Below are 121,060 nucleotides of genomic sequence, written 5' to 3' on the forward strand. Positions count from 1 at the left end.
AGCACACACGGTCAGCGGAAGATGGGGCCACGGAGTCGGCGGGGGCTGGATGCCCGCGCCGGGCTGACCTTTCCACGTGTACCCAGCACCTGCGAGGCGAGTGGGGCATTAGGTTTCTTTTTCCCAGGAGCGGGCGCGAGCCCGGAAGAGGCTGGGCGGCCGCGGGCTTAGGTCAGGGGGCTGGGAGGCCCTCCCTCAGAACACGTGCGGCTGGCGAGCGGCTGGTGCGGAGGCTGGCCTGGCTTTCCCGCCCCGGCCCGGCCAGCGCCTCCCCAGCCAGCCGGCGGGCGCCAGGAGGGCGGCGGCGGGTGAGTCTCGGAGCTTTCCGCCGGCTTAGCCGAGCGGCCTAGCGAGCGCGCCAAGCCCGGCTGGAGCGAGCCCCAGTGCAGTACTGCCCGAGCCCGGGCGGGGTCTCTGTTCTCTGGCAGAGGAGGTCCCTTGGCAGCGGGAAGCTCCCTCTCTTTCTCTCGCCGCCGCTCCGAGTCTGCGCCCTGGTGCCAGGCGCCCAGCTCGGCGCTCCCCTGTGCTCGCCCCGGCGCCCACTCATTCGCAGCCCAGCCTTCGCCGCCGCCGCCTCCCTGCTCCTCCTCCTGCGCGTCTCCCCAGCCCGCCGCGGCCATGGCGGACAGCGCCAGCGAGAGCGACACGGACGGGGCGGGGGGCAACAGCGGTGGCTCGGCCGCCATGCAGTCGTCTTGCTCGTCGACCTCGGGCGGCGGCGGCGGCGGTGGCGGCGGGGGAGGTGGCGGCGGTGGGAAGTCGGGGGGCATTGTCATCTCCCCGTTCCGCCTGGAGGAGCTCACCAACCGCCTGGCCTCGCTGCAGCAGGAGAACAAGGTGCTCAAGATCGAGCTGGAGACCTACAAACTCAAGTGCAAGGCGCTGCAGGAGGAGAACCGCGACCTGCGCAAAGCCAGCGTGACCATCGTGAGTGCCCCCCCGGGGTGCGCCGCGGTGCTGACCTCCGCCCGCCCCTGGGAGATGCTGCCTCCCGACCCGGGGCAGCCCCCGGGCTATTCTAGGCTTCCGAGGACCAGCAGCGAGCATACTCGCTGCCAAGACCCAGCCCCGGAGGGTGGAGGGAGTGGGAGGTGTCCCTTCGGGACCGCGCTGGTCTGCCCTCCCCGGGGTCCAGGCCCCTCGCGGGGTGCGGGAAGAGGCTGCTGGGACCCCCCCCCACACCCCCCCCCCACACACACATATACCACGTTCCCTTGTCGCCCCTTAGGGAGGAGGCTCCTCCGGGAGGAGCTGGAAGCTGGCGGCGTGGCTGGGGGGGGCGGGGGGACTTTTTTCAGTCCTAGTTTGCTTGAGGGGTGCGTCCAGATCGGGGAGTCCTAGGCTGAGGGAGAGGCAGGAAGCCGGGGCCTGTTCCGGGGACCTGGCCGAGAGTGCGGGGGGTGTGCAGCTGGGCTGGGCACTTGGTTGGCATTAGGACAGCGCTAGCTGGATCGCCCGGGGAGGGGGCGGGAGAGAGTGGCCGGGAATCCGGGAAGTGCAGTTTTTCTGGCCAGGATCGAGAGGGAAGGGCGGGTACCGGAGCTGATGCTCCCACCTCCGTTGGAAGTCCTTTCCCTGGGTGGGGGGTGGTGGCGGCCGTGTACTGCTGGGAGAACGCAGCATCTTATACCGGCTTGGACAGAGCGAAGGGTATGAAGTCCGGACCGGCTGAAACCAGGGTGAAGGAGATCGGCTGACTCCCTCGCCGAGCAAAAGGGAGTTGTTGTTGTTGTTGTTTTGGCGTGTGTTTGCTTCCTTGGCGGTGGAGTGTCTGTCTGAGGGATATTTTGGTTCGGCTTCTAGATACTTGACGGGAGAACGGGCTGTCTGTTCTGTTTCCACCTGGTCCCCGGAGGCTCCCGCAAAGAGGATAAGATTAGGTGTGTAGGTCTCGCTTCTCGTGTAGCAGGCCTTTAGAAAGGCCACGATTAGCTGTGATGAGGCGAAACATAACTGGGAAAAGTACAGTGTGTGCTCTCACCTACTATCCCTGCCGGCTAGCCACATCATTAACATGCAGAATCCCCACACAGGCAACCCTGTTAGATCAAAACAGTTTCCCAGCCCGGAGGAGAGAGGAAAATGTCCAGAAACCCAGGGGATGAATTGCCATAGTTAACTCCACAATAGCTGATTAGGTTGAACCTTCAGATGGAGAAGAAATCGTGAATTCGGGGATGGATGGAAGATCACAACTCTGCAAAGGAAATGCGGCAAGTTTAGGATGCCCCTGTACCAGAAAGTCGTCAGTGGAGGACGGACTGTGTGTATCCACGCTGCCCACCCGCCCACCCCCGCCCCGTGCTGGCTCGCACTTGGGGACTGGATGGCATTCTGAGTTTGCTTAGAAAGCAGGTTTTCACCAAAGTTTCATTGTGATAGGCAGCCTAAATAGAAATTGATTGCTGAAAGACACCCCGCATGCTCCGATCCAGCTCTGGTGAATGGCATTGAAGCAATATTCAGACTGTCAAGTTCTTGAAGTGCCCTTTTGGTAGGATGGGGAGGAATTTGCAGAGGCAGCCACTTCCAAGCCTCTTCTGGAGCCTTCTTGGCTGAGAGAGATGTCTTTGGTGAGTGGAGGTTTGAGAAGAGGGGGAAGTTGGTGGAGGCAGTTTATTTAAGATTGGAGTTAGTAAATGAGAGGGTGAGTCTGGTCTCTTGGAGAATGTGAACCACTGAAAGTAGTGAAACTTGCATAAAATGGAATCTCTGACTTCTTGCATACTGTGAGCAATTCAGGCTGTTTTTGTTTGGGAAGGAGGATGGCCGGGTGGAGAGACTATGAAAGGGTTAGCTGTTTGACACTTGACCATATTAAAAGTAGGTCTGTAAATTGTACACAGACACATTCATTCCTGGTGTGTAAGATCACAGGCCACTGAACACTTGGCGTGAAGAGCTGTGTGAGGTGGTGGCTTCACTGGAACTTCCCTCAACTAAAACTGACATCTCACCAAATACACTTGGTGAAAAGTTCTGCGGCCTCATGGAGTCAAATTTTAAAATTGCTTTGGATGACAGCCTATAGGTACCAGAAGACTCTCCATTCTTTAATCTCTGATGAATATATTCAGGGGGATAAATAAAAAGTGCTTGTGGTGTATTGAGTTCCCTAATACTTGGCAGGTGTTACTCAGGCAAATGCAGAGGAGAGATTCCTTTGAGCGTTTTGTTAGAGTTGACTGACTTAGGACACAGATTGTGGTGAGTGGGTATGACCTTTAGGGTTTGTAATTTGGGAGGAAAAATATGTGTGTCTACATGAAGTAAGTCTGTGGATGTAAGGATTCCATTGAACAACACTGTGTGTCTATGTCAAGGTTAAGCTGCGTGAAACTTGCTGCTAGCAATCCAGGAAGTTTGTGAAAAGACTTAAATATTAAGTGAAGGCCTTGGTAGATTTCTCACTAATTTTATTTGAAGAGAAGATGGTGCCAGAATCCTATATTTGTCTTCATGGCTCTTACTAGTAACTCTAATTATGATATTAACTTTAATATTTTTGAGCACAGAAGGTGATTGTAGATGTCTTTTCCTTGCTGATCATCTACACCCTGGGAAGAGAGAGGGGTTGCTTTTTTGGGGGGGTGAGGGGGTAGTTTTAGTTTAGCAGCAAACTTAAGCAGAAGGTACCAGGAAAATACTCCCTGCCCTTCCTCCCCTCCTCCATTATCAACATCCGCCACCTGAATGGTGCGTTTGTTACAACCTATGAACCAACATTGAAACAACATAATCACGCAAAGTCTATAGGGTTCACTCTCGGTGTGGTACATTCTATCAGTTTGGGCAAGTGTACAATGAATTGTAGCACCATGATAGTGTACAGAGCAGGTCCAGTGCCATAAAAATCCCCCGTGCTCAGCCTTTTCATCCCTCACTAACCCCTGGCCACCATCAATCTTTTTTCTGTCTTCCATCAGTTGAGTTGCTCAGTTGTGTCCGACTCTCTGCAACCCCATGAACTGCAGCATGCCAGGCTTCCCTGTCCATCACCAACTCCTGGAGCTTGCTCAAACTCATGTCCGTGGAGTCTGTGATGCCATCCAACCACCTCGTCCTCTGTCGTCCCCTTCTCCTCCTGCCTTCAATCTTTCCCAGCATCAGGGTCTTTTCCAGTGAGTCAGTTCTTCACATCAGGTGGCCAAAAGCATAGTTTTGCCTTTTCCGGAAAGTCATATAGTTGGAATCATTCAATCTGTAGCCTTTTCAGATGGGCATCTTTCACTTCGTAAGATGCATCTAAGTTTCCTCCCTGTTTCTTCCTGGCTTGGTAGCTCATTTCTTTTTTCTTTCTTGGCTGCACTGAGTCTTTGTTGCAACACATAGGCTTCTCTAGTTGAGGTACAGGCTTAGTTGCCCTGCAGCATGTGGGATCTTAGTTCCCTGACCAAGGATTGAACCCACGTCCTGTGCATTGGAAGGTGGACTCTGAACCATTGGACCACCAGGGAAGTCCCTCCTTTCTTTTTAACATTGAATGATATTTCTTTGACTATACCACAGCTTACTTACTTATACCATTTACCTAATGAAGGACTTGGTGGCTTCCAAGTTTTGGCAGCTGTGAATGAACCTGCAGTACACTTCTGTGTGCACATTTTTGGGGGTAGACAGAAGGTTTCTGCTCATTTGGGTAAGTAGGGAGGAGCTAATTGCTGGTAGTATGGTGAGAGTATTTTCATTTTGTAAAGAAACTGCCAAACTTTTTGGAGTGACTACCATTTTGCATGCCCACCAGCAGTGATGAGAGTTCCTGTTGCTCCACATCCTTGCTAGCATTTGGGTGTTATCTGTCTTGGATTTTGTCCATCCTAGTAGGTGTGTAGTGATAGCTCATTATTGGGCCCTCATTTTTTAAGCCAAGTCCAAAGGCCAATAGAAGTTCTTAACCGGCAGTCATTTCTGTCTCTTTTGGTATGTAGGTGCTTATTCTAGTTAAGCTACCCTTTTAATAAAGGACCGGCTTCATGGTCTGTGTTCTCCACATCTGTATGATGGAGGTAAACATCATCTGTGGGGAAGAATCAACTGTACAAGGCCTTTCATCCCTGTCTACAAGTGTCCACTGCCACAGCTTTCCCCTGGTGTGTTTTATTTGGGTTAGTGGTGGAATGGAATGTTTTGAGTGATTATCCGATTTCTCCCAGTAAATCAGCAGTGGAGCCAGACTGCTGATTATCAGTCATAACTTCTTCTTTGGAGTGGAGAAAATAAACAAAACAAAACAAAAATTGCTCAGTTACACTGTTGAGTAGCTTTTAGATGTTAGGCTTGATCTTTCTGACTTGTCCTTTGGGTTAAAATGTAATAGGAGATTATCTGAGTCAACGTAGCGAGAGGAATCCAGGGATCGTGGTCTCTGAGAAGATGAAATGTAATTGTGGGCAGTAATTGAATGGCTGCTAAGTTCTGGACTAGTTTCTCAAAGTATAAGCAGGGTCTTATTCCTGGATGCTAGTTCACCAAGGTGTGTTTTCTGGACCAGCTCAGACCTTTGCCATATGTTTGGTTTGGAAGTAAAGGCCCATGACAAATTACTAGAGTTTAAGCGTCTTTTTCTATCTATAATATTAGTCTTTCATTATAGAAGTTGAGGGAAACAGGAATACAAAGATCTTTTGAAGTTATAGAAGAAAAACGTGTTGGTATGGTATTTAGATTAGAAAACTTGGCTGTTTTAAATATCAACAGTGTAAAAAAAAAATAAATATCAACAGTGTAACAATTTCATTAACCAATAAAAGCTACCATATAGTTAATGTTGTGGATTTCAGATTATTTACTCTGGATGCCCAATACACTATTTTCCATTTCTTAAGATTTTGTTTTGGCAGATTATGAAGCTGTCAGATCAACATTGCCCTTATAAAAAGGTGTAGTGTGTGACTTTTGTTTTCCTTGCTTTAATTTTTTTTTCCCCCTTAGATTCTAGTGAAAGTACCCAACTTTAGACGCAACTTAGAGAAAAGTATGATCTCACAGTTAGGTCTGATCATACACAAATCCAGTCTTCTTATAGAGGCTATTCTTAGATTTCTTCTGTGTGTTTCATATAAACTCTTTGTATTTGATTTTTTAAAAAGCCCTACAAAAGTGTAGAGGAGGTCCAGACAGTCTTTTCTAGTGCTTTTATTTATTTTGCTGAGGATGGGGAATAGTTCAGAGAATCACCAATATCTGGTTTGTGGGGACTCTTGTTCAAGACCAGAGACACTGGTCTGGAGCAAAAATCTGAAGGAACTGTTGCTTGCTCACAGACTTTTAATGACTTCCATTGCCCTCTGACTCCAGGTGAACTTTTTGTGGTTTACCAGGCTCTCTATGATCTGGCCCCTGCTTGCTTCAGAGACACACCCCTCACATTCTCAAAGCTCTCACTCTACTGAACTGCCAGCTCCTGAATCTCAGTAGGTTTCTCTGGCTTCTCTAAGATGTACCTCCTGCCCTTAAATGTCCTTCCCTACCCTTCACCCTATAAATCCAAGCAGGCTGTACTTCCTTCTGACCTCCGTGTGCACTAGTACTGCCTCTTTGCCAGCCACATGCTGGGTTAGTTGCCCATTCATGAGACCGCTTCCTCTCCAGGCCCCCAGCATGTAGGTCTCCCCTTTGGGAGCAGAATTTGCCTTGTTCACTTCCATTCTTCGGTCCCTGGCATGCAGTAGACACTCAAGGGTATGTTGGGCTGACCTCAGAGGCATTAAGTGATGAGGTGTTTTTGTTTTGTTTTGTCCTGGGCGAGGGAGCCAAGACTGTCTCCAATGCTTATGCTCCTAGAGCTGCTCTCCTAACTGTCAGCAACAACAGCAAACACCATCTTCACCATCCTTGTATGGATGAATGGATACACTGTATACTTTTGCGGACCACCTCAATTAGTGTATGTCCCAAAGCTTTGCCTTCCTGTTATGGGTGATACTGTAGGCAACCTTGTAGCAATACCTAGGCATTCGCGATACCTTTTCACCTCTAAACGGGGACATAGTTTCGTTGGGTTCACTTTCCAAGGGTTGTTTGAGCAAGGCTTAGAGGAGAAAGTGACTCTGTCGGAGGGGTTCAGATTTGCCCCTTCCATTTTGTTGATGGTGACAGGTCACTCCAGGCATTCCTCATAACCTTATTTAATGTTGAAATGCCCCATGGCTGCTTCTGGAAAACAACCTGTGGGCCATCATGGGGAGGAGGTATCAGTGCAAATAGCAGGCACCTGAAGCTCCAATTGGGGCGGTATCTGCAAACCGGATGGGGAGATTTGTTGAATCCTGGTGGATTTCCACGTGTGGTTTGCAGAGTGGATTTGGGGAGGTTGATAGTGTCACACAGTGTGTACTTGCATTCTTGTTTTCTTCCTCAAATCGTGCATTGCAGCATTTACTCCTAGAAATGCTAATCTGAGACTTTAGGTTCATACAGCCAGGTTGAGTAAGGAGTAAGGTCACCTTCTTTGTTCCCTCTTGTACTTTGTCTCTTAGTGGTAGGTGTTGCTTTTTGTTTTCAATCACAGGCAGTTAGTTGCTTTTATTAATAGATGGATTGAATGATCGTCAGGGCTGGTGATCACGGGTTCAGAGTGTTCCTGCTCAGTGGTGGTTGAAATTTTCCTGACAGGGAAACGAATGCTCTGAAAAGTATTTCTAATAGTCAGGATCTTGGAGAGGTATTAACTTGCAGACTCTTCCTACCTCCCCAAGGCTATCAGATTTTCTTACCTTTTATGCTTGTCAAGTCCACAGCTGTGTATTTTATCCCAGTGCTCCAGCTCATAAATTGCAAATGTCAGTTTGTGTAGGTGTTCTCTTTTAGGGAGAACTAACAAAGGGTTAACAGTTTGATGGTTGTTTAGAATGAATTCACTCCCTTACTTATTATTCGTCCCTAGATCCGAGGCATGGAGTGCAGATTAGTGCTTAAAATTCATTTTCATACTCACTTGTTTAACGCTGGGAAATTTTCACCTTTTCAGTAAGGGACAGAATGGTGTGTCATAAATACAGCCTACAACAGGCAGGATTCAACCTCCAAGTACTTGGGAACTGCCTACTGGGTGTTAGGTACTCCAAAATACCCAGAAGGAATGTAAGGGCTTCTCCAGCAGGGTTGCACTTGACTGGTGTTCAGCTTGGCCCTGGCTGGTTGCGGCAGGGAATTCAGAGCAGAGAGAACTGGCCTTCCCTCTCCATCACTTTGCAGCCCAGAGAGTTGTGAGGTGCGGAAATAACCAACATGCAAGTGGAAGCCAGAAAGGCGGTCCAGGCTGACTGGTGCCAAGGTTCCAGCAAGGGCTGGCTTACCTTCCACCTTCCAAAATAAAGTTCATCTCTTTTGGTGAATACCTTTAAGGAAACAATGTATCATATTCACTCACAGTTTAATTAGCTGAGAGTTTATTTTGTAAGGCAGCGATAGAGAACTGTTGCTCAATTTGTCTGTGTCCAGGTGGCACTGAAAGGCTTTTTGTTTGTTTTTAATTTTCTTTTAATATGGTGATGATTGAAAAGAAATGTCAGTGATGTTTTTAATTTCATAATTTACATCTGCCCATAGACAAATTATCTAGGTGGTTTTTTCATCTATTCCTATTACACTCTGGGGCCCACCCACTTTCCTTACACAGACATTATTGCATGGACCAAATTTCTTAAATCTTTAATGGAAACTGTGAAAACAAAGACTTCTTAAGGTTAAAATGGATTAGAGATACTAGTTTATGGGCAGTTGCAAACTCCGGTTTTGTAAAAAAGCAGTGTTGATGGATGGGATAATCTTGCACGCATCTGTTCCAGATCAGACCAGCCTCCATGGGTGCCAGGTGTGTGTCCCGAGTGAGTGGGTTAACACCCTCCAGGGCATCTCGGGCCACTTGGGATCAGATGAGGCCATTCGGTACTGAGAAGCAGAGCTGGGATATTCAGCCAGACAGACGTAGGTCATAATTCAAAAAAGTTTTCCATAGAAGGAAAGAGGAAAGTGAAAGAATGAAAACAGCATGGACTAAGGGTGAGGTAAGGGAAGTTCTTAGAAATCTAGTACCTGCATTAAACCCTTCATGTGTTTATTTCACTAGTGAACAGAGTCTTGGGCAGTCAAGGTTTTTTAATTAGAAGAGCTAAAATAGTCCTGAGAGAAAAATTATTTGGTGTTTTAATTATAGAAAGAGCTTCTCAACTTATGAAATTATTTGCATGTAAACAATGTGTTGTTTTTTTTTTCAGTTATCTTAAGTAATTACTCGTATAATAACTTTTATTCTATTGAGATTTTTTTGTTTGGGTTTTTTTTTTTTTTTTGGTTCTTCACTAGGTAGGCCTTAATTTATCTAAACAAAGACATTTGCTAAAAGTCAAAATATTGTGTCTCTGCTTCATTTAGTAACCTCTGATTATAGAAACACAAAAATTTGAGAGAAAAAAAAATTGGCTGGATGATTTTAATGTCTTTGTTAACCAAAGAGTACAATTTTAAGTGTATATGCTATAAAGTAGCAGTTTGGACTTCTTTCGGTCCAAGTAACTACCTGGTAAGGTGCCATGTCTTTTGAACAGCATTATTAACTGTTTCACATCATTTTAAACCTTGAGTGCATGTAGCTTATTATTTTGAAGTACTGAAGATACAATGACATTTTTTTTGGTTGTAATATAGACACAATATAAGTGTTGCCCCTTGAACCATTTTTAAGTGTATGATTCAGTGACATTAGTTACATTTACAGTGTTGTGCCGCCATCACCACTACCCATTTCCCGAACTTTTTCAACATCCCAAGCAGAAACTGTTTACATTAAACAGTAACTCTTCATTTCCCGCCTACCTCCAGCCCTTGGTAACCTCTATTTCTAGTTACTTTAAACGTTTTTTTTTTCTTTTTAATTTTTAAAGAAAAACTGGAGTCTGGTGTGCAAAAGCAGCTAGCTTCTTTTTCTTGTCTTGGTGTTGAAGTTGTGAATTAGGACCTAAATTCTTTAATTAGGACCTAAACAGCTTTAATTAAAATGCTGTTGATAGTGCTCGCTTCGGCAGCACGTATACTAAAATGCTGTTGATATCTTGCTCCAGCTTCAATTTTTATTGCCTCTTGGCTAATCCGTATTCTGGTTCTTTTTGTCCATTTAGCCAATATATGGCACCCTAGCTCTAGGCTCCACACCATAGGTCTGAATCTGCTCTCAGAGTGGGCACCCAGATGTGGAGAACTGGGGAGGGACTAATGCACAGGGAAGGCTTGTCTTCTGGGAAAGAGAAAGGATTTAGCCCTAGCACCTTGTAGATGATGTTTGCCATTTAAAGAAAAAAAAATCTTATGTTTAATTTCCTTGATAGCATTTCAGATAAACCATACTTTAAGAAAGTCTGAAAAAGCAAAAAAAAAAAAAAAATGCTTGAAATTCTTCCTTATCAGCATTGAACTACTTGGAAGTAGTTTTGTGTTGCTATGACAACTGCTTATGTTTACCCAGTGCTTACTATGGCGTGGGTGCTGTTGGGAGGGGTTTACTTATATCCTGAATTAATCCACACCACTGATGTGTAGTCTTACAGATTTGCAAATTTACACCCAGAGACGTTCTGCAACTTGCCTGAGGACCTATGGCTAGAACTGGAACTCTGACCTCAGAGTTTAAGCACATAAACAAATTTATGAACAGTTGTGTCTTTATCCTGCTGGGGGCGTTTTCTTCTTAGTTGTGTTCCCACACTGCGGCGTTCCTTCATTTAGAGTAGTCAGGGCTGCCCCGTTCCTGCCGCACATTCCCAGGATGCCAGCCCAGGCCTCAGGGAGTGTTTCCAGGGTTGCAGACTCTCTGCTTTGGAAGAGAAACAACGATAAAGAGGGTGCCTTGTGCGTGGGGTGTGCAGACTTTCTGACTGACTGGCCTCCAGTGTTGGGCCTGGGTCTGTTGCACCCCTCACCCTGTCTCATGTTACTGCGGAGTGTGCCACCTCTGCTGATAGTTCTGCCATCGGGGCCCCCCTCCTCCACTCTCCTGCCTCATCCCAGGCTGGAACCAGTCTCTTTATACTTAAGTTATAACCTCTACTTAAAAATAGTCTGACGAGCACAAGAGAAGTGGATTTTTTTCAGCCGCTGTATTGATCACCTCCTGTATGCCAGGCAGTCGCCACAGATAGCATCTGCGAGGAGAGCTGCTGGAGGGCCCCCGACTCAGGCCGGGAGAGGGACCACAGTCACGGAGGGCTGTCTCTCTCAGGAGGTTATAGAAGTGAGAACCTGAAAGATGAAGTTCATCTAGGCGCAGGCGGGAGTGGTGGAAGGAGGAGGCATTTCGTGAATGTGGGGAAAGAAAGGAAAGTGTGGGGGGTGGTGGTGAGCAGGGCCTGGCTGGCTCTGTTCTTGGGTCCCGTCTGGGGGCTGATGACAGAAATGGGCAGGGAGGGGGAAACAGTTGGAACATTTCTGGATGTTCATAATCTGCTCTGGCTGCTTAGTGGAGGAGACATTTGTGTTTTCCTTCTAAACTACTGGGAGACAGGTACTATGTTATTTGTCATCTATAAGACGACCCGTCTTATCCCATGGTAATAACAGTTAAGTATTTTGGTCTCGCTCTGTGCCTGGCACAGTTCTAAAACACCGTGCCAGGCACTGTGAAAGATGAATTTCAGGGCCTCACTTGATTCTCACTGCAACCCCTTTGCTGCCTCTGATTCCCAGATGAAGCAGCAAGGTGGAACAGCCTCAGCGTCCTGGCCTAGGATGCAGTGAGCGGCGGGACAGTGATTTGAGCCAGGTAGTCAGTCTGTGATGGTAGCTTGACCAGCACATAAAACCCTGCCATTTGAAGCCTCATTTCCCTTTTTCCACAGTCTTAGCACAGCCACTGCTCAGTCCAGTTCATGGAATTTATTTGGGGGATGTCCAAGTTTACTTTGGATAAACTCGCTAGTGGAGTACAACATACAGTAAAGCAGGGGTCCCCAACTTCTCGGCCCTGGACCAGTACAGCAGCAGCATTAGATTAGAAATACAGCGCACAGTAAATGTAACGCGCTTGAATCATCCCCAGACCAACCCCTCCCCCCCACCTCCCACCCCCCTGGCGCTTTGGAAAAATTGCCCTCCACGAAATCAGTCCCTGGTGCCAAAAAGGTTGAGGACCACGGCAATAAAGTCCCCAAGCTTTGAAAGCACAAACTGATGCAAAAGTGCTCAGTGAATTTACCTGTAAATTCACCAGTGTAAATCACTACCCCACTTAGGATGCATGCTAGTATCAGCACCCCCGACACCCCCCAAAGTTCCCTTGTACTCTCTGTTCCACTCACCACACCCCCAAAGTGACTTGTTCTTACCTCTAACACTGAGGATTAATTTTTTGCTTCTTTTTGAACTTTATATTGTAAGTAGCTTTATACAGAATGTATTTTGTATGCGTGCAGATTCTCTGATTTCACATCCTAGTTCCCACAGTGACTGACATTAGACGGCATCCGTGTTACCTGTGGCAGTGGTCCTTTGCTGCAGCTGCACAGTATTCCCCTGTGGAATTGCCTTTAGTTTAGCTTTGCCCCTTGCGTAGCCCCATCTCCTTCCCTAGTGTTGATCACTGGACATTGCAAGGCAGCACAGGCCCTACAGAATGAGGCTTCCAGTTAGTTGAGGTTCTAGCTACATTGCTAGTTCGTTATGCTGCTCTCAGAGCCTTTGAGCCTCCATGGACTTACCTGGTAAAACCACAGTCTCTAGGGTTAATACCAGTCATTACGAGGATCAGATGAAACAGTGCACGTCAAAGTGTTTCGATAATTTGTGAATTATTCTTGTAGAAAATGATATTAAAGATGATTTGTAAACACCCACCCCACACATGTACATACATACTTTCTCTTGTTCTCCAAAATGTGCTTCAGAATCAAAGGTGTTCTTGATAACCCTGTTTATACGTAATAGGATGGTGCAAAATTGTCTGAATTGCTGAGAGGGGCCCATCTCTCTGGAGACCTCAGGCTGGGGAGCTCTGCAGTCTGACTTCTCAGGGCCTGTGTTTTTCTGGTGCTTGGGGATGCCTGGGAGCTGGGCTCATTTCCTGGGGTTCGGTGAGTCAGGATAAAACCCGCCTGTGTGGCTGTGCATAAGTAATGAGAGGCAATCCAGCTTCCTAAAAGATCCATTTTTTCTTGTAGGCCAGTTGTCGGGCTCTTTCCATTATTTCATGAAAAAAGAGCCAATGTACACCTTTGCCCAGGCTTCTGCCTTTAGCGCCGTGGGCAGCAGGCAGACAGCCTGCTTCTCTGTTGTGTGACTTTTGACCCTTTTCCATGGGGGTGTGGGTTCCAGAGGGTGGACTTTGATGGCTGAGACATGCGTTCCACTCCTGCTTAGCGGCTGCTCTGAAGCACAGAAAGCACAACAGGACTCTTTGAAGCTGCCCGACTTTGCAGGCTTGCAGTGCCCTTGTGCTGGAGGGACCGCCCTGGGCTCCCAGGTCTGCAGTGGTCTGTGGAGGTCTGTGGTGGGACTGTTTTTCTGTCTGTTGCCTCTGGCTATCTCTGTAGCAGTAGCAATGGCAGCCTAGGGCTTTTGCGAAGGTTGAAGGAACTGCTTTTCACCAGGGCACTGTTGGGGTTTTAGTGCCCTGGTGTGAAGGCTTTTGGTTGTGATGAAGGGGCAGGAAGGCAGCCCGTGTATTTCAGCAAGTCATGAACGAGTTGGAGTAAGCCTTCTGGGAGCCAGGCGTGCCCATCCCTTCTCCCTGCTCTAGCCAAGGCTTCCTGGGGTCTCTTGGTTTCTCCCTGCCTCCTTCCCAGGCTACTTGGGGGGCCTGCCTGTCAGATTCTTTCAGGTTGAAGGAGATCGGCATTGATGACTTTGAATCCCTGATTTGTATCGTTCTTTCTTGGCCCCGTGCCTTGCAGCTCTGGGTCCTTGGAACCCAATGGGGGATGTGAAGAGGCACCTGGAATGCGCCTGCCAGCCCACACGTGAAAGCCAGTAGGCTGCGCTGCTTCTCCTAAGTCCCGTGCATTCTTGTTCTCAAGTTCCCATGGTTCCACTGCTCCCCCTTTTCTGTTCTTGGGCTTTAAGTTGATGTGTTGTAGCTTAGCATCCTCCATAAGTCTGTCTGTGTGAATCATCCCTTTATTCCTTTTATTCATTAACTCTTTTCTATTTTTCCACACCGGGGTTCTTGGAGACAGCTTGGTATAATGAAGACTAGGAAACCAGATAGGGTTGCCACATTCAGCAAAAATATAAGATGAGGAGCCATGTTTAAATTTCAGGTAAATGATGAGTAGTTTTTTAGGGTATATGTGTTCCCACTGTGGAACATATATGTACTAAATGGAATATATATGTACTAAAAAAATCATTTGTAGTATATCTGAAATGCAGACTTAACTGGGTGTCTTGATTTTTTGTTTTGTTTTGCCCTGCCTCCTGGCATGGGAGATGTTAGTTTACCAACCTGGGATGGAGCCTGACCCTCCTGCATTGGAAGGATACAGTCTTAACCGCTAGACTGCCAGGGAAGTCCCTGGGCATCTTGTACTTTACCTGGAAATCCTGAAACCCCTAATTTTTATTTATTTTTTAATCTTAAATAGGTTTTGACTTTATTTTTTAATATAAATTTATTTATTTTAATTGGAGGCTAATTACTTTACAGTATTATAAGTGGTTTTGCCATACATTGACATGAATCCGCTGTGGGTGTACCTGTGTTCCCCATCCTGAACCTCCCTCCCACCTCCCTCCCCATTCCATCCCTCTGGGTCATCCCAGTGCACCAGCCCCAAGCACCCTGTCTCATGCATCAAACCTGGACTGGTGATTTGTTTCACATATGATAATATACCTGTTTCAGTGTCTTTCTCCCAAATCTTCCCACCCTCGCCCTCTCCCACAGAGTCCAAAAGTCTGTTCTATACATCTGTGTCTCTTTTGCTGTCTCTCATATAGGGTTATCGTTACCATCTTTCTAATCTCCATATATATGCATTAGTATACTGTATTGGTGTTTTTCTTTCTGGCTTACTTCACTCTGTATATAGGTTTCAGTTTCATCCACCTCATTAGAACTGATTCAAATGTATTCTTTTTAATGGCTGAGTAATACTCCATTGTGTATATGTACCACAGCTTTCTTATCCATTTGTCTGCTGATGGACATCTAGGTTGCTTCCATGTCCTGGCTATTATAAATAGTGCTGCAGTGAACACTGGGGTACACGTGTCTCTCTGAATTCTGGTGAAACCCTAAGATTTAGAAAAAAAATCTCAGTTCTGCCCCTCCCTCCCTCTGTGATCACATGGCATCTTACCTGACCCCTAAGCCACCGTATCTTCTCTTAGAAGGGCTCATGGTCTCTTAGCACTCAAGTTTGAGGGATAACTGATGAGGCTCATGAAAGCCCTCAGGACATTTTCAGTATCTTCCTTTTCTGCCTTTATGCAGTGACGGTGGGTTTGCTTCTTGCCTGTCTTCTTTTCCTCCTCTCCTCCCTTGTGAAGCCAGCCCACTGTCCTCTCCTTTAGTGTGACCATTTTTTTTTTTTTTTTTGACTGCGCCGCTGGCATGCAGGATCCTAGTTCTCCGACCAGGGATGAAACCCATGCTCCCTGCAGTGGAAGTGCAGGGTCTGAACCACTGGACTAACTAGTGTGGCTTTTTGGGTCTTCTCAGGGTATTGCCTCCTCTCCTTCCTCAAGCTGCTCTGAATTCGCTTTCACTTTTTCTGTCCTTCCTCTACCAGCTTCCTTTTTTCTTTTTTCCTGGAAGCCGACTTTGACCGTACGTCTCAAGTAGCTCCCTTTATTTGGCCGCGTGTTACCAACCCTCTTGTTCAGTCCCTCCTTTCCTTCTGAGCCTATAGTGACTCAAGGAGAATGGGACCCTTTGGCCTCACTGGGGGGCCAGGCAGCACTCACATATCCTTTTGGGTCCTTGGTTTTCTCCTTGGTTTGCTGAGATGGCTTGTTGAGAATTCAGGGGTTGCAGGCTGGCAGGCTGCCTTTGGACTGCAGGTGAGTGGTTTGGCTTCAGATTTTGGAAAGCCCTTGGAAAGAGAGGTCTTAGGGAAGGAAAGGCATGGATGCTCTCACCTGCCTTGGGCAAACCTCCTGTCAGCTTCCCAGGCTGATTCATTTTGTGCCCTGATGGCACTTGGGTTTGACACTGCTGAGCTCTGCTGCGGGTAATGACTGATGCAGCTAGTGTGCAGTCCTTCGTTGAGCTCTTGAAACAAAGCCACAGGGCACAGCTGGTGCAAATTTACAGATTGGGAGAGCAGAGGTGGAGAGACGTTACCTTGCCAGAGTCATTGGATTGGCAGCCCAGTGCCGCAGCCCTTGTTCTGAACCACTGTGTTGTATTTCTGTGACAAGGTGCAGCTGTGAGGGTCTATGAAATTCCTTGCAGGAGTTCAGAGTAGACTAGAGCATAATTTGCTTGTCTTTTAGATTCATAATCTCAAGTCCTTGCCCTAGATTCTATATTCTTAGGTAGTGAATCCTTAGATTCTGTTTCCTCTCAAGGATCATTCTTCTTTTTCTTCATTTCCTGAAAACCGGGTTCACATCTTAGTGGGTGTTGAGCCACAAGACAAAGCCAAGTCAGTGATCCACAGAAGAAGGATTTATTTGCAGCAAGTAAGGAGAACACCTGGGATCTTCCCCGAAGCAGCGACTCCCCAATAGCAAAACTGGGGAAGTTTTAAGCTAAGAGTACATGCATATTCAGGGCTTCCCAGGTGGCTCAGAAGGTAAAGAATCTTAACTGCCTGCCAATGCAGGTGACCCAGGTTCCATCCCTGGGTCAGGAAGATCCCCTGAAGGAGGAAATGGCAACTGACTCCAGTATTCTTGCCTGAAAAATCCTATGGACAGTGCAGCCTGGCGGGCCATGGTCCATGGGGCCGCAAAGAACCAGACACAACTTAGCGACTAAACAACAACATTTATACTTGTGAAGGGGCTGGGGCAGAGGATTCAGTATAGAATTGGGGCAAAGTTTAACAAGAGTCTAAGCTTTGGTTGATTCAAGTTGTGAGGGTCAGAAAAGATCAACTTCATCATTCCATCTTCCACTGGGTTGAGGCCTTTGTTCTTGCAAAACTCAAAGATCAGTATCAGATTGTAATAGATATCCCTCGAGGAGGAACTGGGATTCTGTATATCGCTGGATTGTTGTTTCTTGACTGCTTTCCCTTTGTTCCTGCTTCCCTCACTTCGCTTAAGATCTTTAATTACTGAGACCTGTTCAAGTAAGGTACTGTGTATGGCCAGGCTTAGATCACAGAGCGGCTTAAGCCAAAAATGGCTTCTCTTATGTCAAGAGAGCCATGGCTGGTTCTGTTTCTCCAGGAACCCCCTACTCTTATATGCATACACTGTAAAGATGTTTCCAAGAGTTTTCTCTTCCAGTGCCTGGCTTCTTTATAAATTATTAGGTATCCTTGGCATTCATTTAAGTAAGTTTAGTTTTGGGGCACCTACTAAGTGCCAGCTATATGCTTGAGATGTCCTTTGAGGAGCGAGGCAGGGTATAAGTAGTGAATGAGTGCCCTTCCCTGGGTGGAGGACATCCAAAGCCCAAGAAGACTTTGTGAAGGAGCTCAGAGGCTGCTAGGAGACTGGTGAGAAAGTGATGACCATAGCATGGTTGAAGAAAGATGGAACCCGTTTAGGGTTCACACAGAAAATAGACCCTGTAAAGTAGGAGGGAGAGAATTCAATCTGGGGAGTTGGTTATCCCACTGGTAGAGTCGCTGAGAATAGAACTCACCAGGAGGTACAGTCAGACAGCCCAGGGGATTGGAGCAGCAGGACACCACTCCTCTGGAGGATAAAGGGTGGAGGTGGTGTTATCAGAGCCCAGGGCAGGGGTCACTCAGAGAGAGCTGGAACCACGAGGGCCTTGAGACCAGAATGCTGCCCAAGGTGGGGAGAGGAAGGGAGAAATGCCCCCACCCTCCCTCCTTCCAGCCTCCAGCCTCTTGCCTGTGCTTTTCATTGGCTGAATTTGGCTGGAAGCCTGGAAGTCTCTGACTTGAGGGAGCAGGGAGATAAAGCCTGCAGAGGTTTCCCCCCTTCCTCGCGGAGCAGGACAAGGGCAGTGCGGGACTCTTGGGCCAGACCAATGCAGGACTGGCTCAGCAGAAATGAAAGTGCAGTGATGACGGTCGATTGGGGTGGTTGCTGAACGCTTCACAGATGACAGGATGTTGGAGGACTCGGAGGTTCTCGTTCCCTCTGGAGGAGGTGAGGGAGCGAAGGGTGTTCCAGGGAGGAGGACCTGCGTGGACGAAGGCCCGGCAGCCAGAACCGCAGGCTTCACTTGTAGCACCGCAGGCGGCTCCGAGAGGCTGCAGGGGTGCCTTGTGGTCTTGTTCCTGTCCCTCTTTCTTCTGCCTCAGAAGCCACTTTCCCAGAGTGCTTTCTCCCATCCATGTTCTCATTTATGACTGACATGATTTTGACACAGGGACAGCCTGGGTGGGCAGCTCTGCACCCCAAATATCCTTAAGACCCACTGCCTCCTTCACAGAACACACATGCTTTCACAGTGCTCACACCTAGGGTGCGTCACAAGTCCCAGACAGCAGCAGCTCAAGGCTGATGCGAGTCACCTCTGCTGCCTGGGACCCATCGCGCCCCCAGGGCTCTGATGAAGATCCAGATGCTTGGGAGGAGACAGAGCTGTTCTTGTTAGTGACTTTCAGAGACTTGTCTTCGAGCCCTGAATGGCTGGCACTCAGTCATGCTGTTAGAATATGTTTCTCACATCCCCCTGCTGTGAAATTCGTTTTTTATGATGACAGAGGATATTATTGGAACGTTATTATGGAAAATTTCCAGCATGCACAAAAGTAGACTGAACGTACAAACCACCCAGCTTCACTGGTGACCATCACGGTCAGTCTTCAAGTGGTGTCACCCGGAAATAGTTTCATTCGCATCTCTGATAAGGGTTTCATAACCTCCGTACCATTGTCTCATTTATTAAAAAAAAAAAAATTAGTAGTATTTCTGCTAGTAAATTTATGTTTGAAAAGTCAACAGCAGAGAATTCTCTGGAATCAGATGTGTTATCCTCGCTTCCCCTCTGCTTTGAAGCTTTACCCCTGTGACCCGAGGCTGCTGGCCCCAGATGGAAATCTCTTTCTCCTTAGTATGCTGACTGCAGGCTCTGGGACCTTTTACCTGCTGCCCTGTTTCTCCGTACAAGCATCTCAGTCATGCTGCCGCTGCCTCTCCTCAGGAAGGTATGTGGACTGGCTTCCCACACAGGGGTGTGAGTCTCAGGTCACCCACCATCCTTGTGTATGTAGGGTGAGAATCATGGCACGCATTTGCAGCTCTGCTGCAGGAAAATCTCGCAGTCTTCCCCTGGAAGCTTTGAGCTGGGAAGCGTCTGCCGAGCATCCTGGGAGGAATCATGCTGTACACAGCAAGGTGGGCTGGCATCGGGGGCTTCTAGAAAGTCTGGCGCAGTGTCGGGTGTGAGGGTACACAGGGTTCAAGAGCACCAGACAGGAAGCCGTGGGCTTCTGGACAGGTAAAAAACAAGCCTCCTGGTGCAGAATCTGCAGCTCATGCAGCATCCACAGAATGGTTCCAACTCAGTTATTTCTCCGGACTCTCACAGCAAAGTCTCCTCGATGGGAGTCTCACCTGAAAAATAAAGGACTGGGGGCTCAGGGGAAATGGAAATTCCTGGCCAGGGAGGAGTGCTGGTAAGTGGAGCAGTGGGATTGCAAGGTAGCGGCCTGACCCCCAGGCAGAGGTGCTTTCCATTTGGTCAGCTCTTCATCAGAAAAGGGAAAAAAGGGATCTGGTCGTTCAACACTTAGAAACAAGGGAAACTGAATGGAGCTTTGACAGTAATTTGTGAAGGAGAGTGAGGTGACCAGTAGCAAGTGTTCCTTTACCAAAAGTTACCCAAATACTTGCCAGATCTCTTGTCAGCTAGGGCCAGTCCATGTGGGTAATGAACCCTCAGTGGGGGTTGGGGCAGGATGGCCAGGCCCTTCAGTTATGTGAGTCTTGGAAAAGAAAGGGTGGGCGGTCCCAGCTGTTGACATCCAAGGGATGGTCCAGGTTATTTGACTCTGCTCCTATGTCAGCTAGTGCTTAAAGTGGGCCACTGACTTGGGGGGCTTGGGCCTCTGGTTACTTTCAGAGCCATTGCCCTTTGTGGGGATCAATTGACCTCTGCAGGCAATAGCCTTTCAGTGTGTGATCCCCAGACTTTCTCTCCAGATAAGTCACCTGGAGAACACACATCCTGAGACCTGATGTCACATCCTTCAAAGTCTGGGGCTCAGAGCCAGGCATTATTTTTGTTGTTGTTATTGTTGTTTAAGGTTCCTAGGTGAGTTCAAAGTTGCTTTGGACCCAGCAATAAAATCTAAAAGTATACATGTGTGTGTATATATTAATCTCATCTGAGGCTTGAGGAAAAAAAAAATGTGTGTGTGTGCTCAGTTTTGTCCCACTCTTCTTGGCCCTATGGACTGTGGCCTGCCAGGCTCCTCTGTCCATGGCAAGAATATTCTCCAGGCAAGAATACTGGAGTGGGTTGCCATTCCCTACTTTAGGGGATCTTCCTGACCCAGGGTTTGAACCTGTATCTCTTGTGTCTCTGGCATTGGCTGACAGATTCTTTACCACTAGCACCACCTGGGAAGCCCTGAGAAAAAATACTGCCCCTTTAAACAGTTCTTTTGTGGTTTTTTCCCCTATTGGTTATTTTTTCTCAGCTTTATTGAAGATGGAGTTGACGTAAAACATTGTGTAGGTTGAAGGTGTTGATTTGAGAGATTTTTATACTGCAAAATGATTAACTGCTATAGCATCAGCTAGCTACCTGCATGGAGTCAGTCATGTAATTACCTAAAATGTTCTTTGATTTTTTTAATTGCTTTTTTTGAATAGCAGAGGCAGCTCATTATATGCTTTCTCCTTTTTTACACAAAAGGTGGTTAACTAAGTCTTTGTTCAGTGCCTCTCCCACTTAATTATATTTTGGAGATTTTTTGTAACAATCCACTGACTGCGTCCTCATTCTTTTTTACAGTTGCATAGTAATCCATTGTATGACTGGCTCTTACTTTTGGGCATCTCACTTGTTTTCAGTCTTTGGTCTCACAAACAATGTTATGATAACCTTGAACTTGGATCATTTTCTACATGCGTAAGTATTAAGGGGATACATTGCATTTGTTAATGCTTACATACCACATAGTACACACTGGCCACTCTCTTAGCCCATTTTCTTGTATTGGCTGAGTCCTCATGTTAGTCTGTGAGGTAACCAGTATCATTACCTCTATTTTACAGATAAGGAAACTGAGTCTTAGAGTGGGTTGGGTGATTTGCTCAAAGTCACAACCCAGAGAGTGGCAGAGTCAAAATTCACACTTAGGCAAGTTGATTGCAGAGGAGTTCCTTCAGTCTGAGATACTGCCTTTCTGGGTAAATTCCCAGACGTGACATTGTGGGGTCAGATGCACTATGCGTGTGTAATTTGAATAGATGTTGCCAAATTGCCTTCAACAGGTCTTGTACTAATTTATTTACACTTCCACGTGCGGGGTACGAGAGAGAGTGTATGTGGCCTGTACCTCATTTTTATCAGACTTGAATTCTTGCCAGTCTGGTAGATCAAAAATATGATGTTGACATAATCTCTCTGGCATTTCTCTCAAGGAGAAATGGGTCAGCATCTTTTCACATGTATGGAAGAGTATTTGGACTTCCTTTCCTGTAAATGCCTAGTTACATACAACTCATCTTTCTCATCTGTCTTCGGGGATGTTGGTCTTCCTCTTACCCATTTTTCTCAATACTTTGTATATTACAGAGAATTGCCCTTTTTTTTTTTTCTAATTTCCAGTTGCAAAAAAATTTCCCACTTGTCATTTATCTTTTGACTTGGCTTTGGTGGTTTTTTTTAAGCCACAGTGAAATATGTTTATGCTTTCTTAATGCCATTTTTAATCTACAGGAATTACTGTTATGATATTACGGTAAAACTACTGTATATATATGCTTTTGGAAAAAAAGTAGGACAGATGATTGCGATTTTGTTTCAATAGTAAACAGTACATTTAAAAGGGATTCAGAAGACATCATAGAAGAAAACATGCTAGATACTCTTGAGTTCCATTAAACTTGAATTCATAGCTGAATAATAGAGTCACATCTACTGGTGTGCCTCATCTTTTTTTAAAAAGTTTTCATTGGAGTGTGGTTGACTTAGCAGTATTCCCCACATCTTCCTCTATAGTATCACTTTATATTTCATGTAAGATCTTGAATTAGGAGAAATCCTCTTCTGTGAGGAGCTGGTCAATTCCTGAATTATGTGCATTTTGGATATTATTACTGTAGCCGTTTCCTTTCTCCAGAACCTTCTTAAATGATTTTACATCTAATTGGCATTATTTCTCTCTCCTGCTCAGTTTCAGACTGTTTATCTGGTGGTTTTATTTTACTCTGCTGTATTTTCCATTTCCCCTGCTTTAAAGAGAGGTTAGAAGCTCTGGACCTTAAATTTAATCATCTTCCATATTGACCAATTAGCAAGTCATTTTTGTTCGTCTCACAAATATTTTTGAGGATAGGCTATGTGCCAGCTACTGTACTGGGTTTTAGGAGACAGTCCTTGAGTCTTGGAGCTCATATTCTAGGGGGAATAGACATCAGATATCTAACTTTAAGTTATAGAATTAAAATTGTGATAGATGCTTTAAAAGATATGCTTGTGGGTTCTCAGAGGATATGATGGGGGAACTGAACTAGTGTGGGGCATCCCAGCAGAGTTCCCCAGAGACGATGTGTAGGCTGCCGTCCTCTGAGAGATGAGTAAAAGTTAGCTACACAGAGGGTTGGTAAAACGTGTTCTGGGCCCAGATAACAAACCATGCAAAAATCCTGAAAGCAACAGCAACAGGGCGAGTTTGAGGAACTGAAAGATGAGTGATCAGAGCACAATCTGGATGTGGGCTGAGGAAGGATCTGGAAGTAGGTGGGGCCCATTGTTGCCGAGGTTAACAGTCTGCCTCCTACGCTACTGAGTTTTCCTTTGAATAAACCTTGACCACTTAGTGAAATCTGTAAGATGTCCATTTGAAGAGAAGAGACCTACTCGTTAGCTTTGTCTTCAAATTTCTGAGCTGGAGAATACCTTCAGTGTTGCTTATTGCTAATCTAATGCTTACTTTTACAGATGACAGACCAGGGAAAACCAATGACTGGTAGGAGTCCACGCTGGTAGCCAGTGTCAGAACTTGAACTTCGGTCTCCTGGTTTGTAGACTGTGTTCTTTGTACTCTGCACTTCCTCTTCCCTTAGAGAACATGTGTTCTGTCTAAAAATGGAAATGTGTTTTGATGTGTAGTTTTTTTCTGATTTTCATGAGAACACTTATGAAGGTATGAAAAGTAAATCCTTTTAAGAAGTTCGTTGAATGACAATTATTAAAAAAACACCATGCAAAAGGGGAGACTGCCTTCTAGATGGAGGGATCTACTGAGACTATGTACGTGCCTCTAATCTTGTAGCTTCTGTATATGCTTTAGTATCTAGAGCATCTAATTCAAGTAGCAGTGCTGGCATATGTGTCTTTTAAATCAGGAATAGGTGTTTATTCCAGGGTCTGTGCCAATCTAGAACATTCTTTGGATGAATGAATTTGGCCTGCCAAAATGGCATTTTAATCCATCCTTTTTTAGTTTTTCTTCAGGACATGTTTTTGCCAATCATTTTCTTGTTTCAAAGCCCATATGTGGCAAAAAGATTTACTGCTAGTTAAGCAAACCTCCACCTCACTGGAGGACTGAAGAGGGAATAAAGATGGGAGGACCGTCAATATGTAGCAAATGTGTCCAAAAATGGGTTTTGTCCTTCCTCCCCCTGGTTCACCCTTTATTATGTCCCCCTTTGAAGTTAAAAGATGAGTGAGCCCGCTCTGTGCTTTTTTTGTACAAGGGAAGGAAAAAGGGGAAGATGGTCAAGGGTGTATTCTTCTTACATCTGTGAGTCTTAGGTCCTTAGGTGGTGGAGGGCTCTTCCCTGTCCTTGGTGGGATTCCTTGACATCTTATTAATGTGTTGAGTCCTGTAACCTGCACCTTGAGTGAGTCAAAGCCTCAAGACCTTCCCTTATTGGACCCTGTACATTTATCCACCTGTAATGCAGGAGTCGCAGGAGACACAGGTTCGATTCCTGGGTGGGAAGATCCCCTGGAGGAGGAAATGGCAACCCACTCCAGTATTCTTGCCTGGAGAATCCCATGGACAGAGGAGCCTGGCAGGCTACAGTCCATGGGATCACAAAGAGTCAGACATGATTAAGTGACTTAGCACGCACATTTTTGTGCTGTATTTACCTCTGAAGTGTCTCATGTGCACGTTTCAGATCTTGGCTGCTATGTGGGGAATGGAAAGGAAGTCTGGAAGAAAGGTGGATTCAGTGATGTTAGCAATGAGGTAGGCTAGAGGCTGGCACCAGAGGGGAGGTTAAGGTGAGTGGGGAGGGACAATTAATTTTAGGGTCTTAGATAGGCAGGGGTCAGACATAGGAAAGTTCCTTCCTGTTGGGATCAGCTGCCTGGGGAAGTGAGTGGAAAAGAGTCAGGTTATTTAGGAAGTGGTCTGGTCAGCAGAGGGCACAAGGAGCCTGGACATGACTTGCTTATCAAGGTAGGAAGGTAGAAAGCTGTTTTTTGTATTTTCTGCCCAAGGTTGTCAAATCTCTGCTTAAGTGTATAGATGAAGACAACCAGCAACGTCCTACTGGCGTTTTTCCATTTTGTATTCTGTGTTCTTTCTTTTCTCCCTTCCATCATTAAATATTATTATTTTAAATATTATTATCCATTTTGGCTGTGCTGGGTCTTAGTTGCAACTAAGACTATGCTCCGAACGCAGGAGCCCCAAGTTCGATCCCTGGTCAGGAAACTGGATCCCTCATGCCTCAGAGAAGATTGAGGCTCCTAAGTGCCACAACTAGGACCTGTCACTTGGGATCCTCGATCTTCACTGTAGCATGCAGGATCTTCAGCTGTGGCATGTGGAATCTAGTGCCCTGACCGGGGATCGAACCCAGGCCACCTGCTTTGGGAGTGCCGAGTCTTAGCCCCTGGACCACCAGGGAAGTCCTGTGTCATTAACTCTTACTAACTGTTCATGCTTTGTCCCCAGGGCTGAGCTCTCTACTGCTGTTCACTTTGTGGAGGTCATCTAAGGCCCCTCTTTCACTGATAGAAAATGAACAGGCTCCTAGTTCACACTGAAAAAAACATATATGGTTTTATTATTTTTTTAAGAAAGATGGGTTTAAAAAGTTACATAGTTGGTGCTTTTAGAAATCAAGCCACATAAAAACGAAACATAGGTCCCCCCTGTTGTGGACCCTAGTTTGTCCTCATAGACGTAAGTGCTGTCATTAGTTTCTTAGGCAGTTTCTTAAGGGATTTTTCTGGATGTGTTTTATACAGATGCACTTGTGGGCCTCTGTGGTCCTCCTTAAACCATACACAGAAATGGGAGCACATTGTACATGCTGTTCTGTCTCTGGGAACAGAGACACAACAGAGACAGCTTTTTTCACTTAGCAGCATGTCTCATGAGTTCATCCCTATTGGCCATAGAGCAGCCTCATTCTTATAAAGGGCTCCTCCCTATAAAGAGTTCCAGTCCATGGGGTCACAGAGTCCAACATGACTGAATGACTGAGCACACACTCATGCATAAGGGTTCCATGAAATGGGAGCTCTGTATTTCTGCAACTCTTCCTCTTTCAATTGTTTCCAGTCGTTTGCTTTTTTACAAACAAAACCACAGTAAACATTCTTTTCTTTCTTTTTTTTTTTTTTGGCACCTGTAATAATATTTGTTTGTTTGGCGACACTGCACAGCTTATGGGGCTTCCCAGGTGGCACTAGTGGTAAAGAACCTGCCTGCCAATGCAGGAGACACAAGAGACATGGGTTCAGTCCCTGGGTTGGGACAATCCCCTGGAGGAGGGCGTGGCACCCCACTCCAGTATTCTTGCCTGGAGAACCCCATGGACCGAGGAGCCTGCAGGGCTACAGTCCATGGGGTTGCAAAGAGTCGGACATGACTGAGGCAGCTTTAGCACGCTCAGCTTATGGGATCTTAGTTCCTCTACCAGGGACTGAGCCTGGATCCATAGCAGTGAAAGCCCGAGTTTTACCCACTGGACTGCCAGGAAATTCCCTACAGTAAACATTTTAAAAATATATTTGCATAAATCTCAGCAATAGTTGGTGAGTATTTATGGAATAAATATCTAGGGGTTGGAATTATAGGTTCAAGGAGTATGTGTCCTTTTTTTTTTTTTTTTTAAGTAGGTTTGATTTTTTAAATTTATTTAAAATATTTATTTGGCTATGTTGGGTCTTGGTTTCGGCACGTGGAATCTTTAGTTGCAGCATGGGGAGCCTTCTGTCTCGTTGTGGCAAGGGCTCAGTAGTTGCAGCACACAAGCTGTCTCGTTGTGGCACATGGGCTCCAGAGCGCGCAGGCTCAGTAGTTGTGGCACACAGGCTTAGTTGCTCAGTGGCCTGTGGAATCCTTCCTCGGCCAGGGATTGAACTCGCTTCCCCAGCACATCAAGGCAAATTCTTAACCCCTGGACCACCAAGGGAGTCCGAAAGAGCATGTGTTCTTTATATATATATATATATATATATATGTATATATATGTATGTATGTATGTATGTATGTATGTAATTTCGTAATTTCATATATTTATTTTTGGCTGTGCTGGGTCTTCATTGCTGTGCAGACTTTTCTCTAGTTGCAGTGAGCAGAAGCTGCTGTAACAGCTGCAGTGTGTGGGCTTCTCATTTTGGTGGTTTCTCCTGTTAAGGAGCACAGGCTCAGTAGTTGTGGTGCAAGGGTGCAGTGGCTTCACAGTATGTGGGATCTTCCTGGATCAAACCTGTGTCTTCTGCATTGGCAGGCAAATTCTTTACCACTGAAGCACCAGGGAGGCCCGAGTTCATGTTGTTAAATGCTCTTGTGTGTTCACTTGGGCAGTTTTAAGTCACGTTTTGCTGATTGTCGTCTCTCTGCACTTGTTTCTTCTTTTCTCTCCTTTGTGTGTTTTGGCCTTTTCTTTATCTCTGTCCTTTATTCTTTATCGAGTTTTGAAGGGATTGGTTTTCCTTCGAAATAACTGGCATGTTACTTACCTACCTCACCCCCAAACTTAGCCCTGAAAACTCTTCTTTTGTCTCAACAATTTAGAAGTCAGTGAGAGAACAGAGATAAATTGAACACATGACTTTTATGACCAAACTCTCCTTTTACAAAGAACCTGTGAATTGGTAGATATGGAAAGTTCAAAACTGTTTTTGGAATACCACTCAAGACTTGTCACTAGTGTGACCTCCTGCTTCAAGTGGCAGAAAGATGTGATGGTCTTTGTAAAATGCTAGGAAACATTAGGAAATTTGTTCAGAGTTTGAGGCTCTCTTCAGAAGTTTGAAGGTTTTGAACTCTGACATTGACATATTAAACTTTATCTGGTGTGCAGTGTGTACAGAGTTAGTGGTTCAGTTTCATTTTTAAAATTTGTATTGGCATATAATTGATTTACAATATAGGTTCAGTTTCACAAAACAGCTGTATTTCGATCTCCATCAGTTCAGTATCATGATAGGAATCTTAGCTCCAGGTTCTCAAAAATATATTTTAGGGATTTTTAAAGTGGACTTTCTCATTAAATACATAATCAATTGAATTCACTCCAAATTGTGTACATCGAACCGTTAAAAGGAACACTTTTAATGTTACGGTTTGGTTGGACAGGATTTATAATTCGAGCAACCTCTCAGTAAAACTTTCTAATTAGTTAATAGTAGTTTCCTATCATTAACTTGTGCTTACATATGTTCGGTTGACAGAAAAGGAACATGCAAAGAGTGGAAGAAGGGAAGCCTGGATTTGTGAAAACAGAGCCACGTGAAGTGGAGGTTCCCATGAAAGTACTAGCGCTGCTTCTGGTATCGCTCACGACAAGTCGGGTCATCAGCTACGTCCAAGTGTGTCTGTTTTTGACCCTTTGCAAGGTGTCAGTGCTATCCGCTCACTTGGCAGTCATAAAATGGTGCATTTATCTCCCTTCCCAGTCCCTCAGCTTTGCTATCACGTTTACATTCATGGCTAAACTTCAGTCATTTCCAGAACTGATGTATTGTATATTGCAAAGACTCATAGTGTCTGAACTCAAGCCTAGGATCCTGAGGGCATTGCTGGAACAGAGAAATGGAGAGAGCACTGTGGGTAGTAAACTAGCTTCACGTGACCCTTTAGCGTCCCTGTTACTCACTGTACTCTGGGGATAACAATATATCCCATTGTTTTCTTTTTCCTGGTGAGTTACAATTTTTTTTTTTTTTTTTTTTAAATTAAAATGTAGACAGATCAGGGAATTCCCTGGCTGTCCAGTGGTTAAGATTCTGTGCTTTCACTGCTGTGGGCCCGGGATCAATCCCTGGTTGGTCCCACGAGCTGTGCGTCCAAAAAAAAAAAAAAAAAAATAGATCAGGGCAACGAACACCTTTATACTGCTCACCAATTTTTAACATAGGATTCTATCACACAAGCCTCTCCATTCCTCCCTTCCTCTCTCTGTTTCCTTTTGCCCAACCATCTGAAAGGAGGTTTCAAATATCAGGCCGCTTCTTTCCTAAGTGTTCAGTGTGCATCTCCCAGGAGCAGGGACATGAGAGTGAGAATATTTTTGAGGCTGCGATCCACCCTGTCACACTGTGTCCCCTTTCTAGGGACTCAAAGATGACACTGTTTTCTTAGGTCTTAATACCAAGTAAAGCTCTTCAGCTTTCAGGCCATACCAACTGCTAGGCTGCTAGGACAGTCAGAACTAGATTTTCAAAATGCATAGGACCTGTAGATTAGCATCTGTGTAACTTTTAACTTTATTTGACTCTTAAGACTCTCCCCCGCCGCCCCATGACCATTCATATCTCTTTTCCTTTTAAAAATCTGACATATTTATGCAGAGAAACCCCATGAACCTGAGAATGAATTGGTGAATAAAAATTAACTTGGGACTTCCCCTGGCCGTCCAGTGGTTAGGACTCAGCACTTTCTCTGCTAAGGACCCAGGTTCAATCCCTGGCCGGAAACCTTGAGATCCTGTGAGCTGCTCAGCGTGGGCCCCCACCCCTGCAAAGCTTAACTAAGTGTGTGAATCTGAAATTGCAGTGTGCCCTCAGCTGGTCCCTCCCAGAGGAACAGGTCCTCATTTCCAGCCTCCTCATGCTCCTTCTGGGTCCTCAGGGCAAAGGGGGTGGAATTTCCCCCACCTAAAGTCCCACTACTTTCTTTTTTTCTTTTGAATATACTGCCTCGATGCTCATCTTAAAGACATTCTCACCTTAAATCTCACAGGACGTGTCACACTGCAATGCACCCACACCCACCTCTCAGAGAAATCCCCAGGCCTCACGGTCTCTTTGAGAGAGCTCTGCCTGCTGGGACCTGGAGTCCGCGTCCTTTGGGGGTTGCATCTGTGAGAAGTGAAGATAGTAGAAGTGTCTTGACTGTATGGTGCAGTCACTGTGCGGTTTTGAGAATGGGGATGGGTATTACCAGAATGAATAGAGATCGTGGAGATGGTCAGAAGGTACAAGCAGCTAGAGGAGATTGCTGAGACCTGCTGAGCAGGACGAGAGACCCAGGTCGGGGGAAGAGGAGATAAAGGGATTGCAGGTGGGGTCAGTCAGATCGTGGGGTTGATCTGCTCAGATCGTGCCAGAAGTGACCACCCTCCCTAAGTGTAGGGAGGGGACCCTGGGCAGAGACTGGATGGCAGGACATCCAGTCGGAATCCACCGTGTTCTGTGCACCAAGCTGTGTGCAGGCGTCATCTCGTGTAGCCCTCCCTGGAACCCTATGAAGTATTTACGGATGGAAAAGTTTACGCTTAGGGAGGCTCAGAAACTGGCCTTAAAATGTGGACCTGTGCTGCCTCCAGAGTCCTAGTGAAGTGGAGGCTGCTCTGTGACATGCTGCTTCATCTTTCCCTTTAAAAACAAAAAGCTTATTTTGAAGTATAACTTAAATAATTTACACATACGCTAAATGTACAGCTTGATGAATTTTCACAGATTGAAGGCGCTTGTATAACTTTTGGCCGCACTGCGTCTTTGTTGTCACGTGCAGTCTCTAGTTGTGGCGTTCAGGCTGTAGGGCACACTGGCTCAGTTGTGGTGGCTGGGGGGCTTTAGATGCTCCACTTCCTTGTGGGATCTTAGTTCCTTGACCAGGGATCGAACCCACCATCTCGAGTGAGAGCAGAGTCGAGTCAGTTGAAAGCTGTAATTGGTAAAGAAGCAGCAGTCATTGACTCCAGCCGAGAGAGGGGATGTTAGGTATTTTGTGGGTTTCACGGTGATCTTGTTTCGTCTCATTCTGTCGTGGTCTCAGAGTGACCTTGTTTGATGTGGATGTTCTATGAAATTGTTCACGTCCTACAGGAGAACATTATGCCCTGGCTGTGTCGCATGGGTTTGTAATGTTGAGCTTTGGCTGTGAGCCTCAGATCAGCTCATAGATATCGGGGGCTGCTGTTTCGTTTTGTTGTGTTTTTCTCTCAAGGAAAAGTTCTAGGCTTTTGTTTGCCATAAATCTACACTTTACAATATGGGTGTTCTTAACATAGGATTGACCTCTGGTAGATACTGATGCCTTAAGATACTGGATAAGAATTCTGAACAGAAAGTATATTTAGAACATTGCCCTTTGGATCCTTGTTTCCAGGCTTCTTAAGTGACTGGGTTGCCCTACGCAGACCGGTTTTTAGTGGTTTTAGGTAATCCACATGAAGTCACATGAGCCTTTGGCAGTTGCTGTCTCATACTAGACCCTTCTCTTCTTACCTGTTGAGTGAGGACAGTTATAACACTGACCCAAATTTCTTAATGGTCCTCTGTGATGTCATGTTCTGGTCTCATGATTAGATGATACCTGCTAATTTATACTGTACTTGCCTCCAGAAAGAATTCTAGGTGGCCAAAGTGATATTCCTTCCCCCTGAGCATTCCAACCGCGTCTTTTCCCTTTTTTTTTCTTTCCTTTCCCTTACTGCCTGGCCTAAATAAACAGTCATGATTGTGAGACAGCTCTTTGCCTGCAAAGAAAAAAATTTTTTGGAAGTGGGGGTGGTTCTTCATCTGAGAAAACTACATCTAAGGATACCCCCATGGAAGTACTGAAACAATTCATTGTCTTTGTTTTAAAATGTTTTTAAATTTTTTTCATTGTTTTTTAACTTACGGAAAAATTGAAGTGCTTTTGACGTACAATATCATGTTTCAGGTGTACAGACAGCATAGAGGTTCACAACTTTTAAAGGTATACTCCATTTTTAGCTATTATGAAGTGTTGGCTGTGTTCCCTGTGCTGTATAGTGTATCCTTGTAGCTTATTTATTTTTATACATAGTAGTTTGTGTCTCTTACTCCACTTCCCCTGCCTTGGCCTTACCTCTTCCTTCTTCCCACTGGCAGCCACTAGTTCTCCATATGTGTTCTGATTGTTTTCTTTCTTTCTTTTTTTTTTAATACTTTTTTTTTTTTTTTTTGGCTGTACCGGGTCTTAGTGCAGCTCGAAGGATTTCTTAGTTGTGGCATGTGGGACCTTAGTTCTCTGACCAGGGATCAAACCCAGGCCCCTTGCATTGGGAGCATGGAGTCTTAGCCATTGGACCGCCAGGGAAGTCCCTGATGGCTTTGCAAGTAGGGAGTGAGCAGACGTCTCTTACTTGGATGAACCCTGCATTCTGGTTGTTCACGAAGCGTTAGGGGCTTGTGTCACATGGGATGCTCTTAGACTCCTGCCCTTTCACAGGGGCAAAGGATGGGGCTTGATGAGCACGTGCTTTTCTAATTTTCTTGTCTGACAGAGCATTTTGCTTCCTGATCCCTGGCCCCTCCTTTGCTGCTTCAGTGCTTGTAAATGTAGCCTTACCTGTGAGCTGCAGCTATGTGTGACTTCTCATCTGGTTTCATGGACCAGCATGGGAGACTGGCTAGGGCAAGTGGTGAGTTTTACCTTGCATCATCCAGCCGGACCATATTCAAGAAAAGGGAGGGAAAAGAGAGGAAGACTTGGAACAATTGAGTAAGAGCCTCAAACCAATGCGAGGAGGTGAAAGAAACAAGAGGGAAGCTAGAAAGTAGATATTTTGGGAGTCGTGTGGCACTTTGTGGGCATGTTTTGGTTTACTGTCTTAATTTTATTTTTGTCTAAATATATGGCTCTTCATCCCATTGAAATGCCTTGAAATGGCATCTAAATTCACAAATACCCAGATTTAGTTATGTATACTTTTCTGATATTTCAATCTCTCTATTCCTGATTTTTATTATAATGCTGATTATTATACTTTTATAGTAGGTTTCACCCTGCCCTATGGCAAGTCCTGACACATCATTTTCAGTACTGTCATGGCTGTTATGACTTTCCCCCTCTGTGTCACAGCCCTTAAATCCTGTGGGAGTTTTAGTTTGAGGAGAATTAACATCTTAAAAAATCTCCCATTTGTCCATTGATTAAGGTTCATATTTCTTTAAACTGCTAGTCAGGTTTTTGAAACTGTTTTCCTTCATTTAGGTTTTGCAGACTCTCCATCATTTTCCTTTTCGGGAAGGTCCCCTGGAGGAGGAAATGGCAACCCACTCCAGCAGTCTTGCTTGGGAAATCCTATGGAGAGAGGAGCCTGGAGGGTTACAATCCATGGGGTTGCAAAGAGTTGGACACAGCTTGCACATACACACAAACACACACACACACAAAGTTCTTATTTCTTTAACCCTCCAGTGAGGCTTTCAGAAGTGTTTTCCTTCATGTAGATTTTGCAAATTCATCATCTTTTTCTTAGGTACCTTGTTCTTGCCATTATGAATAGAAATTTTTCTATTTTACTTTGTCATAGTCAGGAATGATTTTTGTTTATGTATGTTTTTAGTGTGTTTCTCAACAATTATTGGTTGGCTCTCTTGGTTTCTAGGTGGATGACCTCTGAACATGACTCCTGTCTAGCAACTTCTAATCTTTTACTGTAGAATTAGGCCATACATTTAACTGAACATGTCAGCTATTTGGGGCTCCCCAGGTGGCGCTAGTGGTAAAGAGCCCACCTGCCAATGCAGGAGACATGAGAGACATGGGTTCAATCCCTGGGTCAGGAAGATCCCCTGGAGGAGGGCATGGCAACCCACTCTAGTATTCTTGCCTAAAGAATCCCAGGGACAGAGGAGCCTGGCAGGCTACGGTCTATAGGGTTGCAAAGAGTTGGACACAAATGAAGTGACTTAGCATGTTCAGCTATTTACACCTAGTAAACAGAAGAGTGCAGCACTTTCACAACATCATCTTTCAGGATTGGAAATAGCTCAACTAGAATTCCATCACCTCTACTAGCTTTGTTCATAGTGATGCTTTCTAAGGCCCACTTGACTTCACATTCCAGGATGTCTGGCTCTAGGTGAGTGATCACACTATTGTGATTATCTGGGTTGTGAAGATCTTTTTTGTACAGTTCTTCTGTGTATTCTTGCCACCTCTTCTTAATATCTTCTGCTTCTGTTAGGTCCATACCATTTCTGTCCTTTGTTGAGCCCATCTTTGCATGAAATATTCCCTTGGTATCTCTAATTTTCTTGAAGAGATCTCTAGTATGACCAACCTAGATACCATATTAAAAAGCAGAGACATTACTTTGCCAACAAAGGTCCGTCTAGTCAAGGCTATGGTTTTTCCAGTGGTCATGTATGGATGTGAGAGTTGGACTGTGAGGAAAGCTGAGCGCCGAAGAATTGATGCTTTTGAACTGTGGTGTTGGAGAAGACTCTTGAGAGTCCCTTGGACTGCAAGGAGATCCAACCAGTCCATCCTAAAGGAGATCAGTCCTGGGTGTTCATTGGAAGGACTGATGCTGAAGCTGAAACTCCAATAGTTTGGCCACCTCATGTGAAGAGTTGACTCATTGGGAAAGACCCTGATGCTGGGAGGGATCGGGGGCAGGAGGAGAAGGGGACGACAGAGGATGAGATGGCTGGATGGCATCACCGACTTGATGGACATGAGTTTGAGTAATCTCCAGGAGTTGGTGATGGACAGGGAGGCCTGGCATGCTGCGATTCATGGGGTCGCAAAGAGTCGGACACAACTGAGTGAACTGACTGACTGGCTGAAACAGAAAAGAGTATAGATTTCAATAATATTGGCTCCTCTTTCTTACTCCATGAACATTTCTAGGCCCTGGGTCAGTCTCTCCTTCCCTTGGTTGGTTACTGATATTTCCTTGTACCTTTCTACAGGTGCATGTGTTTTTGTTTGTTTGAAACAAACATATCCCAACCATATCATAATCGAAGGAAAACTGACTGTCATTTCCCACTCACAAGCCTACTTTGGAAGCTAACCTAAATGTAGGAACCCCCTTCCCCCCACCGTATTTCCGGTTTAATTGTGTTAAGATGTTCTGTACAGAGCTGAATAACACTGATGATAGTGGGTGTCCTTCTCTTGTTCCCACCTTCGGTGCTTCAATTGGGAGTGCTTCTAGTGCTTTATTGATGAATACGTTGTCTGACAAGAGCATTTGGGTAGAAGCCTGGATGTCGGATTTTGCTTTGTTTGGTATCTCGCGTGAGCTGAATTTTTGGTGAATGTTTTCCGTCTGTTAATATCTTAAAAATCTTAATGTAATGAAATACAGTAATACAACACTTCACATTGAACTATCCACTTGTTCTTGAGATAAACTTTACTAGGTAATATTTTTCATTTTAATGCATTGCTGTATTCATAGTCATTCTGCTAATATTTTAGTCAAGATTCCCTTACATATAATACACAGAAATGGCCTTTGGCTTCTTTGTTGTACAGTTTTGGAAGCAGGGTCATTTTGGGTAGCTTTCCTTCTTTTTTTTTTTTTTTTTAGTTTGTATAACATGGCAGTTATCTTTATCATAAATATTTGGTGGAACTTTATGTAAAAAAAAAAATCTGGCATGGTATCTTTTCTAGATAGGAGAGACTTAAGAAACATCAGATGATTTCATGGTGGGAAAATAGTTGTGGCAAGTAACCTATTAGGGATACAGGTGGGCATGTCACACATCAGTGATGATGCCTTTTAAAAAATGACAGGTGTGTCCACACATTTTTGTCTGAATTGAGACAAGAATGTGTGTGTGTTGCTCACACATGATTGTGGTCATGAAAATGCTCCTCAAGGCTTTTTAGTAACCACTGTTTTTTCAGGATTGCAGAATTTATCTTAGTATTTTGGTTGGAATAAATAGTACCAGATTATGTCCACATTGGTTCTTTGCATAATTATCATCAGACATATTCAGAATACCATTTGGCAGACTTGGGGTGGTCAGAGCTTTCAGCTTGGTTAGTTTCAGCCAGTTCAGTGCCTGTGCAGGTCTCAAAACATCCAACTGAGTATAGGATTTCTGTTCTGACATACTAACATGACCTATGTGTTCCTTAAAAATATTGGATTCTGCAAAATCACACACTAAAGGTATCAAGGCTTACAGGGACAATAGTGTTAAGACAGACCAGTCACTTGTAATGTAACCAGAGAACTAACCAGACAGTTTTGGTAACTTGGGAAATGTAACTTGGACTTGTGCAGTAGTTTTCAATAGATCAGCAACTTTCAAGTGAACTGCCAATGCTAGGAGTGCCTGCTGTGTGCCCAGGACTCAACCTTTGGAGATAGAAAGATAAAAAAGGTCTTTGTCCTTGAAGTTCACCTGGACAAGAGTCTTTGAACTTCTATGGTCTCCTGACCTCTTAGTTATTCCGCATGTTCTTTCTTCGTCACCCCTTAGAATTTGTCTGTCTCAGGCCTTCCCTGGTTCAGGTGTGAAGGGGCCTGTTACAGTCACCCTAGATGAGCAGACCTCTGCCTATTTTCAGTATTTTCACATTTTTAGTATTTTTTTTCTGGAGGATAAACAACTACTTATTGTAGAAACTTTGAAAAACAGATTCACTGTACAAAGACTGTGTCATAGTGCCATCCCCCAGAACCCCCTTTATTGCTCTGGGTTGTGTGCTTCTATCATTTCTAGTCCATCTAAGGATTGATGTGGATCTTTTCAGCAAGCAAAATGGGGAACCCTGTTCTTAAGCTATTGAGTGCCTGTGACAGTCATCGCTTGTTCTTAATTATGGTAGTGTAATTATTCCTTTGTTAGAATAAACTAATATTTGTCAGTGCCTATATTTCCTGCTTCTGCAGTAACAGATTACACACACACATGTAGTGGTTTGGTGGTAGTTTAGTTGCAAAGTCGTGTCCAACTCTTTGCAACCCCATGAACTGTAGCCCACCATGTTTGTGGTTTGGGACAACATAAAAGCATTTTCTTACAGTTCCGTAGAAGTACAGCACAGGTCTTCCTGAGCTAAAACCAAGGTGTGGCAGGGCTGTCTTCACTTCTGGAGGTTCAAGAGAATCCATTTCTGCTTGGTCCCACTTGTAGAGGCCGCCTCTGTTCTTTGGCTGGTGGTTCCTCCTCCGTGTTCCAAGCCAGCAGTGGCAGGATAAGTCCCTCTCACTTGGCCACACCCTAACCTCTTCTCTGCCTGTATTTACCATTTTAAAGGACCCTTGTGATTACACTGATCTCACTCAGATATCCTAGGATAACCTCCTTATTTTAAGGTCAGATGATTAGCAACCTGGATTCCATCTCTTCCCTTAATTCCCCTTTTCCATGTAAGTTACATATTCACCAGCTCTGGGATTTAGGATGTCTGTATCTTTGGGGCAGGGCGGGAGGCATTATTCTGCCCTTGCTTGTCTCCTGTGGTTGATGAATTGGTTGTTTGTGTTAGTGTGGATGACAACTCAGTGAACACCTTCATATGTCCATTTCTGTGTATCTCTGGTTAATCCATGGGCCACCTTCCTGTAAATGGAATATTTCAAAGTGATCATTTTCATACTCTTGACCAAAAAAAAAAAAAACAAAGTATTAAAACTCCAGTCTTGATTGGGTAGGAGAACAGGAGGCAAGTTTAGTGCTAAAGAGAAATTTTCAGAGCTGGGAGGAGATCATTTTGTCCCTCTGTTGCATCCCACTTAGAGTTGTATGGTTCTGTTTCTCATTAGAGCTTTATTGTATTCCCTGTGGCTTCTGACATATGTTAGACACGTTTATTTGGTATCTATTTGCTAAATAAACACGTAAGGAAGTTACACGCATGTGCACACACACACACACACACACACACACACTTCACCATTAAATTCCTTTTTTTCACTCCGTTCTTTTCTAATATTAAATCTTAGTAGATAATCTGATTACTTACTAACCATAGTTAATTCTTCAGTGTTTTGGACACTGCCAGTTGTTTTGTGTTTAAATGTAGTACTGTCTCAACATCATGGAAATGGGGGTTGGTTCTCATACCAAGCGTGTACTTGGATGATTTTAATTGTTCTGTTTTGCAATTTTTTTTTGCCACACTGTGAAGAATCCAGAATCTTAGTTCCCTGACCAGGGATCAAACCTGTGCCCCCTGTAGTGGAAGCGCTGAGTCCTAACCACTGGACTGCCAGGCAATTCCCCTGTTTTTCTCATTTTAAAGGCTAAGCATGTGTCCTGTGTTCTCATTCCCTCTTTCTTTTTTCTTCTTTTTTTAATACAAAAAGTTTATTACAAGAACTCCACAAATTTATTTAAATACCAGTTGTCAGAAAGAACGAATGACACCAAGTGTTACTTTGATATAGTCAGAATAAAACAATGCTTAAAATGACCCTTACACAGCCCTTTTTCCTTGGGACCAGATGTCTTTGAGAATTAAGGCTTTTGGGTGGGAGGAATGAATGTGTCTTCATTTCCCAGGACTGCCATAACAAAGTACCACAAACTTGGTGGCCTAAAGCTGCAGAAATTTGGGACTTCTCTGGTGGTCCAGTGGTTAAGAGTCTACCTTCCAGTGCAGAGGACACAGGTTCAAACCCTGGTCAGGGAACTACCACATGCTACAGGGTACAAGCCCGTATGCAGTGAAGACCCAATGCAGCCGAAATGAAAAAAAAAAAAAAAACAACACACAAAATGACAGAAATGTATTCTCTCACTGTTCTGGAGGCTAACAGTCTGAAATCAAAGCACTGGCAGGGCTGTGCTCCCCCGGAAGCCTTGAGGGAGGATCCTTCTTGCCTCTGCCAGCTTCTGGTAGTTCCAGGCGTTCCTGGGCTTGCAGCTGGCAGCATTTCAGTCTCTGCCTCCGCAGTCACATGGCATTGTCCCTGTGCGTCTGTGTTTCCCCTTCTTGCAAGGACACCAGTCATGTTGGATGAGGGCCCATCCTAATGACCTCACCTTAATTTCATTACATCTGCAAAGCCCCTATTTCCAAATAAGGCCACACTCACAGGTACCATGGGGTTAGGCCTTCAGTGTATCTTTTTGTGGTGGGGGGGTACACTTTTCAACTCATAACTGGGTGGGCTATGGAAAGTCACACTGAGCATGTGCCACATACAGCACATCTCCTCCATTGGGTTGGAACATGGTCCATCATCAAACGCACAAGCAGGCAAGAGCAGCCCACTTGAGGGCTCATAATAAAGGGGCAAGCAGCCTCATGTGCTTTTGGGTCAGGCTTCACCACCAAATGAACACAGGTCAGGCTGGTTGACTTCCTGCCCAATGGGTACAGCTTTTGATTTTCAAAATCTCTTGGATTTGGATCGACTACCCAATCGATCCTTGATTCCTAACAGCAGGTTAGTGAGCTTTCTGGGCACTTCTGTCAAGGGAGAGTTACTACACATGGACTAACTTTTCTTTTTTTTTTTTCCTCTTTCCCTATCTGGAAAGTGACTCAACCCCAGGTATCAAGAAGCTGACTTAGTTTGACCACCATGTCCTCATGTCCAACCGGAATAGAAACTTTATTCTGAAAATTAATCCCTTGCTCGATGTTAAACTTTCTGTCTCTCTCACAGCAAAGCAGAGACTCTTCCAGACACCAACAACCCCCAAGTCACAAAGCCAGGCTTCTGTTTAACCAAAGCATGATGCCTCTCCCCTCTCCAGAGGGGTCGGTGTCCACAGAACATCAACACAGAAGCCAAACCCCTAGCTACCTTAGAAGAAGCAAGCAGAGCATGAGTGGGAAGTCAGCTGGCTACCACCTCCCCGCCAGCGACAGCAGAGGAAACAGACACAGCTTTGTAGCTGTGAAAGTAGGAAGCAGTTTGCTTACATCCCCATATCGTAACTGCTTACTGAAAGCTGCTAGAAGGAACATCCATCCCGAACAGTATTAGACATTGTTGAAACATGTTCACTGTAGCAGTCCTTAGGGCAGAAGTATTGAAAACATCTGGAATGTCAGGGAGATGCTTGTCAGTGAGATGGGACATTCGTGATATTAGAAATCTTCAGAGGAACATTTAGTCACAAAGAATACTTACAATATAGTAAGTGTGGTGAAGGGACACAGTATACCTATGTGGTGAAGTAAAAGTCACTCAGTCATGTCCAACTCTTTGTGACCCCATGGACTATACAGTCCATGGAATTCTCCAGGCCAGAATACTGGAGTGGGTAGCCTTTCCCTTCTCCAGGGGATCTTCCCAACCCAGGAATCAAACCAGGGTCTCCTGCATTGCAGGCGGATTCTTTACCAACTGAGCTATCAGGGAAGCCCTATAACATGAACCAATTTTTATCAAATGTATAAGCATATGGTTTAACAGGGTTGGATAACAATGCTTTTTGTAATAGACTGCTTATTTACTTCAGAGTCTTCTGCTTCTCTGTAATAAATCTGTTCTTTCTCTTTTCTTTCCCCTCCTCCCAACTAAGTCCCTTGGTCCAGGGGCCTGCTATCTTTGCAGGAAAAATTGTATTCTCTTATATTCGTCACAGCACTATCATCATTGTGGCCAGGTATCAGCTGAGTTTGGGGGATGTCATAGGAATTACTGTTCCAAGCAGAATGCCCGGTACCCCCAGGGCAGGATAGTGATGGAGGAAGAGAACCTGATGGGGAGGAGGGATATTTGGCTCTGGTTCTTGCTTCCCTACTGAGCAGCCCAATTGCGTGGCCTCAGTTCCTCCCATGACAACAGGTTTTCCCTAGAGTCCCTCTTGAGTAGGTGACTGTTTTGTCTCCGCTGCTGTGTCATAAAGGATTATCTCGCATTTTACAGAGGGGGAGTGTCGGCTTAGGGGAGAAGGAAGCTTGCTGAGGTTCATTAGACATTAACAGCAAAGCCAAGACCAGTTCTGAGGTCTTCCAAGGGCTGCCGCAGTGTCCATTCTTCTGCTCCTGGTTTGCCAACTGGACTTCTGGCCAGAACCTCTGGGCCCCCCTCTCAGAGCTGGCCCAGAGTGCCGGGGAAGGGGCTGGACAGTAGTAGTTTTGACTACTTTTACAGTATTGTGGTGGTTTTTGCCATACATTGACATGAATCAGCCATGGATTTACATGTGTTCCCCATCCTGAGCCCCCGATGATTTCAGTGATGCTAATGCGATCTTGGGCTTCCCTGGTGACTCATATGGTAAAGAATCCGCCTGCAGTGTGGGAGACCTGTGTTCGATTCCTGAGTTGGGAAGATCCCCTGGGGGAGGGCAACCCACTCCTGTATTCTTGCCTAAAGAATCCCCATGGACAGAGGAGCCTGGCAGGGTACAGTCCATGGGCTTGCAAAGAGTTGGACACGACTGAGCTACTAAGCACAATGCAGTCTTGGTACTGGATTTTGGGACTCCTTCGCCTGCAAGGCAGTCCCTGCCAGGGGTGTGTGTGTGTGTGTGTGTGTACATACACATATACAAATGCAAGACGAGTATTTATTTTTATAGTACTTGAGTTCATAGTATGTATAAGGCGATGCTCTCAGACTAATGGATGTTTTATGACAAATTAGTCACCTAACAACTCTGGAGGCACTTTTAACATTTCTGGGGTGCAGTTTTATTAATTTTTAAAATATTTACAGTGATGTGGATGTGTGACATTTAGATACGTTTATATAATACACTTTTATAATTTATACTTTTCATTAAATGAGTGCTTTGGGGGAGATTTTCTAAACTTTAGACCTGCCTCTCCTCTCATACTGATGAGTTTTCATTTCAGAAATTGTGTTAGTTACAGTAGCTGCTAAACTGCTGAAAGGGAGACACCCCCCAGCCCCACAACGTCGGTGGCTCTGAGTGTCTTTTGCTCCCACTTAACAGCCCAGGGCTCCATGAGGTGGTTCCCTTGCCAGTGGGGAACGGTGAGGGGGGGTGGTAAACCTGGCCTCGGGTGGAACCGGCTCCTGTCTGCCAGGCCTGGTTCCAGCCTGTGGGAAGCAGACGTGAGCCTGGATGACACCTCTTCCCTTTTTAAGGATGTGCCGCCAGAGTTATTGCCTACCACTTGCATTTGCCTCCCGTTGGCCAGAAATGAGTCTCATGGCAGCACCTACCTGGCGGGGAGGCTGGGAGGTGTAGTCCAGCTGGGTGGACACATGTTCAGCTCTTATGTGGGAGATGCTGTTAGCATGAGGAGGAAGGGGAGTGCCTACGGGCGGTCCATCACTTACTGTCGGGTGCAGCATGAGCGTGGTCAGCACCGATGATGGGGGACAGGATGGAAGTCAGAGCTGCCAAGCACAGGCTACAGTTTGGCACGACAGTGTCTGTGAGAGCTGACGTTGGGTCGTGAAAGGCTGGGAAGGGTCTGAAGAAACTGGACTGTGAGCTCCTCCAAGAGCAGTGATAGTACCTCCATCATTTGTTCTGTCCTGAGAACCTTTCCTAATGCTTTGACCATGAGCTAGCCAACCGAGGAGGGGAGGGAGAAAAGGCCCGAAGGGGAAGAGGAGGATTTTCCTACCTGTAAGTGTGTGTGCCTGTTGATCCAGCGTCTGAGCCATTGCCCTCTGCCAGGTGAGGTTCTAGTCTCTGAGCCCACGTCAGGCCCCAGCAGACCCAGCCCTGCCTCATACGCCCATACTCTAGTGTGGAGTGACAGGATGGCAAACAAGAAAGGGAAGAGAAAAAGAAGTTCCCGTGGATCCTCTGATGAAAAGAAAGCAAGGCCATGGGGTGGCAGACGGCTTAGGGCTGACTCTAAGTTTGGTGTAGAGCCAGCCTCTTTGGGAGATGGGAAATGACAGGTGGCCAACCTGCCGTGGGTCAGAGGGTCTAGCGTCCAACTCCCACCACAGGAATAGTGACCATGGCCTGGGTGGGAATAGGTTTGCTGGTTGGCCCATGTATTGTGAGCTTGGGCAAAAGATGCAGGCAGGGGCTTCATCACAGGTGGGAGCACTGGTGTATCATGGGAGGAAATCACTATTTCTGAGAATGGTGAGAAGCCTTTGGAGAGCTTGAAGCAGAGCAGTGAAGTGATTAGTTTTCTGCCTCTGATACCACTATGGATGCTGGCTGGAGTGTAGGTTGTATGAGAACAAGAGTGGAAGAATCAGCAGGGCCAGCCAGGTGGCTGTTGTAACCTTGAAGAGAACTAGTGGTGGTGGCTGCCCCTTAGGTAATGAGAAGAGGAGAAAGGAACATTCTGGATCTGTTTCAGTTAGAAATGGGGCTTTCTGATAGATTGCATGGGCACATAGCAGGGAAGAACAGAAAAACCAAGGTCCACTCAAGAGACGTGTTTGGTTTGTTTGAGGTGTCTTAATGATCTCCAGTGTCTGGAGATAGGGGGAGATTTTTCTGGCTAAGTGGTCTCAAGTCCACCTTAGGTTGCATTTAAATTCAGGTCTTTGGGTTATAGCTTATACCACTGCACTGAGATCATTAGGGCACAGTAGGTGTGAGGTGTGCTCTGTTCTATGGCTCCCTATGGCTTTAGAAAGATGAAAGGGCATTCTTTTTATTTTATTTAAAAATTGTTTTGATTAGTTTTTATTGGAGTATAGTGTTAGTTTCTACCATATAGCAAAATGAATCAGCTGTATGTATATATATATATATATATAAGCCCTCATTTTTAGATTTCCTTCCCATTTAGGTCACTACAGAGCAGGGGATTCTTTTAAATAAAGGGTTGTCAAGGGTCCCCAACACCACCCTCTGGTTTGATGGGAGAACTCATAGGACTCAAAATCTAGTCATACTTGTGGCTAAGATATATTACAGTGCAAGGCCTTAAAGCAAAATCAGCAGAGGAGAAAAGTATACAGAGTGAAGTCCAGGGGAAACCAGGCATGAGTTTCTAGGAGTTTTCTCCCGGGAGAGCTAATCGGGATGTACTTAATCCCCCAGCAGCAAGGAAATGCTGTGAAATGCTGTCTACCAGGGAAACTCATTAGAGACACAGCACTGATGCTTTTTACTGGGGACTGGTCCTATAGGTACCCTCTGCTTAACATACACCAGAGTTTTAGACTCCTTAAGGAAAGCAGGTGTTCGTCACAAACCAGTTCTTTTTAAAATTTGTTAATTTATTTATGGCCACACTGAGTCTTCATTGCTGTGCATGGGCTTTCTCTAGTTGCAGCACACGGAAGCTACTCTCTAGTTAAAATACACAGGTTTCTCATTATCATTGCTTCTCCTGTTGTGGAGCACAGGCTCTAGAGCGTGTGATCTCAGGAGTTGTGATGCATGGGCTTAGTTTAAGCTCCCCTGCGCGTGGAATCTTTCTGGACCAGGGATGGCATCTCTGTCCCATGCATTAGCAGGCAGATTCTTAACCACTGGACCACCAGGAAAGTCCCACAGACCATTTTGTTTGAAGAATTTTGACACATAGAGCCACTTTCATGAACCTGATGGGAACCCACCCCAAATCCAAGTTCTCAGTCACCAGCCCAGGGCTACCTTTGCAAACAGTCTTCCAGAGGATAGAAGTTCAGCCTGCCACATTAACTCTTTTCTACACAGCATGTGACTTTTCTTATCCTGCAATTCTTCCTTGTAGACTTGAATCCATATCCTCATTGACCTGCTTAAGGCAGACCTGTCCCCCTAGTCTCCTTGACATGTCTTTCCATAGCCCTGAAAACTACCCCTTTTTTCACTATCTGAAGGAGGAGGGGAGAAGAGCTTCCTGTCAACACCCAGAAGCGATATATAAACGTACACATATGACGCGTGTACTCCCAGTTTATATGTGGTCCCCTTCTTGTAGCAGCAATGGCAGCAGTAGCCAAGAGTAGCTCTTTTGCGGTTCTTAAAGATCACCTGTCACTCACCTAACATTCTGTAACCTTGTTCAGGCAAGGAGATTACAGGGTATCTCCTCCCAAAGGTGAACTGCTCTGTGATGCTCAGGCAGTGTGTGACAGTGCAGATGATGTTGGTGTTAGTAGTTAGTGGGTTTGGCTTCTGGAGCTTGGTTGCTTCTACATCTCTCGAACCAGTGAAAGACATTGTTCTTGGATAGTAGGGTCCATAGAAGGACTAGGCGCTTTGGAACTAGTCCAGGATTGAGGATTGAATTGTAACCCTGATATTCAGCAGTTTGGATCATTGGGCAAGTTGCTTGACCATTCTCAGCTCCTGTTTCCACTTGTATGATGTAGGGCTGAAATGGTGGAGGCCAAGGTGTGGATGAAATGAGAGACTATAGGAAAGAGCCTGCTGCAGTGCCAGAAATATAATCAGTGCTTCACCATTGAGTGCTGTTATCATTTATTATTGAAAGAGAGTCCATAGAGTTAAGTATTCATTTATAAATATATATACAAACACACTTATATATGTATATAATATAAAATTTGTATCATCATATATGATTATGCTCCTCATTCAACAGGTGTATGGGTGCTCATGTACCAGGCCATTTCTTCTGTTACCATAGTGGATAAAATACAATCTCATTTTAAATCCCTTGGTTCTTGCAGCCTGTTTTATATGACCAAGATTATTCTGAGGCCAGTTGCTAAATATATGGGTTAATTATGTTGTGTGTGTGTATTAGTCACTCTGTTGTGTTCAACTCTTTGCAACCCCACGGACTGTAGCACACCAGGCTCCTCTGTCTGTTAAATTCTCCAGGCAAGAATACTGGAGTGGGTAAGCCATTTCCTTCTCCAGGGGAACTTGCCAACCCAGGGATTGAACCCAGGTCTCATGTATCGTACGCAAACTCTTTACCATCTGAACCACTCAATCTCATTTTAAATTCCTTGGTTCTTCAGGCTATTTTATAGAGCTAAGAGTATTCCAAAGCCAACTGCTAAATGTATGGATTAACTATGTTACTTTTCTTTAATTGCTGGAAGGATTATGTATCCCTTCAGGGCAGGGGCAATGTCTGTGGTGTTCACTGCCATGGCCACATAGAGCTTACTGTGTAGGAGACGCCATGTCATGAGTGTTGGATTACATTTTAACAATCTGATGACTGTAGTTTGCTTTTACTTGTCAGCAGTTCTGGTTGGGAGTTTATTATTGGGGGAAGAGGAGCTTCTAGAAGTAGCGTTGTGGCTGACCACTGCTTGTGTCACAACAGTGGGGACACGGTTCGAAACTCAGGGTTCCTGTACACTACAAGATCTGGGAAATGTTGCAGTAGGAGATAAAAAATTTGAGAGACAAAACATGAGAAAATAATACCAAAGAAACTTTTGAAAACTATCTTGACCAGCAGTTTTTTGCCAAAGAAGGGGCAAGGATGAGTATGGTGTTGTACCCCTAAACCTGAACTTTTAAGAGAGAGCCACTTGGAAACCAGATAGGGTGGCCACATTTGGCAAAAACAAACACAGGATTTATTTATTTTTTTATTTTTGGTCACACCCCTTGGCCTGCAGGATCTTAGTTCCCAGATCAGGGATTGAACCCAAGTACCTGAAGTGAAAGTGCCGAGTCCTAACCATTGGACAGTCGAGCAGTTCCCTCAAGTCTTTCATTGGATTGGTTATGGGATATTCTCAGGTTGTATAGAAGCCATCATCTTTTTAGATATTCTCACCCTCTTTCTGTTTCCTATTTTTTCCCTAGTCTTATAATTAGCTGTGCGTGAAATCTTTTCATTTTCCTTCCTGTATCTATTGATATCTTCCACATTTTTGATCTTCTTGTTTGTGCATGTTTTAGGTAAAATTATTTTATGGTTTATGAGAATTTGGAGGTCTGAAGCCATTGCTTATCATGGCAGCAGGGCAGTTAGTGTCTGTATGGAATTGTCAACAGTCTCTGTTAACTGACTGCCAGTGTTTGTGTCCTTGGTATGTGGTTTTTGTTCGGGAGCTTCCACCTTTACTTTCTCTACTTCTCTATTTCTCTATTTTACTTAACCACTTTTTGCTAGACATCTTTTTTTTAATATTTTATTTCTTTATTGGGCTGCACTGGGTCTTAGTTACAGCCCTTGGGATCTTTAGTTGTGGTATGTGGAATCTAGTTCCTTGACCAGGGATCAAATCCAGGCCCCCTGCATCAGGAGCACGGAGTCTTAACCAATGGGCCACCAGGGAAATCCCTAGACATCTTTTTATGACAATACATACAAACCATGTTTTGTTTTGTTTTTTTAATTCTTCCACTATATATTTTTTTTCTCTGCCACAACTGTGTCCATTTCTCCTTTTTTCTTTTTAAAATTTTGATTGGAGTATAGTTGCTTGACAATATTTTGCCAATTTCTTCTGTACACCAAAGTGAATCAGCTATATGTATACCTACATGCCCTCTTTTTTTGAATTGCCTTCCCATTTAGGTCCTCACAAAACGTTGAGTTGAGTTCCCTGTGCTGTACCTTAGGTTATCATTAGTTACCTGTTTTATAGTGTGTATATATGTCAATCCCAACCCGCCAATTCATCCTACTCCTTCATTCCCCCTTGGTGTCTGTGTGTTTCTTCTCCACGTCTGTGTCTTTATTTGTGCTTTTGCAAATAGGTTCATCGCCCCTTTTAGCTAAATGAAGTGAGATTCCCTAAGACTTCACTGTTTTCTCATGAATCATCCTGATCATCCTATACATACTCCATCTTCAAGCTCTTCTGCTAAATGTCTCTCGAGTGCTTACTCATGCAAGGTATGAGATGATAAGCTCTTGATGTGAATTTATCTTCATAACCAACCTGGAGGGAGGTGCCATTATGTTCACTTTCTAGAGGAGATTATGATGGCCCAGAGAGGTCCCGTGACTCAGCTGGGGTTACACAGCTGGAGGTGGGCATAGGCACCTTATAAACCAGGCAGCCTGACTCCGGAGTCTGATACTGTGTATGCACTGTCCCCCTCTTCTACCCCAAGCCATGCTCTTCAAAGTTTGGCCTATGGACGTGTTCTGTTTGTCACTGGCCCAAGGGGAGATAAATTCTTAACCCATAATCTACTGTAAACATTTAGTAACTTCCCTAGCAATTTCTGATTTCTCTGTATCCCAGCAGGTGACCAGGGTGCTTATCTTCCTGAACAGGGCATGGACCAGTTTGAGTGTTGTTGAATTCATGGGGCAAAGCATGTCTGTAGAGCTGTTTCTGCTTGTGTCCAGTAGGACAGGCACGGAGGGATGTGTTGTCCCCTGCGAACTGGTGGAAGGTCTGGTCTTTCACTAAGCTGGTTTGAGAGGCCTTGCAGCTTGATGAAACTGGTTAACCATTAAGGTCCTTTTTAACATCAAGATTCTCTGAGTTCTTGTCCTGAAAGTCCCCTTTGTTGCTGTTTCCGCCCTTGGCCTGCAGTCCTGGAACAATGGCCTGCGCACAGTGTCGGGCAGCACAGCACGCTTGTGAGGGCTCATAATGACTCCGTTCTGGCCCTTGTGTACTTACTGATCTGCTGACAGTACTGGGAGGATAAATAATATAAATGCTTTCATCGATCAGCTATTAATTGCTTTTACTGTGGGCTGGTACACAGTGTGCGGAGGAAGCACGAGATAACCTGGTGCTTCCGTGGCCTAAATAGAGGACTGTAATTCTCAGGCATGTAATTGACATCACTTCCTTAGTTCTCCTAATGGAAGAATCACAGGTGTGGGCCTTGGGCTTGTCGCGCGTCCTCGCTGTCACCCACCGCTGCCGTGTGTGTGGGGGTCGCTCAGGCTTGTCTGACTCTTTGTGACCCACGGACTGTAGCCCGCCAGGCCCTCTGTCCATGAATTCTCCAGGCAGGAATACTGTAATGGGTTGCCATTCCCTTCTCCAGGGGATCTACTGGCACTTAAAACGTTAGCCAGTGCAGGGCCACGGCAGGATAGTAGTTTGTTCTGATAAACCCATGGGTATGACCGATGTCCAGGTTAATCTTGTAAGAGGTGCCAGCCCTCTGTCATGAGCTCCACTGAATGCCGAGCATCTCCCAGAACAATTGATACAGGCAATGGTGTACCTCATAAATGAGAGCAGAGAGAGAACATAGTGTTCCTCAGTTTCCTGGCTTGGTATTGGTTTCTGCCATCCTGACAATTTGGTTTCAGATGCCTTTTCAAACTGAGGTGTTAAGACTGTTAAAATTTGAATTGTAAGTTGCTAAGCAACAGAATAATAAATTTAAATAATTAGAATAATATATGTAAATAGGCTCCTAAATTTAAGGAATTTAAATAATTAAAATAATAAATACCAGCCTGCTTGAATTCTTAAAAATTAGAGCTTCAAGGTGTTTTTTTTAAATTGGAGGATAACTGGTTTATAATGATGTCTTCTTTTCTGCAGTACAACATGAATCAGCCATAAGTATGTGTGTGTGTGTGTGTATCCCCCTCCCTCCCAACCCCCAAGGTATTTTAGCATTATGATTTTTTGTTATTAAAGTAAACAACATTCAAATTAAAGGTAGTTTTGTAAAACGGTTGCAAAATCTTGGTAGGCACTTGAGCTTTCTCTTCATTATATCCTTTACCTGCACCTGCTGTCAGATAGATAAATGCCTCTATTTTTTTTTTTTTTTTACTTTGGGAACCATCCTTTTCTTACTCTTGACAGATGATGAGCTGCATCATCTTACATAATTTTGGTCCTGGTGCTTGGACTTTCTTTCCAACAGTAAGTGCTCTTGTTGAGAGTTTTCAAATTCTCCTTTCTGTATTAACCCTTGATCTCCAGAATATGACTGATGGAGGACAGAAGCACTAAGCAATCACAGGGGAATCTCCTGTCAGATTTGTGCCCTGCTCATAATAACAGTGGGTCACAATGATTCCTTATCAGCAGAAAATTGTGCTCATCTAGAGTGTGGTTGCCTAAATAAATATGTGGTGACTCAGGAGAAAATGACTGTTTTCTAAGAATTTTTTGATGGATGTTTATTTTTCCCAGTTTGTTGTTTACTTGCTAAGTCGTGTCTGACTCTGCAACCCCATGGACTGTAGCTCACCAGGTTCCTCTGTCCATGGGATTCTCCAAGCAAGAATACTGGAGTGGGTTGCCGTTTTTTTCCAAAGACCTTGGTAAATTGCTCCTGTGTCTCCCCTGCCCGTCCATTTCTTGTTTTCCTTTTTTTTTTTTTAATCAGACTTTTGTAGAATGAGTAAAGAATGATGGAGACTGAGACTTGCTTTGTACTCTGCGTACTCCTCACATCACAGAAGTCAAGTGAACCCTGCTGGGTGGGGGGCAAAGTAGCAGACACCAATAAGTGAATAAGGTAATGCTAGCATTCACTCAGCTTCTGAACAGAGCAGTTAGAACCTTATCAAATGTGAAAATATAATCACATTTTTAAAATAGAAGTATAGTTGCTGCACAATATTATGTAAATTACAAAGTGTACAATATTGTGATTAACAATTTTTAAAAGTTTATTTATAGTTATTATAAAGTATTGGCTATATTCTCCATGTTGTACAATATGTCCTTGTAGCTTATTTTATGCCTGATTGTACCTCTTCCTTCCTTCCCTCTGTAGTCGCTCTCTCCACTGGTAACCACTAGTTTTTTCTCTATATCTGTAATCACAGATTTTTTTATTTCCCCCAGATTTTTGCAGTCTTCAACTCTACAAACACATGCAAAACAAAGAGTTTGTAATTGTTTGGCTCATATTTTCTTTTGAGAGTTTAGGGAGGTATAAGGTAACCTTGATTGATTTTTTTTAGTTTTGAGAATAGAGTTTGATTTTTTAATTTGGATGTGTTTAGGTATGCTGAGATTTTCAAGCATTTCAGATAAAAGGGAAATAGATTGATAAAACTGAGGTTTTATGTCAGCCTGTTTTATCTCTGTCTGTCCACCTGTCCAACCCCAAGTTCCTTGCAAATAGCACATGCCCTGTTTTGCTCCTAGGCTGTGGTCTACCTAGCTCTTGGCTTCTTTGGGGGAGATAAATTGGAAAAGTGATTGCTTTTACAACCTAAATGAAAAGACCTGTTTTGGAATGTGTGTGCGTGCGTACGTGCTAAGTCACTTCAGGCATGTTCAACTCTTTGCGACCCTGTGCACTGTAACCTGCCAAGCTCTTCTTTCCATTGGATTCTCCAGGCAAGAATACTGGAGTGGGTTGCCATTTCCTCCTCCAGGGGATCTTCCCCACCCAGAGATTGAACCTCTATCTCTCTCTTACATCTCCTGCATTGGCAAACAGGTTCTTTACCACTAACGCTACCTGGGAAGCCTGTTTTGGACTTAAGGGGAAGAGAAAGCCAGGATTTGAGATGAAGATTGAGAAGATAATGCCTAAAATAGGGGGAAAGCTGCAGGGAAAATCGAAATGGATGCATCTTGCTTATCTATGATGCATGGCACCTACTGTGATGATCATGTTTACCCATGGTCATCAGTACACTAGAGCTGAGTTTTTAAACAATTTTCTCTGGAGCCATATTGGATATAGCACCCTGTCTTTTCTGCTCATTTGTGAGTTAATTCCTAAAAATGCTCTGTGGCCAGTTGGAGAAAGGGTGAACTAGTTTTATGTTTGCGGGACCTGGATTCTTATCCCCCAGATAGATGTTTTTCCTCTGTGTGTTTAGATGCTGTGGGAAGCAGAGTAACAGTCCCCAGTGCAAAAACTTAGTGAAAGGAGGTCTGTGTCAGGCCTGGTTAATCCCTTGTTAAGTTAGATAGACTTTAACCAGCCTCTGTAGAACAGTTCCTCATGTTGTGGGTGGGTCCTTGGAATGGCTTTTTCTACTATTCTGTTTCTATTGCCTAGAAATAAGTGGCTATTCTAAAATGGTGAAAAGTTTTGTTGGCTGAAGCCTGGGTCTCTCATAACCATCACTTACTTTGGAAGGCACTTACAGAACAGACCTAGCTTGCCCCCAGTCCTTTTTATTTTTTAAACTTTTAGGGCCTGGCCTCTTATTTTCAGCTTCTCACTTCTAGGTCCCTGTGCAAAGGGCGTGGTAGTCTGCTGGGCCTTGGAGCCTAGTTCTCTGTTACTGGACTCGGGGTAAATTTACCAGTCACCTAAACAGAGAATGCCAGGTAACACACAAGAAGTTGAGTCTGATCTGATAATGAAATGAGTTTATGGTAAACATCCTTTTGAAATCTAAGTGCAGAGTCACCTGCAAAGGCATTACAGTTCCCCTCTCTACCTTTTTGTCCTGTTCCTTTTAGAATAATCAAAGTTCAAATCATATAGAACTTTGTCAGTCAAAACCAGAAAAACAGGTAACTCAAACAGATTGCGGGCTTGGATGTGTGTGTCATATATGCCCGAAAGAAATGCTTTGGATTCCTGCCCAGTGCACTAGGATGAAATCTGGAAGTCTGAGAGTTTTGAAGCCGAGTTGGGGGTCAGTTTAAAGGGGAGAGGAAGTACCAGTCCTGGGCTGTGCTCCCTTGACCTCTGGGTAAAGAGCACGACCTTGAGAAGCGCTGATGAATTACAGAGTGTGTAAGGGAACCCTGGGAACCTCCGGCCTGCTCCCCGGGTGCGCTTGGCTGCTCATAAAACCTTATTAGCTGAGTGATGTGTTCTTTGTTGCTTACCTCTCCCGGCCTATGCCAGATGGTGTCTTAAAGAACTGGAGAGCCAGACCTCCTCCCCAAGCTTCCATTTTCTATGTAGCTCTTTTTTCAGTCTTAGTACTACATACACGTGACTTTCTTCGGTAGATTTGCTTGGCAGGCAGTTCCAGGCACTGGCGTCCTTCCTGCCTGTGATGGGGAGCAGGGAGGATGAACTCCCCAGAAACCAGGGCTCTCCAGGTGGGGGTGGCAATCCCAGCCAGCCCAGCCAGGCGAGTTGGGAGTGGCTGTCGGACCTTTTACAATAAAAGGTGGCGATTGTTTCAGGTAGGTGCCCTTTCTTCTCTTGCCCTCTGGCTGTCTTGTATAAGTGACAGGTGTTGGAGGCTTGGAATTGCTGCAGTTCTTTCCTTCCTGGACTTGGCAGATGAAATAGGACTGCGTTACTGGGGACTCATGCATCAAAATGTTGCAGCTTAAAAGGTACTTTGAAGAGAGCTGAGTCCATTTGGAACAAGCCCCCGTTTTCTGAAAAAATTAGTTTCCTGCAAGGATGACTAGGTTTTTCTGTTTATTCTGTTAAAACACAAGTGGAGGGAGGAATCTATGGGAGAATATTTTCATCTCCACTGAATGATGCCTGACTCCCTTTTCTTCTGTTTTTAACATTTAGTAATGCCTGTCCTTGCCCTCACCTCCAAAAAATTCCCAGTAGGGAAATTAATAAGTGAAAAATGACACTCCTCTCATCCATCCTTATCTTTCATCCCCTGGACTCTTTGCAACAACTATTTTTTAGCTGTTTGCTATTATTTCCTTCCAATAAATATTTAATGAACATGTAAATTAATCTGTGTCTATCTGTATTGCTTTTCAAATTGCATATCCAAACCCTTTCAGTAACATCTTGAAGAGGTGACATGATTCTACTTTTGGTAAACGGTACTTCTTTGCTTCAGTAAAAGATGTTACCTAGGTGTTTTAACTCTGAACCCTTCGAATGAGGAGACTTGTTGAGAGTTGTCATGAATTGATACGCATACCCCAGCATTGGACCCGTCTGCCATATGAGAAGGAGCTTTCTGTATTCTGGTGATTGATTTGGGATAGCTTCTAAAGACTGCAAACCATCTTTATTAATTTCTTTGAAATATCCCTTTAATAGGGCTTGCCTGGTGGCTCAGACAGTAAAGAATCTGCCTGCAATGCAGGAGACCTGAGTTCGACCATGGGTTGGGAAGATCCCCTGGAAAAGGGAATGGCTACCCACTCCAGTATTTTTGCCTGGAGAATCTGATGGACAGAGGAGCCTAGCAGGCTACAGTCCAAGGGGTCACAAAGAGTCAGACAGAACTGAGTGACTGACAACTATCCGTTTAAGACAATAGTACCGGGAGTCCCTTTGGGGTAACAGATTTACTTTTATGGTTGCTACTCAATTCCTCTGTTTTTGTCATCTTGGGGTATATTGGTTCACAGTTAAAAATAGAGCTCTAATTAAAATGGGCGCCCTCTCTGAAAATAAGAACTATATTTCAATTAGTAAATTCCTATTTGCTTAACGTATTTTTGTTTTCTTTTGTTTTTCTCTTTTTTTGAAAATTTTAACAGCAAGCCCGGGCTGAGCAGGAAGAAGAATTCATAAGTAACACTTTATTCAAGAAAATTCAAGCTTTGCAGAAGGAGAAAGAAACCCTTGCTGTAAATTATGAGAAGGAAGAAGAGTTCCTCACTAATGAGCTCTCCAGAAAATTGATGCAGGTAAATTACCTTTTCTCCCCTCTTATCTTCCCTGCCTGTTTTCTTCTCTAGGGGGAAAAAAAAATGACTTTGATCTAGCACTTTGCTTGAAACACTTGCTGATGAGGTCGTAGCTAAAATTCTTTAGAGATTAAAATACCTAAGTGAAGGTGGCAGCAGTATAATATCAAGACTGTGGTTCCCAGCTCATCTGCTTAGGTGAGGTAAGATTTTATACCCTGACCATTTCAAGAAATTGCTGATGAGCCTGAGGCCTTAGCACAGGAGTCAATGATGTATGCAGTATTTTGGGATTATGAGAGTTAATGCCAAATGTGAGATTTCTTTCTCCTTTTATGTTGAATCTATAATGAATATGTGGACATTTTTGGCAACCAGAAGTGGGTCTTTTGTACTAATATATGAAGATACAAAGGGAAATGCGACTTTGAGGGGAGAAAAATATATGTATCTGTGATAGTTAAAATTATGCACAATCATTTGTGTTCAGATGGGGGAGTAATATGTTACTGAACAAATAACAAATGTTTTAAATTTAATCACTAATAGTGTATAGAAGACAGCACACAAAACATACAGAAATTTTTATTTTTCTTGTTAGATTGTTCTACCTTCCCCTCCTGTTTGTTTTGTTTTCCTCTCCTTGAAGTTTCCTAGTAAATTACAAAAGTAAGATTTGTTTAGGGCAAATATCATGCAGGTTATTTAGTATGAACTTGAGAACAGGTGGGACATGGAGTTTTCATTGTTTAGGACAACATTTCCAAAATAGTGAATAGGTATAAAATTATCCGAAGAGAACCATTATTGGTATTTTTTTCAGATGGCTGTAAAAGATAGAAATCTTTCCTTGTATTTTTTATTCACTGGCATTACTAACAATTTTATGCATTAATTTGGTCAAAATATGTATTCTAATGAGATTATAGCAAAAGGATATTTGAAGCCTAAAAAGCCTTCCTAAATTCTTCTCTTACCTTCTAACATATCAAATGTTGGAAGAAGAGATCAGAAACTTTAGTGTTAAGACCATGCAATGGTCCATCTTTTTATTCTTATTTTCATACCTAATTACTGAATAAAGATACCACTATAATCTTGTACAAAATTTGATTTATATGGTAGCTGTTGGAATGTGAAGGATAGAGATCCTCAGTCAGTATTATCTAGCAGAGATTTATGGTGGAATTTCTGTGTTGAAATGTTTTCTTTATTCCTGTGCCTTCTGATTTAGAGAAAAAAATGAGGTAGAAGATTAGTTTGACTTTTGACTCTATCACACCTTGGCAGCATTAGACTAATTATTCTGCATGTTGCTTCCAGAACTGTAAGGATATGATTATGGCTTCCTTTTCTGATTTTAGTGTGTAATCAGATGCCCTAATTTTTAACACTTTGAGAAACATTTTTTTGTTTTCAACTTGCATAGTCATTGGTATTTGGAGTCTTTGATTAAAGTACATTATAAAGCAGTCAATATCCTAGCCAGATCATGCTTTTTTTTTCTCTAGAAAGACTCATTTTCATTGTGGGTTGTTCTGTAATATGTAGTTTAAACTAGCCTCTCATTAGCTTATTATCCTGACCCACCTACTTTCCAAGGACATTGATGTCCCTTAAAGCAAGCTAGTGGATAGAATGAATGCCTAAGAGCCATGTGCAACATAAAAAGAGGTTAATTATAGTAATATACTTCACATAAGAAGGTTTGAACTTAAAATTTAAGCTCTGAACATCCTATAAGTAAAGCTGTAACTTGGAGAAATGTAGTTTTTTGGTTTTTTTTTTTTCAGAATTATTTTTTCAGATTATTATTTTTTCCAGATTATTTTTTCAGAATTCTTATATTAAAAGAAATAGTTTTACTTGGTCAGGAGAAAAATTTTCATATATTAAAAACTTAAATTTCTTGAGGGGCATGGATCTTTCTAAAAGAGACTGGGTAATACATTAATACAAACTGGACAATGCAAGACAATGTTACCCAAAGTAGTTTGTAAGGTGGAGCCTTGGTCTTTACATGACTGGGTCTTATGTTCACCCTCAGTCAAAACAAAGTGTTCAGTATGAGGATGTAAGTCTGTTGTTTGGGGAGTTCTAGGTGGGTCTGTAGCTCATTAGTGAGCCCACTTGTAGAACCTGGGCAAATGGATGGTCAACACTCCGAGACATAAATCCTAGCTTGGTTCCTAGGTTTTATTTTCATGTATTATATATATACATATATATATATATAGAGAGAGAGAGAGAGAGTGTGTGCGCACTTAGTCTCTCAGTCATGTCCGACTCTTTGTGACCCTTTGAACTGTAGCCCACCAGGCTCCTTTGTCCATGGGAGTTTTTAGGCAAGAATACTGGAGTGGGTTACCATTTTCTCCTCCAGGGTATCTTCCCAACCCAGGGATTGAACCCATGTCTCCTGTGTCTCCTGCATTGCAGGCAGATTCTTTACCCACAGAGTCATCAGGGAAGCCCTGTATATGGGAATTCCATATGTATATATAGTAATAAAATGCAGGAGCCTCTGGTTTGAGTTCTGGGTTGGGAAGATTGGGCTTCCCTCGTAGCTCAGCTGGTAAAGAATCCACCTGTAATGTGGGAGACCTGAGTTCAATCCCTGGGTTGGGAAGATCCCCTGGAGAAGGGAAAGGCTACCCACTCCAGTATTCTAGCCTGGAAAATTCCATGGACTGTATAGTCCATGGGGTCCCAAAGAGTGGGACACGACTGAGCAACTTTCACAAAAGTATATATAACATAGACATAAAATTTGCCATTGCAGCCATTTTTGAGTGTATCATTCACTGGCCATAAGTACACTCACATTGTTGTACAACCATCCCCACCACCCATCCCCAAGAACTTTTTCAAACTGAAGCTGAATCCATAAGAAATAACCCCTTATTCCACGCTCCTGGTTCTTTCTAAGACTTTTGAAAAGACACGAATGGCAGGTAGTGTGAGGTTGAGGTCTCTGGCAAGTTCCAGAGCTGTGCCCACTGTGACGTGATAGGTGATCCCTTACTATAGACACCAGGTATCTGCTGCACGCCACTTTGTGGTAAACCCCTGTCCCTTTGGCCAGATGGAAGGCTCTTGTATAACCGCTGGAAAGAAGGGCTGTAGGCCCACTGTACCCATCCCCCAGGCTTTCCTGAAGGATTTCAGCCAGCCCTTTGTTGCAGTCTCACATTTTCTGCCACCCAGTGTGGTAGAACTAATCTCCCATCTGGAAGATTTTTAGAGTAATTGGTACCAATAGACTTTTCCAACTGTGTAATTACTTTAGTATGACTCTCGAAGATGCTTGCTTCTGGATAAGAACTTGTTATGATAGCCTACTAAGAGAAACCGTGCTGCCGGTGACACTGATGGACAGAGGAGTAAATTGACCTGTTCACCAGGGAAGTGTTTAACATTTTTCACCCAGAGGCCACTTAGAGGCTATTTATGGAGCAATTTTGGTTTTGTTGCTTGTGCTGTGGCTGTTGTCTTTGATAGTGAGTGTTGCTTTTATGTGCATTTCAAAGGAATTCTTTGGTCTTGAGAACAAAATGAGATTATTACTATAAAGGAGATACCTCCCTTCCCATCTGCTATGATGCAGATGGTATCAAATACCTTTAAACACTGAATCAAATGTATTTAAGTAGATAAATAGAAACCTCTTTGCCCTGTTAAAAGATCATGTTTGGAAGAGAGGTTGAACACCTCCAAGTATGTTAATCCTGTCTGAAGCAAACAAAGACACATGCACACAACAGCATGTAGTTTTTCTCCTTTATTTTTGTATATATCTGCTAGATAGATACCTTTGTTTTGCAAAACCTCTTGTCTGAAAAATCTGATTCTTTCTGAGCCTGGACCATGGGATCAATGACTTGACTGGTAAGAACTGTCCTAAAAAGGAGCCTTCTTGTCTAATGCCAAGCCTACGCTAGAACTAAATTCAGCTCTGGAATGCCTTGAAGAGATGTTTGTTGCTTAATCATAATTTGTAATTAAAATGTGTAAGGAATGTTTTGTGGTCAAATTCTTCATCAGAATTTGATTCCTAATATCTATGCTAGGAAAAAAAAGTCTAAAAGACTGTTCTCTGAAATGTTGGCTGTAATTATACTTGGGTGCTGAGCTTAGGGATGTTAATTTTCTTGTGCTCCTTTCCTTCTCAGTTTGTGGAAGCGACATGCATTACTTTTGTAATTAGAAAATATCTTACTTCCTAAGAAGAAAATTTTAAAAATACCTATTTTGTCCTTATGTTTTGAAACCTCCAGCTGTATCACTGAACTTGAGAGCTCACAGTCTTGCAGCTGTAACCAAACTAGACTGGGGTCTGCTTACCTGATACGCAGCAAGGCTGGTCCACTTACGGGGCTGTGGTAAAAGAAAATACAGTGTTTACTGCAGGGCGCCAAACAAGGAGAATGGGCAGCTTGTGCTCAAAAGACATGAGCTCCTCGATGGTTTTTCAGGAAGGGTTTTGAAAGACATTGAGGGGAGAGAGACACAGGGTGCATGATCAGCTCATGCACAATTCTCTGATGGGTTGATGATGAGGAAATAGTGATGTTTCAGGAATCTCAGCCATCAGTTTTCTGGTTCCAACCAGTCTGGGGTTTGTGTGTGCTGGTGGTCAGCATGCAGCGAACTTCTTCCACCTAGTGGGGGTTTTAGTATCTGCACAACAACTCAAGGACACGGCTCAGGATATTATTTATAGCCCCGAGGAGGAAATAAAATAAAGGTCCTTGTTGTATGGCTTAACTATTATTATTTTGTCTTGCTTGACTATTTTCTCACTTCTCTAATTAAATCTGCTCTGTAACCAAAGAGCAAATTTAAAGCTTTTCTACAAACAAGAGGCGGGGGCCAAGGCGGGGGCAGGTGTAAGATGGAGAATCTGTCCTTGGGGTGGTCCTGCAGGGTCTTACTCAGTTTCACTATCATAATTGCTTCTGTTTATCATGTACTGCATAGACTGCAGTGCCCTGGAGCCCCTAAAGTCAGGCTCGTTGCAAAGTCAGGAAGATTCTGGACTGCCCAGATTGTTAATTTAGAGCTAGCATAAACAAAATGCTCTTATGATTGGCTTAACTCTCTTGTCAGCTCTGATACGATTCATTCCACTGGCTGCTCTTTAAAAAAAAAACCAAAAACAAAAAACCCTAATTCCTCTGGCTAACAGTTAAGCACCAGTCACCAGTACCAAATGGAAGACCTGTTGTTGCTGAGATGGATAGCGATTTTAGTCCCTGTGGATTTTCTCACTTGCTTTTATGTAAGCCCAAGGCATCAGGTTCACTTCCTGCTCTTGGGAAGCCCTGTTCAATTGTTGCCTACACTTTTCTCCACCAATACTGCTGCCAAAAGTTAATGAATATTTTTTGTTTCTTTATTTTAAAGCCTGAAACAGGACTGAGATAGGAATACCGAGTATTATATAGCTCTGTGAATGTTTTCACTCTAATCCAATTTTCAAATTTTAGACCTTAAAATAACAAATAAGTTTGTAGTCTTGTACTGTAGAGTCACTTTTGAAATTGGATCTGGTCCTCAGAAAACAATGCCACTGTAGCTATTAATATAATAGAAATGATTGTACTCATTCCCTTACTGGGGAGACACATTTTTCTTATTAATGGTGGAAAGCACTTAAGAACAAAAGTTTTCTGGATCTCTTGTTAAGTGGCATGACTTATTGTTACTATTATTGACTTGGTCCCTGAGGTGAGAACGCCTCTGGGAATTAAAGCAGTTGCAATTTCCTAGCATCTGTGGAAAGATGATATATGGAGGGAAGGAAGGAAGGAAGTTGTGGGCAAAAACCACTGCTGAAGCCGCCATTGTCAAGTGATACAGAGCTGAGACATTCAGAAGGCTGTTCTGTAATAGCATTATTCTTCCATCTGTGTTCGCACGGGAATGAAACTTAGAGTAAGGCTTGCGACAAGTCCCTGAATCTGCCTGTTGACCTAGACAAAGGCTTACATCCAGGTACCTCCTCTCCCCCTCCCCTCAACCTGGAGTAGTAGTTTCTCCTTCCATTCCCATCTGAACGGAGGCAGGTTTTCTTCTGCAGCGTGCCCTTCTGTAGTCCCTTCAAGGCTGTGTCTGTGGAGGGCAGGCTTGTCCGCAGGCACTAGAAGTGAGCGTAGGTGCCCAATTCTCTTCTCAAGCCTATATGCCAGAATCTGAGGCTGCCTTCTTTTACTCCAAGTTCTCCAAGTCACTAAGATGGCAGTGTAGTGATCTTGTTTGTTCAGGCAGCAGAATCACATGTCAGGGTGATAAATATGTATGAAACCCTGTTCAGTTCATTTTAAAGGCACCGAGGCGAACGCTGCTGTCACATCCATTCAGGTGAAGACTTGTTCTCCCGTGGCGGGGGAGAAGAGACCTTGAAATATGTTCTTCATTAGCTGCCTCAACCAGTGGCCCTCTTGGCTTTTAGTTTTTCCGGGCTATTAATGCCAAGCAGAAAAATGGGCTACCACCTAATAGCTAACAGAACATTTGGGACAAAGTTGAGTTGTGTTTTCTCTTTTGTTGTTGTTGTTCTCGTTGTTGTTTTTCACTCCATATTCTCTGACTCTCAGCTGTGTGTGTTCTTTGTTTCTTTTCATGGAACAGGGGGCTTATACATTGTGTTCCCGATACATCTGCAGAGGGCTTCTGGGATGTGTTTATTGCATTTTAAATGCCACAACCACCAGAGGCCAAATTATAAGGCAGAATTTTCCTGTTAGCAGCATGCCAGAAATCTCTCAGTCCAACGTAATTTGCATTATGATTAGAAAATACAATAAACTTGAGGCAGTTCTTTTAGTCTTCACAGATCACTGAGTTTTTTCCCAAAGTGTTTGTAGTATGTTACCATTATGGCTGGAGTTAATGTTCCAGCTTGGATTCCCCAAATTGTAAGAGCAAGGGTCAGGGCTTAGAAGCTTTTCAGACTGACTTCTTTGACAAAATATGGAGAAATGCAGGTAGAAAGTAAAAGTAGGAGAAGGAAATGAAAGATAATGAGATGAAGCTGGAGTGAGAAGTTGCTTTTACTCACTAGGGTAGGGGTAAGTAAGCACTGTTATTTCTAGTTGAAAAGGTGAATCTTGGAGATTGAAAGATACTTGGCTGCACCGTAGATGGACTTGAACTATCACTGAAAATGCTGTGCAAATGATTTTAAAACTTTGCAGTTATAAATGTTGCAGTGTTTTGCATTTCTTGGGTTTTTTTTTTTTTTTTTCATTTTAAAAAGTTTACAGTCAGCCCAGTTAGTAATTACCTTAAAATACAGAGATATATCCTACTACTAATTATCTTTACTTTCCTTTTTTTTTTTCCTTTTAATTTATGATAAGGTCTCAGCTTAGAATAAATTCTTTCTTTGGGTTAAATATTCTCTACTCCTCAAAGAAGAAAGGGTTAATTTTTACAAAATGGATTCCCCCCCGCCCCCCGCCGAGTTGACTCCAGAGCCTCAAGAATTCCTTTATCTTATTCATGGAGCATCTTTTTTAAACCTTCCTCCTAACTAGATTTTTTTCAAAGGTGTTAACCCTTTAAGCAGCATGATGCTATTAGGAATCGAATGTAAGAAGGTCAGACTTAGCCCCTGAGGTATTCTAAGTGGGCAGGAAGCCTCATGTACTGGAGTCCTCCACTCAGGTGAGAGGTTGTCCTCACTGTTGAGGATGCTGACGAGAAAATAACATCCAAAAAATAATTTATTTTCTGGAAGGGCCTACCAATTTTCCTTGCAAAAGTTAAGTATCCTTTTCCCCTTTTTGAAAATCACAAATAGATAATTCAGGCAAGCTTCACTGAAGATAAGTGGAAGAATTAACAAGATCATGATGAACTGTTGAGGGGAGATCTGGGGAAGGTGGAAATTGAGAGGAGAGCCAGCACCCAAGGCTCCCCTTTTCCTGAGCACATTTGCTATTTATTTGTTACAGAACAGCTAAGAAGCTGAATTGTGCTTTTGGCAGTTGTATAGAGCTGGGGTTTTAGAAGTCAGAGCCCAGGGTTGGCCAAAGGTGGGGACAAAGATAAATCACCCCCACTTTAATCTGGAATCATGAAGAACTATACCATCAGAAAAGAGTGAACCTTTTTTTTTTTTTACTTCATTTGGATGAATCAGAGAACACAGAACTTTGATTTTGGATTAAGGCAGACTGTGCTCATCCCAGCCTGAAGGGGGAGTGTAAATGATGCTGAGCATGTGTGGGAGGCTCTGTGGGAGGCCTCCCAAAGTTGCAGAAATTTGGAGGAAAAGGCTTCAGGTACTCTAGGCAGAGGATACAGCGTGGTCAGGACGGTGGGCTTGGGGTGCAGTGGTGACCAGCAGGACTTGGGGTCTGGAAGCCCCTGGATCAGAGTGGTCTCCAGACGTGTTTCCCCAGGATGATGGGTTTCTTTTTTCTTTTTTTGATGTGGATGGTTTTTTTTTTTTAAGTCTTTGTTGAATTTGTTACGATATTGCTTCTGGTTTATGTTTTGGTTTTTTGGTCATGAGGCATGTGGTCTTTAGCTCCCTAACCAGGGACCAAACCTACACCCCCTGAGTTGGAAGGTGCAGCCTTACCCGCTGGACTGCCAGGTCAGTCCCTTCAGTTTTTAAAATGTGGGGTTTTCTTTTTTTTTTCCCCTCCAGGAAAAGAGTCTTTAGAAAAAGACATAAGCTGTGCCTTTAATCATAGTTACCACCACTCTCTGTGCTGAGATTCATCATCGTTTGTTAGGTGCCTGGACCCTGAAGGTATTTGTGTGTGCAAACCTTAGACTCTCACTTGGGCTGAGTGTGAAAGCATGGGGAGCTTGCATGGGGACTGGATCGAAGGTGGACTTGAACATCATACCGGTGAGTTCGGGCTTACTCTGCAGGAATGAGGGAGCCATTCTAAGGTTTTGAGCAGGGTGTTGTATGAATAGAAAACTCTACTAGTTTAGTTTAGCAGGATCTACACTGGACCTGGGGTATCGATTAGAAGCTTTGGCAGTGGCCCAGTGAAGAGGAGTAAAAGACTTGAACCAGAGCACAGAAAGCGCGGGGTGCGTTGGACAGCTGTTCTGGGGGCTGACTTAGTGCCATTTGGTAACTGATGAGATGTGAGGTATTGACTGAGAATAACAGTACCAGTAACAGAAGCGGGAAGGAGGTGGGCTTAAGTGTGGGCCCAGAAGGCGTTTAGTGGTGACGCACTGAATTGAAGGTGGGAGGTTGACTTTCTGCTCAGCAGAGCTGTTCAGATTGGTTTAGAGACTCAGTGTTGTGAAAGACTCAATGTTTTTCCAAAGCCCATGTTAACTGCTTGGAACAGTAAGTCCCCTACACATGAACCTATAAGCTGCAAACTTTAAAAGATGTGAATGTTTGTTCCCTTGTCCATTCGTGTAAGTTAGTTCACATGTCTAGCGTACTTTGTCACACGCATGCTTCCTCCACAAGTGGTTGTGCTTTTGTGTACTGGCTGTACAGTTCTGTATAGAGTACAATATCTTTATTTCAAGACAAAGATGTCTGGAAGCAAGGCTAAAAGCAGCACTATATAGCTGATTGTGTTAGTCAGGTACCTAGGCTTACTTTGTCAAATTGAACTTAAGAACACGCTCTTGGAACGAAACTTGTTCATATGTAGAGGGCTTACTGTGTTGATTACATGATAATTATTTTTGGCAATCCAATGACTTAATGTAGTCACTATCCTATGGTGGCCTTTACTTGGTTCAGTGCAGATGACTCTAGTTCTTGGTAGTTGTCAATAAATGAGGGATGTTGGTTGCAGAACTTCAGGTCATGCAGAGAATGGTTAGCATTGACTAGTGTAAACAGAACTGGGGGCATCTTTCCTCAAGTTGAATCAAAAAAGCCAAGTCCAGGGCTGGTGGCAAGACGGCGTGCCTCCCTTGGCTCTGGGTGGACTAACAACAGGCCCAGACTTGCAAACAGGCTTCACCAAGCCTGGGATTTGGCAAACCTGCTGCATGCTGGGTGGGTGGGCTGGCTTAGCAGCCAACCTCCACGTGTACCTGCAGTGGTGCCTGTACCTGCCGGAGAAGGTTTTGCCCGGAATAAAAGCCATTCAGTGAAGAAGAGTTTTTGAATCTCTGATATAAGAAGCCTGGTTCACTGAAGTGGCTCCAAAAAACTTTGGAAATTATGAGAAAGACAACAAATATCGGTAATTCAATGATGCTTAAGGCTAGTCTATGTTAGATCAACTTAAAGCTATACTCATGTTTTTTAATGGGCTGGAAATTGGCTTTGGGACTTCATAGGTGAGTGGATACAATGAGAAAATGCTCACATTTGAGTGCTTAGAATTTTCCAGGTTTGTAGTTGTGTTTTTGCTTATGGCCTTTTTCACTTATGTTAATATACTTTTCATGCTGAATCCCAGGGAACAAATCTTTATTTATATAACCCTAATTCCATTGTAAATGTGCTGCTTGTGGATCGTCAGTTATGTAATTTCCATTGTACAAGGTTTCTTGTTGTTAATGTTACAATATATTGCACGGTTAAGAGTTCTAAAGCTCTTCCATAATCTGTGAGATTGACTTTGTAAGAAGTATATTTACAGAAAATGCTGATTCTGACAACAAATTTTAATCTACCTAAGCATTTTACTTTAGATATATTAAAGGCAAACAAATGAGTTTTTTTTCAAACACATTAATAGAATTTACTTGCCTACTTACTTCTCAGTTTGAATGATTTTTGTTCCACTTCAGGATCTCTGATCTGATTAGTAAGATTAAGAAATGCCTGAGACGTTAAGACCTTTGATTAGAAATTTAAAATCATGTCTTAAATTTTACGCCCATGTTGAAGATGCTACTCAGAAATGAAACTGGAGTTTAGTTTTTCTGATAGGTCCTGAAAAGTAAAAGTGAAAGTGTTAGTCGCTCAGTCGTGTCTGACTCTTTGTGAGCCCATGGACCATAGCCCACCAGGCTCCTCTGTCCATGGGATTCTTCAGGCAAGAATACTGGAGTGGGTAGCCATTCCCTTCTCCAGGGAATCTTCCCAACCAAAGGATCCAACCTGGGTCTCCTCCACTGAAGGCAGATTCTTTACCACTGAGCCACCAGGAAATCATCTACAGGCAGGTGGAGGGAATTCCCTAGCAGTCCAGTGGTTAGGGCTTCATGCTTCCACTGCATGGGGCATGGGTTCTGTCCTTGGTTGGGGAACTAAAATCCTGTATGCTGTGAGGTGCAGCCAAATAAAAAAAACTAAAAAAAAAATAGATGGATTCAGGGTGTTGGTTCAAGTCCTGTTGGGGCCAAATAGCTTGAATTTAACTTCGTATCTGTTTGAAACAAATAATTTCTAAAATTTTCTCAGGTGCACTGTTATGAGGAAAACTCTGTGGCTATTAATTGCTCAATATTTCTTTCTCTGCCCTCTCTTCTTGCCCATCTTAACTCTCTTCATGATTGTTCTGGGGAGTTGTTTGTGTATTTCTTGCTGTATTTCTCTTTTTATTGGTGGTTTCTTGGTTCCAAGGGAGAACCAGATTTTCTGTTTCTAGTGTTCTGTTTGGAACGCTAACTCTGTGCCCTGCCCTTAAATTGCCTGTCACCCGAGAGATGGCAGAACAAAACAGGCAGCAAAGCTGTTTGTTCCAGGTCTGCCTTTGGGGGATGTTGAAAACTGTGAGTCTTTGGCTGAGTTATATCTCAGGATGGCTTGATATTTTCCAAATGGTTTGTATAACCCAGGGACCTCGCTTGAGTTCTGGTAACGACAGCTTCACCATCACATTTTCCTTTGGGTATAGCTCTTGAAAGGAAAAAGCCTTTTAAAATTGAGGGCTTTTATAGATTTCATTACTAGCTGAATCAGTATTCTTAAAGGAAATACCTTATCAGTTATTGACGGTGTTAGACAATCTGTCCGTATATGAGTCTTTTCCTCTAGGACAATGAGAATCTTACCTTTGCTCAGATTAATATTCTGTGACAAATTGCTGCCTGGGTCTGGGGGAGAGAATTTTTGACATTAGATTGCATCCTTTGTTGTTTTGGGCTTCCCTGGCAGCTCAGACGGTAAAGAATCCACCTGCAATGCAGGAGACCCAGGCTTGATCCCTGGGTTGGGAAGATCCCCTGGCCAGTATTCTTGCCTGGAGAATTCCATGGACAGAGGAGACTGGCAGGCTGTGGTCCATGGGGTCGCAAAGAGTCAGACACAACTAAGCAATGAACACTTTCTCTTTATTGTTTTAATTTACTTAAGAGCACAAGTATAACACTAAAAAAAAGGAAAGAAGGAGGCTCTTTGAAATAAAAGTGGCAGCAGTTGAAAACATATTGGAGAGACTTCCCTGGTAGTCCAGTGGTTAAAAATCCACCCTGCAATGCAGGCGACACAGGTTCGATCCATGGTCAGGGAACTAAGATTCCACAAGCTGTGGAGCTACTAAGCCCATGTGCCGCAACTAGAGAATCCTTGTGCAGTGAAAAATCATGCATGATGCAGCAAAGATCCTGCGTGCCACAGGTAAGAATGATGCAGCCAAGTAAATGGATAAAATATTTTTAAAAACATATTGGAAGAAAACACATCTAATATTTAAAGAAAACGATGCAAAAGGTTTAAAAGTTTTAAGACAAAAGTTCATTTTTCTAAAACCAGTAGATATCATTTAAGCTTAGCATTCATAAACTATTTTAGAGCAAAGATAATGTCTTAACTATAGATTTCACTCCCTTCTGCCTCAACTGTGCGGGTGGAAGACACACCATACAGGTAATTTTTATAGAATGCAAGAGTCAGAAGAAGATGTACTTGTGCTATTTTTTTCCCTTATAACTGATGCTTGTTCCATTGGGGGTCTTTGTGTCTGAAATGCTGAGAACTGTTCTCAGCCTCTGACCATTCCTCTTAGTTCTTTTAATTACTGCTTGATCTTCCAGAACCTGAATTTTAATGGGCTAGCTAAAAATAGACTTGTCACTGTAAGCACCTCTTCACATCTGCTTGCTTTCTGAGTCCCTGCAAGGTTGACCAGCTTTTTAGGAGTTGCATGTAAAAAGCAGCTGGAGGAAAACCAGCATCTGTTTAGTCAATATTTCCCGTGTTGAAAGACGATGTCAGGTTTTGAACATTTTTGTTTTCTTCTTAAACACCAAGCATGGTACTTTCATAGCAATGGAAATCGTTTCAAGTGAGGAGATGATTTAAGTATAACTTTTGAGGTTTTTAGGCACACTGAGCGCTCTCTCGTGCAGTGCACCCTCTGTGGGTTCACAAAGAGACAGCTTTTCCTGGGCAAGCATCCATGACTCACTGTTCTCTGTATTTAGTCATTTAACCTTCTGAACGCCAGGCAAGCACTAGGCACTTGTGTATGGAAGAGTGTCTAGCCCGCCCCTCAGAGGTTTGCTCAGGCTCTGGTAGGAGAACTCTGGTTTAGTGTTTAGAGCATGGTTTGGGCCCCAGGCTCTGCCACGTTCCAGCTGAATTACCTTGGTCTGGTAACCTGTTTTATCACATGAGATATGGGGGTTGTCATGCCCGCCTAACACGAGCCTGGTACGCAGTGCCTGCCTGAAGAAATGGTTTTGGAGCTAGAATTAGGGAGCATTGATCATCTTAGACCTCAAAATCAAACTGTGTGCTTCATTGTTTTTAATAACTTTTGCTTAATTTGCCTGTGGTTCTGAAAATATCAGGCCCTGTGGCTCATTCCTGTTAACCCCTACTATGAATCAAGCCCCTCCCAGCTGAGAACATTGGAAATAAGGCACAGTGATTGATGAGAACCCCAGTTGTTGTGTGTCCACTGAATTTCTTTTATTCTCTTTTGGTTTTGAAGTTTGGAGTACATTTTTTTAAGATTTCTTTTGCAGTGGCACCATAACCTTATCTTTTAATTGCATTAATAAGAGGCTTTCCCTCTTGGTTTTCAGGAAAGGTGTAGAAGGTGTGAGGTTGGTCTCATTATAAGAAGTTAATTTTTTGTTTGTTTTTTTTGCCAAGTATGCTTACTAGTACACTTGTAAACAGCATTCAGAATACTTTACCTGGTATTTTTTGTGATTGTAACTTCTCTTCCCTCTCTACACACGTTATATGAATGCAAGTAACTGTAATTCATTTAATAAAAACACAGTTGCAAAATTTCTATTTTTTAAATAATTTCTGTGGCCAAGGTATAAAAATTTTCAAGTCTCTAAGGGTTATATATATTCTGAAAAGTATGTTTCCTTCCTTTCCTCATCCCCAGTTCTTCCCTATAGAGACAACCACTTACATGTTCTTCAAAATTGAAATTGGTGTTTAATCATGGTTTGATGCTCTGATATACATATATATACATACACATTATATATGCACACACACATATATATGTATACATACATACGGACAAGTGCCTCTGATTATGCACTATAATTTTTGGTTATAAGTTAGAGGAATCAGAAGCAGGTTACTAGGTGTACATTTGGATATACGAGCAGAAATGAGTAAGGTAACTTTTATGATGACCTCCTATACTTGGTTTAACCAGCTTTTAGAGCCAGCATTGTCATGGCTTTTGAGTGTCTTGATTTCTACATCTGTGTTTTTTTTTTTTTTTTCATTTTCCAGTTGCAGCATGAGAAAGCTGAACTAGAACAGCATCTTGAGCAGGAGCAGGAATTCCAGGTCAACAAACTGATGAAGAAAATTAAAAAACTGGAGAATGATACCATTTCTAAACAGCTTACCTTAGAACAGGTAAAAATATATGGTTCTCTCTCTGTATCCTTAATTAGGATAGTTCTTTTTTTTTTTTCCTCATATCATCAACTATTCTTTCAAATTTTAAAAGGTCCTGTGGAATATCAGTGAAAAACATTTTTCAACTTTTTCTTCACACAGTGGGGACTTCCTATCTGAAGTATGCATTGACAGTTCTGCATAGCACCTCCTTACTCTCTGATGCTGTTTTGTTCTTTTAAACCACAACTAATAAGGTTTCAAGAGATATGTTGTGATGTACTGATTTATAGGCAGGAAATGTTAGGTTCCTTTTGCAAAAGAGGGAAGAATATGTTTTGAACCACAGGATCACTTCTGTGAAAGTTCCTGAGACAGTGGGACTGTGGAGCAAAAAGTTCTCTTTCAAGCATTCTTCAGAACAATTAGCATTTTTGTCTTTGAATTATTAGCAACCTTGTATGAACCTTGTCTTTTCCCACCTAGATGTGTTGATACAGGTATGGAGTCCTAGACTCAGCCACTCATCCTGGTTTGGTCACTAAATTAGTTTTGTGAGCTTGCATTAATTTCATTAACTTCACCGGGGTCCAAGTTTTCCATTTGTAAACAAGAGAAGCACAAGCTCCAATCAGGAGTGGGAAGCTTAGAAAGGAAGGGTGGAAGGTAACAGTCACAATCCCTTTGTCCATCACCCTTGGTAGACATTAGTATTTGCCTTAGGAGGCCAGGCTGGTCCTTATCTGCCAACCCAGAATCTGCCCACCGTTATCGGTCCTGATGGGTGGGTGTGTCAGACAGAAGTTCCTGTTGTCTCTGGCCTAAGTGCTCCTGATGCTGTTCCCATGCTAATTTATTTTCCTGAAGTTGGAAGAGACCAACCATAGTGTACTGCTACCTGGTTTCCATGTAGAATTCAGTATATTGACATTTTCTAGCTGTTTGTGATTTTGATCCCAATCATCATTTTGATGATTTGGCCAAGGCTTCTGTGCAAAGTTGTCTGATTTATCCCAACTTTAACGTCTTTCATATGTGGATCTTAGTCCATGCTAACTGGTTTTTGAATCACCCTCAGGACCATTCTCTTTTCATCACTGTACTTGAGACTGAATCGTTGTGGAATTATCAGGTGTAAGAGAAAGTGAGGGTTTATTTTAAACTAATTGAACTGACTTTTATTTTTTTGTATTATTCTTCTATCTACCTATATCAAAGGATGGGTTATGGTGTTTTCCAAGACTTTGAATAATGGCCTTGAAATTTTTTTTCAATTCCTTCTAGGTTAAAGAACAAACAAGTTCCATTTCCACAGGCTGGCTATTTTAAAAAAACCCAGAGTAATCTAGTCCTACTGTTCCTCTTTGGATTTCAGGTGCAGTTTCCAAATTTAGAAGACTCCTCCACCTCTCACAGCTTAAAAACATCTTGTTCCGAAGTTCTCCTGTTTAATTTCCAGGATAGACAGTAGCCAGTTCCATTCACATTAGTTTTGAAAATTCTTGTGTAAGCCCCTAACATCCCACAAACTTGTTATTGGTAATTGTTGATCAAGATGTAACCAAGTGACCAAGTGGAATTCTCACCCTGGTTGGTATTGTGAGAACTTTACTTGGTCAATACCTTCTCTGTGATGGCTCTCAGTAATGGAAGCAGCTTCTACCTTGTATTTGCTATTAGATTCCAGAGGAGACTTTGGAACCGTGACCCCCAAAGTTTAGCTCTGGCCACAAGGTGGAGGTAGTGGCCTAGAGTCAGAAAGAGAAGGGAGAGAGGATGGATGGCTTCCCGGTGTTAAGGCTCATTGGAAACTTTATTGACTAAATGCTTTTAAAACTAGGCACGAGGTATACCTTCTCCCCAGTTAATGACTTAGTCCACTGTAAGACTTATGTCAGACCTCAACACTAAAGAAATGGATTTCCACAATGGAACATGTGCAATGTACATGTTTACATGTACTTACATGTAAACTTTAAAGTAAAACTTTACTTTACAATTAAAGTCCTAAACTGGAAACTTAACTTCAGATGTGGGATGAAGTGAAAAAAAGTGAAAGTGTTTGTGGGGTATCAAGTCTGCATTTTATTTTTTTAATTAAAAATTTTTTTTTATTGGAGTGTTGATTTACAATGTTGCGTTTCAGGTATACAGCAAAGTTATACATACAAATATATCCACTCTTCTTTAGATTGTTTTCCCATAGAGATCATTACATCAAGTCCTTGTTTTAATTAAGATGGAGAAATGTAACATCATCATAAAACATTGCCCCCTTTCTTCTGGGTATGTCTAGGATGATTAAATGTTGGGGATTTCACTATATTTTGTTTAGCTACAAGTAATGTTAGTCTGTGTTTGGAGAGAATGATTATGTTCTACGGTAGAAACAAACCTCTTCTCTGTTTCCATGGATATGCTCTGACCCTCTTTTGTGGCCATCTTTTGGGATTGTCATCTGTATTATAATATTTACTATATATGTCATAATCTGTATAATATAATATATCTTGTATTAAAGTTACTATAAGAAGAGCCAACACAGGTATTATATTACTCATTTTGAGGATATGTATGTGGTACATGCCTTTGCTCTTCTCTCTGACAACACATTTTTAGAACTGAAAGCTATTTGAAGGCATTTATCCTTTGGGTCTGGTGCCTTAGCACTGCTTTGTTGGAAGAGTTTAAATAAAGTGTGGATTTGGACAGGTTACTGGAGAGCTGTCATTTGTCCTTCAAAAGGCAGCATAGGGTCGGGCTGGTTCAGGGCACGGGTAATGGACTTGGATAGACCCAAGCCCAGCCTTGCTGCAGGAGCAAGGATGTGTGAGGAGACAGACATGGGAAAGCTACGCAGTAAAAAGTGGATAGAGGTTCTGCATGGGGTAGGGGTGCTGAGAATACAGAAAAGATGGTGAAGACGTAAAGTTGAATCCCTCTTCTTAGTTACCGGGCAGGGGGAGAGATGGTTTCGGCAGTCTGCATGTGTGGTGTCTTTGAGGTGCGTGTCTTGCAGAGGCAGCCACGTAGCCGTACTGCGACTCTTGCAGGCCTCAGTGTTGGGAGGTGCCCAGAGGTTCCTTCAGCCACTAGCCAACATCAGGTGACTGCAGAGGTTTGAGAAGACCCCGGCTTCCAGGGCCAACACCCCCTTCTCCCAGTGTCCAACACCATATATAATTTTATCCTAGAAGCAAGGCTTTAGAACAAATTTCAATCCTCAGCACGAAATTTTTTGTTGTCCTATTTATTTATCTGTTGATGGCTGCAGAGGGTCTTCTTGCTGCGTGGGCTTTCTCTAGCAGTATGCAGGCTTCTCATTGCAGTGGCTTTTCTTGTTGTAGCACTTGGGTTCAGTAGTTGTGGATTAGTTACTTCACAGCATGTAGAATCTTCCCGAACCATGGGTTGAACCTGTGTCCCCTGCATTGGCAGGTGGATTCTTAATTACTAGACTATCAGGGAAGTCCAGTTTTTCTTTGTTCAATTTTTAAAAAAGGTTATAAGGAAACATTTAGCGTATTTGAAGTTCTACAAAGAGGAAAGGAACATTGTTGCTTTCTAGCTCTGAGTACAATGGTTCTGGGTTAAGAATAGAAGATGGCCTATCTGCCTTACTTGTCTAGCAGGTAATACAAGCCAACTGACGTCACAATCAGTCCACATACAATTCTGATGCTTATTTTTAGTAGCTGCAATGACTAATTCTAGTGAGTTATACAGATCATCTGTTGTCCTTGTGACTTAGCAGCTAATTGAGTGGCTAGTAGCTTGTGTTCAGGTCTGCGTTATTGATTGGTTGATTTTTTTTTTTTTTTTACGTTGGAATAAGATAGCTCCTCAGTTCATGGGTAATGTGGGCATACTGGCTTTTGTTAGAATTCCATGCATCCTGGCGGCTACCCTGGAAGGCTCTGTTGCAGTAGCTCTGAGGAGCTCTGACTGGCTTCAGAGAACAGCCATGTTCCATGAGCCTTCATTTGCATTAAGGAGAGGAAACGGGGGCTTCTGCCACCAATACAGGAGACGCAGGTTCGATCCCTGGTTGGGGAAAATCCCCTGCAGAAGGGAATGGCAACCCACTCCAGTATTCTTGCCTGGAGAATCCCATGGACACAGAAACCTGACAGGCTACGGTCCACGGGGTCCCAGAGTCGGACACAACTGAAGCGACTTAGCACACACACACGTGTGTGTGCACAGAGGAAATGTAGTGACCCCTATGCATCATTTGAAGTTTGATTTCACAGACTCATCTCAAATTATGGAAGTCTTAAACTTTTTTAATGATAAGACTTATCCATTGTGCTTTCAAGAAAATGTGGAAAACCTAAACGTGGAAGTACAAACATGAAAAAACATCACCTAGACTACAGTCCCCCACTCCAACAACTGCTCTTCATATTTTTTCATCATCTTCCTGACCTTTGTCTTTTTGCTCCAACAATAGTGTTGTGAACAATATATACTGTTGTCTGACACTGGTAATAACACTAATAATAATGTGTCTAACAATAGTAGAGAAAATTAGAGATACCAAGGGATACTGTTGTTAACAATATATAGTGTTGTCTAACACTAGTAATAACACTAATAAGTGTTGTCTAACAATAGTAAAGAAAATTAGAGATACCAAGGGAACAAACATTTCATGCAAAGATGGGCACAGTAAAGTACAGAAGTGGTATGAACCTAACAGAAGCAGAAGATATTAAGAAGGCAAGGATACACAGAAGAACTGTATAAAAAAGATCTTCACAACCCAGATAGTCACGATGGTGTGATCACTTACCTAGAGCCAGACATCCTGGAATGTGAAGTCAAGTGGGCCTTAGGAAGCATCACTATGAACAAAGCTAGTGGAGGTGATGGAATTCCAGCTGAGCTCTTTCAAATCCTAAAAGATGATGCTGTTAAAGTGCTGCATGCAACATGCCAGCAAATTTGGAAAACTCAACAGAGGCCAAAGGACTGGAAAAGGTCAGTTTTCATTCCAATCCCAAAGAAAGGCAATGCCAAAGAATGATCAAACTACTGCACAATTGCCCTCATCTCACATACTAGCAAAGTTATGCTCAAAATTCTCCAAGCCAGGCTTCAACAGTATGTGAACTGTGAACTTTCCAGATGTTCAAGCTGGATTTTAAAAAGGCAGAGGAACCAGAGATCAAATTGTCAACATCCATTGGGTCATCAAAAAAGCAGGAGATTTCCAGAAAAACATCTGCTTCTGCTTTATTGACTACACCAAAGGCTTGGACTGTGTGGATCACAGCAAACTGTGGAAAGTTCTTAAAGAGATGGGAATACCAGACCACCTGATCTGCCTCCTGAGAAATCTGTATGCAGGTCAAGAAGCAACAGTTAGAACTGGATGTGGAACAACAGACTGGCTCCAAATTGGGAAAGAAGTATGTCAAGGCTGTGTATTTTCACCCTGCTTATTTAACTTCTGTGCAAAGTGCATCATGTGGAATGCTGGACTGGATGAAGCACAAGCAGGAATCAAGATCGCCGAGAGAAATATCAACAACTTCAGATACGCAGATGACTCCACCCTTACGGCAGAAAGCGAAGAGGAACTGAAGAGCCTCTTGATGAAAGTGAAAGAGGAGAATGAAAAAGTTGGCTTAAAAGTGAACATTCAAAAAACTAAGATCATGGCATCCGGTCCCATCACTTCATGGCAAATAGATGGGGTAACAATGGAAACAGTGAGAGATTTTATTTATGGGGATCCAGAATCACTGCATTAGTGACTGCAGCCATGAAATTAAAAGACGCTTGCTCTTTGGAAGAAAATCTATCACCAACCTAGACAACATATTAAAAAGTAGAGACATTACTTTGCCAACAAAGGTCCATCTAGTCAAAGCTATGGTTTTTCCAGTGGTCATGTATGGATGTGAGAGTTGAACTATAAAGAAAGTGGAGCACTGAAGAAATGATGCTTTTGAACTGTGGTGTTGGAGAAGATCCTTGAGAGTCCCTTGGACTGCAAGGAGATCAATCCAGTCAATCGTAAAGGAAGTCAGTCCTGAATATTCATTGAAAGGACTGCTGCTGAAGCTCCAATACTTTGGCCACCTGATGGGAAGAACTGACTGATTGGAAAAGACCCTGATGCTGGGAACGATTGAAGGCAGGAGGAGAAGGGGACGACAGAGGGTGAGATGGCATCACCAACTAGATGGACATGAATTTGAGCAAACTCCAGAGTTGGTGATGGACAGGGAGGCCTGGCGTGGAGTCCATGGGGTGACAAAGAGTCCGACATAACTAAGCAACTGAACTGAATAATACTGTATTGTAATTTGCTGCCCTTCTTTTAATTTTGTAAAGTAAAATGTTACAACCTGTGTCTGCACATTTTAGACAAGGTACACAGCCAGACATAATCACAGTAAACCCTGAAGTCAGCTTGATGGGAATTTGTAGCAAATCCTTGAAGATGTGTGGGTCACCTGAAGCTCAAGTACAGACATCCTTTGCTGTGTTTTGCTTAGTCATTTCAGTCATGTCAGACTCTTGTGACCCTATGGACTGTAGCCTGCCAGGCTCTTCTTTCTGTCCATGGGATTCTCCAGGTAAGTATAGTGGAATGGATTGCCATGCCCTCCTCCAGGGGATCTTCCCAACCCAGGGATCAAACCCAGGTCTCCCACATTGCAGGCGGATTCTTTACTGTCTGAGCCACCAGGGAAGCCCTACCTACTGCTTTTCAGGGAGAGGTGGAGAAAAGCCTCAGAGCATACTGGAATGTAAGTGAGAGTTTGTGCCTTGGTAGTAAACAAACCGGGGGCAGTAGTAGGTGGTACTCAAGGAGCTTCAGCAGGCCCTTTTCAGTTGATGTGTAATTGAGGAGCTGTCAGAGTGGGATGAAGCCAGCTGAGGGGCCTCCCCTCCACACCTGTGAGAGCAGACACTGAGCTCTGTCAGGAACACAGATTAAGTCCCTCTGCAGGATATGAAATGAAAGAAGTCCTTCGTTAGGCCTTGTTTCAACTAAGTACCAAGACTGTGTTCCATCTTCTCAGGTATTATTTTGAAGCACCAAGATAACATTTGCCTTGTGCCTCAGTTTGAACAGATGATGGCAGGGACAAAATTAAAAATGAGTTTTCTTTATGAAGAAAGAGGTACCTCACCATGATCCAACCATGTATGTTCCTGGTCACGCACTGGTGGTGAAGACTTTGCCTGTGAAATTGTAGGGCATGGGTGTGCTACGTAGAGTAAGGGCAACAGAATCCAGAGATACTGTACTGAGACTTTCTAGTTGCTTGTAATTAGAATGTATAAAGTCAGTTCTTTTAAACTTTAAACTTTTTATTTTGATTGGGGTATAGCCAATGAATAATGTTGTGGTACTTTCAGGTGAACAGTGAAGGGATTCAACCATATATATACATATATTCATTCTCCCCCAAACCCTCCTCCCATCCAGGATGGCACATGACATTGAGCAGAGCTATACAATGGGTCTTTGTTGGTTATCCATCTTAGATATAGCAGTGTGTGCATGACCTTCCCAAAGTCCCTAACTATTCCTTCCCTCCGGCAACCATAAGTTCATTTCATGAAGTCCATTGAAAAAAAAAAACAAAACAACAAGAATTTGGTGGGTAACTTAGAAAAGGTATTTTCCTTAGCTAAACATATGTGGCAAATGAGTGAATGGCTAAATCCTGCATCTGCATGTTACCCACCAGTTCCTAATTTATCCCTCCCCCCACCTTCCCTCTTTAGTAAGGATAAGTTTTCTATGTCTGTGAGTCTGTTTTTATAAATAAGTTGATTTGTATCCTTTTTGAATTCCACATGATACTTGATATTTGTCTCTCACAGAGGCTTATTTTAGACAATGAGCTGAAGGTAGCCCCTGATGTGACAGTGTATTTGCAGCATGCACGGTGGTATGTGTTCTTTCCCAAAGATTCCTCCACTGTGCTCTTGATGTAGGAAAAAAAACCTGTATACCCAAGACTTTGAAACTTGCTTGCTTTCCACTGATGGTAATTATTTGGTAAAAGAGTCCCCTAGAATTATGAACCCATTATGCAAATTTGTATAATATTGCACTGATGTCAAAGTGATGAAATCTTAAGTCTGGAAACCATATAAATATGACTAATTATATGTGTATCTGTTTCATAAAAGCCCTTCATTTTTCAATATCATTGAACAAAAGCGAGATTTATTGAGCTGGTAAACTATGAAAGTGTCACTTTTCATACATTAAATATTAATAAGGTATTACTACTGTCCTGAAGTTCTACCCATTTCAAAAAGTATAGATACCGTTTTTGAGAAGAAAAAACTTACAAGCTATAGGTAAAGAAGGTTAATAACTCAAGGCTCTCTGGAAGATTCTCAGTCTTCCAGATAACTAGTTGAGCCTTCAGTATAATTTCTCCTCTTAGAGTGTATGAATTCATTCTGTTTTAGGTATGTGAATTAATATCCAAAATTAGGAAATTGTTAATTTTTAAGATGGACTGTCTTCCCGTTTTTTTGTTATAAGCATAGTAAATGTTCATTAAAAAATTGTGTGGGGCGGACTTCCCTGGTGGTCCAGTGGTTAAGAATCTATCTGCCAACACAGGGGATGCGGATTTGATCCCTGGGTGGGGAACTAAGGAACGTGCCATAAGGCAGCCAAGCCTGTGAGTTGCAACTAGGAAGCCCAAAACAGCCAAAATACATAAATATTTTTAAAAATTGTGTGGGAGCAGGAAAACATATGAAGATAAATTACCACCAGTATTATTAATACTTTGACCCAAGGGCCAACCCTATTTATCTTGCTATTCTTTGTGATTTTTTTGTGTGTCTTTTTATCAGTATGTATATTTTTTCTGTTCTTTATTTTTTTGGCCATACTGCACAACATGTAGGATCCCCTGACCAGGGACCATACCTGGGCCCTCAGCAACATAGTGGAGTCCTAACCACCGGACCACAAGGGAATTCCCTTCTCTGTATATTTCTGGTGCACATAGAACAGGCAGTTGTCATTGGCTGCCTGTTCTGGGAAGAGCTGTCATGGGCTGCCTTCCAAAATTGGGTTTTTAAGACAAATGTTTGGAGCTCAAAATATATTTTCATATAGGAATGATGGTAATTTGGTGGTCAGACTAAAACTTTTCAAAGTAGATTGAAATGATACACTAAAACCTTTCAAAATTCTGTAGTTGAGCACATGGTCATGCTAAAGTTCTCATCAGGCTTTTTTGTCAAGTATCCCTTTCCCTGACCTCTGTGAGCATCCTGGTTCCCTGTAAGTGAGAAAATGCTCCATTGAGAGAGAAGTGTGGTAATGTTGGAGCTGTCTCTTGGCTGCCCCCTGCTTTCTCTGCTTTTTGGGTAGTGAGTGTCTGCCCACTGAGAAGACACAGCCAGAATGGGCTGTGAATTCAAATGAGCCAGCACTACTTTTATACACTAAGTTTATCCATTAAAGAAGTTATTTATTTGGGAAACACAATAAGAACTCTTGGTGCAATGTTAATTAACTTGCAACGGGAGGAAGAGCTACTGAAACGAGTAAGGAGTTCGGCTGACAGTCCATTGACTTGACTTAATTACAAAGCAACTCTTCAAATGAATATTCTACAAATAAGCTGTATCCACTGGTGCTGAGTGCTTATAGACAGTGTAGTCAGCAGGGGCTTGGGTTTGCCTGAGAATTTGATGTTTGGTAATGGAAGAGTGGGTACCTGTGGCAGGAACACTGAATTTAAAAGGAGATAGGGAAGACTATTACAGATGGGATCAGCATTGCAAAAGCAATGAATGCAGCACTGAGCTGTTGTTTCTATTCCAGCAAGAATTTCTGACTCAGTACCCTGTCAGTTTAACACACGATGTCAGATTTGAGGGTTGTTTGATATCAGGGCAATGCAAGCACTGAAAATCTACTTAGGTCTGAAACAGCAGTACTGGTTTATACTCTCTGGCTATAAATAAATAGGCTGTGGGATTATATGGACAGGAGATGGAAGGGCAGTGCTGATAAAGGACTTCGGGAGGTTCTGAAGTTCTTCAGGTGACTACCAGCCATCAATTTACTGCCCACTTCAGTGAACCAAGGCCTCCAGAGGGTGAAACTTGGGTTTCTACTAACAGGCTTCCCAGGTGGCCCTAGTGATAAGGAACCTGCCTGCCAATGAGGAGATGTAAGAGACATGGATTCAGTCTCTGGGTCTGGAAGATCCCCTGGAGGAGGACATAGCAACCCACTCCAGTATTCTTGCCTGGAGAATCCCAGGGACAGAGGAGCCTGGCCGGCTATAGTCCATAGGGTCACAAAGAGTTGGACACAACTGAAGTGACTTCACACACACACACAGTCACACGTAGCTCTACTAACTGGTACCAAAAAGAAGCTGAGATTCATGTTTCAACTTCTGTTTTTCCTGCTTCCTTATCTGTTCCTGCATACTCTCGGACTCACTAAGGTACCCCCTGCTCCACTACTTCCAAGAATACACTGGATAATTTACGCCAAATCCTATTTGCCCCTCCAGATTCTCTGAACTTGCTGGTTAGATGGGACCCAGCTTCTTTGGTCACCATGGTGACTGATGCCCATTCCTATGCTGGCAGCATCACTTTTCCTGAATCAGTGGTTCCTCAGCTCTCAAATGAAAGAGTGGATTTAGATGATTTCTTTTGCTGCTTCTGTTTCTAAAAATCTCAACTGAACTAGTGCAGACTGAGACAAGTGCCATCTTGAGATTGACAGAGAATGATAGAATGGGTGGCCCTGGAGGGGACCTCAGATGTCTTCAAGGCCAGCCTTCTCATTTCATAGATGAGGGTAGGTTGCGTGCGTGCATTCTAAGTCGCTTCAGTCGTGTCCAACTCTGTGATCCCATAGACCATAGCCCTCCAGGCTCCTCTGTCTATGGGATTCTCCAGGCAAGAATACTTGGAGTGGGTTGCCGTGCTCTCTTCCAGGGGATCTTCCCCAACCAGGGATCAAACCTGGCTCTCTTATGTCTCCTGCATTGGCAGGTGGGTTCTTTACCACTAGCACCACCTGGGAAGCCTGAGGACAGGTTAGTACCTCCTCAAAACCACATGCCCAGTCAGTCATATGTGGGTAAAGACAGCTTTGTCTTGATTTCGTTTTTTGGAGTTATATATCTGCATGATGCATGATTACTCTAAAAATAAGCCGTTGGGCATTATTTTCTCTACTAGTCATCTCTACTACAAAACGATGCCTTGCTTGAATTTTTTCTTCTCTACCAAGTACCCCTTGTCATGTTTTAGTTAAACATGGCAATAGGGTCCTTAAAGGGTAAATGACTTGGCATTTTGTTTCTTTAAATAAACAACTGAATTGTATCATTGCTTCAAACCTTGGCCCAAAATGTGGTCAGAGGGTCACATAGGAGATCTGTGAGGTGTTCCTGGGTTTCTCCTCCTTGCAGGGAAAGGAGCTGTTTAATATTTTGAGCTTTTGTGCATTAGTCAGCTCTGGCTTCACTGCACAGGATTCTTCCAGCATAGTCTGATTCCTGTCCCTTTGCCCATGCAAAGAAAATTCAGTGAGGCTATGTTTTCTGTTGACTCTGTGATCTTGGCTTATTGACTGGTGAAGTAAGGTATGTCTGCCTCGGTTGCTGTAAAAGGCTACATTTTGTCCATGGAATTGGTCTCACCTTATGTCTACATAGGGGTCTTTGCTCAGTGAGGAGCTTGCCTCTCACCTGCTAAAGAAGTGTGAACTCTGATATTAATACCTGGACAGCTGTGTAGCTGTGCAATCAAAAATAATCTGTTAAGTCAGTGGTTAAAAAGGTAAATTCCAGTTGGGTGAAGAGACAGCATGGGGGCAGTAACATAATATTCCCCACCTTTTAAAAAATGATTTCTGTTAAAATTAGTTAATATCCCAAGCAAATAGACAAGTATACAAAAAATGATACCATACATTTCCTTCTTCCTGGTGCTGTGAACTCTGTTTATCATGGCACTTTCTGTCCCCATCACCAGCCCTCTTTTTCTTCATCTCTCTCTCTCTACTAAAACATATAAATGGTTCCTTTTAATGTCTTCACTACTACTAGAATGTATTGGGCTGGCCAATAAGTTCATTTGGGTTTCCCACAAGCTGTAATGGAAAAACCTGAACAAGGTCTCCAGAGGGCAGACCTTTCTGATTCCTCAGTTCTCTGCTACATCCCTATTAACCTGTGTCTGGTGTTGGTCTCAGTATTTGCATGTTGCTCTGTGTTGGCTCAAACAGTATAGAATCCGCCTGCAATGTGGGAGACCCAGTTTTGATCCCTAGGTCAGGAAGATCCCCTGGAGAAGGAAATGGCAACCCATTCCAATATTCTTGCCTGGAGAGTCCCATGGACAGACTGGCGGGCTGTAGTCCATGCGGTCGCAAAGAGTCAGACAGGACTGAGCGACTTAACACTTTCACTTTCTATGTTAATAAATTAAATTAATTGCTTCCCCAATTGCTTCTTTTTATGAAGTAGAATGCAATGTTGGGTTCCCTCTGCAATCATTTGCCTTCCCCTGAATCACATTTACCTTCTGCCCCACCTCCCCAGAAGTAACCAGTATTGTGAATGTGGTGTTTATCCTTTTCGCACATGTTTTTATATCTTAGGCCATATTTCTATGTACCCATTAACCACTTGGCAGAATGGTCTTCAGTGTTGGGAGTTACTTCCGTAAATGGAAGTGTAACCTTTCTGGTTTAATGTTGTGATGCATGCAGGACTAGGGAGACAAACCCACATATGTCCTGGGACAACTGGCAACAAACTCTCCTCAAACCCTCTTTAAGGAAAACTTTCCATGTGCCTGGAGTAACTGCTGAAGCAACCACTGTGATCCACAATTAAGCTTTAACATCAAAGAATGAACGTATCTCAGTTTTCTCAATTAAAGTTTAAGAATTAAATGCACTTAACATGTCTGTGCCAGAAAATTGACCATTTCTTTGCAGTTTTCTCCATGGAAAGGGATCATAGTGTTCCAATAAAAAAATCTAATTAACAAAGTTTAAGTGGCCTACAATTCTCAGTAAAACTTCTTTCTTTTCCTTCAGTTGAGACGGGAGAAGATTGACCTTGAAAATACTTTGGAACAAGAACAGGAAGCACTAGTGAACCGTCTCTGGAAGAGGATGGATAAACTTGAAGCTGAAAAGCGGTTTGTTGAGTCTTGCTGTTCAGTGTAGTGTATGTAAATGTGTGTGTGTTGGGAGTGGGGTTGGGGGACCGTGCTGAATGTGACCAGGGAGTAACAGTGGGACATTTTAATGCCTTGGTGGATGCACGCTGTTTTAATTTGACAAATGGGGAAAATGTTGATAGCCTATCCTCCTGTAAGTAGGGGAAACCATTAGACCATTCAGGTATGACCTAAATAAAATCCCTTACAATTATACAGTAGAAGTGACAAATAGATTCAAGGGATTAGATCTGATAGACAGAGTACCTGAAGAACTATGGACAGAAGTTTGTGATGTTGTGCAGGAGGCAGTGATCAAGACCATCCCTAAGAAAAAGGAATGCAAAAAGGCAAAATGGTTGTCTGAGGAGGCCTTACAAATAACTGAGAAAAGAAGAGAAGTGAAAGGCAAAGGAGAAAAGGAAAGATATACCCATCAGAATGCAGAGTTCCAAAGAATAGCAAGGAGAGATAAGAAAGCCTTCCTCAGTGATCAATGCAAAGAAATAGACGAAAACAATAGAATGGGAAAGACTAGAGATCTCTTCAAGAAAATTAGAGATACCAAGGGAACATTTCATGCAAAGATGGGCACAATAAAAGATAGAAATGGTATGAACCTAACAGAAGCAGAAGATATTAAGAAGAGGTGGCAAGAATACACAGAAGAACTGTACAAAAAAGATCTTCATGACCCAGATAACCACGATGGTGTGATCACTCACCTTGAGCCAGACATCCTAGAATGTGAAGTCAAGGGGGCCTTAGGAAGCATCACTATGAACAAAGCTACTGGAGGTAATGGAATTCCCACTGAGCTCTTTCAAATCTTGAAACATGATGCTGTGAAAGTGCTGTACTCAATATGCCAGCAAATTTGGAAAACTCAGCAGTGTCCAAAGGACTGGAAAAGGTCAGTTTTCATTCCAATCCCAAGGAAAGGCAATGCCAAAGAATGTTCAAACTGCTGTGCAGTTGCATTCATCTCACACGCAAAATAATGCTCAAAATTCTCCAAGTGAGGCTTCAACAGTACGTGAACCATGAACTTCCAGATGTTCAAGCTGGATTTGGAAAAGGCAGAGGAACCAGAGATCAAATTAGAAAGCAGGAGAGTCCCAGAAAAACATCTACTTCTGCTTTATTGACTATGCCAAAGCCTTTGACTGTGTGGATCACAGCAAACTGGAAAATTCTTAAAGAGATGGGAATACAAGACCACCTGATCTGCCTCCTGAGAAATCTGTTTGCAGGTCAAGAGGCGGCAGTTAGAACTGGACATGGGGCAAGAGACTTGTTCCAAATTGGGAAAGGAATATGTCAAGGCTGTATATTGTCACCCTGCTTATTTAACTTCTAGGCAGAGTACATCATGCGAAATGCCAGGCTGGATGAAGCACAAGCTGGAATCAAGATTGCTGGGAGAAATATCAATAACCTCAGATACACAGATGACACTACACTTATGGCAGAAAGTGAAGAACAACTAAAGAGCCTCTTATTGAAAGTGAAAGAGGAGAGTGGAAAAGTTGGCTTAAAAGTCAACATTCAAAAAACTAAGATCGTGGCATCTGGTCCCATCTTCATGGGTCCCACTTCATGGCAAATAGATGGGGGAACAATGGAAACAGTGAGAATCTTTATTTTTGGGAGCTCCAAAGTCACTGCAGATGGTGACTGCAGCCATGGAATTAAAAAGATGCTTACTCCTTGGAATTGGAAGAAAAGCTATGACCAACCTAGACAGCATATTAAAAAGCAGAGACGTTACTTTGCCAACAAAGGTCTGTCTAGTCAAAGCTCTGGTTTTTCCAGTGGTCATGGATGGATGTGAGAGTTGGAGTATAAAGAAAACTGAGGGCCAAAGAATTGATGCTTTTGAACTGTGGTGTTAGAGAAGATCCTTGAGAGTCCCTTGGACTGCAAGGAGATCAATCCAGTCAATTGTAAAGGAAGTCAGTCCTGAATATTCATTGAAAGGACTGATGCTGAAGCTGAAACTCCAGTACTTTGGCCACCTGATGGGAAGAACTGACTGATTGGAAAAGACCCTGATGCTGGGCAAGATTGAAGGCAGGTGGAGACGGGGGTGACAGAGGATGAGATTGTTGGATGGCATCACCAACTCGACGGACATGAGTTTGAACAAGCACTGGGAGTTGGTGATGGACAGGGAAGCCTGGTGTGCCACAGTCCATGGGGTCACAAAGAGTTGGACATGACTGAGCAACAAAACTGAACTATCCTCCTGTTGGTCCATCTTTATACTCCCCTCTTACTGTCCTGGTAGAATTTCTTTTCATTTGATGTTGGAGGCTATGAAGAAATTAGTTAAGGAGCTATTGTCCACCCCTGAATTGTTCTGAAGGATAACTACAGTTGCAACTTTTTACCTTATTGAACTGTCTTCCCTAGTTATTTTCTGAAGTGCTTAGGAGGTGTGCTGTGTTCCATGACTGATCACATATCTCTAGAGCGTACTTCATTAGGAAGCCTGAGATTTTAATAGCAAGTGATCATCTTTGTGTTTTAAGACTTACTATAGATAAAGTGTATAAAACTTTGTTTTTTAATAGACTTACTTGTACATATTTAAGGCTAGTGTTTTTACTGTTAAATGTATGTACATGGATATGAAAAACTCAGCAACACATGTAATCTTGAATCTCTTTGTGCCAGAACTGGGGTGGGAGTGCTTCCCTGGTGGTCCAGTGGTTAAGACTCTGAGCTCTCAATGCAGCATGCATGGGTTCAATCCCTGGTTGGGGAACTAAGATCCTACATGTTGTACCACACAATCCCCCACCAAAAAAAGGTCTGGTGGGGCCCTTAGATTTAAGCACTGTCTTCTTTGGGGTGGGTGGAACAGGGCTAATGGCAGGGAAGTTCTGTAGATGCAATGTATGTTTGAGTATAGAAAGGAAACTTGTTGAAAATATTCATTCACCTACTTCACCAGGAACTTTTGTTTACTGATCAGAAATATTTGCCATAAATATTTCGTTCGGATGAATAACCATAGATTGAATTCATCTCAAGATCTGCGAAACAGATTCATGTGTGGGTTGTATGTTAGTCGCTCAGTTGTGTCTGACTCTTTGCGGCCCATGGACTGTAGCCCGCCAGGCTCCTCTGTTCATCCAGTTCTCTAGGCAAGAATACTAGAGTGAGTTGCCATGCCCTTCTCCAGGGAATCTTCCACAGGCTTTAAAAAAATGCAGATCCAAGGTGTACCTATATGGAATTATTCAAGCAGTAGTTGAATCAGTTATGTTTTGTCTTATTATAGTAGTACTAACAAATTGAATCATGAAAAGTTACTTCATCTAATAGATGGAGAGACCATTACAATATTTAACCAACTAGTTTTCTCAGCAAGGGATAAACCCAAAGGTAAAAACCAATCTAAACCAAAAACTTCCCAGCAGTTTATAAAAAGGAGGCAGAGAAGTCTATTGCCAGTCAATCTTTCTTTGAAGAAAGCAGTAGAAGGTTTTATATATATAAATATCAGATTATTGCATGGAACTTTATGAAATTGTCATTTTGTCAAATATTAGAGCTTTACATACTTCAGACTAAAAATAATTGGTAGAGAAGGTGGCACCACCACTTATTAACCCAGTACATTTTTTTTTTGTCTTGTCTTTAACTCTTTTTACTTTTGCTGTGGCCAGAAGCAAAGGGCCTTCCATCCAGTTAGCCTTGCCCTCAAAAGTGTTTTTTCTTTTTCAAAATATTTACTTTTTAATTTATTTGACTGTACCAAGTCTTAGTTGCAGCAAGCAGGATCTTTAGTTGCATGTGGGATCTAGTTCCCTGACCAGGGATCGGACCTGGGCCCCCTGCATTGGGAGTGCAGAGTCTTAGCCACTGTACCAGGGAAATCTCAGGATTGGTTTTTCAGGAGGGGAGTTGAGAAATGTATCTGTCTATTTGACACAACCCTCCAAAGAGATTCATGATCTATAGTTCTTAAGTTTCAACTAAAAGCACTGAGGGGAAACTCCTCCAGGGTCTCATTGCCTCAAGCCCAACATGTGGACCATTTAGTCAGCAAATCATCCTGACTGCCCAGGGTATGCCCGGCATGGTAATCAGAAGCCAGTGTTAGAGATTTTTTATGTAAAGCTTAATTACCAGCGGCCATTTAACAGGAAGAAAGGGAAGGTGGATTCTTCAGCTTTGTCCTTTGACTTGGCTGTCAAGTAAGGGCGATTGAAAAATTGCTGGAAGATGGGCAGAGGAGTTAAACAATTTAGTGAATTTTGGTGATTAATATGAGCATGCTTTTAAAACAAACCTCCCAACTAGAATGTGTTGTTTTGTCTTTATTTTTCAATTACTAAGAATTTGTTTGTGTATTTTTAAAATAAATTATGGTGAGCATCAAATCAGTGTTTTATCTTTTAAAGACAAACTGTTTTTCATTGTTGGATTTTTCTTTTCAATGAAGAATCCTGCAGGAGAAATTAGACCAGCCGGTGTCTGCTCCCCCATCGCCTAGAGACATCTCCATGGAGATCGACTCTCCAGAAAACATGATGCGACACATCAGGTTTTTAAAGAATGAAGTGGAGAGGCTCAAGAAGCAACTGAGAGCTGCCCAGTTACAGCGTACGTAGCCTAGCAAGAACAGATGTGGCCATCTGTCCACAGAAGTAATCCACTTACCAAGGAGGGAGCTTTATGAAATGCATGTATTTCCCATTGAATTTGTATAAATTAAATTCATATTGTGTTTCCTTTCCAGTACATAATTATCTGTCTGTCATCCTGGAATAGTTTATTTAAAAAAAAAATATAACAAGGCAGGGCAAATAGTTAAGAATACTAGAAAATCACATAATTTCAGGAGGGTCCAGGATCAGAGGCACTATTTCTTTTCTTTTAATTAATTTTATTTTCTTTTAATTAATTTTATTTTCTTTTAATTAATTTTAATTGGAATATAGTTGATGAACAGTACGTTAGTTTCTGTTATTCAGCAAGCAGAGTGAATGAGTTATCAGATATCTATTTATATCTACCAGTTATCAGTTATCTATATCCACTCTGTTTTTGGATTCTTTTCCCATATTGGTCATTATAGAATATTGAATAGAGAGTTTCCTGTGCTATACAGTGGGTCCCCATTAGTTATCTATTTTATGTCAGAGGTAGGACTACTTCTCACCAGCTCCCTGGTGTCATCTCTTAGATGGGGCTAACAGAAGGGATGCTGGAGACCTCAGTGTACTTTGGGAGCATTAATGCAAAGAAGAGTATTTATCTTCTTTACTACCAGAATTGGGTCTCAGCTAATAGTTGTTCATGGTACTTGATGAATTAATGCTTTTGAAGTATATTCTTTTTATTTTTGGAAAGCTAAGGAACTAATTTCTGGATACGTGATTGGTCACGGTGTATTTGCTTGCATTTCTCCTATTTCAGTTTTTAGACTCTTCAAATTTATTTGAATAGATAATGCAGTACAAAGTATGCAGGGAAAAAATAAGTCTCTTTCACCCCTGACCCCCAGCCCCCCAGTTTTTACAATTAGCACATTTTTAATATAGTCCTCAGATGTGTGTGTGTGTAGACTTCTTTTATATAAATAGTAGCACAGTGAACATACCTTTTTTGCATTTTTCTGTTTTCACTTACTGTCTCTTGCAATTTTTCCCCTGCCGATACATACAGAACTGCCTTACTCTCCCTTTTAAAGTCTGTGCAGGGTTTGATTGTATGGATATGCTGTAGCTTATTTAACTCATCCCTTATCAACAGACCCATTTGAGCTGCCATGCGCTACCATAGAGACCATCTCTATACACATATTTTGATACCTGTGTAAGAATACCTTCAGGGTAAACTCCAGGGCATGGATTTGCTGAGTCAGATGAAATGCACATTTAAAATTTCAGTGATTCTTATCTTTATGTTTTCTTCTCTGAAGTGTATTGCAAGCTCTAATTCAGTACTGTGTCTGGGATGGGACATCAAGGTCATCTTGGGAACCTTTAAGAAATACAGTGCTGTTAACAAATGAGCACAAACTTAGTCATTTATTTTATTTTATTTCCAACAAAAGATCTCACATATTTATTAGTAAGATAAAGTACTAGCTGAGAAACACAACAGGAGAACCAGCCATTCCATCTCTTCTATAGAACACATGTGGCCTGTTCAGACAGCAGTTGTGTGGTTAAGATGCAAGCGATGTGGTAGGATGAAAGTGACCTTGACACAGTATAAATATGTGCGATTCATGTGTGAGGCTCCTTAGACCCAGCTTGGTTCTTCTCCTATGTCTTCTCTTAGAATTGTACCTGATTTCTTCTCGTATGTCTTCTCTTGGAATTGTACCTAGTTTTATTACCAGTTTTCATTCAAATCCATTGGGGAGGGGGGCAGGAATCACTTGACCCAGAAAGTCTTGTGAGAAGAAAGACGTGGCAAGGAGCAAATTCAACCACACTTAGGATGGTGAAGAAAAAGAAAGAGACAGACTCACTGATTTAAAACAATACCAATTTATTATGTTGCAGTTTTTGGAGGTCTGGGTTCAAAATAGGTTCACTGGGCTAAAATCAAGGTGTCAACAGGGGTCGTTTCCTCATAAGAGGCTTGAAAGGAGAAACTGTTTGCTTGCTTTCTTCAGCTTTTGAAGGCGTCTGCATTCTTTGGCTCATGACTCCTCCTCTGCATGGGTACCACTCCCACCTCTGCCACCCAGGTCACATCTTTTCACTCTGACCCTCCTGCCTTCCCCTTAAGCACCCTGGGGCTGCATCGGACCCACCCAGGTAATCCAGGATGAGTTCCCATTTCAGGGTCCTTAACCTCACCATGGCCACAGGCTTCAGAGATTAGGGTGTGGACATCTGTAGAAGGCCACCATCCTGGCTAACCCCATATAGGCTTCTGGGCTTACGCTAGGGGTGGAGCCTTGTCCCCTGTATTTTTTTTAAATAAAGGCCATTCTGATCATGTACCCCAGTTTGAGAATCACCATGGATGTGTATTCCGTGAAAACAAGTCAAAGAGTTCTCAAGTATTAGTTGTTTTAGGTTTGGGTGTTTTTTGAGTTTTTGCTGTGTTGGACAGACAAAGGTCTGTCCCCTTTCTGAAATCTTTCCAGTGCTATTTTTCTTTCCTGTGTATACTTGCCTTGTTGTTCCCCAGACAATGTTTTTGGAAGAAATTTGGGAAGGGTATCTTATTTCCTCTACTTCCTTCCTACTGCAGTGTTTGGTCCCTGGAGACACTGTGGATATCAACAGAGGCATCTGTAAATGCTGTTTGGATTTCGTGAGGACGGGGAAGACTGACCTGAAGTAGCTGCGTGTGGCTCCTAGCTGCTCACAGTTGGTTTAGGTTGGGTTTAGAGGATGAGTTCATGAGACTTTCCTCATCCACCTGCATCTGCCTCCTTAGGTTGTATAATCTAGTCCCCTTTGAAAGCTCCTCGGGCACTTGGGCCTTTTCCCGTAAGTCAAGCTGAGTCTGAGCTTGAACCTCTCTCCAGATGTCTCTCAACTCTGGTTGAATGTTAGAAGCCTCGGGGGAGTTTTCGTAGACCAGTGGAGAAGCTTCATCCTTGTGGATTTTAATTTCACTGGTTTGGATGAGATCTGGGCAGAAGTATTTTCTTACCGTAAACTTGAAAGGGAATGCAGAAGTGCAGGCTTTGGGACTTCCCTGGTGGTCCAGTGTTTAGGGTGCTGCCAGTACTGGGGACATGGGCTCAGTCCCTCGTCCAGGAATTAAGATCCCACACACCAGCCAAAAAAAAAAAAAAAAGCCAGGTACAAGCCACCTTAGGATCATATAGGAACCATCTTTTGGGAGACTGGAAATCACCTTCAGCTGACACTATTTTTGACTGGATTTGTGAGGTGGCTGAAGATGGCGGAAGTATAAGCTGTGACTTCAGAGCCTTAGGGAGCTCAGTGTAGGAGAAAGAGGATGACTCCTGAGAGTAAACGAAGTGTTAGTTGCTCAGTCATGTCTGACTCTTTGCAACCCCATGAACTGTAGTCAGCCAGGCTCCTCTGTCCATGGAATTTCCCAGGCAAGAATACTGGAGTGGGTTGCCATTTCCTTCTCCAAGGGATCTTCCTGACCCAGGGACTGAACCCAGGTCTCCTACATTGCAGGTAGATTCTTTACCACCTGAGCCACCAGGGAAGCCCCGAGAGTAAATCCAGCCCTGTGAAATCAGGTGTAGTGACCTGCCGGCAGAGGGCAGCCAAGCAATGCCACGGTCTCAGCCATCTGTGCCTGGGTCTGTCACACCCGGAGGCTCTGGGCCTCTGCCTTCTCTGTGCCTCTGGCTTCTGGGTTAATTGCCAAACTGCCAGGCAGTCTTTTCAACCATTGCTCCTGGTGACTGATGTTCTTGTCTATAGCTTATTGTTTAAGGATCCCCCTGCTGGTTTCCCCAGATGCTAAAGGATTGCCGTTTTTCTTTGAAAGATAGGGTTTCCTCTTAAATAATTATTCTCAAAGCCTCATGAATCCTCAGTTCTCGCCTATTTATGGAAAAGAAAGGCAACTTGCCCTGACAGCTGCCCATCTCCTTCTAGAAACACTAAAGATTCCAAGAGGCTGATAGAGTACTTCTTGTAGAGCAAGTGAAAAATTCTGCCCCCAAACATATCTGGGATGAAATACCTTTAATCATTTATATTAAAAGTGTACTTTGTAAATATTTTCCCAGCATGCCTTCAATTAAGGAGATTTTTGCATCTGGATTAGACAGCAGGGTTTCTGGTTAGATTGAAAACAGCCGAGAGATTTAGCGTTTAGTGTGCATAATAGTGTGTAATAATTTGGGTGTTTTCATTTGAATTTCTAAAATAAGGATTTTCAAAAACTTGGATGCATTCTGTCATGATGGTCTCTTGGAAGTCATTGAGTACTCATCAAAAGTCATTATTTGCTAAAAATGCCAGACCTCCATTGAGTTATATAAAACTGGAACTCATTTGGTAGACTTGGAAGTCGAAATAGGGTCAGTTTATAGGAGAGAAATTGTCAGTGCAGCAGTTACCACCTTCCTTCCTTCTTAAATTTGGACCAGACTGATAATATGGGGTAGTATCCTGTCGGGCTATCTCTTAGATGTGGTCACGGCCGCTCTAAACTTGTAAGTACTTTTCGGAAAAGAGAAGTAGATGGAGATTGTACTTTTCCCAAGTTCCTTGCCTGAGATAGGGGGAAATGAAGGAGCCAAGAAAATGGGTAGACACTGAGGTTTGTATGAAGGTTATTTTTGTTACTTAGTAACAACATATTCTGTCTGGGGTAAACCAGGAAAGGGGGGAGGTCTGTCTAGGGTAAACCAGGAAAGGGCAGAGGGTCATGTTTTACCTTTGGTTGCAGGGATGTCACAGAATCCTGCAGAGGTACTCCGGAGGGCAGACAGCTCAGCAGAAGGGGATTCCAAAGCCCCAGGAAGATGTTGGTTCCACATTTCAGATTCCTCCAAGAGATGATCTGGCTGGTTCAGCCTGAGTCTATAGTGTCTAGCCCTGCAGCCAATTAGTTCTGACTGCCCCACATATGGAGCAGCTCCCGAGGAAGGGGGTACTTGTCATAAGCAAGAGCCATCCCAAGTACCTGGCTGCACGTAGGTCTTGATATGCTGTCTGCCTCCAAAACACTGTGCATCAGTTAGGAGACAGTAACACATACACCAAAAATTAGACTGATTGGAAATGTTGATCTAATGTTGGAAATGTTGATCACATAGTGCTTACTACGTCAGTTTCTGGTTTTGTAAAAAGATTTATAACTGTCACCTAGCTCATTGAGTACACTGGTTCTCCATGTGCAACCCCCTCCCCGCCACCCCCACCACCACCACTTGCACTGGGGGTGTGCTAACAAGTGTGGTCTCTGGGTGTGTTCGCATAGACGACCTGCCCCACTGTGTCCGGTGTTGACAAGCAGCAGAAGTGGTGCCCTGAGGGGAGCCCATGGGCTGAATTTATTTCCCTATCTGGACCCCTTCCCCTCTTCACTCCAGCAAGGTAGTGAGCGCTCTGGTAACCACTCAGGCCAGACGTGCTCCAGCGTGTCTTCCTCTGCATAGAGCACTTTAGAAGGCGAGAAAGTGGGATTGATGCTGCCTAATCCTTCACTGCTTTTCACGTTTTTTTTCCTAAGTGCAGATCATTGGTCAACCTTGGTACTTGGGATAAACTTGAAATCCAGGTGTCATCTGTGTGTGGGGAGTGAGAACGGCTGTCTTGTTCTTGGTCTGTGGCACAGAGGCTGGACCAGCCCTGTCTTTTTAAGAGTGGACTATGACTGCATGGATCTTGGTTTAATCGAGAACTCTGGCTTTTCAGATTCCGAGAAAATGGCGCAGTATTTGGAGGAGGAACGTCACATGAGAGAGGAGAACCTGAGGCTGCAGAGGAAGCTGCAGAGGGAAATGGAGAGAAGAGAGGCCCTCTGTCGACAGCTCTCCGAGAGCGAGTCCAGCTTAGAGATGGATGATGAAAGGTGCGTGTGTGTCCCACAAACCTCCTGAGAACAACAGCAACGAAAACCAGCCTCCAGCCCCGCTTCACCTCCTATGAGATGTGGTAGGAGATGGCTGGAACGTTTATTTATTGTCATGATGAATGTTGTCACCTCAAAGTGGATGCCGAGAATGAGATAAACGAAGAAGATTGACCATCCTCCTTAAACACAGAAAGATAAAGGAAATGACCTCTGCCAAATTACTGATAGTAGAGAAGTGGGGCAGGTCATGTGTAGAGAGGCAGCATCGACATGTGTTGTTGAATTCATCTGATCCTATGTCATGTCTCTTTAGAGCATGGGTGATTGTTATTTAGTTGCTAAGTCATGTCTGACTCTTTAGCGACCCCATGGACTAGCCTGCCAGGGTTCTCTGTTCATGGGATTTCCCAGGCAAGGATTCTGGAGTGGGTTGCCATTTCCTTCTCCTGGGAACCTTCCTGACCCAGGGATTGAACCTGCGTCTCCTTTTGCTACTACTGAGCCACCGGGGAAGCCCTTAGAGTATGGGTGGGAACATCTTAGTTCACAGAAAAGATGAGCAGGCCATGCATGGTACAGCCTGAGAAAGCAAATGTGTCCAGGAGGTGAAAGAATCTGCCAGAGATAGGCGAAAGTTTTTGAAAGCCAGAGGTTTTGCTTTAACACACTTGGTGACTTTTCAGCCTTTTTGCAGCTACTTTTCAAAAACAAAACAAATACATTTATCTGCCCAGGCCTCAATATCAAGACCCTCATTGTCCCACTGAGAAATGGGTTGGAATAAGAGAGTCATGCTTTGGTTAGCTAGACAGATTTTTCCTTTCCTTCCCTACCCGCCCTCCTGTTCTGTACTTTGAAGAGAGGTGATTGTTAAGACAACCACCATCTGACAGGACTGGGCGGCCAGTCTCTGACCAGGGTCTGCCAATGGCTGTGATGACTTACAGTTGCTGTTGACAACAGCACGTTGTTTGAACACATGTGGGCAGTTCTAGCAGATCAGCACTCCACTTCTCTTACTGAACAGATCCAGAGAGCTAACAGGCCTTCTGATTAATTCACTGTGGGCAGTGATAGTATTATCATTTCATAAAAAATGTATGGTTTTTTATAATGAAGATCTACTTTTATCATTTAAAACATTTTAATAAAAATAGACTTAAATCTGTTTTTAAAACTATCTTCCTTGTTTGAGAAGAATGAAAGTGAGTCTTTTTTCCTCAGAAGTTTATATTCTAAAATTGTCATCCTTAACTCTGAATTTCACTGATCTGTTTCTGACAGTGTCTCATTCTTCCTGAAATTCTTATCCTCTGAAAACCTTTTTGACCAAGAACATCAGCTAGAATATTAGTTAACTTACTACTTTATCAACTACCTGAAGAAATGGAGCAGAGCGTGTGTTAATATACACAACACAGGGCCCTGTGCTTGATTGTTTTTTTTAATTGGGGTATAGTTGCTTTATATTGTTAGTTTCTACTGTACAGCTAAGTGAATCAGCTGTTTGTATACATATATCCCTTCTTTTTTGAATTTTGAATATGACGCACTGAAGGACAAGTTCTCTGACTACGGTGACAACACTAAGGATACTTCAGTCTTCTGGACAAAAATCGTTTTTCCCCAGAATTGGTATTTACTGCAGAAGGTTTGCCTTGCTTACTTTCTTTTATTTTGACTTGTCCAGTGTACATGGTAGCATCAGGAACAAGGTTTGACTCCTAGCCCCACTCTCCCACTCTTCTTTTATTTAATGTTGGAGGATAGTTGATTTACAATGTTGTATTTGTTTCAGGTATACAGCAAAGTGCTTTAGTTATACAAATCCAGATATCTGGGCTTCCCTGGTGACTCAGATGTTAAAGAATCTGCCTGCAATGCAGGAGACCTGGGTTCAGTCCCTGGATTAGGAAGATTTTCCTGGAGAAGGGAATGGCTACTCATTCCAGTATTCTTACCTGGAGAATTTCATGGACAGCAGAGCCTGGTGGGCTACAGTCCATGGGATTGCAGAGTCAGGCATGATTGAGCGGCTAACACATATTCATCTATCTATTCTTTTCCATATTCTTTTCCCATATAGGTTAATGTAGAATATTGAATGTAGTTCCCTGTGCTATGCAGTAGGTCCTTGTTACCTTTTTTAGGTTGATTATCAGGAGTCAAGTACAGCTGCCCAATAAAGACGTCTGCTGTCCCTACTGGGGATAGTATCACATTTGGGAGAAGGAAAATAGACACTTGAGACTTACATATGTTGAATTCCTTAAAGACCAAGAAGTGGTCTTAGTAGCCTTGCTGGCTGCAGAATCACAGGTGTCTGGTCTAGCAGCGCCATGGTGGGCTACACTAAGAGAGCAGGGAGAACTGGTGGTGGGTAGCTCACTGACAGGTGCACGCCAAACTTGGGAGCCTTGTTTTCTTCGAGTTGACTAAACCTGCATAGAAGTAACTGTGTTCAAGTTCCTTGTGTGAACTGATTAAACGTCAGGGCTGAGATCGCCTCTAGGGTAGACATGTCTGCACGTGTTCCTTCCTTTGGCTGGAAAGCCTAGGAAGGGTCACTTATTAGAGAGTTCCTCAGGCAGAAATTCGCCCTTGTCAGCTCTCTGTGCTCATTCACCAAGTGAGGTCTAATGTGATTTCTGAATCCAGGGAGAAGGCTGATGTGCACTGTGCGACCTGCTAAGGTGCTCACCCGAGTGTTTTTTATTACATCCCGCGTTCAAACACGTGACTGTTAAGCAAGGCCTGCCTTGTAAAGAATTAACATCCACTTCAGGGAACCACGTACCTTTAATTTGATGACATACATCTCAGAGGGCTTGTTTGGCTTGGTCTTTCAAGTAACAATTTACATGTAGCCATTATAGCATTTACATGTAGCCACTGAGCCCCATTGGTAGCTCAGACCTTAAAGAATCTGCCTACAATGTGGGAGACCTGGATTTGATCCCTGGATCGGGAAGGTCCCCCTGGAGAAGGAAATGGCAACTCACTCTAGTATTCTTGCCTGGAGAATCCCATGGACAGAGGAGCCTGGCAGGAGTCGCAAAGAGTCCAACACAACTGAGCAACTAACCACACACACACACACAACACACGCTTACAACATGGAGTGTTGTAAGTCCATGGAGTCGCAAAGAGTCCGACATGACTGAGCAGCTAACGTACGCACACACAGCACACAGTTACAACATGGTTGTGTCTCATTCTTGGGACTGGGGGAGTGAACGCCTACGTAACTGTTCTGTGATGGAGAAAAGCCTGGTCCTCTCTGTGATGCTGGTGACATCAGGCCTCCATCCTGAGTAAAGACACCCTGGATTCCCTCACCCATGCCCCTGCAGAGAGAGCTGTGCCAGGCAGTGCAGCAGCGTGGCTCTGGCGGCTGTATTATACACGTGCATCGCTACAGCGACACTTTCTGAACATTCAGGAGTTCTACCTCACAATGCGAACGTCTGACATTTTCTCAGGGGAGCTTTCTGAGGAACCGCTGGGATGCAGGCGGTGCTAACCATGTCATCCTGCCTCTTAGGTATTTTAACGAGATGTCTGCACAAGGATTAAGACCTCGCACTGTGTCCAGCCCGATCCCTTACACACCTTCTCCCAGTTCAAGCCGGCCAATATCACCCGGTGAGTGTGTGTTCTCAGCTGCCTCTGCGACTCATTTCTGCTGTATTTATTAGGTACCCCTGAATACGTTCCCTCCCAGCATATAAAAAGTCTTGTAAACAGAGAGGGGTCAAGTGTTGTCCAGAAACATTAAAAAAAAATGATCAATACCATCACAACAGAGTCTTTGCTTCAGATTTTTAAGCACAAATATTGTAATACCAGCTGCTGGTTTTCTTGTTTTTCTGGAACTAAAAAATGTAATTTAACTCTAAGAAACCTTTGTGAAAAGACTACCTTTGACTATGATTTTAGGTGCCAATGAATTGACAAGAAGCTTGGATAGATTTTTCTGAGATGCATCATAGTTTATTATGGGTTCTCTTGTTATGTTTTATATTCACCGTCTCCTTTTTTGTCCTTAAAATAATTAATGCAGGTGTCATATTGAAATTGAGGGAGAAGTGATGCGGAGGTTCCGTAGCTACTGGTCAGATGGCCAAGAAGTGGCGAGGCAGGGCATATCTTATTTCCAAGGCCTGTGTCCTTCCGAGCACAGGCTGCCTCCTGCTCTTTGCAGTGGTGGTGAGTGGGCCTCGGCCCTGAGACACAGACCGAGCAAGAAGGAACTGGCTTTGCTTCTGTCTCTGGCTTTGCTCCTGTCTCTGGCTTTGCTCCTCAGAAGCCTTCCCCTCAAAGGCAGATTTGTCTTCATCTGACCCCAAAAACCTCTCTCCCCGGGGTCCCTGGCTCCACACCCGCACAGCATGGGACTCTCAGGGCAGGAGGGCAAATTAATGACCCAGCAGGGAAGAAAGAGGAAGGTGGGAGGGAGGGCAATGAGTGGAGGGAGGAAAGAGAAGGTCGCCGGCCAAGGGCTTGTGTCTTATGACTGAAGTGGCCAGGCTGCTCTTCTGTGCTTGCTGGTAAACAGGTTTTCAACAGAGCTGGGAGAAAAGTGGGGGGGTGGGGGGCTGGAGGGGCAGCTTCACAGCAGAATAAAGTATGGTGATAGCTTAAAAGGGTGGCAGCAATAAAGGTTTTGTGGTCTGGGACAGTGAAACAGCTTCACGTTAGGGTGTCATCTCATTTTGTCTGCTGTAATAACGGGACACCAAGGATGGATGCCCTTCAGGTTGACAGAGGAGAAGTGCCGCAGCCATGCAGGTGGCTGAGGATAGCAGGAGGCAGAAACGGCTTGGTTCTGTGAGTTTAGGATCCAGCCCAGCACTATGCTGCTATGACTTTTTGTAAGACGGGTCACACTTTTTGGTTTTTGTCTGTCTGTTTTTGCCCAAGCCACGTGGCATGCAGAATCTTAGTTCTCTGACTAGGGATTGAACTCATGTCGCCTGCAGTGGAACTGCAGAGTCTTAACCATTGGCCCACCAAGGACATCTCTAGAAGGGTCATTTTTTAAAAGCCCAACACAAAGTGTGGCAGCTTTTGTCCACTTGGGGCTGGCACGCTCTCTCCGGCATCTGACAGGGTGAAGAGGGGCTGTTTGCAAATCAAAAGGACTTTCTGTTATGGACCTTCAGCACAATCATCACTTGTCCTTGCCCCAAAGGATGTTCCTGAGTCTGTTTCTCCTGCTCTGCAGTGGCCTTGAGATCTTTCCAGAAGCTTCTCTCCTGAGCTGCCTCTCAGGTTTCCCCAAAGAGCATTTGGGTTTCACTACCAGGAGGATAAAGGTTTTCTTTGCTTTCTGATTTATTGATGGGGAAGAAAGTCGTGAGTTAGGAAGAAGCAAGAAAGAGGAAGGCTCTTATATCTCATAGTGATGCTGATTCATGTTAAGTATAATTTAATGTTCTCTTTGATTGATTTAAACCTAAATGCATGTGATTTTTAATTCATTAAATGTAGTTTTGTGGCCACTGAAGAAATCAAAAACAAGAGTGAGACCTTGGTTGGGAATATTAACTTCTATGGTAACAAATACTCTGCAAGAAGATTTATTGCATGCACAGAATTTTGGCTTTTGCTGCCCGTGTTGCTATAATGTGGGGCTTCCTTGTATAGACAAGCTAGTTGGTTATCCATTAATACTACATCATAGTAAGTAACAACTAGAGATTTTTTCTTTTTAAATTTCAGCCAGCTTTAGTGAGAACATTTGTACCATCTTTGAAATTCTAGAATATCATCAAAGTAGATTATAAACTCCTTTTGGCAGTGGAATTACTCCTATTCTCTCTAGTCCATTGCATGCATAATATATGAGCAATATCTAAATTTTCGAGTTTTCTTTTCACTTTATTTTTTATTGAAACAATTTGTGGTTCTCAATATTATGAATATCTAATCACTTCTTTAGTGGAACTGTGCTGTTTGTATAGTTTTCATTTCCATTTTAAGTATTTTGGCTCTTCTTCCCTTACCATTTCTGGTTAACATTGGCAGTCTTGTATTTTCACTAACTTGTTGGAATATTTTGAGGGCTGTCTCACAACTTGATTGAAAGGAACGTTTCCCAGAACTTACAAAAAATTCTTGCTTATATGTGGACTTATACATGTGGATTATACAGAGTATTATTTTTTCCAGCAAATTTTTTGAAGTTGTTCACTATTTTATATAGCCTAAGAAAAAGCCATTCCCAATTAGCACGTTTTCATGTGCCTACATCAGGCATGAGAAATAATGAAGTTTTTAAAAGGACCTATACCACACTAGCAACAAGCATAACTGCTGCTCCTATCTTGGTTTCTAATTCCATTCTCCAGTTAAAAGAACTGAGGCTCTTTGGAGAAATGTATGTTTCTGGAGCCTGGGGTAGGGAATATATGAGATGAATGTGGACATTCTGGTAATGCCAACAAAGTAAGGAGAAGCACAAAAAACACAAAGATGAGGATAGTTCCGAGAGACGCAGGAGCTAGCTGAAAGGGTTCCCAAAGCCCAAAGCTGGAACATTTGAACGATAAATAGTGTAATAGTAGATTGTAACCCAAACAGAAAACAAATCATCATCAGCTCACACTGATCTAAATAAATAACTAAGTAAATAAACAGGGAGAAGAGATAAATCTCTCATTACAGAGGAATTCCAAATAATTGATGTAGATACTTTATCCTCATGGAAGTGGAAATAGCTCCCTGATCTCTAAATGTGGACTGCAGATGAGGATTTGCAGAGAATACGATGTGAGAGGAAGGGGAAAGAGTACCTTTATATGGAGAAACTTCACAGGTACTGCCTCAGCCAGGAGATCAAGGTCAACATCAACAGTGGTCAGTCATGTTTGTAGTATGTACCCTTGATATGAGGGCTTCCCAGATGGCACTAGCGATAAAGAACCCGGCTGCCAATGCAGGAGACATAAGAGATGCAGGTTCAATCCTTGGATCAGGAAGATCCCCTGGAGGAGGGCATGGCAACCCACTCCAGTATTCTTGCCTGGAGAATCCCATGGACAAAGGAGTCTGGTGGGCTACAGTCCATAGGGTCGCAGAGAATCAGACACAACTGAAGCGACTTAGCACACACACACCCTTGATATGATGTGATGAGAAGAGCCCTTTACCTCTGCGGTCTTCCTCCCCAAAGCCCATCACCCCACGTAGAAAATGTCAGACAGTAGAGGGACACTCTGTCTGTAAAATACCTGATCAGTACACCTTAATACTGATGAGGTCATAACAAACAAGGAAATTTGAGGAACTATCTCAGCCAAGAGGTGCCTAATGAGACATGACAACTATGCATAGAACATGGTATCCTAAATGGATTCCTGAAACAGGAAGAGGACAGTAGGGAAAACCTCAGGAAATCCAGATAATGTATGAACCTGAGTTAGTAGTAATGTATCAATGATGGTTTATTAGTTGTGACAAAAGTACCACAGTGGCATAAAAAGTTAATAATAGGGAATCTGTTGGAATTCCCCAGCAATCCAGTGGTTACGACTGCACGCTTTCAATTCCAAGGTCATGGGTTCAGTCCCTGGTTGAGGAACTGCTGCTGCTGCTAAGTTGCTTCAGTCGTGTCTGAATCTGTGCGACCCCATAGATGGCAGCCCACCAGGCCTCCCCCATCCCTGGGATTTTCCAGGCAAGAAAACTGGAGTGGGTTGCCATTTCCTTCTCCAATGCATGAAAGTGAAAAGTGAAAGTGAAGTTGCTCAGTCGTGTCCGACTCTTAGTGACCCCATGGACTACAGCCTACCAGGCTCCTCCGTCCATGGGATTTTCCAGGCAAGAGTACTGGAGTGGGGTGCTAAGATCCTACAAATCATGTGGTGTGATCAAATAATGATAATACGGAATCCAAGTCTGTGAAGTGCAGGAACTCTCTATACTTATTTTTGCCACTCTTCTGTAAACCAAAAACTATTCTAAAATAAGAACTCTATTTTAAAGCTACTAAATAGATAAGATCACCTACTCACGGACGATAGAGGGAGAAGAGAAAAGGCCTCCCTTCTGATCCAGAAGTGACTGTAATATTTAGAGGTCATGTGCAGAAGGAAACTTGGCGAAGGAGATTGGGAAGTTGCTCCCAGAGGAGAGGAAGGATAACCAGTATCTGATATCACTGAGGTGAAGACAAAAGCCTTTCAGCAAGAAGGGAGGGGTCAGCTCTGTCCCTCATTGCCCCGGGGTCAGTTGCAATAAAGAGCAGAGAGGAGCGATGCAGCTGGCAGCACAGAAACGCTGCCTACCTTGGCAAGAGCAGCCTTGATGGAGTGACGAGGACAGAGCCAGGTCAGGGAGAGCTGAAGAAGAAATCCTATCTCTAGTGCCTGAATGTTCACAGAGACAGTGTTTTCATGAATGACTTGTAGAACTAAAATAATCTCCAAAGGAACAGAATCTTCAAACTTCTGCCTTTTGTTTGGTTCTATGGTGGCTGGTTTTGTTGTTTTTTTTTTCCTTTAGCAGAGGTGTATTAGAGGGAATTTGGGGGCAGTTGGAAGAAGCAGAAATGTTCATAAAACCATCCAGAATCCTTATATCCAAAGTCAGTGTTAATATTTTAGTGTTTTCAAGTGTCGATTTTGCTTAGTGGTATTTTGTCATGAATTGCTTTTAATGAATCATTTTTTTAAAATTCACAATCTTGAGCTAGTGGACAATGAAATAAATCTTAAAATTTTTACTCTAGGCAATGCATTTCTGTAGTAGAGCAAGAGCAATTTATTCCAACAATAACTTCATAAAGCCACAGTATTCTGTTTAGGAGGCATTTTCTATTTAGGATTTTTGGGGGATTTTTATCCTTTATTGTATTTCTGGGCCTGAGGGTCAGATGTATGATGATTATAACTTAGGAGAAAAAGAAAATGTGTAAGACTTGGTCTCTGGCCTCTAATGCTTATGAACAACAACAGGGCCTAAGGAAACATAAGAAATAAAATACTATTAATGCAAGGCCAAATATAATGAGTTTTATGTATTTTATATCCCCTAAAATGTTAAGCTGTGGTGCATCCATACTCAATGACATATTACCCAGCACTAAAAAGAAATTAACTTGATATACACAATAACTCGGAAGGATCATAGGGGCATTGTGATGAATGAAAAACTAATCTCAAAGGATTGTATACTGTATAATTTTGTATCTATTAATATAGCATGCTCAAAGTGAGAAAATTACAGTGATGGAAAACAGATCAGTCCTTGCCAGGGGTTAGGATTAGAGAGAGGGCATAACAGTTAAAGGGACAACACAAAGAAGTTTGCTTGTGGTTTTGCAATGATTCTGTATGCTGATTGTGGTGATAATTACTTGGATCAGCACAAGTGATAAAATTACACCTGTATGTGTACACACACACACACAGTGAGTTTGTATCTTAGTCACTTGTTTTGGGCCAATGTCAATTTTCTGTTTTTGACAATGTGCTGTGGTTATGTAAGATATCATTGAGGGAAGCTGGGTGAAGTGTAGACAGAGATCCTGTAGTATTTTTGCAACTTCTTATGAATCATAAACTATTTCAAACTAAGAATTTATGATAAAATTAGAAGGTATAATATAAAATAAACTAATTTCAAAGGAGAGAGAGCTACCAGCTTAGAGAGCTTTTGAGATGAGCCTAGAAGGAGAGGTTGTTGTTGTTCAGTTGCTAAGTTGTGCCCAACTCTTTGTGACCCTGTGGACTGCAGCCCAGGCTTCCCTATCCTTCACTATGTCCCGGAGTTTGCTCAAACTCATGTCCATTGAGTTGGTGATACCCTCCAACCATCTTGTCCTCTGTCATCCCCTTCTCCTGTCTTCAATCTTTTCCAGCATCAGGGTTTTTTCCAATGAGTCGGCTCTTTACCGCAGGTGACCAAAGTATTGGAGCTTCAGCATCTGTCCTTCCAATGAATATTCAGGATTGATTTCCTTTAGGATTGACTAGTTTGATCTCCTTGCTGTCCCAGGGATTCTTAAGAGCCTTCTCCAGCACCACAGTTTGAAAACATCAATTCAGGAAATGCTTAAATATCTATTTCTTTGGAGAGGAACATTGGGATATATAGGGCTTTTTGTTTTCTTCATTTAATATCCTGAAGTTGCCAAGTTTTCAGTGATGGCTTTTTGTTTGCCTTTGTGGCTACAACAAACACGGTGGTTTTGTCTCATTATTATTGGTGTATCTTTTGACACTTTCCCTTTTCTTGCACCTGGTCTTTACCCCTTCATTCTATTTTTTCCACTTTACTCTTATTTCTTCTCCTGTCTTCTACTTTTGTATTGTCTCAGTTGTACTCCTCTCAAGCCTTGACTTTTTTTTTTTCCAGTGGAGATAAGAACACTTAGCATGAGATCTACCCTCTTAACACCTTTCTAACTGTTCTGTACAGTGTTGTTAAATAGGTACAATGTTGTACAGCATATCTCTGTAACTTACTCTTCTTATAAAATTGAAACGTTTTACCCATCAAATAATAATTCCCCATTTCCTCTATCCCCACCCACTGTCAACCACCATCCTGCTCTCTGCTTCTGTGAGTTTGACCTAGATCCTTTATGTATGTGTTGTCATGCAGTATCCATCCTTCTGTGACCGGCTTATATTAGTTAACATAATGTCCTCCAGGTTCATCCATGTTCTTTTAAAAAAAAAAAAAAAAGCATTTTCTTCTTTTTGAAGGCTGAATAATATTCCATTGTATGTTTATACCATGTTCTCTTTATCCACTCATCTGTTGATGAACTTTTAGGTTGTTTCTATGTCTTGGCTACTGTGAATAGTGTTGCAATGAACCTGTGGGTGCAAATTTCTTTTCAAGATCCTGTTTTCAATTCTTTTGGATAAATGCCCTGAAGTGGGATTGCTAGATCATTTATGGTAGTTCTATTTCTAATTTTTGAGGAAGCTCCATAATGCTTTCCATAGCGTTTGCACCAATTTACATTCCCATCAGCAGTGCATGGGGTTCCCTTTTCTCCACATCCTTGCCAACCTTTAGAAATGTTTATTTTTATTTTTTATAATAGCTATCCTAACAGATGTAAGATCATGTCCTGTTGTGGTTTTGATTTGCTTTTCACTGATGATTAATGATGTTGAGCATCTTTTCATGTGTCTATTGGCCATCTGTTTGCCTTTTTTGGAAAAGGGTCCGCTGAGGTTCTCTGCCCATTTTTTATCAGGTTATTTGTTTATTTGCTTTTGCACTGGATGAGTTCCTTACATATTTTGGATATTATTCCCTTATCTGATACATGATTTATAAATATTTTCTCCCATTCCATAGGTTACCTTTGTGTCGATTATTTCCTTTGCTGAGCAGAAGCTTTTTAGTATGCTCTAGTCCCACTTGGCTATTTTTGCTTTTGTGGCTGTGTTTTTGGTGTCATATCTAAGAAATCATTGCCAAGACCAATGTCATAAAGCTTTCCCCTGTGTTTCCTTATAGGAGTTTTATGGTTTCGGGTTGTATGTGTGAGTCTTTCATTCATTTTGAGTTGATTTCTGTGTGTGATGTAAGTTAGGGCTCCAGTTTCATTCTTTTTGCACATGAATGTCCAATTTCCCAGCACCATTTGTTGAAGAGACCACCCTTTTACCATTGCATATTCCTGGCACCTTTGTTGAAATCATCTGACCATTTATGCGTGGACTTATATCTGGACTGTCCTGTCTGTTATAGGGCTTCACTTTTATTTCCTTTGTTATCCATCCATCAGGCCATTTGGTGAGCCCATCACTCCTCTTATTCGTTTGCATTTTTGTAGATGAATAAGAACTTCTACATTTTTTTTTTTTTGGCCTCAAGGCATGTGGGATCTTAGTTCCCTAACCAGGGATTGAACCTGTGCCCCCTGCATTAGCAGCATGGAGTCTTGACCACTAGACCACCAGGAACTTCCCTATTTTTAAGCCTCCTAGATGCTTAAGACACTAGAGAGTTGAGTCCAGAGTAATACTCACAAGTTGTTGTTATATTTCAGGTCTGTCATATGCAAGTCACACAGTTGGTTTCACGCCACCAACTTCACTGACACGAGCCGGAATGTCTTATTACAATTCCCCAGGTCTTCATGTGCAGCATATGGGAGCATCCCATGGTATCACAGTAAGTATCCATGCAGGAAGCAGCACTTTATGTCTGATGGTGGCAGCGACTGACACAGCGACATGGGAGCTGGTATTGATGCCCTTGGAACTTTACCTTTCTTATTCTTTCAGTTCATCTTAAACTTCTAGATATCTCCCAACAATTCAATGCCGCATTGTGGTGTTGAAACTAAAATCCTTCTCAGGAGGCAAAATCTTGACCTTCACTTTCTTTGAAGAATTGCCCTTCATGAAATGTAGTTTGCACTCTGGCCAATGCTGTGATTGAACTCTAGCCAGCTCCTTGCCATAGTGAATTTTTGTTGGTTGCCATCACAACTAAAAGTATTTATTGTCTGCATCTTCACAGTTTGCTGACCCTCAATATTCTTCCTGAAATTAAATTCATTTCTAGTTTCATCCAGAATTTTCTTTCCTGAAATTAGAAGTAACCTTATGTGTATCTGGTTCGGGCCCTACTCAGCCAAGTGTTTTCTTTAGAGCTGGTTATGTAGTTGAATAAGAGGCTTGTTGGAAATGTCACTAATAGAGGTTTGAGAACAGGGTAGAATGGAGGATGTTCCCAGTGAGGGAATCTTGAAAAGAAGAGACCTGTTCTACAAAAAAAAAAGTGTGTAAGATATTTCTGAAGCTGTTTTGCTGGTTTGATGAGCTTTACATAAAAGCAGGAACATTTTTGGTTGAGCCATAGCTTTCAGGATATCGAAAACTTGTTTGAGGGATGGAAGGAACTGGAGACACACAACAGAGAGAAAAAATTTAAGAGAAGGATGTGACAGCTGTTTTTTTCATTTTCGGACAGTCTCATTGAAGGACCCAAGTGCAGTCGTTTGGTCAGTGCACATTTCATAGTGATTCTGTGTAGCCTTTTCATAGGTGTCAATGCACACTCTACCTTGTTGAAGTTTTCATGATGAGTTTGAAAACCACTGGGGACAGACAAGGACATGGCCAGTGTTTTTGTCTCCATGGATCCGCTTCTGGACAGCCTTAGCCCCAAGTCAGGCTGGGTTAGGGGTGAGCCTGTATGCCTGGTCTGACCTGCTGTTCCTGTCCTCTCTACAGAGGCCTTCACCGCGGAGAAGCAACAGTCCTGACAAATTCAAACGGCCCACGCCGCCTCCGTCTCCCAACACACAGACCCCCGTCCAGCCACCGCCACCTCCACCTCCGCCACCCATGCAGCCCGCGGTCCCCTCGGCAGCCACCTCGCAGCCTGCCCCCTCGCAACATTCGGTGCACCCCTCCTCCCAGCCTTAACGCATGTGCTTAGTCCAGACCCCACCTGGGGACTCGTTCATACAGTGGAGCCGTCGACTCGCCGCCAAAGGCTTCCTTCCCTGGCATATTCGGATCTGACTTATTTGCACTGAGGTTATCTAGGCTTCACTATTCATTGTGTTGTAAACGTGTGTCGGAAACGCAGCCAGTGTTGTGGGTCTACAACACTAAACAGACGACTTTTTTCCATCGGTGTTCTACTTGAATCTACATGTGCGTCCATTCCCTGGCTGGGACCTCGGCTTTTCGACTCTTTGGTAGTTAAGCAGCAGTGTGCAATTTTTCGCTTGGCCCCCAGAGCTTCATTTTCCTGGCTTTTAGGTTTGTAAAATAAAAAGGGATCTCTTTTTTATATTTTTTTCCATGAATTTGCAGAAAATTACTGAGCTGTTGTTACTCTTCCCCACCCCCCACTATAATGGTGTTTACCAAGCATACCAATAATTCAGCACTACAGTTCAGACCTTTGAAAATCTAGCTCTCAGTATAGAACAGAAAGTTAGCTGGATCAGTGCCCAAGATCATGTTTAATATAGCCTTCTAGCAGATACACTTTGTATGGGGTATGTTCAGTATATCTCAACACCCACATCTCTTGTAAAAAAGGTCACCTAAAGTATTGGCTCACATGGCTGTATCTTTTCCATATACATGGGATGGATAATTATTGTGTATCTAGGTGTGATTCTGTCTTTATCCTTGATGTTAACCTACCCACACTGGCCCCCCTCTCCTGTGAGTTGCTAACTACCCACCAGTGGTTGCGATGGCTGATAAGAACGTGCCGTGTGATTTCTGCTGCCAAAGGCAGTGTGATTGTAACAAAAACAGCTATTTTGCCTTTCCATTCTTTACTTGTGTTCCCCTAAAATAGAGTTTGAACAGATATTTTAAAGGTGCAAAAATACTATTAGAAAATACTATTTGAAATGAACATTATAGGAATACCTTGGCATAATGGCCACAAAATACTTTATCTCTTAGCAGGAAAGAGCTGTAGAGGCAAGTAGCACATTAGCCTTGAGGACTGCTTATTTTACCCAGTAAAAACAAGTGCAGTGTTCAAAGAAGTATATCCTGAATGCGTTATTTTCATTCATTCAGCACAAATAAATTGTTTGGTTTCACTTAAAGTGGAACACTGTGAGTCACTCTTTTCTTAACACTTGGAACACCTTTATTTTGACTTTTCAGCAGTTACTGTTTTGTACTTTGGTAGTAAAGTGATTTTTACCACCTGTGTTTGCATATTTATATATGCTGTGGATGGAAATAACTTACTAGAGAATGTATATTTTATGATGAGAATGTGTATCTGTTGGATATAATCAGAGAACTGAAAATTAATTTATCCGTAATTTTTAAGAGTCCCTGTTTTGTGACTACCACCTCTCATAGCTAGCTCTTTACTGAACACACTCCTAAGTATAAGGAACCGTAACATTGTAGATACTTAATATTGTACAGTAGAGAAACGTCCATTTTTTGCCTTCAAATGCATATTTAAGAGTTACAGAATGAGAAAAAGTCTTGTTGGCTAATAGTGTTTGACTAGCATCTTAAGAACTTGAGAGTAAAAGCAACAATAGGATTTTTTTTTTCAGCTCTTTCAGTTTCCACCCCCAAACTGAGAGCATTGCTCCTCAATTGTTTGAAAGAAATCATAAGTCTATATAAATTTTATTTATAATGTGTAATATACATAATCATAGTACAGTTCTCAAATATGGGGAAGAAGTTTGGCATTTGATTATTGAGGCTTGAGGTTTTTAATTCAGTCCGCTGGGGTCCTGTCTAACCTGGGGATTTCACCAATGGCTCACTGTCCCTCCTGACACCTGGCCATTTTGAGGAATTCTGAGAGCAGGCAAACGGGTGTTGCCTGCGTGGTACAGTTCTCAGTTTTTCTTACAGGAGAAATATGGTCTATGTTTACAAGAATTTCCTACAAGACTGTAGGTTTCAGTGCTGTTGGATAGAGGGTCTTGCACCCAAACAAGAGAGAGAGTCTAAACTGTAATGATCTTCCCTCTGCTTGCTAGCAATTTAGTGATCTCCTGAAAGCACAAAAGTTAAAGCATTGTCCTATGGTGACTGAAAAAGCACTTGGAGGAGCAAACAGTCCTGATAAATGCCTTCTAGAGACAGGTTCTTAACATTCAGATTTCTGTAGGAAGGTGATGCCAGTTTCCCTAGACTAGTCATTTCATTGCAAAATAATACACAGCTCCTTCAAACAGCACTTTTTCACTATGAATCTGTTGCCTCTCCCAGTGGACATTCTGGATTGATAGAACAAACACTACTCTTTTGAACTGATGCCGTTTCGGGTCCTGTTTGAGTGTTTTATAACCCTGTGGGGAGCCTGTCACACTTGGGCAGTACCTGCTAGGGCAGCTCCTTGGCAGTTGTTTAATCCCCAAGGACCCCAAAGATTTCCACCTCAAGCCCACAGAGGCAAAAGCCTCCTTGCCCGCAGGAAGCTGACATACCTGGGGCATGTCTTTTGGGGGCTGAATGCAGTTTCTGCTATTCCTGTTGCCCACCCACAACCCTGGACTGACTCTCAGAAGCCTTGGAAGGCAGGTGGGAGCCACAGCAGGTTCAATAGCTTCGTTTTCCTGTCTCACTGACAGAGACCCTTGGCTATCACTGTGCTGCTAATAGAATAAGTACTTGTCGCCAGATGACCATGCCTTTTATACAAAACCAAATTACTTTCCCTCACACCTGATGCCTCTCTGGGCTCTGAACTGCTCTCTGTCATCCAGCATGCTGGCATTCTAGACAGACTTATAGTGATGTGGCAGATGGTGGAAGTAATTTAAGATTTGATTTAACTCACTCCTTTGTTCATTGAAAGGAGTCTGAAATTTTGAGCTCCTGAGAGCCTGACCACAACCATGGAATGAATGTGTGACCAGAATGTGGCTTTGACACCAAGTGCTGCTGCTGCCCCTTTGTGATTGGCTTCTCACTGATTTGACCAGAAATAATGGATAATGTGAATTTTTGTTAACTGTTCAATTGTAGAAAGATAGAATATGTTATCGCCCTTTGTTAGGTAGACATGAACTTTTCCTGCACGAAGCCTTGCTTGTAGAGGATGCCCTTACAATAAGGCAAGAAAAAGCATAGTAATTTGTGCTTGGAGAGCTCACTATTTTTATCTTATCAATACAGAAGAAATAATTTCTGCATAACTTGATTCTTCTATCTAGTACTTGTATTATAGGTAACCAACACTGATAACTTTGTAGTGATGACTACCAAAGAAATGCATAGTAAAACAACCTTTTATTTCCAAATTACAAAAGAGCCAGCCATTGACGCTGCTATGTGAGTTCCATGCTCAAGAGCCATTGTAAGAGATTAAGGGGTTTTAGGTTTTGGGGTTTTGTTTTGGTTTTGCATTTTTGTTGTTGTTAGGTGTTTTTGTTTTTTTTTTTTTTTTTTTTTAGTTTCTTTCCTTTTTCTTTCTCTCTCTCTTTCTTTTTTCTTTTTTGGATAAAACACACACAGCTGTTAGTATAAAATTATAGGGAGCATGTTCCAGAGTGCTCAGCAGTTGTGGTTAACTGCCAAGCCCTGGTTGCCTCTTGCTAGGCAATGGAAGGAACCTTCTGTTCATGATGGTGTGGATGATGTGTGTGTGCAAGCGTGTGTGTGTGCATTCATGCCTTAATTCGGGTTACTGCTCAACTTTAGTTCTTGACCTAGTCTGCACTGTCATCTAGATTGTATTGTACATCTCGATCTGAACTTCATCCTGGCAAAAACAAAGTTGCAGGCACAACAGTTTGAGAATGCATTCTTCCAGCAGAGTGTTGGATCAGGTTGACCCTGAGCCTTCTTTGGACTTTATTTGGAACTAGGCATGGAAAGCAAAAGTGGACTGTCCTAAGGAAAGACATCAACAAGGAAGAGAAGAGAGCCAAGTGCTAGCATGTCTTTGGCCTCTGCGTATCTGTGCACACTGTATGTCGTTCATAATAGCTTGTCTACAACTTGACTAGGTTGGAGTTCTGCTAATAGTGGCAATCTTGACATTTCTTGGTCAGAATTTAGAGAGATGTAAGACTTCCAATTAATGTCTTATTTACTTCTTTATGTTGATTAGCCTTTGATACATGTGCTGAATCAGAAACCTAAATAAAGATAATTTTTTAAAATGAATCTCTTGAGCCTCATACCCTATCTCTTTCTTTCTGGTCTTTGAGTCAGAAAATGAATATTGTCTCCCTGTGGCTCCTGATAGACATTCGTCTTGGATTCTGAATACTGAAGGCTACCTTAGAAAGTGAGCTTAAGAAGAGGAAACAAAAGAGACTGGTACTACTCTGTTTCTTAATCAGGAGGCTGGTTATCTGAATGTACTGCGGTTTTGAAAGTACATTGAACTGTGAGTTTATGATCTGTGCACTGTACCATATACATGTTGTATTTCACTTGAAAACCATAAACCTGGAGATTATGAAAAGGAAAGGAAAACCACACTCATTCTCAAAATGTTACCTATAAACAATTAGATACATGTATATACACACACGTGCTAAGTAGCTTCAGTTGTGTCCGACTCTTTTCGACCCTATGGACTATAGCCTACAAAGGTGATCAGTATACTTGCAAGCAAGGATTTGAGTGGGTGTGGCTCCATAGTACCTTTCTCTTCCTCATCGGCTCCCTGCATTGTAAGTGGAGAAATGGGTGTCCTGAGTCCAAGCAGTCTACTCTGTTAGGGAACCTTTGCAGCACTATGAGCACATAACCTCGTTCTGTAATTTCACTACACACACACACACACACACACACACACACACACACACACACACACTACACACACACACACACACACACACACACACACACACACACACACACACACACACACACACTACACACACACACACACACACACACACACACACACACACACACACACACACACACACACACAATATATGTACTCAGTCCCTTCAGTCGTGTCCAACTCTTTGCAACCCCGTGGACGATAGCCCTCCAGTCTCCTCTGTCCATAGTATTTTCCTGGCAAGAATACTGGAGTGGTTGCCATGCCCTCCTCCAGGGGATTTTCCCAATCCAGGGATTGAACCCGTGTCTCTTAAATCTGCATATAAGGTTAGCAGGCAGGTTCTTTACCACTAGCACCACCTGGGAATCCCATATACATGTACACACACATATATAGTCAGGATTGGGAAAATACATTTGGTATATATTCTTAAATCCATCTGTAGGGTTTTCTCTTCCTAGTTGTAGGAAGCATAACTTTAGGATCAGTTCTATGTTTGAGTACCAGTTCCTTCACTGGCTCAGATGATAAAGAATCTGCCTGCAATACAGGAGACTCAAGTTCAATCCCTGGGTTGGGAAGATCCCCTAAAGAAGGAAATGGCTACCCACTCCAGTATTCTTGCCTGGGGGCCTATAGTCCACGGGGTTGCAAAGAGTCAAGACACGACTGAGTAACTAAGCAAAAATGATAAGAGTTTTCGATTTGATTCGTCATTTGATGAGTTAACAAAAATCTTCTTGTGGAAGCGAAGTTTTAGTCGTAACTTGAAAATATTGACCAAGAAATTACTCAAGACCTCTGAATTCAGGACTTGGCTTCAATTGCCAGCTTCAGTTTTCTAATCTGCATGTTGGAAATAGCCATTCTTATTTCAGACAGAATTTGAAGAAAATGGGGTTTCAAGCAGAGTACTTTAACAACATGTAAGTTATAAAGTTTAAGCTGTAAGTGCACTTCTTTTTTTCACATGGGGCTTCTAAAATCGAAATAGTTGGTTTAGAAACTTTTTTGGTGTTTATGTAAAAGTCTATAGGTAAATCTGGGCCCTTTAATGTATAAGCTATTTGAATTAAAAAATACTTGGGGAAATACAGTTGTTTTCAGTGACTAATGTATTAATACAATTCAGACCCAAACTTTTAAACATTTTCCTTAGAACTAGAGGAAGAAGTCAGAGCTTGGTAAATATTTATTGTTCAGCGGCTAAGTCGTGTCCGACTGTTCATGACCCTGTGGACTGCAGCATACCAGGTTTCCCTGTCCTACACTCTCCCGGAATTTGCTCAAACTCATGTCTGTTGAGTCGGTGATACCATCCAACCACCTCATCCTCTGCCACTCCCTTCTCCTACTGCCCTCAGTGTTTCCCAGCATTAGGGTCTTTCCCAATGAGTCGGCTCTTCACATCAGGTGGCCAAAGTATTGGAGCGTCAGCTTCAGCATCACTCTTTCCAATGAATATTCAGGACTGATTTCCTTTACGATTGACTAGTTTGCTGTCCAAAGGACTCTGAAGGTATGGTTTGTGTCAAATGTTTATGTCAACATGAAACATTGAGTTTCTGTCCTTTAAAACTTACCTGTCTTTCATATCTACCCTAATTCCATATTACATTGAATTCTTTTGAACTAAATGTATTTAGCTGTTTTTCTAAAGATCTTATTTTCTGATACCCTACTAATGATTGAGTGCAACTTTTAAAGACTACTAATTATCCTAAGGAATTCCCTAGTAGCTCAACCGGTAAAGAATCTGCCTGCAATGCATGAGACCCCGGTTTGATTCCTGGGTCTAGAAGATCCGCTGGAGAATGGATAGGCTACCCACTCCAGTATTCTTGGGCTTCCCCAATGACTCAGCTGGTAAAGAATCTGCCTACAATGAGGGAGACCTGGGTTCAATCCCTGGGTTGGGAAGATCCCCTGGAAAAGGAAACAGCTATCCACTCCAGTATTCTGACCTGGAGAATGCCATGGACTATATAATTCATGGGGTTGCAAAGAGTTGAACATGACTGAGTGACTCACTTTCAATTAGCCCAAAAAGATATCTTAGTCGTTAATCTGAAGATTTTTCATATTAAAAATCAAGAAAGAAAAAAACAGACTCAGAAGTGAAACAGATGATAGAATTAGTAGACAAGGATGTGAATGAAAACAGCCATTATAAACATTCTTCACATGTTCTGGAAGGAGGATTACATGAGCCTGATGAAGAAAATGAAACATATAAAAAAGATTCCAATTGAACTTCTAGAGAAAAAAAATACAGTATCTGAAATACGTAAAGCAACAAAAACTTGTCTTAACTCTTTTGTGGGGTCGTGTTTGTGCTCTTTAAATGTTCCTTTGAGAGGCAACTGCTGAAATTCAAGTTAAGTCCAGTTAACCTACTTTTCTTCCACCCCTCTCCCCTGGGATGGCTTTGTCTGGGTGCTGGTTAAATGCTTTGGGGAAATTATTAACCTTGGGAACTACCTGACTACTGCTGTTCATCACTTTAATGCTGGGCATGAAACCTCAGATTTACCATAGCTAGGTGGAGTAAAAAGTGTCCTGTGAGTTCAGATCTGGTCTAAATTCAGTTTTCTGGGTTTTGGCTTCCTCACCTGTAAAATAAGAATGAGAATGTATTACCAAACCCAAGCTCATACTTCTTACCAGTGAATCAAGAGACAAGGTGTTGGGGCAAGGAACAGCGACTTTATCTGGAAAGCCAGAAAACTGAGAAGATGGTGGACTCATGTCCCAAACAACCATTTTACCCGAGATAGAAAGGGATGGATATGGGGAGGGGGGTTGGTTGGTTGTTGCAAACTATTTGGTGTCAGAATCCTTTGTTCTTGTAGCTGTCCATGTAGGTCAGGTCACTCTGTTCCTGTAAACCTCCAACAACACAAATATTCTTCTCTATTCTTCAACTTTTTATCTCTATATGATGAGAAAAGTGTTATACCTTTAAAGGTCAGAGCCTTGAGAATGGGCTTTCCTATATATTTCAGGCTGTAGATGACATTATTTTTACAGAAGATGGAGAACCAGCTTGAGTAAGCATAGGCAACAGAGCCCAAGGGTTTGAGCTAAAGGAATAGACTCAATGTAGAGTCAGATTTGTTCTCTGTTACAGATGAAATTGTTGGGGTCCAGTGAACATTGTTAAAACTTGGGAGAATATGAGTCTTCATGTTGTCACTTCTTAACTGTTTCTAGTATTTCATTCATTCTTGTAGTTGTTCAGTCACTCAGTCCTGTCCGAATCTTTGTGACCCCAGGGACTGTAGCATGCCAGGCTTTCCTGTCCTTCTCTGGTGGTCCAGCGGTTAGGGCTCTGCACTTCCACTGCAGGGGGGCCTGGGTTTCAATCCCTGGTCTGGAAACTAAGATCTTGCATGCCGCATGGTGCAGTCAAAGGGGAAAAAAAAAAGTTGAACCATAATTTAATCCATTTAAGGCCTTTTGAAGATAAAACTAGGGTTCAGCTGACAGGGTATTTTCAGTCTTCCACAGAGTCTTGTGTTTCCAGCTCCTCACTGATGTTCTAAAGAACATAGGAATGAAATTTGTGCCATGTGCTAAAGCCTCAGCAGATGACCCTATTTCTCAAGACAACAGAACTGTAATCTATGTTGGAATAACCTTCCTAGAATGTCCTTTGTCTCTCTTCACACCATCTCCCAAGACCCAGCAGCAGTTTTCTCTTTAATCAGTAGATCATTTTCATGATCTACCCGGAAGTTTCCTTCTTCCCTTTTATATCTAGTCACCTCCTTCCACCACCACTGGGCAGCTACTGATCTGTTTTGTGTCCCTATGACGGCCACCCCATGTTTGATGAGGGGTGCTGGAAAAATGTGTGGCGGACCTCAGTAAAATGAGGTGGGCCAGGGATTGTGACGCATTGCATCAGGTCTGCTACAGGTGGCCTGGGGGCTAAATACCTCTAACCACCTGGTCCCACCACTTCATGGCAAATAGATGGGGGAAAAGTGAAAACAGTGACCAATTTTATTTTCTTGGGCTCCAAAATCACTGGGGACAGTGACTGTAGCCACAAAATGAGACGATGCTTACCCCTTGGAAGGAAAGCTATGGCAAACCTAGACAGAGTATTAAAAAGCAGAGACATCACTTTGCCGACAAAGGTCCAAATAGTCAAAACTATGGTTTTTCCAGTAGTCATGCACAGATGTGAGAGTTGGACCATAAAGAAGGCTGAGCACTGGAGAACTGATGCTTTTGAATTGTGCTAGAGAAGACTCTTTAGAGTCCCTTGGACTGCAAGGAGATCAAACCAGTCAATCATAAAAGAAATCAGTCCTGAATATTCATTGAAAGGATTGATACTGAAGCTGAAGCTCCAATACTTTGGCCACCTGATGCAAAAAGCAGACTCATTGGAAAAGACCCTGATGCTGGGAAAGATTGAAGGCAAGAGGAGAAGGGGAATGACAGAGGATGATATGGTTGGATGGCATCACTGACTCAGTATACATAAGTTTGAGGAAATTCCAGGAGATAATGAAGTACAGAACAGAGGAGTCTGGTGTGCTGCAGTTCATGGGGTCACAAAGAGTTAGTTGGACATGACTTAGAGAATGAACAGCAACAAAAATCATTTGATTTGGCCCAAGCACACAAGAAAAACATTTTTCCCCCCCGAAGTGGAGAGATGTAATGTGTTTTTTAAAAAATATTTATTTGGTTGCCCCAGGTTTTAGGTGTGGCAAGCAGGAAACCCAGGACCCCTGCATTGGGAGCGTGGAGTCTTAGCCACTGAGCCAACAGGGAAGTCCCTGTAATATGTTTTATTTTCCTTTTTTCTCTTTCTCCGCAGCTTCATTGAAAAATAACTGACCCTTGTGCTCGCTTCAGCAGCACATATACGAAAAATAACTGACCCATTACATGGTGTAAGTTTAATATGTATTGTGTAATGATGACCACAATAAGGTTGGTGAACACATCTGTTACCTTACATAGTTACTTACAGTTTATGAAATTTGGAATACCTTTGGATTTACAATAAGGGAGATTTTTCTTTTAAAAAAAATTCAGATTTCTAATTACTCAAAAAAATAAGAGCTCAGCAGGCCCTCGCCCCTCCATTGCTCAGTCAGCCTGGCTGAGCAGAAGCTATGCCCAGGGTGCAGAGAACATCTGCCCCTTCAGAGCCATGGGGGGCCCTGCAGGCTTTGAGTTTCTGAGCCCCTGGCATAGGGTCCTCGAGGAATGAAGGTTAGAGCTTGTGTGTGTGCATGAGAAAGAAAGGAGGGGGAAGAGTAGGAGAGTGAATGAAAAGTGAAAATTGAAGCCCTGTTTGGAGAGAGGCTTACACCAGAAGCTCCCAGCAGAAGTCCAACTAATAAGAAGGTGGTTTGTAGATGCACAGTGGACTTCAGAAAATTAGTCTTTTATTTATTTATTTATGTATTTTTGGCTGCACTGGGTCTTCGTCGTGGTGTGCAAGCTCTCTAGTTGCAGTGCATGGACTCAGTAGTTGGAGCAGGCAGGCATGTTACCCTGTAATATGTGGGATCTTTGTTCCCTGACCAGGGATCGAATCCATGTCCCCTACATTGGAAAATGGATTCTCTACCACTGGGCCAACAAGGAAGTCTTAGGAAGTCAGTCTTTCTTGTGAGCCTCATAGGGAAGGTTGGCCAGGATTTGAGAAGATATGAAAGTATTCCTGGATTCTGTTAGTTGTGGTGCCATCTAATTTGCCCCTTGCTCTCTCCAAATACAACAGACAGCATGGTTTCAGCAGGCTGAAGAGGAGGATGTGCCCATGGATGGAGAACTGTAGAGAAGATGAGTCAGAAAGGGATGTTGAGAAGTATAACTGTCTGCCTTCTGGGAGAATAAGCCTTGGTTTGTATTGCTTACCAATGGTCATCGTGTAAATTGTCCCCACCGTGGCTGATTTCAAGTCATCAATATGAAGTCACTAAACTTGGAGAGAGAGGTACAATAGTAACACCATTTTATGGTATTACTATTGTACAGATATATTAGGGGTAACTAACCCTAAATACATAATAATAGTAAAATTATGCTGAAGCTGAAGCCACCTGGCCACTTTGGCCACCTGATGCCAAGAGCCGACTCCTTGGAAAAGACCCTGATGCTGGGAAAGGTTGAGGATAGGAGGAGGAGAAGGGGGCGACAGAGGATGAGAGGGCTGGATGGCATTACTGGGTCAAGGGACATGAGTTTGAGCAAACTCTGGGAGAGAATGAAGGACCCAGAAGCCTGGCGTGCTGCAGTCCATGGGGTCACAGAGTTGGATGTGACTTAGCAACTGAACAACAACAAATAGTGACATAGAGTAAAATAATTAGCAAGTGGGGTGGTTTAAGTATTTGTTACCTATGTGTTTTTTTTAACCTATGAATTTTGTGGTTTGGGGGGTCATAGGGCACCTTAGTTCCCCCACCAGGGATTGAATCCATGCCCTCTGCAGTGGGAACACGGAGTCCTAAGTACTGGACCACAGGGAAGTCCCGTAACCTGTGTTTTTAATACAATCTTTTAAATTATCTTAAATAATTTTATTCTAATAGTGTCTGTGGTTAACCACCAGCTCACAAAATTCCTGGCCGTTTAACAGTCAACTCTCTTGAGACTTTTGAGCTTGCTCTATGATACCTCTGGGCCAAAGGTCAAAGGAAGCTCCTGTATCAGAGGCCTCTCATATTTACAAGTCCCATTGCAAGGGGTGATGGAAGAGGAGATGATTTATTTGGGGGCTCTCAAACCCCAAGCACAGGTGCAAGCCCCAAGCAAAGCTGGATCTGGACTTGGCAGAGGACAAAAGGTTGAGGGTGAGACTCCCTTTGGGATCTTAAGGCAGCTGCCCTTATGGGAAAGATCCCAAGATTAGGCCCAGGCACACTGGCCTCAGTCACACTCAGGTGGCACAGTCTCTGCAGTCAGTTTTCCCTGCTCTCTGCCTTTACCTTCCCTCCCCACCATCCTAAGTTTCAACAGGGACAGGAGGTTGGAACTTCGTTCTGCAGAAGCAGGGATGTTACCAGAGGTGCTGAGGAGCTCTGTAGGGGGTATGGGGTGTCCCTCGGCTGTACTGAAGACTGGCCTCCCCTTGTCCTGTTCCTCTCTGTCTCGGTCAGACTATAAACTGAGCACCACACGTAAAAGTTAAATAACTTGCCCAGGGCTTCCCTGATGGCTCCGTGATAAAGAATCTTCCTGCCAGTGCAGAAGACATGGGTTTGATCCATGCTCTGCAATAAGAGAAGGCACTGCCATGAGAAGACCAAGCACTGCAACAAAGAGACCAAGCACTGCCTTGCTCACGGCAACTAGAGACAAGCAGTGAAGACTCAGCACAGCCAAAAATAAATAAATAAAAATTTTTAAAAATGAATAACTTGCCCAGAATCACACAGTAAGTGGCAAGGCCGGACCACCTGGCTCCAGAGCATGCAATCTTCACCATTTGATGGAAAAGAAATGTGGTAATTGAGTGGGTGTATCATTCCTAATGACAAGAAATTCCAGAGCAGTGGTCGTTTGCAGCTGCTAAAAATCCTTGGAGAGTTGTTGGGAATGTGAGAGCAGAGAAGTGGGGTTGGGGTTGGGGGTGTTGGTTCAGATTGGAGTGAAGGGAAGCCTATGAACATTGTTTGGTACCCCATTCATCTGTTTGGTTTGGAGGGGGTAGAGGGAACTGGGCTCGGAGAAACAAAGAGGCCTCCTCTCTCCACTTCCAGTAGAGCACCCAAGAGACCAAGGCCACCTACACCTTAACCACTCGGCCATCACAGCCGCCCAAGGCCACCTAGATCAAAGGAGAAGTGGATCGAACACCCCCTGGATAGTTGATATTAAAGGATTATTGTTAATTTTGTTTTCCTTTTTAAAATTTTTTATTAGAGTACAGTTGCTTTACAATGTTGTATTAGTTTCTGCTGAGCAGCAAAGTGAATCAGCCACATGTATACATATATCCTCTCTTTTTTAGATTTTCTTCCTATATTGTTGATTTCTTTTCCAGCTGTGATAATGGTATTATAGCTCTTTTTAAAAAAAGTTTTTATTTTAGCCGATGACTATTTCCCGTAGAACCTGGATCCCAGATCCCTGAGAAATAACAGGACCCTGGAATGAAGGTGCTGGAGAGGGCCACAGAAACAAAACTCCATCCAGGAAACATTCCAATTCACCAGGAGACCTTTCTCAGGGCTTTGGGTGGGTTATTTACTTGGGAGAGCTTTGCCCTTAAACATTAAGTTTAGAGCCTTACTCGGCAGAGCCATCAGAGATAGGGTTGCCTAAGAGGTCACAAAGTATAACTGCAAAAGGGCAGAATTCCAAGCAACAGAAGGTGCAGTTTAGAGATAGACTAATTCTTGCCTGACTCATGACTTCATGGAAGTTCCTAAATCTCTCTATAATTTTCCTTTTTTGTTTTCTATTTCTTATTTTTATATAAGATGCATTCATTCTATTTCTTATCTGTAAATATTTCTAAAAGATCTGTGTCTTTTAGAAGTTCATAAATACTTACTGATGCAATGATATGATATTTGGGGTTCTCTTTAAAATGGTTCATGGGGGTCAGGCAGGTTGATGTGTGTATAGAGAAAACAGGATGGGGAGGATACTGAATTAGGTGATGGACACCCTGAGAGTTTGTTACACTATACTCTTGTGTGTTTAAGATTTTCTTAGTAAATTTTTCAGAAGTACAAGGGAGGGGATCAAGAGATTTTAAGGATGGAAAGGGGGAAGCGTATCTCAGGAAAGACAGTGCTAGAGATGCCACCATAGAAAATTCTAATTTTTGCAGGAAGGCAGGAGTATTCTGTACCCCACCTTTCAATGTGAGAAACCTGGGGGGAAGTTGCTCTGAACTGAGTGTGAGTTTCTGGGTTTGGGACTTGTGGACTCTGGGCAACTGGCTTGGAGTGACTGATAACATATTGAAATTCATCGCACAAGAATGTCCTCTTCTTTTTCCCATTTTGTTCTCATATTCATAATTCCACAGAAAGCAGGGCTGGCTGGTGTGGTAGGGCTTCTCTTTTGCTTGAGAAAGGCCACCGCTTGCAGGTGTCCTGTGGAGTTCTCGTTTTTTCGGTCAAGATGTAAGGTTGCTGTCATTACATTTGGGGTTGGCCTTATGAAACTTTGGGACCATAAGAGGGTTGGGATAAATTCATGTAGTTCGGGAGTCCTGAAGAAAGCACATTTGTAATGAGGTTTCTAAAGAGACAATCTGTACCTGAGTATTGAGTGAGACTCCCATTAGAACACCTGAGCTTATGACTAGATTAGGGGAAGGAAATGGTTAGGGGAAGCACACTGATTGAAACCGCCCACCCTGGCCAGGCACCATAGTAACCATTTGCATGAGTTGTTTTATGACAGGAGATCCTGATAAGGAATACAGAACTAATAAGCCACCACCAAAGGGAAGAGTTCCGGAAAGGTTGAAAGGAGACACCGTGTGTCCATCCACTTCCCAGAATCCCTCTCGCTAGCATCCCTCTTGGCTCAGCGTGCGCCACCAGGAAAGACTCTGAATTAGAATGATTGGCCAAAGACCACCTGGAAACTAATCCCATCACCATAAAACCCGAGACTGCGAGCCACGCGGCAGAGCAGTTCTCCTGGGTTCCCTTAGCCTCCTGCTCTCCACCCGGGTGCCCTTTCCCAATGAAATCTCTTGCTTTGTCAGCACATGTGTCTCCTCGGACAATTCATTTCCAAGTGTTAGACGAGAGCCCAGTTTTGGGCCCTGGAAGGGGTCCCCCTTCCTGCACCAAATGGCGACTCTGGCGGGGACTCTTAGCTGCAACTGACATCCTGACCACTCGGGGTACTCAGGGGCCAGCTTGCCTGCCAATGGACCAGACTCAGTGGCTGCAACTGGGACCCTTTTGTCCCTGGTCTTCTCCTGACACGGACAACTGGCCAGAGTGCCCTGACCAGGTAAAGAACAAAAGACTTCACTGACCTCTCTCCCCTCCCCTCTCTCTTTCCTCTCCTTAACCCTTCCTGTCCTTCCCTGTTTTTCTAGTCCCCTGGTCCTGGACGCAGGAATCTGGTCGAAGGGCCTCAGCCTGAGCTAAGGATTGGAGACTGATCACCTCCTCTTGGCAGAGAACTCGAATTCTGGTTCTGTTCTGGTCTGGTTTCTGGTAGGGCCAAGTTCCAGTCCTCCCTACTCTGGAGGCCCAGGGTAAAGTCCCATAACGCCTGGGTGTCTGCAGGTGGCAGGAGACATCTGTAAGGCCACCCCTTTTGCCCCCCTTTCCCACCTCCTCCCCCTTCTTCTTTCAACCTGGCTTCCTTTCCTCCCTTTGAAATCTTTGAAGACATCTGAAGTTCTGTATCTCTATAGAAGTTTTTCTGAGAGACTGTATTCTTGTATTTAAGGGAGAGTCTGATGAGGACTGCCAGGTTTATATGTGTGTGTTTTAACTCTGTGTTCTGTGTTGTGATTTTTGGTGGCCATTTTGCTTTGTCTGGCCACCATTTGGTTTAGAACTGCTGCCATTTTGTTAGAACTTGATTTTCTTTCCCTGTGCCTTGAGACCAGGGCTCTCAGGAACACTTATCTAGACCATCTCTAACTCCTGAGACTGAGGGGAAAGGGGGAAAAGACTTTAAAAATTTTGTTTATTTCAACAGTTTTTTAAAAAACTGGTAAATTTTATATTGTAATATCTAATTCATGACTAAACTTAGAAAGTGAAGCTAGATCTTGCACTGTGTCTGTCTAAATATGTCTTGGTTTGTCTCTGTCTC

At 43.1% G+C, this 121,060-nt stretch overlaps 1 protein-coding gene across 1 annotated transcript; it reads left to right on the top strand.

The window, feature by feature from the left end:
- Positions 1 to 206: 206 nt before the first annotated feature.
- On the top strand, positions 207 to 109,644 carry CCDC6 (coiled-coil domain containing 6). Its single transcript, XM_043476902.1, has 9 exons — positions 207 to 927; positions 53,467 to 53,616; positions 68,225 to 68,353; positions 81,417 to 81,520; positions 85,998 to 86,158; positions 91,882 to 92,038; positions 95,586 to 95,686; positions 104,061 to 104,185; positions 105,253 to 109,644. Exons 1-9 carry the CDS (start codon positions 619 to 621, stop codon positions 105,445 to 105,447), a joined length of 1,431 nt encoding a protein of 476 aa, XP_043332837.1. The 5' UTR covers positions 207 to 618; the 3' UTR covers positions 105,448 to 109,644.
- Positions 109,645 to 121,060: the final 11,416 nt, after the last annotated feature.

The sequence above is a fragment of the Cervus canadensis genome, chromosome 8 (assembly GCF_019320065.1).
Source record: "Cervus canadensis isolate Bull #8, Minnesota chromosome 8, ASM1932006v1, whole genome shotgun sequence".
NCBI lineage: Eukaryota > Metazoa > Chordata > Mammalia > Artiodactyla > Cervidae > Cervus > Cervus canadensis.

What these genes read in the sequence shown, in the direction of transcription:
- CCDC6 (XM_043476902.1), top strand. Translation starts at nt 619, where the DNA reads ATGGCGGACAGCGCCAGCGAGAGCGACACGGACGGGGCGGGGGGCAAC. An exon ending in TTAGAGATGGATGATGAAAG is followed by an intron (nt 92,039 to 95,585) that starts GTGCGTGTGTGT and finishes CCTGCCTCTTAG; the next exon opens with GTATTTTAACGAGATGTCTG. An exon ending in GAGCATCCCATGGTATCACA is followed by an intron (nt 104,186 to 105,252) that starts GTAAGTATCCAT and finishes TCCTCTCTACAG; the next exon opens with AGGCCTTCACCGCGGAGAAG.